At 53.5% G+C, this 138,018-nt stretch overlaps 7 protein-coding genes across 17 annotated transcripts; 2 read left to right on the top strand and 5 right to left on the bottom strand.

Moving 5' to 3' along the window:
• Window positions 1-52,043: 52,043 nt before the first annotated feature.
• On the bottom strand, window positions 52,044-55,706 carry KAZALD1 (Kazal type serine peptidase inhibitor domain 1). Of its 2 annotated transcripts, XM_060125978.1 has the most exons (6): window positions 55,572-55,706; window positions 54,596-55,164; window positions 53,293-53,453; window positions 53,065-53,212; window positions 52,759-52,880; window positions 52,044-52,411 (listed from the first exon to the last, which is right to left on the bottom strand). In XM_060125978.1, exons 2-5 carry the CDS (start codon window positions 55,110-55,112, stop codon window positions 52,786-52,788), a joined length of 921 nt encoding a protein of 306 aa, XP_059981961.1. In that variant the 5' UTR covers window positions 55,113-55,164; window positions 55,572-55,706; the 3' UTR covers window positions 52,044-52,411; window positions 52,759-52,785. The 2 variants fall into 2 exon arrangements, with proteins under 2 accessions (XP_059981961.1, XP_059981960.1); XM_060125977.1 differs by lacking the exon at window positions 52,044-52,411 and having other exon boundaries at window positions 52,506-52,880.
• A 19,185-nt stretch (window positions 55,707-74,891) lies between these two features.
• SFXN3 (sideroflexin 3) lies at window positions 74,892-83,330 on the bottom strand. 3 transcript variants are annotated; one of them, XM_060126111.1, is made up of 13 exons: window positions 83,008-83,330; window positions 82,832-82,921; window positions 82,060-82,234; window positions 80,704-80,867; window positions 79,867-80,041; window positions 79,428-79,522; window positions 79,016-79,091; window positions 78,545-78,630; window positions 78,208-78,335; window positions 77,998-78,047; window positions 77,084-77,133; window positions 76,546-76,593; window positions 74,892-76,273 (listed from the first exon to the last, which is right to left on the bottom strand). In XM_060126111.1, the coding sequence occupies exons 4-13, from the start codon at window positions 80,862-80,864 to the stop codon at window positions 76,177-76,179; spliced, it is 966 nt and encodes a 321-aa protein (XP_059982094.1). In that variant the 5' UTR covers window positions 80,865-80,867; window positions 82,060-82,234; window positions 82,832-82,921; window positions 83,008-83,330; the 3' UTR covers window positions 74,892-76,176. The 3 variants fall into 3 exon arrangements, with proteins under 3 accessions (XP_059982094.1, XP_059982092.1, XP_059982093.1); XM_060126109.1 differs by having other exon boundaries at window positions 82,832-83,330; XM_060126110.1 differs by lacking the exon at window positions 82,832-82,921.
• A 920-nt stretch (window positions 83,331-84,250) lies between these two features.
• On the top strand, window positions 84,251-102,606 carry PDZD7 (PDZ domain containing 7). The gene is made up of 17 exons (XM_060125504.1): window positions 84,251-84,581; window positions 88,726-88,866; window positions 89,171-89,345; window positions 89,862-90,038; window positions 90,275-90,422; window positions 91,633-91,693; window positions 92,081-92,488; window positions 92,989-93,186; window positions 94,359-94,451; window positions 94,763-94,813; window positions 95,405-95,580; window positions 98,621-98,712; window positions 98,838-98,929; window positions 99,081-99,152; window positions 100,010-100,603; window positions 100,912-101,012; window positions 101,434-102,606. The coding sequence occupies exons 1-17, from the start codon at window positions 84,359-84,361 to the stop codon at window positions 101,647-101,649; spliced, it is 3,018 nt and encodes a 1,005-aa protein (XP_059981487.1). The 5' UTR covers window positions 84,251-84,358; the 3' UTR covers window positions 101,650-102,606.
• Window positions 102,458-112,657, bottom strand: LZTS2 (leucine zipper tumor suppressor 2). Of its 4 annotated transcripts, none has more exons than XM_060125506.1 (5): window positions 112,537-112,657; window positions 106,710-107,159; window positions 105,432-106,079; window positions 104,634-104,885; window positions 102,458-103,811 (listed from the first exon to the last, which is right to left on the bottom strand). In XM_060125506.1, exons 2-5 carry the CDS (start codon window positions 107,115-107,117, stop codon window positions 103,128-103,130), a joined length of 1,992 nt encoding a protein of 663 aa, XP_059981489.1. In that variant the 5' UTR covers window positions 107,118-107,159; window positions 112,537-112,657; the 3' UTR covers window positions 102,458-103,127. The 4 variants fall into 4 exon arrangements, with proteins under 4 accessions (XP_059981489.1, XP_059981488.1, XP_059981491.1 ...); XM_060125505.1 differs by lacking the exon at window positions 112,537-112,657 and adding an exon at window positions 109,681-109,822; XM_060125508.1 differs by lacking the exons at window positions 105,432-106,079; window positions 112,537-112,657 and adding an exon at window positions 109,681-109,822.
• Window positions 112,658-115,668: 3,011 nt separating this feature from the next.
• Window positions 115,669-120,938, bottom strand: TWNK (twinkle mtDNA helicase). 2 transcript variants are annotated; one of them, XR_009536111.1, is made up of 6 exons: window positions 119,093-120,938; window positions 118,660-118,900; window positions 118,417-118,524; window positions 117,967-118,108; window positions 117,038-117,220; window positions 116,753-116,889 (listed from the first exon to the last, which is right to left on the bottom strand). XR_009536111.1 is itself a non-coding variant. In XM_060126452.1 (5 exons), the coding sequence occupies exons 1-5, from the start codon at window positions 120,333-120,335 to the stop codon at window positions 116,569-116,571; spliced, it is 2,055 nt and encodes a 684-aa protein (XP_059982435.1). In that variant the 5' UTR covers window positions 120,336-120,938; the 3' UTR covers window positions 115,669-116,568. The 2 variants fall into 2 exon arrangements, 1 of the variants encoding a protein (XP_059982435.1); XM_060126452.1 differs by lacking the exon at window positions 117,038-117,220 and having other exon boundaries at window positions 115,669-116,889.
• An 81-nt stretch (window positions 120,939-121,019) lies between these two features.
• MRPL43 (mitochondrial ribosomal protein L43) lies at window positions 121,020-122,217 on the top strand. The gene is given in 4 exon segments (XM_060126049.1): window positions 121,020-121,187; window positions 121,278-121,384; window positions 121,497-121,693; window positions 121,696-122,217. Coding segments are annotated over 4 exon segments (465 nt in total). The 5' UTR covers window positions 121,020-121,056; the 3' UTR covers window positions 121,726-122,217.
• Window positions 122,218-122,741: 524 nt separating this feature from the next.
• Window positions 122,742-136,250, bottom strand: SEMA4G (semaphorin 4G). Of its 4 annotated transcripts, none has more exons than XM_060126045.1 (16): window positions 136,160-136,250; window positions 132,717-133,195; window positions 132,474-132,622; window positions 132,145-132,207; window positions 129,343-129,441; window positions 129,128-129,221; window positions 128,868-128,981; window positions 128,509-128,678; window positions 128,256-128,425; window positions 127,846-127,990; window positions 127,495-127,717; window positions 126,977-127,092; window positions 126,660-126,835; window positions 126,414-126,475; window positions 123,975-125,029; window positions 122,742-123,849 (listed from the first exon to the last, which is right to left on the bottom strand). In XM_060126045.1, exons 2-15 carry the CDS (start codon window positions 132,838-132,840, stop codon window positions 124,203-124,205), a joined length of 2,532 nt encoding a protein of 843 aa, XP_059982028.1. In that variant the 5' UTR covers window positions 132,841-133,195; window positions 136,160-136,250; the 3' UTR covers window positions 122,742-123,849; window positions 123,975-124,202. The 4 variants fall into 4 exon arrangements, with proteins under 4 accessions (XP_059982028.1, XP_059982030.1, XP_059982031.1 ...); XM_060126047.1 differs by having other exon boundaries at window positions 122,742-123,845; XM_060126048.1 differs by having other exon boundaries at window positions 126,675-126,835.
• Window positions 136,251-138,018: the final 1,768 nt, after the last annotated feature.

The raw sequence follows: 138,018 nt of genomic DNA, 5'->3' as shown, positions 1-138,018 counted from the left end.
CGCGCCACCCGTGTCCGCTCTGTCACCCGCCCCGGCCGCCGCAGGCGCTGGTTGGGTGCCGAGGGACGGATTGAGGAAAGGAGGCACCGCCGCCTGAGCCCCTGCCCGAGGCAGCCTCTCCCCCCGGAAATAATCCCATTGTCCCGCGTGCTACGTGGGGCACTGGGCGCCGGGGATCCCCAACTGGACTGTGAAGCTCTGATTAATGGGATAGCGGCGAGGGAGCTGACACAGGGAGGGGCCGCGGCCCTCCTCTGCCCACCCTTCTCCCTGGTTCTCAGCTGCCTTCCGTTCGGTGCCCCTTCGGCCCTGAAGTGAGGGCAGGAGGGGGAGGGAGGTGAACCTGCCACTGGAAATGAGACCCGTTGGATGCCTTAGTGAGAGAGGTGTGTGTAGTCCGTGTGAGTGTGGGGTGAGTGAGTGTGCAAGAGCAGGGAGAGCTGTGAGCCACCCACAGTGAGTGCAGTGCTGGCCATGTGTGTGTGAACGTGGTTTAAGGGTAGAGTGTGGGGCTGTGTGAGAGTGAGGTGTGAATGGGGTTTGTAAGGACACCCAGCTCCCACTTCCGGGGGCCACACTGACCCCAAGGCCAGCAGCTGGAAGCGCCTGCCTAGGGACCTGCCTTCCTCTCATCCTGGATTTCCACAGCAGCCTCACCGGGGATCAGACACCGCCCCTGGAATCCTCACCACCAGCAATTGACAGTGTGGTTCCTGAACCTGCCCTTCTGCTCCCCTCCCCATCCCCCGTCTTTCTGGACAATGGTTTCCAAGCACAGGCATCTTTTTGTTCTGTTCTTCTCCTACCCTGACATGCTCTGCATCTCGGCCGATCCAGTGCTCACACACTGCTTTTTGAGGTCCGACTCACAGCGCCCTGACCACAAGAAGCTCCCCCGAGGTGTGGCTGGGAAATGACTCCTCTGCCCTAGGCCTGGGACTCCCACGGCCAGGCCCAAAGCACAGCTCTGTGTCTCCTGCATGTGCAGGAGGTGGGGGGTGGGAGGGGGTGGCCCACCAGAGTCCCAGCTCACCCCTCAGCACTCATACACACCCACCAGCTGGTGCTCCAGCACACCAGCAAGACTTCCTTGTCTTGTGAGCTCCACCCAAGAGCTGTGGGGACTGGGTGTTTAGGGGTGGGGGGCACACAGCCATGCTTCTGAGTGCCTTGGGGCAAGTTGGCACCCTTGCCTCCTCCACCCAGAAACAGAAGGCCTGGGACTGGGTGGGGGGCAGGTGTCCTAGGGACTGAGCCATGGGGATCCTAGGAGAGCAGAAGAGAGCCACCACCCTGGGAACCTAGGGCTGCAGCCCTTGTTGGGTATCATCCAGTGGCCAGCACTGCCACGGAGACCCTGCCCCAGCCAGGACCCCTGCTCCAGCCAGGACTCCCACCTGCTGCTGCCTTCCACTGCTGCCTGCTGAGCTTTGACAGATCACCTAGCTTATGCAACAAAGGTAAGGTCCCTGGATATCCAGCTACGGGTGGGAGTGAGCCAAATCTGGGAGCCTTGCGCCCAGCAGAAGGGCTCAGTGCACCCGGCAGGGCAGTAACCAGGACCTGGAGGAGTATGCTAAGGGGAGCAGTGGCTGCCTGAGGCCAGGGAGAGATGGTGGGGGTGGGAGGCTCCGCGCTGGGGGCAGGCTTGGTGGGCCACCCCGAGAGACCTAGGCACCCATGCTGCCCACTCCCACAAGCCCGGGCCAGGCCTCGGCTGCCCGCACCATACATCCCAGGACTTTTACTGCGGCACCAAGATGAGCAGTGACATCCCCTTCTCCCCTTTCATAAATATTGCATCTTCCCAATGCAATTACAGGAGACGGAGCGGCATGAGCACTTACTAAATAAGATTATGGGGTAATGCTAATGCAGTTTATGTCTGCGCTCTGACACCAGACAAACTCCCTATTAATAACCTCTCAATGAGGCTTGAGGCTCAGAACGTGGGGGCTGCCAGCCGCGCTCGGCAAGAGTGGCCACAGCATGGCCGCCTTGTGCTTGGGGGCTCTGCCAGCCTGTGCCCTCTTCCCGGGATATGAGGACCACCCTCCTCTCCAGGCTTCCTGGCTTGGAGCTCTTCTTCTCTGGAGGCAGCCTCGCATCCACCCCCAAGCCAGGAGCCTCATCGGACACCCTCGTTTCTTCCACTTAATTTCTTTATCAGCAACAGTTTGATCCCAGCTGGCGCCCCACTCCTCTCCTCTGAATCCATACTGTTGGAGGGGCCAGTTCTCATCCCCTAAAGAGTGTCCAGGGCATGTTCTTCTCTGGCTTAGAAACCTCTTGCTGTTGTCCATGGGAAAATCAAAACTGCTCATCCCACCATTCAAGGCCCTTAACTTACTTTCCACTTCATCTGTGGTACCCTCCCCCAGTTGCTGGCTACCATTAACCATTTTAATAAATATTAAGAGAGAGAAATACTCTTTCACCTTCCCATTTGCACCCAACTGGTGGGTGCAATGCTCTGACAACACCCATCCCCCCACCGCAAAAAATAATAATAATAAAAGGAACAGAAATTCCCACTCCTACTTCAAAACCCAGCTCAAAGTTCTGCCCCCGCCCCCCGACATTCTCCAGGCATAATTTATGAGGCCCTCAAGGGGCCAACAGCACACACATTTTAAAAATTACCTTTTTTGTTGGTGGTTGATTTGGAGTCACAGAGACATGGATTGGAGTCCCATCCACACTGCTTTATAAATGTGATTTGGAACAGATTCATGAACTTCTTTGGCCCATGCTTTTTTTTGTTTATAAAACAGGCACAGTGGACTCTGCCTTCTATTTCATCAAGCTATTGTCAGAACCCATATAAAGGTGAAACAGTGTAAGTTTCCTAATTCATCAGGTGCATCTCTGCTTTACCATCTTTCTTACTGCAGTGATATTTATGAGCAATGTTTGTCATCCCTGCGGGTCTGGGAGTCATTGAAACTGAATGTTGTCCAGCCCTCAGTTTCCCAGACCCAGTAGGTGAGCTCCTCAGACATACTAGATGCTTTCTCCTTGCCGCCCTAACTTCTCTCCTCTTGAGGCCTCTTCAGGGTCCAACTGAGAGGACAGGACTAAGGCAGTAGAGACAAGTTCTGGAAAAACAGGACATCAGTACAGCCGAAAAGTGCCGACAGGATTTCAAGGTAAAGAGAGGCAGCCTCCTGTTTCAGGCCTTGCCCTGGTGCAGGCTGGTCATTAACACAGCCCTGGGTTCTTCTTGGCCTTCAGATAAAAAGACATTTCATGCCCAAGGACCTCAGTAATGAGGAACCAGGGAGGGGCTGGGTAGCCTGCAGGCTCAGCAGAAGTTTCCCCTCTCAGAGGCCTCCCCTCCTTTCTCCCTCCTCCTCCATCCCTCTGAAGTCAGCGAAACCTTTGAGCGGTTTCTGGAAGAGGGAGCTTCCTTGGCCTTTGGAGCAGGCACAGGGGTCAAAGGCACTGGCAAGGCCTCCTTCTAGGCCTCCTGGAGCCTCTCTCCTCTACCCCCACCTCTCTACCAAGGCCAAACTGTCTTCACCTCAGAGAGGCCATTGGGTCTGTGGGCCCAGGGCGTGAAGGATGGAGGAGGGAGGCCATGCTTTACTGTATTATTCAGTCCCTTGTCCCTTAAAACTGGGGTTACACCTGGTCAGGCCAACATACCTACCACCAACTCTGACCTGCCATTCCTGCCCTGGGCTACAGGTGACTTTGCTGAATTCTGCAAACCTGTCTGAATCTGTCTGGGGCACTTCGGACTTACCACAGCATCCTTTCACTTGTTTACGAAGCATTAGACTCGACTGTCTTTCCTCTTTTCCCTTTCTCTCCACCCTGCCTCTCCTGTCCAGTCTCCCTGCTATGTCTTTTCTTAGTTTTCTTGGTACAGGAAATCTTTCCCACCAGCCCTTTTACCCAATTTGTACATGTGTGCACACAAACACACACACAAATTCAGGGGTACATGTAGACCCTCACTCTCAAAACACAAACCTTTGGGCATAACACATCAGGCTGTCATTGAAGCCCTGGGTTCACCTATGCAGACGTGCATCTCTGCTATCTTCCACCAAAAAGCACACACACAGAGAAGTAGGCTCTAAAGGGGCGTGGACTTCAAAACAGGACAGGAAGGAGCTACTGGGACCTCTAAGTTCTAAAAAGCACAAGGCAAAAGTGGCACTTTTCTTGGGAGTGGCTACTTGGGCCCTGGTGAAGCCAGGCCTGACTGTGGCCAAGAAGAGCAGCACAGCTACACCAAAAGGGTTGGTTTCCATCGCAGTGTATTTCAAGAACATCAATCATGGCAAAAAGAAATGGACTAGGGTAAAAGGTGGGGCTTTGAGGAGCCAAGTATAATGCAAAGATGAAAGGCATTGATTCAAATTCTCCTTCTGCCACTCTAGTAGCTGTGTGGCCCTGGGCAACATACTTAACCTCTCTGATCCTTAGTTTCCTCCTCTATTAAATAAAGGTATGCTACCTTTCTTGTGTGACTGTAGTGAGAATTAAAAGAAATGAAAAGACCTAAAATGCTTAGCCCAATGGCTGGCGCATGGCAGGATCCAACAGATGGTGGCCGTACATGAGAAGGAAGTAATTAGAAGGCCTGAAGAAGAAGGCCTGAAACCCAGACAGGAAGATTTAGGGTCTTCCTTTCCTGCAGGGCCCAGAAAAAGAAGGGCAGCTATAAGCTGAAGTGCCTGTTCCTGGTCAAGGGTGCAGTGCACAGTGGTTAAGAATCTGATGCCAGATTGCCTGAGTTCAAATCCTACTATATGACCTAACAGCAAATTTCTCTGTGACTTGGTTTCCTCCTCTGTAAAATAGACATGATAATAATATTGAATATGATCTGTCTCATGAGCTTATTATGAGAAGTAAATGAGTTAATATTTGTAAAGTGTTTAGAGTACTACCTGACATATGCTAAGTAAATAAAAATAAGCCAGACTCATATGCTGATGGGGAATCTGGGTCTGAGAAGGATTCAGAGACAGCAGGACAGCTGCGGGCCGGGGCAGCCTGCTTCTTTAGCTGTAGGATCAGCTCCCTTCAGAATCCTGTGCGCTCAGACTCCCTCTTTTGTCCTCCAGTAGCTGTGGTTTGTTTACCTTAGTAACAAGTTACCCTTTTAAGTGTTCAAGCTGCTCAAGGTTCTGTTAAGGGAAAAGCAGGCATTTCTTCATATGTTGCTGGTGGCTCTGTAAATTGGTCCCATCCTTCCTGGGTTATGTAACAAAAACCACGATACTTTTCATATCCTTTGATCAGATATCCCACTTTTGGGATCATATCCCAAGGAAATAAAAAAGCAATTTGTACAAAGATGTTTATAGCAGTACTATTCATAGTAGCTCAACCTTGGAAGCAACCCAAATACCCAACACTAGGGAAATGGTTAAGCCAGCTAGGGAACATCAGCTCAAAGGGACAGTACACAGCCATTCAAACTGCTAACTATGACACAGGCAAGCAGTAGGACATGTCACATTCCTAGATGAAGATGCTAAGCAGTGTAAAACTATCAATATTCCCCAAGAAAAATTTACAGTGATGCGCTACTAATCAAAATCACACTTAAACTCAGAAAAATTTCTTGAACTCAGAAAAAAATGATTCCAAGTTTCACATGAAAGAGTAAATAGGTGAATATATCAAATAATTTTCTAAACAAGAGCAAGTCTGACCAGATGTTAAAACATTTTGTTATAGGGCAACTAGATGGAAACAGCGTGGTGTGGGACCAAAATCAGTGGGACAGAAGAGAGCCCAGAAATAGACCCAATCACACCTAAGAATTTAATATAAATGTTAGAAAACAAGGGAGAAAGGAACATAACTCAATAAATGGGGTTGAGAAAAGGTTTTCCACTTGAAAAATTAGTTTATTTTACATCATAAAATTAAACACGAGACAGATTAAATAATTTAAATGATGACTAAGACGATGCAGGGAAATATAGGTACAATGCAATGTTAAACTTTAAAAATTCACAGAAGATTGTATGTTCTTACTGACTACAGCTTCAAAAAAGGACAGGTCTTAACCTTGATAAGGATCAAGGGATGACACTTACAGTTGCTGTAAATATTTGGTGTTTCAAACTGATGGAGTCTTTAGTTGTTGAGAAGGTAGGAGTTCTGTAAAATAGGGAAAGAAAAGGGTGTAAGTCATCCCGCCTTTCCATCAACACAGAGGAGAAGTTGGTGCTGCTTGTAGAAGGGCTAGGACTACATCTGCCCTAGGTCAGATGGGGGGAGTCTGGCAGCAGAGATCTAGGACAGCTAACAGGATACTCACTACCTTCTGGTTTGACTCTTGAATGTGGCCCTGAACCTGGGCTTTCCTGTCCCCCAGCCAGCTCCTACAAGCTGGTTATACTCACCAGCTCCTTAGAGGCTAGACTGCGTGGGTTCCAATTTCAGTCATCCATCTAAAAACCGGGTGACCTTAGACCAGTAACTTAACCTCTCTGGATCTCAATTTTGTCATCTATAAAATGGGGATAATAATAACATCTATTCCTAGAATTATTGTGAAGATGAAATCAGTTAATTCATGTAAATCCACATAAGAGTGTGTGGCCCAGAGTAACTTCTCAGTAAAAGTCGGTCATGATTTGAGGGAATTTGAGGTTGAGGGAATTCTAAGGGAAGAGGCAGAAAGCAGTGTTTGATTTCTGTGATACCTATTTCTTCTGGATCTCTGGCTGGTTTTGGAGCTGAGCCCACCTGGCTCTCTCCCTCATATCAGCTGACGAGGCCAGAGAGACTTGGCCAAGAGGGGCCCTCTGGTGCAGACCAAGAATCCAGCGCTGACACACAGGGCTCAGCTGCCTCAGATTCCTCCTCCCCGCCATGGGGGTTCAGCCTCCCCTCCCCCGCAGGGACAAAGACCAAGCCAAGTTGCCATCAGGAATTTGGGGGGAAATAGGCTTTGTGCCTGAGGTATAAAGAGGGGCCAGGTCCTGGGCACTTGGCTGCGGGCCATGTCTCACTGGACAGAGGCAGCTTCCCCAGCCAAGGACTGGCCTCCCAGGCGAGCTCTGTCCTGCTTGGAGTGTTCTTGTCTGGCTTCCTCCAATGATCCCTCCCTCCAGTTCAACTCCAGCCACAAGTCTCCAGGTTTACAGGAAAATGGAGAAGCTTTTCTTGTTCTGTCTTCCCCTATTCCTCTTGCTAAGTCAGACACAGATGGGATGGCAGGGGTGGAGGTGTAATGGTCTGTTTCCTATCATCTTTCCCTATATGTCCCTCACACATAAACCTGGGAGTATCCTTATCTTTCGATGAAAACTTCTGTGTTATTGCTATATGTCATTGTTATTATCACTCTCATTATAACTAGCCAAGGCAGGACTTCCCAGGACCTACTTAGTGTCTCCCAGAAGGGGCAAAGGGAGTGACTACTGGGTCCATGCAGGATGGAGAGACCTGCAGGGCAGGGCTCTTTGAGAGCCAGATTGCAAAGCACTTTCTTCTCCTGGGGACCGGAACCGGGGGAACCTCTAGGAGCCAAGGTGGCTACAGAATGAAGTGAACGTCAACCCTGGGAAGAGGGGGTGTCCAGAGGGTCGGCTGCAGAGAGAAGGAGGAGGTCTGGAAAGGGCTGAGGGTTCTTCCTGACTCCACAGTGAGGCCATCCCCACATATGTGTTGGAAGACATTTTTTTTTTTGCGGTACGCGGGCCTCTCACTATGGTGGCCTCTCCCGTCGCGGAGCACAGGCTCCGGACGCGCAGGCTCAGCAGCCACGGCTCACGGGCCCAGCCGCTCCGCGGCATGTGGGATCTTCCTGGACCGGGGCACGAACCCGTGTCCCCCGCATCGGCCGGCGGACTCTCAACTACTGCGCCACCAGGGAAGCCCTGTTGGAAGACTTTTGAACCCAGACCCACGGAATGAAACCTTCTTTCGTTCATACACGCATTCATTTATTCACTTATTTATCCCTGCAGCCAACTCTGTGCTCTGTGCAGACAAACACATATAAGGACAGCAAGCTGGGATGACGACCGTTTCAACGCCACTGCCCCAGACAGAGTTTTCTTCAAACCAGGGACTGTGCCTGCTGGGGGCTGAGCTGGACAGACCTCCTGGGAGGGAGTTCAGCAGGGGCTCACGGTCGGGGCGGGGGCAGGTCCAGCAACACTCTCATTTCTGTCAAAGCCGGAATCAGCCACTTCTCAACCTTTTTGGAATGCCTGGTGACTTTGTAGTTTGCCTGTGTTTGTTATTTTTGCTAACCCCTGTTTGCCTGTAGTTCCTGGTGATTAGAAAAACAAGCAAAGCAAGCCTTAAACATGAGAAGGGAGACATATGCTTGTTTCAGAGCCCAGGAGCAGAAGAGACCTGGGGAGGTGCAGAGACAGAGAGAGAGAGTCAGAAGCCAGAGCCCTCCTCCCTGTCTCCACCCCTCCCCCATGAATGTCCCCAACCTCCTCCCCCTACTCCCTTTCAATGTCCCCTAGCATCATACAGCGTCTCAGGTCCCCACCCCATCCCCCTCCCCCTGGGAGTCTGGCCTTGAGCCTGGGGTGCTGGAGAACTTGGGCTGGGCCTGAGCACCCCCCTCCCTAATGAGCATTCGTTCTGTGGTGAGCCCTGCCCTCCAGGGGTCAAAGGTGGCAGCTTTATTTACTCACAGCCGTGCTCTCACTGCTCTGGTCCTTTCATCATTTTTTATAATAGAAACAGCCCAATGGCCACAGGCGCCCTGGGAGACCACCCCACCACCTCTCTTCTCCCCGCAGCCTCCAGACACACAGACACTTGTATCCCTCCAATAAGGGCTCAGATTTCTCAACAAAGTACAGCTTTGCTCTCAGGACAGTTTTCAGCTGTCGATTTGATCACATTCCTCTGTCTGTTTAGAGCCTGAGCCAAAGAGGCTGGGGGTTGGCCTCAGCGTGTGATAGTGGGCACGGGTGTGTGAGAAACGGGCACCGCACACGAGCCGGATGGGGCATGGTGTGAGGGTGTGCATTTGTGTGGGAAAACCAACGTGAGTATAGCACACCTGTCTTGAGAACGTGTTTGTGTGTGTGAGAACCCACGTGAGTGTGTATAACCATGAGCATCTGGGTGGGAATATTTATATATATATATATATGTGTATATATACACACATATATATATGTGTGTGCATGATAGTCACACGTGTGAGCGTAATGAGAATGTGCACACGTGCATGAGAACTTGGGTGTGCGCTTGTGCTTGTGTGTGAGTTTATGTGCATACTTATGGCAGAACCCTATACACATGACCCTGCCTGTGTGTGAGCTCTTATAAGTGTGTGTGCATCTCCAGGTACGGAGAGTGTTTAAGGCTGTGTCAGCACAACAGCCCGGAAAGATCTCAGAACTGTAATGTTAAAGTGAAGCCAGACACAGAAGTTAACATGCTCTGCGGTTCCATTTACATGAAGGGTAAAAATAGGTAAAACTAATCTATGGTATGAGAAGTCAGGATAGGGTATTATGCCTGGAAAGGGGGCATGAGGGGGTCCCTGGGATACTGATAATATTCTACTTTTTGATCAGATACTGTCTACATGGGTGTGTCTATCTTGTGGAAATTCATTGAGCTCTACACTCATATAGAATAATAAACCATAAAGTGCACAATTTATGTATTGTCCGAATGTATGTTATAATTCAATAAAAGTGTTTACCTCCAAAAATGAACATGAAGACGGTCTCCTGAAGCGTCCCCCATTGTCACCTCCACCAGCTTGCCCTGCATTCTCTTCCTCCCTCCCACTCCTCATGCTCCCTGAAGGGGAGGGTGTCTGGGTGTGTAAGAGGCTTATGTATCAGGGTTGCTGAGTCTGGGGTTCTCCCCAGCCCCACGGCCCTCCTGCCCACCTCCATCTCACCTTCCTTGGCCTCCCCTTGAAATTCGGCGACCCCATCTAAGGCAGTTCTCCTGCACGCAGAACTCAGATGGGGGAAGGTTTGGCGCCCCCCTCCAGGAGCCCTCAAGCCCAAGTTCTGGACTGGGCCCAACCTCAGGTGTGTACACTGATGCGACAGTGCTAGAAGGCCAGCCACCCTACAGAGGGACAAAATGCACATGGGAAGGAGTGGGTGCTACAGGGCATTGGTTAAGGGTGGCTTTTTAGGAGAGAAAAATCTCAAGAGGGTCTCTCTTTGGAAACCCCCAAAGGCAGACCTTGACCACACTATTTAAACTCCCGGGACCTGGTTTCTTAATCTTACGGTGAGAGAAAGCATTCCGGGTTCCTGTGCTGTCCCTGTGATTATCTGTGTATCTGTGTCTATGTGATTGCATACACGTGCCCGCGGGTAATGTGTGTGACCTTGCGTGTGCTTGTGCCTGTATGTTGGGACGTACACATGAGCCCCTACGTGTGATTCCAGGGGTATGAGTGCTCGTGCTACGTGGGAGAGGTAGAATAAGTACATCTCATTCCAAATTACTTTGCCCTGTGATTCCCACAAACACTTGCCTACCACATGTCCCAGTTGGGGGTTCAGAACCTCAGATTTCTGTAGGTCTCCAGGACATAGGGTCTACACTGGGAAAGGGGCTGTGTCTCCAGGGCAGGAAGGGTCAGCCTGGCTCAGCTCTTCCATCCTCCTCCAAGCGGGCTCATTCACGCCCCTCCTGCCCTGGCACCGTGAGGAACCCGGCTCTGTCAGCTCCATCCCAGGTCCTGGTAACTCCCCGAATCAGGGTCCCTCCCACCATCTCCCAAACCTGCTCAACCGGCTTGGCAGCCCAGCATCTCCCAGAGGTGCCTCCTGCACCCCTCTTCAAGGGAACAGGCATCACACCAGAACCAGGAGAGCAAGAGCTGGGAGTGGGGTCGGTGGGAAGGCAGGCTGACCCCTTCAGAAGGGGTGGGGAGATTAGGCTTGCCACTGCCAGAAGCTGCTCTGATTCTTTTCTCAGAGCTTAGCTTGTAGCCCCCCCTCCCCTATTGCCCAGGTCTCTCTTTCCAGCCAGCAGGAGCTCTGAACTGGGACAGCGACCTCCTTCTTCCCACCCCTACCCTCAGTGGCTCATTCCACCCTGTGGGCTCAGCTGACATTATATCTGAGTGACCCAGAGGAGCAACTGGGGCTTACCACCCCCAGGAATGTCCTGGAAGCCTGGAAGGGATGAGAGATAGCTGTGAGTCACCATACCCCTCCCCAGGGCTCCCTTTGAGGATGGGGCCCTGGCTCTGGACTCTTGGAAAAAGGGTGACCCTAGTGTCCTCAAGCACCTTAGGCCCCCTCAGTAGGCATCCACAAAGGACAGACAGACCCACCCAGCCATCTCCCCCTCCTCGATGGAAGACGGGCAGAGACGATGTTCCTCCTTTTAAGGGGATGAGAAATACTAAATTGTGTACACAGATACACAGAATAAAGAACACTTCTTGAATGCTTACTATGTGCCAGGGGCTGTTCTAAGAGTTTTATATAACTTAGCTCATTTAACTTCACAGCAATCCTATGACGAAGGTATATTCATTATCCTCATTTTATTTATTTTTTAATATCTTTATTGGAGTATAATTGTTTTACAATGTTGTGTTAGTTTCTGCTGTACAACAAAGTGAATCAGCTCTATGTATACATTATCCCCATTTTAAAGATAGGAAGACTGAGGCACAGAAAGGTTAAGTAACTTTGTCAAGATCATATCTCCAGTAAATAGGGGGCTCAGGATTCAAACCCAAGCAACACAACCTTTGCTCTTAACCACCATCCTATGACATTTGCATAATTACCCTTAAGGATACACACACCTACTCAAGCCATCTCACATACATGCATAGAAACACATCCTTACCCAGATGTTAATCATGCCTAACACTCATACAGCAATTTATTTACGAATCACTTTCACGCTTAGACACAATGTCCACTGAAGGAGGGATTGTTACTGTTACCCTGTAAACAGACAGCAATTAAGGCTGCCATTTACTGACTCAACTGAGGCTCAACTATTTCCTGGAAGTGGTTCATCTTCTCTTTCCTTCCTCTCTCTAAATAAAGGTAAAGTATGCTTAGCAGTAGAATTAAAACAGTACAAATGAGAATGAAGTGAAAAGTAAAAGTCCCCCTCCTTCCTCCTGTTATCCCCACTTCCAGAGGTGACCACTGCTACCCTTCCAGAAATTGTCAATGCACACAGAAAAAAATAGTATTAGAGATTATATGTGCCTTCTAATCCTTGTATCAAAATCCTTGCAAAGAAGCTCTGGTTCTCTTTTTTACAGATGAAAACACTCTTAAACCTGGGGCAGCTCTCCAATGTCACTCAGGTGTGAAGTGGGGGAAGTCTGGTTGCTAACCTAAGTCTACCTGACCTGGAAACTGTGCTCTCACTCCCGCTGCCCCTGGGCCCATTGCCTCCTCCATTACTTGCTGGCACCGTGACAGCCCAGCAGAGGTGAGAGGCTCCACCACCCCCATAAGCCGGCCACACCCCTGCTGCTCTATGCTCTTAGGGCAGGGTGAGGGGCTGTGCTGGAGAAGGCCATCCCCTCCGGCAACTCAATCCATCATCGGATGAATGGATAAAGAAGATGTGGCACATATATACAATGGAATATTACTCAGCCATAAAAAGAAACGAAATTGAGCTATTTGTAATGAGGTGGATAGACCTAGAGTCTGTCATACAGAGTGAAGTAAGTCAGAAAGAGAAAGACAAATACCGTATGCTAACACATATATATGGAATTTAAGAAAAAAAAAAGTCATGAAGAACCTAGGGGTGAAACAGGAATAAAGACACAGACCTACTGGAGAACGGACTTGAGGATATGGGGAGGGGGAAGGGTGAGCTGTGACGGGGCGAGAGAGAGGCATGGACATATACACACTAACAAACGTAAGGTAGATAGCTAGTGGGAAGCAGCCGCATGGCACAGGGATATGGGATCGGTGCTTTGTGACCGCCTGGAGGGGTGGGAGGGGGAGGGAGACGCAAGAGGGAAGAGATATGGGAACATATGTATATGTATAACTGATTCACTTCGTTATAAAGCAGAAACTAACACACCATTGTAAAACAATTATACCCCAATAAAGATGTTAAAAAAATCCAGGGGAGAAGTTGCCGGGGCTGATCCCTGATAAGGAAAGGGCAGGGAGCAGGCCTGGGATCCTGACCGAGATCACTGCAGGGTCCGCGTCACCCGATGGATGTGTCCAAGGATGCCCCTCTCGAGTCTGCATCAGGTTCCACTGAGGCCTTAGGGTTAGGGAGAGCTGCAGGCAGACAGGACTCAGTCTTCACAGTACCTCCCAGGCAGGGACACAGGATCAGGGAGGGGGTGTGAGTCTGGGGCTCACAGGGAGAAGAGGGGCCCTTAATTAAGAATTCCAGCCCTCCACTTCTGCCTCTGGGAGGGGCTGAGCAGGGACAAGGCAAGTACCACTCCTAGCTCCTGGGGGCGAGTGGAGACTCTGGAAGGCCTCCAGGTAAGCTTTCTGTGACTACTCCTGGGTAAACTTTCAGAAGGACCCTCCCACCCCTGCCCCCAGACCTGTCCTCAGCCTCTCTTCCTACAGAGTCTGCAGGGGTGGGACCTGGGGAGGTGTGAGTTGCCAAGATTCAGCCGCACCCCAGCTGCTGAGGGTTCCGAGACTCCCAAATGACTGGACGCAGTGGGTGTTCTGACCCAGGTGGCCTGGGCTGTCCCTGCTGGGTCCTGCGTGTCTCAGGCCTGCAACCCAGTGCCTACATCTCCTATCCTCATACAGAATTTAGAGAATGGGCCAGGGCCAGGATAGCCTTTCCTCAATCCTCAGGAGAGACTCTTTGGAACAGAACCCTCAACAAGGTGCCCCCTTCCTATCTGAACAAGAGGGAGTTTCCATCAGGAATCCCTGAGGTCAGTACTCATTGGAGGGAGAGAAAGTCAAGGCGAGGCTTGAGAGGACTGAGGAGGAACTGAGGCTTTACCCATTTCTCAATAATTTCTGGGCCAAGCTGACTCCATGGGACAAGGTAGGCCTCCTCAAGAGCTCACCCTCTCCCTTCTTTGCACATAGCAGAGCCTCCCCAGGTCCCCGTCACCTCCAGGATCATGTCCACACATCTTAATGTGAACTTACTACTTTTGAAACCTCACAGCTCTGTTGAGTACAGGGTGGGCGTTTGTGGGACACCCCATTTCTATCTGTTGATAGCAATAGCACGAGACTGGGAGTCCAAGGACACGGGTCCCTTTCCAGTTTGGCTTTTAATCAACTGAAGGATCTTGGACTAGTAACTTCCCCACTCTGAGCCTCAATTTGCCCATGGGTAAAATATAAGAGTTGGACTGAATTTGGAATAATGGGAATCTGGGAATGAGCTGGGGTGAGTGAGGCTGGAATGGGTGTTCTGCTTGTTGAACTGAGCAGGATCTCTCTCTAGAGGAATACTGTGGAAGGTAGGGACCCCTAAAAAGATATTATTGGCCAAGAAGAAAAGGATGCATGTGTGTTTGTTATGAGTGTATATGTGACATGTACATACGTACGGGGGGCATGGATACATGTGTAGGGCGCGCGCGCGTGTGTGTGTGTGTGTGTGTGTGTGTGTGTGTGTGTGTGTGTGTGTAGCAGCTAATTGATCCCTCCCTCCCAGTTGGGGTGGGGGAAGGGGCCAAGAAGGCAGTCACTCATTAGGAGGCAGCTAATGGGCCCAAATGGCCGTGTCAGCAAAGGCTGAGCTCAGATGAGCTTCCTCCCAGAGCGGGGAGGGGGAGAGATCTGAACTAGGAAGAGAAGGGGGAAAGAGAGCAAAAAAGAGCGGGAGGAAGAAGGGGAAAGAATGGCTTTCCCAGGAGAAACTAGAAGATTTGCCATGTCTTGATCTCCATTAATAAACCTTCCCACCCACGAGGTGAAAAAGCTCCCTGACCAGAGAAGTAGAGGTGGAAAAACCTGTGGGGGAGGGAAGAGAGGCACACGTGGGCTTCTGCCACAGACTTGGGTAGACCAGCCTGCACTCACAGGCCATAGGGACTCGAGGACACACACTGCAGTCTCAACCTGTATCCATGCACATAGGGGCCACGTGCTCACCCAGGAACACGCCCCTAGGGCACCTGTGAGCAGGAGAATGTATGTGTGTATTCACCCTAGGATGCCAGCTCTGTGGCAGGTGCAGGGGAGATAAAAATGAAGAGTCCCTGCCCCTGGGGGTTGACATTTTAGTGCGGACGGTGCTAAGGAAACAGACCATTCATGTGGTATAACACGTGCTGTACCCATAGACTCGCCTGTCAGGACCATCAGGGGATCACTTACAGTTCTCTTTGCCTGGAGCCATGTTCATACTGAAGGGGGGAAAGGGAGAGCCAAGGCCAGGATCCTATACTTATCTTCACTCAGCTGAGCCCTGTGAGGGGACCTCTCACATCCCACCCACCTCCAGGCCCACCCTACCTTCCCCACACCAGATACCTGCCATTGCTTACAAGGTCTCTCACTTCCAAATTGTGAAAACACTAACGGGCAAGACTTGATATTAGCAAGTCAGATTCCTAGTCCAGGTACCTGGTGATGGTGGTGGAGGTCTCCAAACTTTACAAAACGATTACGGTATTTCTATCTTGCACCACTCACAAAGTAGATTCCAGAGGAAATAAATGACCCTAAAGATGTTAGAAGACAAGTTAAAATTAAATAATTTTGGATTAAAGAAGGCTGTTTAAAATAAGACACAAACTATAAGAGCCATAAAGAAAAATATTGACAAATATACTACATCTAAATTTAAAACTGATGTGTGATAAAAGGTCAGAAATGACATAGAAAGACAAGCAACCAAAGCATAACAAATATTAACATCCAGAGTAAAGAATTCTAACACACCGAGAAAGAGATTTTAAAAAAACACATTTGGTGAGAATTCCCTGGTGGTCTAGTGGTTAGGATTTGGTGCTTTAACTGCCGTGGCCCAGGTTAAATCCCTGGTCAGGGAACTGAGGTAAGGCACACGGTGTAGCCAAAAAAAAAAAAAAAAAGCATTAAAAAATGGGCAAAGCAACAAACACATGAAAGAATGCTCAACATCACTAATCATTAGAGAAATGCAAATCAAAACTACAATGAGATATCATCTCACACCGGTCAGAATGGCTATCATCAAAAAATCTAGAAACAATAAATGCTGGAGAGGGTATGGAGAAAAGGGAACCCTCTTACACTGTTGGTGGGAATGTAAATTGATACAGCCACTGTGGAGAACAGTATGGAGGTTCCTTAAAAAACTACAAATAGAACTACCATATGACCCAGCAATCCCACTACTGGGCATATACCCTGAGAAAACCATAATTCAAAAAGAGTCGTGTACCAAAATGTTCATTGCAGCACTGTTTACAATAGCCAGGAGATGGAAACAACCTAAGTGTCCATCATCGGATGAATGGATAAAGAAGATGTGGCACATATACACAATGGAATATTACTCAGCCATAAAAAGAAACGAAATTGAGCTATTTGTAATGAGGTGGATAGACCTAGAGTCTGTCATACAGAGTGAAGTAAGTCAGAAAGAGAGAGACAAATACCGTATGCTAACACATATATATGGAATTTAAGAAAAAAAAATGTCATGAAGAACCTAGGGGTGAAACAGGAATAAAGACACAGACTTACTAGAGAATGGACTTGAGGATATGGGGAGGGGGAGGGGTAAATTGTGACAAAGCGAGAGAGAGGCATGGACATATATACACTAACAAACGTAAGGTAGATAGCTAGTGGGAAGCAGCCGCATAGCACAGGGAGATCAGCTCGGTGCTTTGTGACCGCCTGGAGGGAGGGTGGGAGGGAGGGAGACGCAAGCGGGAAGAGATTTGGGAACATATGTATATATATAACTGATTCATTTTGTTGTGAAGCTGAAACTAACATACCATTGTAAAGCAATTATACTCCAATAAAGATGTTAAAATGAAAAAAAAAATGGGCAAAGTATAGGAACAGGCAATTTATAGAAACAGAAATACAAAATGTCCAATAAACTTAAGAAAATATGCTCAGCATTAGAGAAGTGCGATTCCTAATTATAGAAGTGCAAATTAAAACAAACGTAAGATTCCTTTTTGCTTCATCCAATAGATTAGGAAAAAATTCAGAAAACTGATAGTATCCAACATTGGAGAGAGTATGTAAGTGGGTTGCCTCATCAGTAATTGGAAATGCTGTAAATTGACCCAGTCTTCTTGGAGAGTACTTTGGCAGTTCTATTAAAATTAACACTGTGCATCTTTGTCTTAGCAACTCCATTTCTAGATATCCATTATCCTAACAAAATATTCACGTCTGCTCACAGAACCACATACCAGAGAGTTTACTAAGCATTGTTTATAACGATGAAATATTAGAAGCAACTTAACAGTCCACTGTGGGGGGTGATACCCCATGTTTCGGAATATTTAATATGTAGCAGTTAAAAATAGTGAGGTAAATCTCTATGTATTGATTCAGGAAAATCTCCAAGCCATATTTTTTTTAATTAATTAATTTATTTATTTTGGCTGCATTAGGTCTTCATTGCTGCGCACCAGCTCTCTCTAGTTGTGGTGAGCTGGGGCTACTCTTCATTGCGGTGCATGGGCTTCTCATTGTGGTGGCTTCTCTTGTTGTGGAGCATGGGCTTCAGTAGTTGTGGCTCGCAGGCCCTAGAGCACAGGCTCAGTAGTTGTGGCTCATGGGCTTAGTCGCTCCGTAGCATGTGGGATCTTCCCAGACCAGGGCTCGAACCCGTGTCCCCTGCATTGGCAGGCGGATTCTCAACCACTGCACCACCAGGGAAGCCCTTGGGGTTTTTTTTTAAAAAAAGAAAAGTAATGTACTATCAAGCATGAGCTCTCAAGCCATGAAAAGACATGGAGGAAACATAAGTGCGTATTCCAGGCTGCTTCTGTTGCCTCTCCTCACCCTAGTCCCACAGGAGCCTAAGGCCAAACAGTTACCAGATCCTGGGGCAGCAGGTGTGGAAGGAAGTGTCCTAACCCAGCCGAGGTAGGGCTCACCCCTCTTCACTAGTTGCCAAGTCAGCAGCCAACCCAGGGGCCACTCCTTTACCCTCTACCTCACCCCACATGCAACTGATCACTAAGCCCTCCCCAAGATTACTAAGTTCTCTCTCCCTCCTCCCCACCTCCTTAGCCCAGGCCAACAACTTCCACCTGGACCAAGGTTACAACTTCCTGACGGGCGTCTAATTCTCTGACCCATCCCCCACGTGGCCACAAGAATAATCTTTCTAAAATATGTATCTGAACAAGCTACTCCCCTGTTAAAGACCCTCTGTGGTTCCTCATTGCCTTGGAGGTCAAATTCAAGTTCAAGCTCTTTGTCAGGTTTTGCAAGGTCCCTGCTTTCTCTTTGGTCTCATCTCTTATCGTTTACCATCTCATAGTTTATGCTCTGGCTGGACAAAACTACTTAGAGTTCCTCAGGCTCTGTTCTCAGAACTTCTGAACCAGAATCTGCATTTTAACAAGATTCCTAGATGAGTCTTATGCACATTAAAGTTTGAGAAGCACAGCTCTAGGCTAGTTCTCCAAAATTCCCTGATAATTAGAATCATCTGGGATATTTATTAAAATGCTCATTCCTGGGCCCCATCCTAGCTCCACCAAATCAGAATTTCCAGGGGAGGGGCCTGGGAAGCTGTGTATTTACCAAGCAGCTCAAGTGATTCTTTTCACCAGGGAAGTTTGGGAATCATTATCAGTGGTTTTCAACTTTGGCTGCACATTAGAATCACCTGGGGGAGTTTTAAAACTATTTTCATGATTAGAGAAGCTGGTCCGGGGTACAGCCTGGCATCAGGATTGTTCAAATCATCCCCGGGTGATTCCTGTGTGATGTGTAGCTAGGGTTGAGAACCACCACACTCAGTAGATGGTTTCCAAATGCAGGTGCATGGACCAATGGCACCAGAATCACCTGAGAAGCTCAGTGAAGGCTGGACAAGGGCTGCCACAAGCCTAGGACCCTGGGACCTTAGTGGGGAATGGTCTGCAGAAAGTCAGAAGGGCGACATGGAGAGAGAGCCTCTACCCTGGGGCCTTCACCTCCATAGAGGGAGGCGGCAGTGGTCTCCAGAATGTGGTAGGTTGTGGTGAGATGGAGGGGGGTCCCCTGGAGCGGAGCAGAGCAGAGCAGTGGGGTGCGGATGGGAGCCTGAGTCCAGCATGCGGAGCCAATGTGGCAGCTATGCCTGCTCACTCTCCCACCTCTAACCAGCCCTCCTGAGCCTGGGCCCCAGAGCCTCACTGGGTGGGCTGCAGCTCTGGCATGCCATCCCACCCCAGCTTGGAACCTGGCATGAGCATGTCTTGGAGGTGGGAGTCGAGGGAGGAAGGCAGAAGATGGAGAGATCTCACTGACTTCCCAAGAACCTACAGTTGACAGATCACAAAACGCTCTCAGCCCCATAACTGCATCTGGTCCTCATGGTTACCCTGTGAGAGGCTTTCTCCACATTAGCAGGTGTGGAGACTTAGAGAAGTAACATGCCCAAGCCACAGAGCTGGTCAATAGCAGAGCAGAGATTGAACTCTGGATCTCCTGGGATTTTTCCTCTAAGATACACCAACAGGAGCTCTCCTTTCCACTCGTGTTTGTGCTCCCACACCCCTGCACAATCATTTACACTCAGTAGCACCCATACCCCACATGGTTACATGCTCACATACCTAGTCACACTTGCTCCTTCAAAGACCCACACGTTCACACTCTCACGCTGGTGAACACACAGCCTCACAGGCACACAACTGAATGCAGTCAGAGACACATACACTCTCAGTGTTCTGCATGCAACACACAGGCACAAGTGCACCCACACTCACCCTCATTAAGCCCCTGGTGGCTCTCCCTCCTTCCCAGAGGCCAAGGGTCTAATCTTAACCTTGACCCCACTCTAAGTGTGTGTTGGGGAGGAAGGTGAGTCCAGGCCTCTGAGGAGTGGCTGGGAAGCAGATGTCTGGCTGCAACAGCACACCTCTCATCCCTCCACCTGCCACATTGTGGCTCCAGCCCCGGGGCAGAGGCTGCCTCTGTTTGTGCAGCGGTGAGGGTTGAATGAGCAAGAGAGGCCAGAACAGAGATCAGAAATGGAAACCCACCGTCATCTGGGCCCTCCTCAGGCCACTCTGAGCCTGGTACAAAAACCCTGGGCTCAGAAATCAGACTTAATTGGGTTTGAACCCAGTTTTCCCACTTCCTAGTGATGCGGTTTTGGACAATTTACTTAACCTCTCTAAGTCTCCATTTCCTCATCTGTAGAGCGGGGCTGCTATATCTGCCTGCCTGGCAGGACTGATATGAAGATTAAATTGCAAAAACATCTGGCACAACACATGGAACATGTTCAGTAAATGGCCGTTGGTTTTTGTTACCCTTGCTATTACGACAGTTATTTTAAAATGCTCCCAGGTGTGGCCCATTGTAGAGATCGGCCAATGGGCAGATGGGCCGAGGTGGCCTTTCCTGGGCATAGCAGAAGGGCAAGGGTGGGGGTAAAAGCAGGCATTGGGGTGAGAAGTCAGAGAGCGCAGCAGTGAGTGAGGGGCTCCTCCCAGCTGGGGGCTGGCAGAGCGTGGGGCAGGCACAGCTGGACGGCGGTGCTGAGCATGGCCTCTGCCCTGTCCCCTGGTTTGGAGGGCAGTTCCTGCCCTGTCACAGAGGCAGATGGGAACCGGGGGCCTATCCCTAGTGTTGGCTGCCTCGCATCCCATTCCTCTGAAGCTCTAGATAGAAATCAGGGCCCACCCATCAGCAGTGCCCAAGATTGTCCTCTTTATCTCTGGCCCCAGTGCCCCAGCAGGCACGGCTTCCTGCTCACCACTACTCTCCGAGAAGCTTCACTGCATTCTCCGGGCACCCCAGGGAGGCTTGGAGGATCAGGAAAAGTCTCACTCATGGACAGTCAGACTGGGAAACATTTCCTGCTAACTGACCCTGAGATAGGAAAATGAGGTACAGGATTCCAGCCCAAGTCAGAGAATGAGTCCAGCAGAGCTGGGGCTAGAATCCCGACTGTTACCTCCAACCCCAGACACTGAGCACCAGGTCTGAGACGGGCTGGCCTGGGCTGAGGAGTCAAGATCTGCGTCTTCTGGAGGTGAGGCCAGTTTTAGCCAGTGGCTGGGGAGAGACAAGACTTTTCCAAGGCACTCCCAGGCCTCTATTAGATGAGAATGAAGGGAAGCTGGAGGTGGGAGGGTGGGGCACGTAGACCAAGACTGCCCCCTCTGTGGCCTGGGCCTTGCCATGAGCTCCTGCTCCCCAGGGCCCCATTACTAGGAGCAGCTCTCATCACCTCCAAGCCCAAGTGGATCCCCCTTTATCAACCCCCCTGGCACCAGCCTGTCTGAGCCTCCCCCATCTCTGTCGCCTAAGACGTTTGTTTTGGTATCTGTGGTGACTGTGGTCAGAGCATAATTGGGGTTGAAATACCCACTCGGACCCTCTGAAGGATAAACAAGCTGGGCTGGGGCAGCCCTGGAACCAATGCGAAGACAGACATGAAGACAGCGGTTCCGGGGAAGCTGGGCAAGCTGGGCGCGGAGGGCTGGCTGGGAAGGGAGGGGGACCGTGAGGAGGCCGGCAGTGTGCCTGCTTCCAGGGCAGCTGCGGCAGGAAAGTCAGCCCTTGAGGCCAACTAGGAAGACCTCCCCACCCACCTGCCCTGGTCTGTGGCTGCCTTCAGGAAGCTTCAGTTCTAATAGGGCTTTCCTCTGGCTTCAGGGAAGTCTCTTGTGCAGACTTTAGGAAGCTTGGTGACAGTTCCATTCCCTGGACCCCATCCTCACAGCCTGCTCAATAGGCCCAGGAGTCACACATGGAGAAACACATCTTCATTGATGGGGACGTCTTGACCTTGCCTCCAAGTAGCCTAAGAGCAGGAGACAGGGCCCTGCCTGGGGCTGGAAGTTCCCATTAGGACACAAAGCCCTGGTGGGAGCCAGGAGGGGCACCCTGGGATCCCAGATAACACCTGCTGAGAGCCGGGCTTAGGGGTTTACAGCACAGACACCTAGACAAGAACTGCCAAGGAGATGGATGTTCCAGTTGTTTTCCTAGAACTCCAGTTGAGGCAGCTGGGCCTAAAGGAGGCCTGGCTGTCCTTTAGAGCCTGGTTCTGCCAGCTCCACCCTCAGGGCTCAGGATATTTAAAGGGCCAGAGCCCAGCATCTCCGGTGGAGGCATTTCATTGGCTAGGTAGTCATGCAACGCCACACACGCTGTGCCCACACCGTGGTCCACACACACCATCATGCTACAGTGTCTGCCCAGCCCCAGTAGATGGCATACGACCATACCCCCAAGGCACATGTGGAGGCTGATGGGTTTGGAGAAGGGTCACGCTGGGGATCTCTGGAAAGCCCAATGTTGAAGCCACAAGTCTCCTGAATCTTAGGACCCATTTGTGTCTCTGAGCAGCTTACCACTCTACTTGGAGAAGGGAGGAAAGTGTGGGTCTGTGGGGGGAGAGAGGTCCTTGAGTGGAATGGATCCAAGCAACTCACAGGCCTGTGGGCGTGAATGATCAGTCTGCAGGCTCAGTGGGTGCCCCAGATGCTGAGAGCTGGGCTTTGCTGGACCCCCACTGACCATATTACACCAGTAGATCCTGTTTTGGCTGCTTCCAAGGGTCTCCCAGCCAAGAGAGAAGGAGCAGGAACCGATGGACTTGAGCCTGGGAAGGAGAGCCTTGACAGGCGGGTTGCATTTCAGGGGAGTTGGACCAGGGCCAGTGACGTCAGGACTAGCTGCACCTGCACCCTTCCCCGCAGTGGTCGCACTGCCTACACACACACACACACACACACACACACACACACGTCCTGGGCTCCCAGCTCCTCCTGAGATGACCTCATTGGAAGATGGCACCATGTGTGGTTTGGATGTGTGAGACGGGCCCTGTCCTTTGGTTCCACTGAGGCTAAGGGCTCTTTCCCTCAGAAGACTCTACCTTCTCCACTTATTCTCCATCACTCTCCTCAGGGGATACCTACCTTTCCAAAGGCACTTCCTCACACAAGTGCTGTTTCCCGCCTCCTGGAGCTGCTGTCCTGGTTTTTAGGTCTGCCATCTGGTGGACATTGCTATAACTACTGCCACCACCTTCTGAGGCCATGGCCAGAGAGCAGCACAGACCCCAGGGTAGGAAGGAGCGGTGGGGGAGGCAGGTCTCCAAGTCCTGTGGACATGCCCACATCCTGCTTCCTGGGACCGGGAACTCCCAAGAGCTGGGCTTGATTGGCAGTGGAGACTCAGGTGTTGATCAGGAACCTCCACGTAAAGTCTCACACTGCTCTACCCAGCCCAGTCTCAGAAGCCCAGGGGCCACCAACAGGCCCCGTTCTAAACGCCGCTTCTTCTGTCCAAAACTGCAGAGGTGCCCGAGGGCTTAGCTCTATTTCCTGGAGCTGAAAACTTCCCATGTGTGCTCTTGGGTGGGACAGATGCTCGTGAATGGGGCCCCCTCTCCCTACCATCTCCCTCAATCCCCTTGCCTGGGGCTCCATGTCTGGACCAAACCAGTGAATTGCACAGCTGCCATGCGGACCCAGAGGTCTGAAGATCCACCTCAGAGAAGGAAGGATGGAAGCCCTCATTACAGGATTCCTCCACACGGGCCCCGCAATGGTGAATAATTTATGTACAAGGCGGAGAAGACAATAAATCAGCTGCAATGATTAACATGAGCTATTTTATGTGTGAGAAAGATCTATGGCAGGAGGCTGCCAGGTTGCTGGTGATTAATGCTGCTGTTTGCATTGGCTTCTGGGCCTTTATATTCAATTATGGTCCTGGAGTATGTGGGGGGTCCTAGAGATGGCATGGGGCAGACAGGGAGCCCAGGGAGGGAACGGGTGATGCCTAGGACCAAGGTGAGGTGACAACAGGTGGCAGCCTAGCCCTGTGGGCACCTGACTGATGAGAAGTTTAAGTTAGTGGGATGGAGTAGTGGCTATTTGTGTAATGGAAGTCACACTGCCTCTGGGGTGACCTCTAAATACTAGTCAAGGGGGTGCCTTGGGAAGGGGGCACAGACGGAAGGAGGCATGCTTGGGAAAATCTGACTCTTCCACTGTCGAATGCTGGGTTTCTGAGCCCCCTACCTGCCCCTCCTCCACAATCCCTGCTGCCACTGCCACCATGCTAGGAGTGGAGCCAGCCAGCTAGCCCGGGGCGGGATGGTGGTTAATGCTGGAAAAAGTTCCCTGTCATCAGCACCAGAGCTCGGGAGCCAGGTCCTGTCTCCACATCCTACACAGCAATGGTGGCAGCCAGGCAGGCTGCGGAAGAAGGCTCTGGTGCCCTCCTCCCAGCTGACCCAGGAAGCCCTGGGAGGCCCCCTCCCTGGATTCCCACACTTGGGCCTCTCGTCCTCAGCCAGCTCCAGCTGGCCCCCATCAGTCCTGGGGGTTCCAAAGACCAGTGGCGGCTCTGGGGTTAAGTGATTTCCCCCAGCCCTGCCCCTCCCAGCCCTGGCTCCTATCAGCTCCTTCCTCCTCTTCCTCCCCTCCGGTGACCTCTGAGCAGTGTGGACATGCCTCCCCCTCAGAACCCAAGGGTTGGTAAGGAGGCACAGGGTGGGTGTGGGGGCTCTTCTGGGAGCTGAGCTGACAGCTGGGCACAGGGACCCTCTGGGGGACTGTGGGCCGTGGAGGAAGAACTCCTTTCTCTCCCCCAGCCTGGCTGGGAGCCTGCTCTAAGTCACTCTACCCACAGGCCAACGCTTCAGAATTTCAGTCCTGGGGCAGGAGGAGGTGCTGAAAGAAAAGGAAAAGGGAACATCATCCCCCTGGTGGGGGTGGGATGGGCATCAAGGGAGGCTGGCAGGGGCAGGGCAGGGTTTATGGCTGGAGAGAGAATCTCTGGTTCATCTCCCCCAAGTCCCCACCCTAGCATAGCCCGCGGCTTCGTGGGAAGCAGTTCTGAGTCATAATGACGTGTGAGCCTGTGTGGGTATGAAATCCATGTGTCTGCTGAGTATGTGGCTCCAAGGCTGCGTGTGTCTGTGTGTCCAAGCACCTGCTGTGTCTCTGAGCGTCTGCACGGTGAATGTGCACGCACACACTTGAAGCTGATCCCCACCTGGGGCCCCACTCACAGTCGTGTCTAACCCATTGTTCCCCAACAACAGTCTTCCTTGGCCCCTAATCCCCTGTTTGCCTGGCTCATCCTCTGGACTCCTTGGGACTCCATTAATGAGCCCTGGACGCCCCAGGACAAGCTCCAAATTAACCCCACTGCTGACCCCGACATGGACACCTGTAATTAGGCCAGGAGTGGCTGACGCAGAGAAGGCCCTGGGGCTCAGTGGGGTGAAGGCAAGGCTGGGCTGGGACAGGGAGCCTAATGCCCAGGAATGCTCTAAAAGCTGTGCCTGGCTCCAGGGCCCGCCGCCTGGCTCACCTCTAATAGCCTCCCAGACGGGGCTCCAGGGGGATTACCCCGTGGAGGGGCCCTGGAGTCAGGCAGGGCTGCTCAGCGGGCCCGCCCTGCCAGCTCTGGGCTGGGAGGCCTTATGGAAGGGGAGAGCTGCCCCGTGGCCTCAGAGCCCAGCAGCCAGCCACAAGGTCCTTAGCAGCCCGGAACCCGTGCCCATGACAGCAGTTGCCCAGGAAAGAGCTGAGTCCAAGCTAGCTGGCGCCCCGCACCAGGGCCAGCCCCTCCCTCAGCCCAACTTGTTTTGTTTGCTCTGCGCAGCGTGTCCAGTAGCTCCATCTGCATTAACCCCTGACCCCGACTGTAACTCTTCCTCCCCTCTGACAACTGTGTTTACCCAGTGACTTTCTTGGGCACAGAGGGGAGGGCTTATGCCTTTCTTTTCTTGCCCACTCTCCTGGGGAAAGCTGCACTCTCCTTGGACTCCCTGATCCCAGGAGCTGCCAGCAGAACCTGTTGCCCATGAGTGTGCCTGAGCGCAGCCGATGTGGCTGCAGCTAAGGGCCTGGGAGTCAGCAGCTACACCGGGTTGGGGTGGGGCTAGATTGGTACAATCATCTCGATGTGCGATCTGGCAAGTTTTTTACACAACTTTCTCTGGACATCTCATTTGACCCAGCAATTCTACTTCTAGGAATTTGTCTGCATATGTCCTCACTTGTTCTCAGAGGAATATATCAAGAGAACTTATTGCAGCATTTAAGAGCTAAAGACTAGGAACCTTCTAGGTGTCCACCTAGAGAACTAGCTAAATAATGAAGCCACAGCCATACAGTGGAATACTATGCAGCCATTCAAGAGAATAATCTGCATGTTCCCATCGAGAATGATCTTCAGGGTATAAGGATAGTGGGACTTCCCTCGTGGTCCAGCGGTTAAGACTCCACACTCCCAATGCAGGGGGACCCGGTTCGATCCCTGGTCGGGGAACTAGATCCCACATGCATGCTGCAGCTAAAGATCCTGCGTGCCGCAAGGAAGATCCCGCGTGCCGCAACTAAGACCCGGTGCAGCCAAATAAACACAATAAATAAATATTTCTTTTAAAAAAGATATAAGGATAGCAAGGTGCAGAGCAGAATATAGAAGATGTCACTATTTGGGGAGGCAGGGAAGAAGGGAAATACACAAGCAAACATTCACATATCTTTGAAAAAATCCTCAAGAAGTAACAGTAGTGGCTGTGGGAAGAGGAGTGGAGAGCAGGAGTGGGAGGGAGACAAAATTTTTACTTATACTTTTCATACTTTATGATTTTTTTGAACTTTGTATGCATTTTACCTTTCAAAACTAAATCTATTATACACACAAATATAAATAAAATGCATATATCCCGGGGCCCAACTATTCAACTTCCAGAAGTCTAGCCCACACAAATAAATAAGTACACAAAAATTAAACAAGTATGATCTATTGCTTAAATGTCATATATTGGAAACAAATGCCCATCAATAGGTAATTGTTTAAATAAATGGTGGTACATCCAAACTATAGAATATTGAATGGCCATGCAAAAATGAAGTAGATCTACATGTACTGGCACGGAAACATCACAAAGACAAATGTAAGGGAAAAAGCAAACTGCAAAACAATACAGAAATATCATTCCATTTACATAAAAAATAAAAGAAAGAAGAGAAAACCATATGTTTCTCTGTGTACCTGTATATTACATAAATGTATCCCCAAAACTCTATCTCCCAAAATAAACACCATTGATGACAGGGGGAAAATGAGATGGGGAGGTTCACATATATGCTTCTGTATATACAACAAGACTTCAAGTATTTCTTGCATAATTACAAAATAAAATAAATAAAAGCTTGTAAAAAGCAAAACAGCACCACAGTCACTCTTCTAGTTTCCTCCCACATCAGCTTCCAGAACTCTCATGACCATGAAATTATTATTCTCATGTTACAAATGGACAACTGAGGCTGAGAGAAGTTATGCATCTCCCCCAAGGTCACACAGCAGACACAAGCCAGAGTCAGGCCCCAAAGTTCATAGCTCGTCCATACCATCACTCCTCAGAGGTGATATTTCTTCCACGTTCTGAGCCTCTTCAAGGGTGTGGACATTGAGCCTGGGTTAATAATGTCCCCTGGGCTCCTACCTACTGCACAGAGTGAACCCTCTTTCCCTCCTGTCTACCTCACCCCCTCCAGCCCCCAGAGGACCTGCTGGCGAGCCCAGATGGGCGTGGGCTCCAAAGGCTGGTGCAGCTTCCTGCCTTGGCATGGCTGCCAGCCTCCCCGTCACCTGCTCCTGTTCTGGCTTCTTCTACCAGGGAGAGCTCAGTACCCATTCCCCGCCAACAACACCCCCCCCACAGAGCACCCCCTTAATTACACTTAATGGCAAAGACCATAAGAGCTTTATTAACTTTATTACGGACCCAATTAGCAGCTAATGCCCCGTGACTACTGTCCCCCCCAATAATCCCATTAAACATAATGAAGCAGCCAACCCCCTCCCCTGCTGGGTGGGGGCCGAGGAGACAGGGAAATCCATCTTCCTGGGCCTGATTCTGCTCCCTCAGGCCCATTGGACACCAGCTCAGGCCCAGAGCTTCCCAGGGACCATGGCTGGGTGTGGGAAGACAGAGATTAATCAGCAAGTATTTTGATGCCAGCCATTGAGCACACGTGCACAAGTGTGCATGCACACACACACACACATACTCACATATACACACAGCCTGGCTGATGTCCAAACAACTCCTTTCTCAAAACAGAGATGTGGAAACACATACAGCCCTCAAGCACAACCCCGTCTGGCAGACGTTCTCCCAGCCTTGTCCAAGAGCTCTTCAGAGTGGGATGTCCAAGTCGAGGGCCTCTGCCTGGGCTTGTCACAGAGTGAGGGGTGGGAGAGCCAGGAATCAAGGAAGACAGAGAGCCTCCCCCATGAAGCCACACCTTCACCACACCCCGGGCCCTTCCCCTGCTTTGGCTGATGGTTTTAAATATTTATTCAGCACCCACAATGTGCCAGACACAGTACGAGGCCCTCTTTGCCATCTCTCTCTTTTATATATATATTCTTTACCATTACGGTTTACTACAGGATATTGAATATAGTTCCCTGTGCTATACAGTAGGACCTTGTTTTTTGCTTTTTGTTTGGCTGCGTTGGGTCTTAGTTGCAACACGCAGGCTCCTCGTGTGGCACACGGGCTGCAGTGCATGGGCTGTCTAGTTGCTGTGAGTGGGCTCATTAGTTGTGGTGCACGGGCTTAGTTGCCCCACAGCATGTGGGATCTTAGTTCCCCGACCAGGGATTGAACCCGTGTCCCCTGCATTGGAAGGCAGATCCTCAACCACTGGACCACCAGGGAAGTCCCTCTGCCATCTCTCTTGAGCATCACCCCAAACCAAGGAAGTAGACATTATTTCTCCCATCTTACAGATGAAGAAACGGAGGCCCAGAAAGATGGCCAGTGTTTGAAACAGATCTTCTACGTGATCTGCCTTAAGAGATCTCTCCTCTCTCCTTCCCCAGCAACCCACCTTTCTCCAGCCTAAAGCAGAAGAAGCAGAGACCATGGAGATAATTCTCTATTACCTTCGGATGGGGAACTACAGCACAGAGAATGTTGCAGCGACCATCGTGGTGATCACAGTAAGACAGCCCTTGGGGATCTGATTCCACGTCAACCTTGACGGGGTTGAGAGAATTAGAAATCAGAGAACATTCCTGTTCCCTACTGCCACAAGAGGTCCCTGAATTACTAGACCCCAGACCCCTGAACCAGGGTCTGGCATGAATGCAAAGGCTGGTAGGGGTGGGGGAGCAAAGGGTATTTGAGAGCAATCACAAGTAAATCCCCAGCCCCCCCCAGTGATCAAAACCTTAAGACTTGGGGATTCCGGCCTCTGAGGGTCTGTGCTAGGGGTCTCCATCCACCCCTACCCCAAGCACAAGAACCGCCTCAAGATGGGGTGGGTGGCACATAAAGTCTCCATGGCCTTAGGTCCCTCCGCTGGGCCTTGGCCCCGGAAAAGGAGTAGGGAGTAAATACCGCCAAGACTGACAGGATGGAATCAACAGCTGCCCTGAGCAAGGGGGCGGGGGCTCAGGAAGGGAGACCCTTGAACCTTTGCTTGGAAACAGGCTCCCTGTTCCCTTTCCCCCTCCCCCGGGCTGGCCGAGCCTGGAAGCAGCCACTTGAAATGGGTCCCAGGGAGCCTGGGAGAGGCGCTGGCCTGGCTCCAGCCTCCAACTCCTGACGCCTCAGCCAGGCCCCCTTCCCCGGCCCCCACTCGGGCCCAGCCCCAGCTGGGGTCAGGAGGTGAGAGGGAGAGCTTTGTGTCTAGACCCATCCAAGTCCCCCTAACCACCACCACACACCCAGCATGGTGCCCCTCCAATTGTTCCATCCCTGGGGAGGGCGCATGATGCAGGCAAGTCAGCACCCTCTCCTTTCCCAAGAGGCCATGGGAACTGGGGAGGGGGTGAATTCTCCTCCCTGGGGTGATTCCAGGGCAAGGCACTGGGGAGCCTCCCCGGATGGGGCCCCTATTCTTCCCTTTGCCCTGGATGGGTGTTCTCTGACACCAAGCCCCCATCTCCACCCTCTGAACGAACAGTAGCACCACCCTCACCACCCTCCTCATATCCAGAGGGATCTGGTGCCCAGGGAGCCTCAGCTGGAGATATCCAGAATCAGCCAACAGGAACACTAGGAGACCTTGGTGGAGGCCAAGGGAAACCTGGGTGCCTTGGGGGAAAGATAGCCTGCGCTGAGGCTCTGGGTAGGGTACAGGTATTGGCTTTATAGTGTCCTGGCTGTGTGAGCTTCAGCAAGTCTCCCAACCTCTCTGAACCTCAATTTTTCATCTGTAAAATGGGGCTGAAAATAGAACCTACTTCACAGTGCTTTTTGTGAGCATTAAAGTTGTAACATACATAAAATGCTTAGATATTTCAAATCCAATGAATGAGAGTTGCATTGTTGTTGTCAGGGATGAGGTGGTACCTAGATTGGTAATAATAGCAATAATAATAGATACTGTTAGAGCATTATAGGGACCAGGGCCCCCTCAACTAACCCTGTGCCTGATTCTTACTGAGAAAGGAGGAGCAGGCTTGTGTCTCCTCACCTCGGCCCTCCAAGGCCTCCACTTCCTATAGCCCACACTGGCATGAGAACTTCAGAGGGCTGACTTAGTCCTGGCTCACTTCCAGTAAGCCCTAAAGGTGCCCCCCCATCACATCTTCTTGCACACACACACACACACACACACACACACACACACAACGCGCGAAATGTTCCTTCCTTTCCCTGAAGCAAGGAGGAAGAAAGAGACATGAGGGTTTGAAGGATGAAAATTAACTGGAGCTGAGAGAGGTGTCAACTTCAAGGCAGCACACCCACTCCCACCCCTTCTCTGTCCAAGGGATGGTGTTTCCACAAGTCTCTGCAGGGAGACCCCAACCGCCCCCCCCCAGGTGTGGACTGACGCTGTCAGATGAGGAGAGCAAGCAGGGGAGGAGGCGGCTTGTCAGGGAGAGCAGCTCTGCCCAGCCCAGGGGCCTGTTTTAGGGGTGGGGCCACCACACAACCCACCCAGGACGCAGATTTGTGGCCAGGGCCCGAAGAGGCCAGAGGGTGGCTAAGTCTGACCTTCTGGATCCCAGCTTCCTTGGCCAGAGCCAAAAGTGCCAGGGGCTGAGCCAGCTGGTTGGGGGGCAACTCTTTTCCCAGGAGGCAAGAGCGATCTAGGACAATGATCTCCAAGGGCCTTCCCAGCCCCACCTCTGGCCTGTCTGAAGGTCTAGTTGGAGCTCCTGCCTCCATTTCCCCACCTCTCAAAGAGGGCCAAGAGCTGTTACTTGCTCTGCTTCCTGGGAACGGTCAAACTGAGCGAGGGGTGGGAGGTCCGGGACAGAAGGGCCCGGCAGAGGAGCTAGTCCCCTCATCCTGTCTCTGTCATTGTTAACAGCCACAATTATTATTATTTGGAGAGACGGGCCAGACGTGGTCAGGGACGTGGTTGGGGTGAATGAAATGAAAGTCCTCGGTATGTGCCGTCTAGCCAGGTTAATACTCCTGCCTGTCGGCCTGACAGCAGCAAGATTGATTACCCAGGCCTCCCGCTCTTTATAACTCGATCAGTCGAATTAATCTCTGGCTGTCGGCCCATCTGATGCCTGAATCACAGATTTAATTTGGAGGTGTACAGCTCCTCCCCCATCCTGTCTCCTGCCTTCCAGCCTCCTCTCTCTCCTCTTTCTGCCACTTCTCCATCGTCTCCTGTTCTCCTGCTTCTGCTTCCATCACTGCCTCTCAGGCCCCTCAAGGGGGCAGTGGTGGAGGAGGGAGAGGGGAGTGGGTGGCCCTGAGTCAGCAGCCTCTCTGCCCAGGCCAGACGAGGGGTCATGTTCACCCACCCACTGGGCAAGGCGCCCACCCCGCCATGCTCCACCCCAAATGGAGAAAGAGGCTTAGCTGACACTAAGTAAGACATATTAATGTACTAAAGACTTAATGAAGTTGAGGGGGGGTGAGGGGTGGAAAGTGCTTGCTTTATTAGTTTATGGCCGATTAATGGGGACGCCATTACTGTGATGGAGATGGATTGCTGCTGTCAGCAGCCTGGGCTGAGGGCCGGCCGCTCCTTCCTCGGGTGGTGGGTGCCACGAATGGAGTCAGAGAGAACTTCATTAGAAGCGCCTATGGGGTCCCACCTGGGGAGGCCCTGAGGCCAGCCTGGAGGGGCGGGGGTGGGGCAGGGGCTCAGCTCTAGGCTTTGGGAGGGAATTCCAAGGAGTCAGAGCTGGGAGCTCATATCAGCTGGAAACTCCAAAGGCAACAGGGCAGAGAGGTGGCCTGGCTCTGGATCTGAACACATCAGGGGCTCCATAATATCACCTGGAGGAAAGAGAGGGAGGAAGCTGATAGGACCGAATAACCAGGACTCACTTGATTTGCCTGAGAGCCTTCCCAGGATGAAGGGAGTGAAGAGTAAGGAAACAGAGCCCTATTCCTTTCATCCTCCCTCAGAGGGGCACGGTGCCCTCCAAACCGGAGGACTGGCCCACCCACACCGGGCTGCAGTCTGCCCTGACGCTAGAATCCCCGGCACCGGAGCCAGACACCTCGCCCTACACTCTGCAGATGGAGTGGAGGAGAAAGCCACACTGCCTCAACTACCTGGCAGCTGCTGACCTCCCAGGCAGCCAGTGGGGAGCAATGAGACGGAGAGCAGACGGGGTGGACTTAGGGGAGAGCAGTGGGGGCTGGGAGGACAACACTACCCAACCACTAGGTTTCTCAGGCCTGGGGGACAGGGGGTCCCAGTCACTGGACAGGCTGACCAGATACACCCTTGGTGGCTTCTCCCTCCTCTCAGCAACTTCTCACCTCCATGACCGCAGCCCCACCTTGCTTTCTTTGAAGAGGGAGGGGTAAATGCTGGATGTAACACAGTTCCACTCCAAGAGGCCACCTTCTACTGAAGTATCTCTCAGGAGTACATGACATTTCGACATGACCATTTTGATGCAGAAACATTAAAGTTTCACAATTATTATTATTATTATTTATTTATTTATTTTTTTTTTGGCGGTACGCGGGCCTCTCACTGTTGTGGCCTCTCCCGTTGCGGAGCACAGGCTCTGGACGCGCAGGCTCAGCGGCCATGGCTCACGGGCCCAGCCGCCCCGCGGCATGTGGGATCTTCCTGGACCAGGGCACGAACCCGTGTCCCCTGCATCAGCAGGCGGACTCTCAACCACTGCGCCACCAGGGAAGCCCCACAATTATTTTTAATTATTATCAACTGGTGTTCAAAACAGACACTCCATAGCCCCTCCCTAACTCCCACTCTGTCCTGAGCCTCTCCCAACTCCAACCCCATCCATGAGAAGAACCAGCGGTGAGAAGAGATTCTAGAATGGGCTCAGAACCACAGTCTGTTGGTCAAAATACATGGTACTAAAAAATATTTTATATTTTGATACAAGTTAGGCCAAACAACTATGGCAAAACGAGCCCAAAATGCCCTATTTGGTTCCTTGGCACTTCTTCCCACCATATGTGTGATTCTGCGGGGACGAGTGTGCCTAGCTCCATGGGCTACCACACGTCTGAGCTCCAGCCCCGAGTCTGAGTGTGCCATGTGTCCGAGTGTTCTGCGAGGGCCGGCATCTGTGCGTGTTGGGTATCTGTCTGCCTTGCACTGTGGACACTCCCTCCTGGGGCACTGAGCTTGCCACTCATGTCTGTTCAGGCCAAGGGCCAACCATTAGTTCAGGGGTCACCACCCAGGCATGCTCCCCAAGGTAGAAGCTACCTGCTCAGCCTAACTGGGAAATAAATACCCTGTTTCTGAGAGTAATTTAATTATTGGCTCCTGCGGACTAGTGGGTAATTAAATTCCGTAGCTCCCAAAGTAATTAATTGCTATGCAAATAGTAATGCCCTCTGCTTTGGAGAGGAGGATCTCAGCCTGAGTTTGTCCTGCAATTAGAAGCTAATAATTACCCTGTCAGTTCCTCACTTCTGCCGGGTAATTACCTGCTGAAGCCCCACCGGTCACTGAAGATGTTCCCATCACCTGCTACTGTGCCTCTGGCTCTGGTGGTCCCAACAGCCAGGGCAGGGCATCCCCATAGTGTTGGTTGATCTTGAGATCTTCCCCATGCTGAACCATATCCACAAACCCCAAGAGCCCTGAAGAGATGCCCTTCTTTCTGACCAAGGACAACAAAGGACGGACCTCTTTAGCCTCCCTTTACTGAGGGAAGAGGGGCACCAGCTCCCCAGTGTGTAAATTCCTGTTAGGTTGGTTTGACTAACCTACAGTGAGTTCCCAACAGCTAGGGCTGTTGGGAACTTTCACAAAGAGTATCTAACAGTTAATCTTCATGAAAATCATTTTCACCATGTGACGGGTTTTTGATGTGGCAACTAGGTTAAGCTATAAGAATGGAAGAAAGGCGGCTTCCCTGGTGGTGCAGTGGTTAAGAATCCGCCTGCCAATGCAGGGGACACGGGTTCGAGCCCTGGTCTGGGAAGATCCCACATGCCGCAGAGCAACTAAGCCCATGCACCACAACTACTGAGCCTGCACCCCACAAATACTGAGCCCACGTGCCACAACTACTGAAGCCCACACGCCTAGAGCCCGTGCTCCACAACAACAGAAGCCACTGCAATGAGAAGCCCTCGCACCGCAATGAAGAGTAGCCCCCTCTTGCCCTAACTAGAGAAAGCCCGTGCACAGTAATGAAGACCCAACGCAGCCAAAAATAAATAAATTAAATAAATAAATTTATTTTAAAAAAGAATGGAAGAAAGGGAAGAAGGCACTTTGCAGCAAATACACGCCTTCCCCCAGTTATTCAATCAAACACTAATCTAGGGCCTGCTGAGAAGGGATTTTGAAGATGTAATTAAAGTCCCTAAACAGTTGCCTTTAAACCAGAGAGATTATCCTTTGTGGGCCTGACCTAATCAGGTGAGCCCTTAAGAGGAACTGAGCTATTCTTGATGAAGGAGACTGCAAATGCCATCTGCGCCTACAACTGCTCGCTGTACAATTGCTAGATCTTCCTTACTGCCTGGGGACAACAGCTTTGTCAGTGCCCAGGGCATCCAGCTTGTTCCTGATCTTTCCTTCCTGACTGCCTGACCTACAGATTTTGGGTTTTCCCCTCTCAGCCCCACGTCCTTAGGAAGGAGTCAGAGCATCAAGAACCCAGGATACCAACCCCACAATCGCATCAGCCAATCGGTCCTTGGCCTGACTGACGTGCCTCTCTTTAGAGGTTGGGAAACTGGAATCAGATACAAAACAGTGGCTGATCAAAGATTTGATAGTTGGGAAAATAAGGTTTGGAGTTGGACCCCCAATTATGTTACCATTTTCCATTTGGCAGCTGGACCTGGCCCTACGTCCCAAGTCTCAGGTAGGTTATACCTGTGCCTACGTGGGAAGGTATTTTTGGCTCCCCATACTTCATAACTCTGAAGTATCACTGTGTTTCAGCTGATTTTTCATTTCTTATCTGGATCTTGTCCTCTCCATCAGCTCCAGGCCCTTCTGTCCCAGGTTCTTGATGCCCTCTCTGATTCCCTCCTGAACACATGGGCCTGAGAGTGGCATCACTTACGTATCTTCGAGGCTCTGGTCATTCTCTTTGAGGAACATCCAGACTCCACCCCCTCTGTGCCCTCCTCCTCAAGGTCCAAAATCTTTCAACTGAATCCCTGCGGGATAGTGTCCTGGCATAGTCCCAGAGTTGGGAGATCCCTGGGGAGGCTGGATAGAGTGTGGGTAGGGGAGGATAACTTTTGGAGACTGGACTGAAGGGCACTGAGCCAAGAATGGGTCCCAGAAGCCTGGGAAATAAGAGGTGAAGGGAGCAGAAGTGACCAAAAAGGGTGAGAATCCTTGCTGTCCCCACACCTGGGTGCCTCCCACTTCCCTTCAGGTCTCAGCTTCAGTGTACTTCCTCCAGGAAATTCTTCCTCACCCCTAGTGGAGGGTAGGCCTCATGCCCCATGTTTTCTCTCTCCCATACTTCTGTTCTGGGCCAGGTGAGCAGATGGGCAGAGGACCCAGGCAGAGGAGACAAGTTTTGCAGGGCACCAGCTCTCTTCAGCCCACAGGACCATGTCTAGGACTGAAGGTGGTAGGAAGCACTACAGGCTTTGAGACCAAAGTCTAGCCCTGTGAATGCCTTGCCTTTGGGTCAGAAGTACCCTGGGATGAGTGTGTGCCACCTAAGACAAGACCCCCTCCACCACCACCAGGGAGGATGAAAGAAAAATGGCAGGCAGAGGGTGGCATCAGGAAAGCCAGAGGTGATAAACAAACATGTTTCCCAAACTTCACATGGGAATGTGAGAAAGAACTATGGGGAAATGCTCAAGATTCTCAATACCAGCAGGTGAAGGTCTTTTGATATCAGTGAGGGTCTCTTCTATGTGGGAGAAGCCAACCTTGGAGAAACCCCTTAACCCCTCCTCCTCGCTTCACTTGCTTCAACACCCCACGACAGAAGGAATGTAATGGTGTCCCTTGGTCTGGAGTCTGTACCCTGCCTTCTATACCCAACTTCTCTTTCTGATTTGCTGTAGGAACTGGTAGGAGTTGTGTCCCTACCTGTGCCTTCATGAGGTGGCAATTTCTTGCCTCTTGCTAGAAACTCTAGGACAGAGATATGTGATCACTTACAAGTTAGCACTCTTCAGAGAGCTCAGAGAGCAGTCCAGAGGGTAGGAGCCATGTCTCTCCCATCAGACTGGAGATTCCCTAAAAGCAGGGTACCATGTATCTCCCCTCTAAATATGGACTCCCAAGGGCAGTTGACATTTCTATTCTATCTTCTTCCTCAGTACCTGGCCCCAAAGTCTATAAACAGTGATTCTAAAAAAAAAAAAAAAAGTACCTATGACATAGCCTGGCAAGACCAGGTGTCTCAGAACCTGGCCAGAGACTTCCAGGCACCCTCCACACAATCTGGCCTCCCGTCTTGGCTGGTGCAGTTACTGCTCCACTGACAGCTCTTTAGAATCCATTCAGAGTTTTGGCCTCAATATAATCTCTGGGTGATGAATATTTCCCGTAATGAACTGATGGGAATTGGATTAGGTTGGAATGCCCATGTGCTTAGACTCTAGCTGATTAAACCCCCATCTGTGCAAGGCCCGCTTATGAACAGCTCGTTACATATAATTTTTTGAAGGAGGGGGAAAAATGATGTTGGTATTCGAATTCTGTAAAGGAGCAGGAAAGAAAGTGAAAGCAAAATGTCTGTCCAGACTTTTGGCAACTGCTTTTAATCTGACCAGGCCAGCACTCCCTCCCCCCAGGGCACCCTCACTTTCCCCCACTTAGGCTAGGGGTCTCCCGGGACTCAGTTGCCTGCATCCTTACCCAGGAGTCCTGCACAGGGTTCTCTGAGCCCACATCTATCTGTCCGCTGCAAGGAGCACTGACTGCATAGGGAGTTGCTTTGGGGAAAGGCAGGAGAGGGAGAAGGGGTTAGAGGGGGAGAAGTTAGACCTGTGGATTCAGTTCTCACCAGATGAGGCTCAAGCTCTTTATTCTTACTCCAAAATTATCCAGTCACCTTCAAAAGAAATTTCAGGGAGTTTGGAGCCCCATCCAGGACAGGGACTCTGGACAATTCCTGGGCCCTTTATCGGTCAGGACCAAGGATAGCACCTCAGCCATTTCAAGGATCTCTAAACTTCCAGGCCCCTCCAATCTCCCCTCTTTCTTCCCTGCCATTTCTCCATTCTTTAACATTTTCTTTCCTTTTCCTTCTCCTCCCCTTCTTCCTTTCCCTTCTTCTCTTCTTCTTCCTCCTCTTCTCACTCCTTTTCCTTATTAATCCCAGGGACAGAACCTGGCTTCTGGTTCTCTACCACCAAGTACTTTGTCCCAGAAATCCTTCAAGAATAGTTATTTTGGGGGCTTCCCTGGTGGCACAGTGGTTAAGAATCTGCTTGCCAATGCAGGGGACATGGGTTCAATCCCTGGTCCTGGAAGATCCCACATGACGCAGAGCAACTAAGCCCACGAGCCACAACCACTGAGGTCGTGTGCTACAACTACTGAAGCCCACACACCTAGACCCCGTGCTCCACAACAAGAGAAGCCACCACAATGAGAAACCCGCACACCACAACGAAGAGTAGCCCCCACTTGCCACAACTAGAGAAAGCCCACGTGCAGCAACGAAGACCCAATGCAGCCAAAAACAAAATAAAAAATTTAAAAAAAGAATAGTTATTCAAGCATCTCAAGAAGCCTATCCTACATAACCTCTTTTAAAGACCTTATCCACATGATTGACTCTCACCCACTCCATCTAAGAATACACACACAAGCTGAAATCTGGTGTCTAGCAGGGAGAAAGATCAGAGTGATTGTGTTTGAAAGCCTGGCCAACTCTCCCCCTCCCCGGTGGAGCCAGGGATCAGCCCACCTGATTTAAGTACTCCCAGCATGACTATGGCTCTAACCCCACAGCCCTCCCCTCCCCCTCCCTCCTTCCATCCTTTCCCTCCCCCTCCCTTCCCCTTTGCTCCTCTCCTCTGTGTCTCTATGAAAAGTGGCAGCAGCTGCTGGAAAAGGCATACCCTTCAATGAACATCAGCAATTGTCATGACTGAGTGTCCCAGCCTTCTTTCCCAGTTAATCTAACTTGGGAAGAGTTGAGGTGTGCTCTGGCTCTACTGCCCATAAAAGGGAGAGAATAAATAACAAGCCAGAGGCATAAACAGATGTGCAAATATATGCAGCTGGCGCTTTCCTGCCAAATTACTCTGGACGGAATGCTGGCAGGGGGCCAGGATGCCTCCCCCTCTGATTGGAGTTCGGCCACCAGGACCCATCCAAGATCACCATCCATTTGGCAACATCTAAGTGAGGGGAGGGGATGCCAGGGAAGGGACTGGAGAGGCTGCAGGTGCCCTTAAGTTTGGTGAAGCACGCCAGAGGTTTATCCCAGAGACTCAGGTGGGTAGGGGTTAACATGATGGGGGAGGAATACGGCATCCTGTCCAGACCCGCCCTGAAGGTTCCTGAGAGTCCTCTCTCCAGGGTGGGGCTTACAGTGGCTTGAGGGTCGATTCTAACAACACTACCTATATACATCATGAGCTCTATGTTGCCACCCTCCCTCTCACTCAAGGACTGGAAGTTCCTGTGATGTTTGATTATATATGACACTGCTCAGAGCTGGCATGGAGTGCAGTGGGCGGGTGGCAGCTGGATAAGAGCCAAATATAAAATATCCCTGAAGACTCCAGCCCTGGAACAAGAGATGGAGGGAAAACTGGTTGGAATCTTTGTGGCACCAGGTGAGCAGGAAGAGAAAGAGTGCCTTAGGGGGCCTCTCTGGACAACCCAGATCTGAATTCAGAGAGACGCCAAGCTACCTTCTAGGCTTCATTCAGATCGCAAGGAGTCTTTCTCTTCATTAGTTTGGGGGAGCATGGAACAGTTTTTCCAGTGCCCAATTCCTGCCCCTTCTCCAGTTAAGGTGATACAGATTCCTGACCTATGGGGATGGGAAGTCTGTGCTCTGGTGAACTATGGCCTTATGATAGATTGCGAGTGGACTCAGTCTTATGAGTCTGTACTCAGGCACAGTAGCATAGAAATGTCAGCTGCCCTTCGGAGTCCATATTTAGAGGGGAGATACATGGTCCCCTGCTTTTAGGGACTCTCCAGGCAACGGGAAGCAAGAGAGTTCTGTGATAAAAGAAGGGCCTAAAAAGATAAGATGGGCAGTGGAGTAGAAGGATGGGTTGAAGGGAGGAGAGATGCAGAGCTGGGGGCTAGTTAGGAGCCTGTTTTCATTCAAGCCTGATGATGGGATCCAAAGTCACACAATGGGAAAGGAATACAGGGAAGAATGAAGGGAGAGGTGGTGGGACTTGGCGATGGATTGAACAGAAATCAGAGATGAAGAGGAACAGAGTGGCAATATAATTTATTGCCCAATCCAGAACAATTTTGAGTACAAACAAAGTGCTATCAATCATTTCCCCAGGACAGTACACATACACTGGACAATCCTGGGCAAATCTGGACACACAGACACCTTGGTAAAGATGACCCAAGTTTGGGACTTCCCTGGTCGTGCAGTGGTTAAGAATCCACCTGCCAATGCAGGGGACACGGGTTCAAGCCCTGGCCCGGGAAGATCCCACATGCCACGGAGCAGTTAAGCCTATGTGCCACAGCTACTGAGCCTGCACTCTAGAGCCCACAAGCCACAACTACTGAGCCCACGTGCCACAAGTACTGAAGCTCGTGCGCCTAGAGCCTGTGCTCCACAGCAAGAGAAGCCACCGCAATGAGAAGCCTGCGCACCACAATGAAGAGTAGCCCCCGCAGGGAGGGGGAAGGGTAAGCTGTGATGAAGTGAGAGAGTGGCATGGACATATATACACTACCAAATGTAAGATAGCTAGCTAGTGGGAAGCAGCCGCATAGCACAGGAGATCAGCTCGGTGCTTTGTGACCACCTAAAGGGGTGGGATAGGGACGGTGGGAGGGAGACGCAAGAGGGAGGAGATATGGGGATATATGTATACATGTAGCTGATTCACTTTGTTATACAGCAGCAACTAACACAACATTGTAAAGCAATTATACTTCAGTAAACATGTTAAAAAACAAAAACAAAACAAAACAAAGAGTAGCCCCTGCTCGCTGCAACTAGAGAAAGCCCGTGTGCAGCAACGAAGACCCAACGCAGCCTAAATAAATAAATAAATAAACTGAAAAAAAAAATGACCCAAGGTGTGGTGCTTGGGCAACAGCATGTATAGGGTGATGTTGACCAAAGCAAGGAGGCTGGGAGGCAGGGGGAGGGATGGAAGAAGAGGGGTAAGGAGCTTGGTATTGGACTTTTTGCATTTGAAGTGTCTGGAGACATTCACCTGGAAAAAATCAGCAGGCCACCCCCTTCTAAGCATCTGTGGGCTCTTGCTTGGAAATGTGCGTTTCAAGCTTGAAAGAGAAGTCAGGGTTAGATATACATACACTACATATCTCTTGACCCAACAGTACCACTTTTAGAAATCTGAATCTCAGAAATACTCATTCTTGTGCAAAATGACATATGTTTAAGGAGGTTCACTGTGGCATTGTTTGTAAGAGCAAAAACTTCGAAACAATGTTAAAGCCCACCCCTAAGGAACTGGTTAAATCTATTATGGAGTACCACGTGAAATTATCTAATGTAATGAGGTACATCCTTATGTGCTGACCCGGCAAATATCTCTGATATTTTTAAAGTGAAAAGAGCAAATACTAAAATAGTAGTATGACATGATAAATATATACAATAATTGTTTTAAAATCTAATTTGTGTGTGTGTGTAGTGACTATGTAAAAGACCTAGAAGAATACATACCATATTGTTAACTCCAGTAACTTATAGAGAAGAGAGTAGAATTAGAGGGAAGGAGGAAAGAGGAGCCTTTACTTCTTGCTCTACACATTTCTGGATTGTTTGAAACTGTTTGAAATTTTTATAAGCATATATTCATGTATTATATTTTAAAAGTAAAGAACAATGAAAAGAATCCTTTAAAGACAGACTAGGGAGTTATGAAGGTGATGAGTGGAGCTCTGGAAGTGGGAGAAAGTGGGGATTGGGGCTGGAATTTGAGACCTATTCCCACAGAAGGGGAGGTGGGAGAAAGGAGACAGGGCCAGAGAAGAAACCCCAGAATATTCCCAAAGTGACTTAAACTCATTTCTGACCTCCAAAACTCATTTCTGACCTCCAAGGCTAAGAGAGAGATAGACTCTCCACTCCACAAGTAAGGCTGCCCGAACCATTCTCTCCAAACTCCAAGCTTCCCCTTCAACAGAGCTGAGCCTATACAAGAGCCCAGCTTTGTTCCAGGGCCCCTGATGGGTCCTAGGTGACCCACCACTGCTCCAGACTCCACGCTGTTAGAGAAAACCCCACTTCTTTCTTAAGTGCCACACTTGCCTAGGAGACCAGCTCCATCCTAGGCACTGCATTGCTCTGGTTGATGCAGAGCCATCCTAGGAGGCCCCAGCCCAGGCAGTCTCGACTTCTTCCTGCTTCTCTCCTCTCCCCTGATGCTGCCAAAATGCACAGCATTTCTCCAGGTGAAGGAAATAACAGCCAGAAAGGAACTCCCTCTTCTGGAGCAGGGCTGTGTGTTTAGGAGGAAGGGGTGGAATCAAGGGGACAGACAGCAGCGTGACTCACAGGGGCTCCTCCCCTGGGGAGATGGAGCCTGACAGGCTGGGGTGTGGGACACTTTGAGGTGATTTCCTGACAAGGCTGTCAGCGTTTCACTCCTCACTCTCAGCGTGAGTCCCCTGCAGCTAAGCTAAGCCTTCTCCGTCTTTCTCTCTCCTCACCTCTCCAGGGCTCTCTTTCCTCTCCCAATGGCCCCTCTCCCCACTTGCAAACCCTTTCTGGTGCTAACTTTCTGCCTCAGTGCTCCAGTCTCCAGCTCTGATAGGCATTTTCCTTTTTTTTTTTTTTTTGCTGTACGCAGGCCTCTCACTGTTGTGGCCTCTCCCGTTGCGGAGCACAGGCTCCAGACGTGCAGGCTCAGTGGCCATGGCTCATGGGCCCAGCCGCTCCACGGCATGTGAGGTCTTCCCGGACCGGGGCACGAACCAGTGTCCCCTGCACCGGCAGGCGGACTCTCAACCACTGCGCCACCAGGGAAGCCCTCCTTTTTCTTTTAACAGAAATACATAGAGTCAGCTTTTCTGTTGGGGTGCCCTGGTCCTGGGCTCCTTCCCAACCACAGCAAATTTCGTAAATGATTGGGAGTCCAGGGATGCACAATACAAGGGGCAAGGAGGCAGTGAGTGTGTGTGTGTGTGTGTGTGTGTGTGTGTGTGTGTGTGTGTGAGAGAGAGAGAGAGAGAGAGAGAGAGAGAGGAAGAGAACATGCACCCTTTGGGGTTGTGTATGTGCTGATCAGGGATGGGAGGGGTTCAGAGAATGTGTAAGGGGCGCAGTGGGGGGCACAGCTGAGCCTGCTAAGGTTCCTCAGATCTTAGAAAATTATAGGACGTGAGTATCAACAGTGTCTTTAGAGTTTGTCTCAACAGTCTCCCCCAACCTCCACCCCTGCCACTTTATAAATGATAAAGCTGAAGTCCAGAGGGGTTAAATGACTCATCTTCTGCCACACAGCTAGCTAGTGGCAAAACCAGCATGAGAACCAGGGATCCTGACTTGTGGACTACACTGTGTCCACAACTCAATCAGGGACCTTAGAGAAAGGTCCTATTTCTCAGACACGGTAGACGACAGATTTGACTAACAACTTCTCAAAGAGATGGGAAAAGCTAGAATCTCTTGGCCTTCAGGCTGCCCAGGGGACAGGCAGGGTCCTTTCCCTCTGCACCCCCCAGAGCCCAGCAGTGACAGCAACCCCTCTTCTTATGGTCCGGGCTGCTTCCCTCCTCGTCCTGGGCAAACCCCAGGGCGTAGCAGTCTGACTGCTGGGAATACTCTATATTCACGTTTGTCTCCTTGGCTGCAGGTGATTCTTGCCTGACCCTGAGTCCCACCTGCCTCATCCAAGGACCTAGCCCAAGACAAATTTGTCTTCTTCCTGTGCAAGCTCTGAGTCCAGCCACCCTGCCCCCCAGGGCCTTACTTTACTTTTTAGAAGCATCCTCTGTCTACCACCCCAAATCTGGAGTCCTTGTCATCCACAGCCCCTTGGCATTGGGCTCACTTGCCTTCTGCGGGAATAAGGTGAAACCCCTCCCCCTTTAGTGATTGGAAGAGTAATTAATCCTTAACACAAGCTTTAGTCATTTGCCATCCATGCAAAACACCAGCATGGCGTCCCCCACCCCCTCTACACCACCCAACACTCTCTTCCTCCAGCTTGTCCCTGTGCAAAGCTCGTACACGAAAGACTCTCCCTCACACCACTGTTCTCCCAAATCAGCCCCCAGGCCTTCAAGAGGGGCCTGAACTCCTGAGATAGGAGGGGGAAGTGGTGAGTCTGTGAGTGCACTTAGCTTTCTCCCGTCCCTCTAATCACCTCTCCCAACTCCCAGCCATTCCCCAGGAAGAGAGTGGAAAGAAGGGTGCAGAAAAAAGTTGGCAGGGCAATAAAAATGTCAGGGCCTTTCCTCCCTTTCCTCTCAGCGCCCTTCTCTAGTTTCTCCCGCTTTCTCCCTTCGCCCCTCCCCCTCCCTCCCCCTCCCTCCCCCTTTCTTCTCTCTGGCAGATCCTGCAGCGAGTGCGGCCGGCCGGCCAGGAGAGGCAGCCGCATTCGGGGTGTGAGGCGGGAGAGGTTAATTATTGCTCCCCCGCCCCCCACTCCCCCCTCACCCCCGCACAAGATGTATCTGACTGTCAGAAGCGGTGACAGATGAAGACAAAGTACAGGTACGGCTCCCGCGAACCCGGCCCTCGACGTACCAGCCAGGGGTGGGAGTGGAGGGGGGCACGCTACCGAAGTTTTAACCCCTCTAACGCCGGGCCACACAGCAGGGGAGAGAGGGGGCGGGGGAGGTGGGGAAATCCGAATTAGAACCCGGTCCCCTCCAGGGCAGCTGAGCCTAGGAGACCTGTTGGCCTTCTCCCGCCTGGGGTGGGGAACGGGTGGGAGGCAGGGAGGACTCCGTCCCAGAGGCTGCGGAATCAAGGTCGGGAGAGAGACCGTTCCGAGGATGTTACAGGTACAGAGAAATGGGCTCATGGAGTAGCCTGGAGGGTAGGTCGATTTGGGGACCCAGGGACCCCAATGAGAGGGAGAGTTCTACCCCTCCTCCTTCTCCATGATAACATTCAGCCTCACCCCCAGCTTCATTGCTAGGCTCCTTGTCAGGGTGCGCTTGTGTGTTTGTTTTGTTGGTTGGTTGGTTGGTTGGTTTGGCCACGCCTCCCGCCTTGCGGGATCTCAGTTTCCCGACCAAGGATTGAACCCAGGCCAAGGCAATGAAAGCCCAGAATCCTAATCACTAGGCCACCAAGGAACTCCTGCACTTGTGTGTTTAAGAATGAGAATTGTGTGTCTGAACATGTATGTACTGGTGATGATACAACTCGACAGACTTGATAAAGTCTAAATATGTTGGGGGGGGCATGCATTCACACCTCCAATGCTTGGAAGGGGTGTGTGCGGGTACCTGTGAGGGGGCCTATACTGTGAGCACAATGTGTTGCGAGTGTTTTGTAGGAGAGAGAGCTTTTGCCTGGAGGTATGGCTGTGGTACAGGAGTGTATCTTCAGGTGGGCGGATGCTCTGAGCTTGCAAGTACTGAGGAGTCTGCATTTGGGAGGGTGTGGATGAGGTGTGTCTTTCTGGGGGTGCACAGTGTGTGCCAGCGTGAGGGGCTCTCGCGGTGGCTCATGCCGCTGTGAGTGTGCGCCTGATTGTGTGTGCCTGTCTGTAGGGCTGTGCATGTGCATGCACGCATGTGCCAGCCCAAAGCTGCCAGCCTCTTCCCTCGCTGGCATCCCTCCCTTTCCTGACTCTCCTCTCACCATAAGCAAACGAGGTGAAATAATTACTTTTCCATTTAAATGCCCCATGTTCAAGCCAGAATGAAAACAAAGTGTTTTAATAAAATTGTCTTTAAAAGGAAAACGAGGAAAATAAACGTCTGCTCTGCTTCTCTCCCTGGCGTTCAGGGAGGCCCCAAGCCCTTCAAAGTTAATTAAAACAGGAACTAAAATCGCAGAATCACTTACTAACCTTTCCCCCATCTTCGTCTTAAAGGTAAGGCAGCCCCCAGAAGCCTTGCCTCTGGCCTGGACCTTGAGGTCCCCCTGTTCTCAGGCTCAAGTTCTCCCTGGGACCAACCTTCATGCTTGGCAGGTACCCTGGCTTTCCGGCAGCCACATCTGGGGATGGGGGGGAGCTCTGCCCCTTCCCTCCTCCCAAAGAGTCATTAAAGGCCTCCTCCGGCCATTTGAAGCCCTTGATGGACATCATCCCCGTCAGAAGCTTCCGGCCCTCGCCTCCTCTCAGGACACAGCCCGCCCTCAGCCCCTGCTGCCCCTCCCCACGGGTCTCCTGAGTCCCCAGCTGCTCTGAGCTTTATCTGTCTTCACTGACCCCCTGGCCTGGTCCTCAGCTCCAGCTCAGCACAGTTCCGGCTGCTTCCGCCTGGTCTGTATCTGTTCCCCATCAGAGGCCCCATTGGAGCTCCAGCCCTTCAGCAGCCCAGATAAAAGAGATGGATGGAAGTGAGTTTCGAGGATGCCCCTCCCTCCAAGCCCAGAGCTAGAGCCCTGGGTTCTGACAGGGGCTCCCTGAGGAGGGCGGGGGTTGGGGGTGTGTGAGGGTGAAGGCTGCCAAGCTCTCTGGAAGCCCAGCCCCTACCCATCCCCACCTTGCCATAGCCCTTCCCCTCCTCCTAAGACCCAATTTCTCAGGCCTCCTTCAGGCAGGCACAAGACTGTAATTACCCACACACTTCAGCAGAAAGCTCTGTGCTAGGTACCCCGCCCCATCTCCATGTAGCTCACCCACCTAGAAATAGTGACAGTGAAATTGACCATTTGTTGAATACCTATTGTGTTTCAGACACATTACTTATAAGATCTCTAATCTCATCACAACCCTTACAGAGGAAGTTTTATCACTATTTTACAGAGGAGGACACAGAAGAAAGAAAGCTTAGAAACTTGCCCAAGGTATGCACTTATAAAGCAGTACCACAAAAGCTCATGTCCCCTCTCCAGCCTATCCTTGACCACAGACTCCCAGTTCTGTTCCCAAAGACCTATCTTTACCCTTCAGAGACCAACTTCCCCTAGAGATCCCCAGGAGTTAAAACCTGGGCCCCTGTGAGCCCTGAGTCCCGAAGACCTGTGGGTCCTTCTCCCCGCTTTAGTGATCTGGGGTTGGGATGGGGGGACAGAGGGGAGGCAGGAAGTAATTGTCCCTAGAGCCCTCAACACTCATCCTGGAAGACCCCATCACTTCTCATGCCCCCATTTCAGTACCCTAAAGTCCATCCTGCCTCCCATGGTGCTGCCCACCAAGGGGACAGGGTGAAACTTGATTGTGGGGTAACATTTGTCACCAAAACTGATTTTCATAACTCTTCACCCTCTTCAGAGAGCTTTCAGTTGCCCAGATAGCAGAGAAAATATAGAAAATAAAGGCAGGCCAGGAACCAGCCTGTATCTTCAGCCCACCCCCCTTCCCTCAACCAGTGTGGTCACAGTCCAGGGACCTAAGATCTCAACCCTGGGAAGAAAAGGACTGAAGAAGGGGAGGAGAGGCAATGAAAGGACAGAAACCCTGGTTTTAGGATGATGTAGTCCAGCACAGGAGGCTGAGAAGGAAGGGGACAGGAATGAGGTGTTACCACAGACCAAGAGTGAGGATGGCACCTGAAGACTTCTGGCCTTGACTGTGTCTGGAGAACATCTAGCAAAAGGAGGGAAGGAATGATCCAGAAGCACCTTTTTCCCAGTTCAGTCCCAGGAATGTGTGTGTGGTGAGGGGAGGGTATGTTCTGTGATCTTTTCCAGGTCACCATTGTTTGAACCCCCTGGGCTGAGCCCAAATTGAAACCTGGTAATGGCAGCTGGGCAGGCAATGAGCCAGGTGGCTGGGATGGGGTTTCATGGGACCGTGGTGCTGAGAGTTCTGCCTCACCTCGCCCACCAATGAGTCACCTAAGCCAGGCCAAGGTCTGGAGCCTAAGCTCTTCTCCTCTGCCCCCCACACATCTGGGACCCAGCTTGAGGAGAGAGGACTAGAGAAGAACATTAGGGGCCCCTGCATGGAGAAGGGAGGGGTGGGAGAAAGGGAGGGATGACTCCATCTGAGATGGCCTCCAAATTCCACCCCAAGATTGGTTTTCCTTGCCACCAGAGGCTCTACCTCCATACCCTCCCAACTCCATCCCTGATCCTGGCCTCATTACTCCCTTCAGGCCCCATCTCTATCCACCAGCTCATCCTTCCCCCAAGAGTTCTCAAATCACCCCCATTATCTGCAACTGAGTCCCAGAGCTTCCATCACTACCTCCCAGACTGGATCTCTTCCAGTCTCTAAATGCACCCACCACTGCCCTCCGAGAACCTATTCCTACCCCCAGCCTCCCAGACTCCATTCCCACCCATCCCCAACCCATCATCCTTCCTCCTAAGGTGCTCTGCTTTGAGCAGAGAGGTGAGAATTGATCTTCATTAACATTCCATCACTCTAAGTGGACTTACCTAGCTATTCCCTGTTTAGAAAGAACCTAGTCATTCAGAGGGCTGAGGAAATAACCAAAACATATCCTAGGAGGTAATCAGCCTATGTCTCCAGCCTCTTTCCCTCTGCCCTCAGCTGCCTACACACTTAGAAATAGAGTCCTAGGTGACAGGACCTGAGCTTTTAAACAAAAAAACAGGGAATCTCCAAGCCCACCAAAGTATTTAAGCCTGTCTATTCCTCACACATATATATGTAAACAGAGTTATACATATATACATGCACATACAATCCTATAAACATACATGTATATAATTAATTCACATGCACATCTTAGAATAGAATGTAAGGGGACTTCCCTGGTGGCACAGTGGTTAGGAATCCACCTGCCAATGCAGGGGACACGGGTTCGAGCCCTGGTCCAGGAAGAACTCACATGCCGTGGAGCAACTAAGCCCGTGCGCCACAACTACTGAGCCTGCGCTCTAGAGCTCACGAGCCACAACTACTGAGCCCACGTGCCACAACCACTGAAGCCCGCGTGCCTAGAGCCTGTGCTCCGCAACAGAAGAAGCCACTGCAATGAGAAGCCCGTGCACCACAACGAAAAGTATCCCCCGCTCACCGCAACTAGAGAAAGCCTGCGTGCAGCAACGAAGACCCAACGCAGCCAAAAATAACATAAATAAAATAAATTAAAAGAAAAAAAAAAAGAGGGCTTCCCTGGTGGCGCAGTGGTTGAGAGTCCGCCTGCCGATGCAGGGGACACGGGTTTGTGCCCGGTCCGGGAGGATCCCACATGTCGCGGAGCGGCTGGGCCCGTGAGGCATGGCCGCTGAGCCTGCGCGTCCAGAGCCTGTGCTCCGCAACCGGAGAGGCTACAACAGTGAGAGGCCCGCGTACCGCATTAAAAAAAAAAAAAAATGGTTGAAAGAAAGGCAAATAATAGAACATGTACTTGCAAATAAATGTATACATACAGCTATACACATATAACAACACATCCATATATACAGTGCTTATGTACACACATACATGTATGCACCTACATGGTTATCTACATACATATATCTGCATTTAGATAATCTACATACATAACATTGTGATGTACATACATATATATACATACATGTACACAGTGCATGTAGACACGTATACACACATAAATAGTATGAACATATTATAGATATTACATATACATATGCACCTTCACATACGTATATGAATACAAATCAAGCACTTTTCTTTTTTTTTTTTGCGGTACGCGGGCCTCTCACTGTTGTGGCCATGGCTCACGGGCCTAGCCGCCCCGCGGCATGTGGGATCTTCCCGGACCGGGGCACGAACCCGTGTGCCCTGCATCGGCAGGCGGACTCTCAACCACTGCGCCACCAGGGAAGCCCTCATGCACCTTTTTACTCAAATTTTTCCAGTCAATTTAACTGTCTCAAGACCCTAGGCCCAGGTTTGGCTGCTACAACCAGAAATAACCACCAGATGGCACTCTTTCACCACTTCCTGTTCTCCCAAGTGTTGCCAGAGGTGTCGCCAGACATGTCTCTCTCCGCCTAGGCCCAAAGCTTGCAGAGCCGGCGTACCCCAGGCACTGCCCTGTCCCCTACCTACAAGACTGATGCGCTTGTCCTTGGTGCCCAAAGCCTGCAATCTGTGCCCTCTCTGAAATCAGATTCATCCTCTTGGGCCTCCAGGCTTCTGTTGGAGAAGTGGACTCCCCTTTGGGGCTCCAGTTCTGCTCAGCCCTCAGATCCACACACACATACACACACCCCGTTCACCAAAGAGCTAGCGGTTGGACTTCACCTGGACTCCCTCGACTCAGACCAGCGCGGCTCAAGGACCCTTCCTTGAATCCTTCGAACTAACAAGCAACCGGCTTCAGTGGCCCTATTCCCCAAAATGGCCCAAGGAGTGAGTCGGGGACATTTGGACACTTGTAGCACCTACACACCGGTACACACAGCCCCCTTTGGCGGCTTACTCCCCACATCCTGCCTGGGATGCCCAGCCGGGTCAGCCAAAAGCTGGGAGGAGAGTGGCTAGGCCCTGGGACTTAGTACCCTCAGCCTGGGAGCGGCTGGTCCCGGTTTAACCCTTCCTGACCCGGTCCAGTCTTGACTTCAGACCTCTGGTTCAGAGCTGGAAGGAAGCGCATTTGCTTATCTTAGGCAAACTACTTAAAATCCCAGAGATGGGGGAAGTAGGATGGGGCAGAGCCTCTCCTGCCTCCAGACCTAGACCACTGCGAGTCAGCTCCCCTGGAACCTCATACGTCGGGTGTGAGCAACCTAGGACGAAAAACGCGAGGAAGGCTTGGAAACCCGTGGGGAGGCGAAGTCGGGAGTTCTAGCAGCAGCTCGGCTTCCCCCTCCACCTCCCCTCTCCTCCCCCGGGAGCGGCGGGAAATTATTTATTAAAACGTTCTCATTTATTTGCGGAGAATAATCCTCGGCATTGCAGCGCGTTTATTAAACCTTCCCCGTCCCAGCAATTCTTTAATAATAAATCGCGTGTCACTTTCCAGCGACGTTATTAAAGCCGGTCCGCTGGAGCAGGTGGGGGGGGGGGTATGCGCAGCAGGGGTTCCTCCTATTCAAGGCTGTGGGGCCTGAACCTGTAGCACCGCGGAGGGGGAAACTGAGGCTATAAGGAGGCTGCACCTGAACATCCTGTAATATCTGCAAAAGTGATGGAGGAGTACGGGTTCTGGGAGATGCGTGTGACCCTCTAGGATCGTGCGGAGCCTCTGCTCTGCAAGTGGGCGCGGTAGGATCGATGGGCCCACCAGGGGGCGCCTTCGAGCCCAGCTGGCCGGGAGTCGCCGGCGAAGAACAAGTCAGTGGCGGATTCCCTGGCTGCTGGGACCCAGACCCCAGTCCCCTCCTTCAGCGCGGAGCAGACCTCCTTCTGGGCCGGACGCTGAACGGCCTGACCCTCCTGCCCCCACCATACTGCTCACATCCCTATCCCTACTTTCGCGGTCAACTTAGAATTCGCCCCAAGTATCCAACCCGCTCGAGCTGTTGAGTGCTGCTCCTGGAAACGGCGGACTCCAGCCAGGACTCGGCAACGAGCGCTGTCCTCTGACTTAGCCTCTGGACGAGTCCTGAGGTTCTGCGGGAGGGGCAGCCAAGCCCTTGGGTTGGGGTCCGGGCCACGCCCCTCCCAAGAGGCCGGGCTCCCTGCGTTGGGCCCCAGAGGACAAGCTCAGACACCGAGTCAACTGCGACCTCTCCCGTTGTGTGGCGCCAGGCTTCGGGTGGAACCCAGGCGCGTAGGAGGCCTTCGACACCCACACACGGGGGTCTTGGCCTCGCCAACTTAAGCTTTCATTTTCTCCTTTAGTCAGTCAATAAACAGTTCGCCTCACCAGTGTCCCTGGGCGAGGTAAGGGGAGTGTGGAGAGAGATTTCGGGAGCAAAAGAGTACGGCTCTGTGAGGCACCTCCAGCCAGAGAAGACAAGTCACAGTTGGGGCAGATGAGAAAAAAGCTTACCATCATTTTGTCTGGGTTCGGCTGGGAAATGCGCAGCTTCGTAGGGAAATCCTAGGGTGTGGCCCATACATGTGACCAAACTTCTCCCCTCCTCCATCCAGTTTATGCTTTCATACTGGGTCCTACCCACATAGATCTGGTTTCCCATTCTGCCTGGGGAGGGGACAGAGAGGCAGGCAATCTATCTCTAGACCAGCCCCAATGGCGTGCAGACTGGGGGGATACCCTCCCTCCCAACCAGATGGCTCCAACCTTCCTGCCTGGGGCGGGGGGAGGCCCCAGCTCAAGCTTCCTCTACATCTGGCAGGCATGTGCTTAAAGAGCAGGACCTACAGCTTCTGGAAGCCAGAGTCCTACTACCCTGGGAGGCCTCCCAGAGAAATGCGGTCTCTGTGTGCAAATCTGCATGAACCATCTGTCTCAGTTTGTTCATAAATCTTTATTGCGTGCCTACTGTGCCTAGTCTTGTGCTAGGCATCGTCCAGTACAAAGTGGTATAATATATGGTACTGCCCTCATGGAGTTCCCAGAACGACAGGAAAATCAGACATGCCCAAATGCCCATCTTACTGCACTGAGCTAAACCACACTCCATCGTGCCTTCCTGGACAGCAGATGGCAAACAGCAAAGAGGATTGCAGTTAGTATGTGCAGTTGGGACTTAGAGAGAGGGAAATTTTCTAGAAGGTGAGTTTCAAGAAAGGGTAGACTGAGGTTAGGCAAAGACTGGGGACTAGGAAAATAACAGCAAGAGCTGTGCAGAAGGGCACTCAGAAGACTGGCTGAGCAGAGCTGGAGGGAGGGCTGCTGGAAAGAAGTAAAGGATCCTGTTGTCTGCACCCCTTTGTGTCAGCTCCACTCCTCCCCACCCCTACCCCCCCCCCCCCACTCAGCCTAGAGACCAGCAGGCAGCTATTGCCTAATGCCTGGTTGGTCCACACAAGAGACTGTCCTGGCCAGAGCACCTCCTGCATGGGCCCCTCTGCATCCCACCTCCCCTAGTCGCTGCCTCTCTCCTTACCCTCCAACTTTTGTCTCTCCCACCACCATCACATCTCCCCTACTAAGGGCATTAAAGCAATCTGTGAAGGGGCCCTGCTCCCCCTTTCTAGATCTTTTCAAGAGCAGGGTTGAAAACTATCCCCACTCACCCACCCCCATGGGCCACGGCTCTGGACCTAGTAGTAATCCTCGGCCTCTTCACTCTCAGCCTCCTTCTCAGGAAACAGGTGCAGGAATGACAGCTGGGGGATGCCTGTGGAGTTCAGCTGGTCTGCAAACATATGGGGACAAAGGAGAGAGAACAGGAAAGAGGGCTGTCAGTGCCCATGTATCCCAGTCTGTGAGAAAGCCATGCTTGTGTGTGTACCCACATGCATATACACACATGGACACACATTCAAAGGCATGAATCCACCACCTTCCCCCAGCCCCCAGAGCTCAGGGCTCTCCCTTACCCAGTGTGAGCACTGTCAGGCTAGCTGGGGCCTCAACCTGGCCGAGGGCATTGCGGGCCAGGCAGCGGTAGATGCCCTCATCGCTAGGACGCACAGCCTGGATCTGCAGCCAGCCCGTCACCTCAAACCTCTGGGGTCCACCCCTAAACTGGAGCCAGGAGGAGTCAGCAGCATCGTTCTAGAGGGACCGTGGGCTGCCCCGGGGAGGCCTCTGCTCCCTGTCCCTACCTGCACAGAGATGTGGGGGTCATCCCCTGGCAGCTGAATGTCCAAGCCGTCCTTTCTCCACTCGATGGAAGCCATGGGGTAGGCAAACACTTCACAGCCAAAGATCACATCCTGCCCCGTCACGTTCCAAATGTCATATGGATGCGACACAATCTGGGGCTCTGGGGGTGGAGATAGGAGGCCTAAGAACAGGATGGCACATCCAGCCCAGCAAGGACCCCATATACAAACCATTTTGAATGTGTTTGTGAGGGAATACATATATGCTGAAGTAAATACACATCCATAAACATGACATGACACATACACAAATGTAGCTGCAGGTACACACAAGGGTGGGAACACAGCGATGGAAATGCACAGGCAGACAAAATGCGCAAACAAGCACAGAGACCCACACCTCAGCTTGGCAACCACACTCTGTCCCTGATTGCTCCCCTGTCCTCATTCCACCCTCTAGGCCCCTACCCTGCTGGACTTGTAAGCAACACCTCCCTCCCCCACACCCTCCCCGTTCTCTAACCAGGTCCTGCTGCCAAAGTCCCGAAGATCAGCCCTTCCCCCACCCCACCCTGGTGGCGGGGCAGTCCACGTGGCAAAGGCAAGGACACTGAAATCAATCTGGGCAGCAGGCAGAAAGCCTGGGGTCGTGGGGGGACCCTCCAGCAGCGCGTTTACTTTCCCAGCAGCCCCAGCCAAGCCAGACCCCTCAAAGAGGCTCAGGAAGTGAAGGTTACTAGAGCTGCCAAAGAAAACTTGAAGCTTGAATAGCCCTCAGCCCGCTGGGATGGGGGAGGAGGAGCTAGAAGAGTCCCCCTGCTCCACTAAGCCCTAAACGCAGAGGAAAGGGGAGCGCAGGCAGAGGCCCGGAGACTAGGTTAACTAAGCACTGGCTCTACGGAGCCGCCCAAACGAAACCGGATTGCATCTCACAGGAACCCAAGTTTCCCTGCCTGAATTCTAGTGGTCTGGGCAAAGTCTGAGAGTCTCTCTTCACTCTCTCAATTTTGAGGCCAAGCGTTGGCTATGTGCCTGCTCTCTCAGAGGGTTGGTCTCTGCCAGCCAGGTCTGGAGCTTTCACGCGCCCCAGCGCACGCTGCTTATTGACAAAGCTCCGGACCCGCACCTTCAGGCGGTGGCTTCTGCGGACCGGCCCCGAGAGCAAACTCTTATAATGGACTCGAGGCCTCCCTGGCGTCAACTTTTTCGCTCCGCTGGCCAGAGACCAATGCCGTCGGGGACCGGGGAGCAACGCCTTTTGGAAACCCAAGTGGCGGGGGTGGGGGTCGTGGGCCGTGCGTACCCGATTCGCAGGGCCCGGGGTGCGCCACGGTGAGGTTGGCGTCCGGCCGAGCGCGGGCCGCCTCCTGCAGGCGGCAGATCTGAGCGTAGGTGCGGCCGTCGGAACCGCAGAGAGGGCGCTGCGAGCGGCAGGCACACAGCGGCTCGGGCACCTCTCCGCGGCTCAGGTCGCCACCAGCGTCCAACTGGCACTCAAGCTGCTCGCCGCAACGCCCGTAGAAGTGGGCACTGGGGTCCAGGTCGCAGAGCTGGCCCTCGAGATTGGCGCATTCCCAGCAGCAGCCGCACGCGTCGCGCACCCGGCCGGCCAGGCAGCCCCGCGGCGAGGCGCACTCTTCTGGCCGGCAGGGAGCGCAGCCCTCGCCCTCCGCCAGCAGCCGTAGCCAGCCGCGCCGCAGGTAATCGGGGCCTAGGGATGGCCGCGCGCCAGCCGGGGACGGCGTCCGCACCACCAGGAGTAGCAGCAGCAGCAGCAGCAGCACGGGCAGCGGCAAGGCAGCTGCGGGCGGCTGGGGCATGATTAGCTGGAAGCCTCGAGAGCACTAGGGGCTTCAGCGCGTGCGTGGCACCCTGCCGGGGATGGAAACCAGGTCAGGAGGTCAGAAGCAACCTCCTTGTTACTCGTACCAACTTGGACCCTAGCACTGCCCCCTCCCCTGCTACCCTGGAGTCAAGTGTCGAAGGGTCATAGGAGGGGTCATCCAGTTACGCTGGGTGGTAATTGATTGGGCTGTTCTTGAGGGTTGGGGAGAGGTGAGAGGAGGGAGTGATAAAGCTCAAGCACACACGCGCACCACCTCTACTACCACCACCACCACAAACCATCCAACTTCGAAGCTTCCTGACCTAGAGGTGGGTGGGAATGGCTGGTCCCAGGAGGAAGGAGTTGTTAATAAGGGTGGAAAGGGGGTGGAGCGGGGGAGGTTGTGTATGTTAGGGTGGGGGTGGGGTGATGCCCTGGGGCCCAGAGCGCTCACCTGGTGTCCGGGACTATGCCCCTCAGAGCAGCCGTGACTCCTGTCCGAAAAAGCAGGCAGTGGAAAGGAATCGGGTGGGCCCGCCAGCCACCTCTGCTCCGACTTGAGAATCTCTGACAGAGTCCACGGACTTGCACTCAGAGAGCAGCTCCTCCGCCCCCTCTCCCCGCCCCTCGACGTTGCATACCCCACCCCCTCCCCTAGTTCTGAAGCTGCCAATTTTATGCAGCCGTACGGGACCCTCCTGGGCCACTTCCCCCTAGCCTGGTCCAAACTCACAGTAGTAACCGGACACCCAAGCTGGGAAAGGACTAGAGATGGGGTGGAGTGCGGGTTCGGAGTAGGGGATGGGAGGGTGTGGGGTAGCTGGGAAGTTAGAGTTGGTTGAAAGGCTAGGCCCTGTCCCATCTGACTTTACAGTCCAATCCGCTAGAGCAGCTGCAAAAATGACAAGGAGGTAGGAATTCTTGTGCCAAGTCGGGCGCTCCTGCAGGCCAAAGCCAACCAACATCGTCTCCCCGCAGCTCAGGAGCGATTGCAGGCTTGTCCACCCCACTTCCCCACCAAGTCGCGGACCAGAGACTCGGCGTTTACTTCTGCCTCCTCACATCTGGCCTCCTCCTCCCTCCCCACATCCGGCAGGTGCTCCAACCCGAGGAGGAGCCGGGTGATTATAGAGGTCCCAGCCGACCGGCGGCCGCTGGGAGAGGTGGGCGGGGCGCCTCCCCAGTGGGCAGCGCTCCGGGTCAGAATTACAGGTTATGGTTGCTAGGCCGGCAGGGCCAGAGGCATTCGGTCTCGCAGCCGCCACCGGCGCCACCGTGGCACTTCGGGCTGGGGGCGGGGAGGAGAACATTCCTGGAGGCCCGACCTCCGTACCGGGGGTCTGCCAGGCCCCGCCCCGGCCTGCCCCCAGCGGCTTACAGAAACCGCGCTGCAGTCCAGTTTGTAGGGGGCGGAGACTGAGCTTTGCAGCCAGGGAGGGGACGTTATTCAGTCAGGCTCCCTCCGGAAGGACCTGGCCCGGGGTGGACACCGGCCTCTCCATCAACCGCGAAGCCAGCGGCTGGGCCTCGGCTTCTGGACCGCCCAGGAGGACTGGCTCCGCATGCGCACTGGGTGCCGGGGAGTCGAGCTCTCGGAAGCGGTCAGAGACTCTCTCTCCTGACCTGAACGCAGCCAAGCCCCTTCATTTAGGGGTTCCCTCGAAGGGCTCTACTGAGGTGGCCGTAGCCAGATACACAGTCACCCTAGTCTCTAAAACGCAGAAGAGTGAAGGGACGCAAACTTCACGCGATATCTCGTAACTGTCGCGAGAATCAAAACAGGAAGGAAGTCTAGGAATTCAGAACAGGAAAAGCCCGCGGGTTTTAAACCGTAAAAAGAATGGGTGGAGCCCGGTAAGGCTGATAGTTGTGGGTAATTCCTTGTCCTTGGCTCTGGGGGGCAACTGAGAGTGTCGACCTGGGGCAGAAGTGAACTGTAAGAGAACTGCGGGAAGCCCTGAAAAAAAAGGGGGATGAGGGACTTGAAATTGCGGAGCTGACTAATGGAGCCACTCAAGGACAGGTCTCTGGCTCTGGTTTACAAAGTACCATGAGGGCTGAGATCGATGTCCGGGTTACAGAGCGGAAGCAATCCGGGATCTCTTAATGAATTGGTACCGGCTTCTAAAACCAGGAGCCAATATTTAAATAACAAACTCCACAGATCTAGAAACTCTTCACTTACCCACCTTGTTGTAGCCGGTTGTTTACTTTCAGTCTCTGCTGTGCTCTTTACGTCTGGTATTAGGAATTGTGACTAACTCACCACTGTATCTTGTGAACCTAGCCCCTCTCCTGGCAGCCCAATAAATTGTTGGTAAATATTTGTGGATTAAATGTGAAAGACTTTTCCTGAGTGTGAAAGTCAAGTTTAACGTGGATTTTCGGAGTCGCTGACGAAGGCTGGATAGACAGGGAACGAGCGCCCTCTGGTGGTCTTGCGATTGGTGACGAGAACAGGACCATGCATACAGTAGGCACCAAAGTTGTTGACTCTACAGGACATCTTCTTTTATTAAGTAAAGATTTGTTTCAGGAAAACTCAACATATTGTAAAAATACGTTTAGAAGGGAATTTTTTGCATAAGACACAATTTGAAAGTTTAGATACTTTCCCAGATCCCCATCATCTGACACTTTATCCACTAAGGCTCCAAAACACATTCAGTAACATCTATTCGCATCGTAAATAGTAAATAAATAAATAAATTTAATAAATTTGCATACTTACACTTTGAAAATGTTGACTCAGTTTGACCGGATCATGCAAAATTGTTGGGCCACAGGAAAAGGATTCTCTTAATTCAGATGATGAGACTACTGCAAGGAAAGAAGCCAGGTGGCAGCATCCTTTGCATCGGCATGAGGGAGACTAGATTCAGGTGAGGAGGGTGAAGTTAAAATTTGTTGAAGAACAGATAATCCTGCCTCTTTCCTCTCCTTACTCTTTCCTATAGATGCTTGTACTGAAGAAGGAATGGGGTATAGAATATAGTTTGCTTTCCACTGTGAGCCATAGCCTGCAGTTCACGGTTATCATACATTTACTTTCTTTCAGCCACTGACCCATGAGATAATTGTTAAATATAATGACAGAATGAAATGGGTCCTAGACAAATGAACAACCTAAGATGAAACACAGCATAAAGGATCAGTTTGGTAAGAAATTACTTGGGAGGACCCACACATTCTAACCTGTCACTTCTTGAACCCTATTTTGACACAACGAGTGAAAATTATAGGGTTGCAACTTTGGAAAAAGCAGAAGTGAAATAGATGGTCCAGATTGACCCGTTAGAAATGGATACAGAGAAATTGTGCTTCCAGTGAACATTAGAATCAGTTAAGTCAAAAAAGTCTCAACATAAATAATTAAGACGGAATACCTTGTAGCTACCTACTACGACAAACTGGTGAACTCGGTCAAAATGAAAAATACATGTTGGAAAATAGAGTTAAGTGAAGAGGAGAAGTATATGAATACTGATCACAGCTGTGTAAATATTATATATATCATCAACAAACACCCTAAGAGAGTGGAACAAGGCAAATGGTTGAGTATAATGCTCACAATCCTTTATTTTGTAAAATTATTTTTCATAATAAAAAAGTAGAGGCTACTTTTATAGGTAAATTAGGATGTTGAGATAAATGTAGAACGTTGGGCTAACCAGGTGGGAAGATAAGCATTATAATTCAGCAACAAAAAGCATTACGAAATGAAAGCTGGAACACCCAGCAGACTAGCTCTCTGGAATACCAAAACATTAAGGCAAGCTGAATGAGCTTTGTGACATGCAGAAAGAAATCAGGTGAAAATTTTCTTCAGCTTACTTTTCTTTTTTTTTTTTAACATCTTTATTGGGGTATAATTGCTTTACAATGGTGTGTTAGTTTCTGCTTTATAACAAAGTGAATCAGTCATACATAAACATATGTTCCCATATGTCTTCCCTCTTGCGTCTCCCTCCCTCCCACCCTCCCTATCCCACCCCTCCAGGCTGTCACAAAGCACCGCAGCTTACTTTTCTTATGTCACAGGAGGCAACTCCTTCCCCCAGGATCCCAGTTTCCCATCCATCTTTTTAAAAAAATAAATAATTAATTAATTAATTTATGGCTGCATCAGGTCTTCTTCGTTGCTGCGCGCGGGCTTTCTCTAGTTGCGGTGAGCGGAGGCTGCTCTTCATTGCTGTGCACAGGCTTCTGACTGTGGTGGCTTCTCTTGTTGCGGAGCACAGGCTATAGGCACATGGGCTTTGGTAGCTGTGGCTCGTGGACTGTAGAGCACAGGCTCAGTAGTTGTGGTGCACAGGCTTAGTTGCTCTGTGGCATGTGGGATCTTCCCAGACCAGGGCTCGAACCTGTGTCCCCTGCATTGGCAGGCAGATTCTTAACCACTGCGCCACCAGGGAAGTCTCCCATCCACCTTTGAGATGGAAATCATAGCTCCATCTGACCTAACAATGTGGCCACATTTTGTATTGATAAACTTAGAAGTGATGTAAAATCATTGACTCTTTCTATATTTCTGTTCTCTTTGTTTTTAACCTTTTTTTAAAATTTTGAAATATAACAGACAAGCAGAAAAGTGCACAAAGTAGATATAGAGTTTGATTAATTATTACAAAATAAACACTCGTGTGATCATCATCCAGGTCAAGAAATACAACATTGTTAACACCCCCAGAAGCCCCCATCATGATTAATCCCTCCTTTTCCCCCTGGATAACCACTTCTAAGCTCTATATTTTCATTTTACCTGGTTTTGACTTTTATATAAGTTAGGATACACCTAGGAATGGAATTGCTGCTTCTCATGATATGCATGCATTCAACAGTAGTTACTACCAAACCATTTTTCCAAATTTTTTCCCCATTATGCCACATCCTTGCCAACACTTGGTATTGTCAGTCTTTTTAGTTTTAGCCATTAAATAAATATTTTAGAGCCTAAGATTCTAACATGACCCATCCCACAAGGATTTCCTCCCCTGGATTTTCAAAAAGCTTTATTTTGAAATAATTTTTAGACTTGTATAGAAATTACAAAAATAGCACAGAAGGTTCCCATGTACCCTTCACTCACCCTGACCCAATGATAATATTTTATTTAACCATAGTATAATTACTATGGTAATATAGTATAATTATAGTATAATTATCAGAAGCAGGACATTGGCATTGCTACAATACTATTAATTAAACTATGGGCATTAATTCAGATTTCACCTGTTTTTACATGTATTCGTGTGTGTGTGTGTGTGTGTGTTTATAATTGAAAATTTATCACATACATAGGTTTATGTAACCATGAGGTGAGTTAATGAGTCTTCTGGCGTATGAGAAGCTAAAGCTCATGCCAAGGGAAAAGCCAGTAGAATCTGCAATACTAGATAAAATGTCATTTAATATATAAGTTGCCTTTTCAATTATTACCCAGAGTCACTGAAGGGAAGGGAGGCTAGTTGTCAGGATAGCTAACACTCTCACACTTTTCACTCTACATCTACCTGTTGGGGCAGCTGTGGGCATGGGGAGAGTCCCAGGTTCACTGGTTGAAGTCTACTTGTTGTTATGGCACACTTGGAAGGGAAGATTTGGTGATGACAAGTGGTGTTCTCCAAAGCAGAAGGCTCTTCAGTCCCACCTGACTTTTTACTTGACAATTTTGTGTGAGGCCAGTGAGATACCTTCCTGCTGACACCTCTACAGTGACTCCTCATTCCTTCCACCATTATTTTATATAATGTCCAGATGATTACCAAACTTCTATCTCTGGCACAGACCTTTATCCTGAAAGTCACACCAATATATCCAAACTGATGAATCTCCTGATGTTTTCTTCTAAGCAGCCAAGGAAGAAGGCCATAAGCAGTTCCAGCCTACGTTATACTTATGGCTTCCAGAAAAAGCATCAGTACATCAAATTGCAGGGAAATATGTTATTGACTCTGCTGGGGTGATGTGCTCAACAGGAATTAATCACGTGGCTGAGGGCTGACCAGCCTGGAGCTCGTCTCCCCTGCAGCAGGTGTAGTCGATGCCCCGCTCCGCAAAGGTTACCTGCAGACAGTTCCTGTACAATCTCATGGGTCTCTCTCCCTGAGGGAGTCCTCTGGCCCCTAGAGTGAGCTCAGCTAGCAGGGCAGTCTAAAAATGCCACAGAGTTAATTCAGGAGCAAGCCATAGCCAGCGAGGCCCAGGAGTTGGAGGATAAATACCCCTGCTTCCTTTCCTTTCAGTGGAATAATTCTGTGCTGTATTCTCTTCAGGCTTGCAGAAGGGCTCCCCCTTACTGATGCACCTTTTATTTACTTTTCCTCCCTTCTGTCACTTCCCCTCTCCTTCACTGTGTTTTCTGGGATAACCTCCCAAACAATCCCTGTCTTAGGTTCTGTTTTCTGGGGAATCAAAATTAAGATAACCTCTGTAGAGGGAGGAAACCATCTGTCTGAGAGCCCCATCAAGACCATATGGACGAGGAAAAGTTCTTGGACCCCAAACTACATTTGTTAGTGACAGTATCCTTGCTTACATTCCACTTTCAACCTTTGCTCTTAAGACATAACACAGTTTAGCGTTGGCTTCTGTGGGGAGTTGGGCAATAGGTTAATATCCAAGACTCTCCTGAGCTGGCTGTTTCCTTGAAGCCAAGGAAGAAGTTGGGAAATGCATGCTAGAATTCCAAGGAAAAAATTGTGGGATGCTTTCCCACGGGCTGATGGAAAATAGAGAGAACTTAAGAGCAAGCCAGGAACTACTTGGTGTTTAGGCAACCAAATCACCCATAGGATCCTGGACTCCAGGAGAGCATCAGAATATGGTAAGTATAATGCTGAGCAGAGAACAACTGCCACCTCTGTTCAGTATGGGCAATTCAGTGCTATCAGAACAAACGTGTTAGAAAGAACATGGGCTTGAAAGAAGAAACATGAGGCTCAGCATAAACCTTTGAGCATGTTATTGAGTCCATAAACCTTAAAAAAAAAAAAAAGTCCAGAAACCTTACATGTCGATATGCACAGCCTCACAAATCCCCAATTCCTTTGTGTATTTTCCACCATTCTCCCCAGGAGTAAGATACAGGGAGAGAGGTACCAAAAGATGACGATCAGGTGAACTCTGCCTGGCAAGCCTCCTGCTGGTTCTGTCCCCTGACTGGGGGACACCCCAGTGGGAAATTTGTTGAGTAGAATCACACGGAAGTTGAGCTCAAGAATTGTGTAGAAATATGGCGCTTTAAGTTAAGGGACTGAAATCTTTGGGGTCCTGGGACTTGACCTGCTGTCACACTGCCCTCCACAACATTGTTTTATTTATTTATTTATTTATTTATTTATTTATGTCTGTGTTGAATCTTTGTTTCTGTGCGTGGGCTTTTCTCTAGTTGCGGCGAGCGGGGGCCACTCTTCATCGTGGTGCGCGGGCCTCTCACTGTCGTGGCCTCTCTTGTTGCGGAGCGCAAGCTCCAGACGCATAGGCTCAGTAGTTGTGGCGCACAGGCCTAGTTGCTCCGCGGCACGTGGGATCTTCCCAGACCAGGGCTCGAACCCGTGTCCCCTGCATTGACAGGCAGATTCTCAACCACTGCGCCACCAGGGAAGCCCTACAACATTTTTAAAGAATTTGGATTTATCACAAGAGCGAAGGCTGCCGTATATCAGTCTTGTGCGTTGGGAACTGTCAAGTGCTAACACTGGCCCAGCTGCCGGGTGCTGTCTGCAAAGCAGGCGGTAGCTGCAGTGGGAGGCAGCTTAAAATGCCCCACAGTCTAGGAAAGGCCTCCGAGAAGTTCTTATTTTAACATAGAATCCAGGCTTCCAGTCAGCTTTGCCAGCAGCTGTGACCCATCTGAACCTCAGTTTGTTCTGAGAAACGAAGATGAATTCAGCCTTCAAACATGTTGTATTTGGCACAGTGGGTTCTTTTTTCTTAATTGCCAATATTTAAATAATGAGAAATTTTATATAAAAATCCAGAATTTAGGGGCCAGAGTCATTAGGCCAGGATGTTCAGAGAGGCCTAAGGCCAGCTGCTTCTAGTGCTGAGATAAGGAAGTGAGAAAAGTTGGAGCTAATATCTAAGCTCCTAGTGCTGCCAGATTTTTTGGGAAAAAAGAAAACCCAGGGAATCTAGTCCACCCTGCAACCATTGAAGATGAGCATTGGCTGCTGTTTCAGGCAAGGCTGGCCCTCTCCAGCTCTCCACAGTCCCAACCAGGCTTACTTCCCTTACATAAGAATCCTGCTGGCCGAGCTCCCCTGGTGGCACAGTGGTTGAGAATCTGCCTGCCAATACAGGGGACATGGGTTCGAGCCCTGGTCCGGGAAGGTCCCACATGCCACAGAGCAACAAAGCCTGTGCTCCACAACTACTGAGCCTGTGCTCTAGAGCCCACAAGCCACAACTACTGAGCCCACCTGCCACAACTACTGAGGCCTGCGCACCTAGAGCCCATGCTCCACAACAAGAGAAGCCACCCAATGAGAAGCCCACACACTGCAACAAAGAGTAGCCCAGCTCGCCGCAACTAGAGAAAGCCCGTGCACAGCGCGCAGCAACAAAGACCCAACGCAGCCATAAATAAATAAATTCATAAGAAAGATTCTTGCTGGCCCATGTGGTCTTTGAGTTTATGATCCTTGAGCTAGATGGTTACTTCAGCTCTAACATACAAAAACAATAGCTACCCCTTATCAAATGGTTCCAGTGTGCCAGGCACTGTGGCAAGCAGTTTACATACATCAGCTTATTTCAAACTTACAAAGGTATTATTATTAACCTTAATTTTTAAATGAGAAAACTGAGGTTTGGACCTGTAGGTAAATTTGCCCACTGTCACGCTGACCAGTAAACAACAGAGCCAAGACTTGAACCTGGGGCTGCCAACATCCAAGGCCCGATTCTAACCATCACGTTCGTTATCCTGACGATATCGCTGTATCTTTGTCAGCCTAACTCCAGTGCAGCTGGAGCCAGAACTGCAGCTGGTGTTTTATAATTTAAACACCCTATATTCAGGAGCCAAGCTGTAGAAATACAGGTGAGTGTGCGCCCAGACGGCAGATCAGGAGGTGGGGAGGTGGTGGGGAACCTCGTTGGTCACAGCACCTGGTCATCTGAGGCCAAAGTGCTTCAGGGCTGGCATCAAGAGAAGACAACAGAGATGAGCTGGGGCTTCTGGGGAGGTGGCAGGGGGGAGGCAGGTCAGTCCCCCGTTAGAGGCCTTGGGGAGAACCTCCAGCGCCTCCTGGTGCTGAGACAGGCGGGTGGGAGGCGACAGGTGTTACAGCTGATACCTGAACTGCTAGAGTTGGCAGGAATCTTCCTGGCTATAGGTGGCTAGGGTGGAGGGGATGGTGACTGGAAATGTGGTGGCTCTCTGAGCTGGAGGGCAGCGTGAGCCCCTGAGCCATAGGGCCTAGGGGTCCCGCCCCAGCCTTCCTCATTCTTGTCCCTCTCCCCTCCTTGCTTGAGTGGTCGGTCTGTGGTGACCAGCGAGGCTCCTCTGCAGGAGGCAGCCAGCTACCTCACAAGGAAAAATAGCATCGGAGCCCTCCTTAGATGCAGACACACAGCAATTTACCCAAGGCCTCTGGACCACGGCCACGTGCAATGCGTGAAGGTAGGAAGGGAAAGGAGGAAAGGTCGCGTCCAGGGGCGCCTCAGCTCGGCCTGGGGGCTGGGCCGCAACGTGCCTGGCCCGGCGGGTAGCAGGGAGGATGAGGCGCCGTCCGGGGGCGAGGGCACCGAGCGGTTCCGCGGCCCAGTCAGATGGGTGGCCCGGAGCCCTGACCCCGGCGGTTTGGGTGGGGTCCTGCATCCAAGGCGCGGAGCGCCCTCTGCGAGGGCCGAGAACACCGCAGGCAGATGGCAGCGCCGGGCTAGGTGGCCGGCGGAGGGAGCTCCAGCCCCGCCGGGGGAGCGGGGTGCGCCCCATACCACCTGCGCGAGGGCACCTCGCCTGCGGGAGGAGGGGCGGGAGTCCGAGGCGGGTCGGATTCCCAGCCAGCTCTCTCCTCACAGGAGGCGGCCCATTATCCGGCGTCGTTAAAGAGCAATTAGATGGAAATTAAGCCGAGAACAAGTATTGATTATCTCATTAAGGCCGGGGGAGCCCTTTCTGTCGGTGAGAGTTTACCGCCGCTCACCCCATTATCTGCAAGGTGAAAGCCTGCGGTCTTCAAAACCTAGTGAAGTATCGATCTGGTCTCCATCCCCAAACCCAGTCCCGCCCTTCCCCCCTAGCGTATGTGGGTTCTAGAGAGGTGACACGAGGGGTGTGACGAGGTGGAGGAAGAACTCAGGCCCCCACTCTCTCGTCTTAGTACTTCCTCTGTAGTTGCCTTCATTTTCTGCTCCCAAGTCATTTCCCCCCTGGAGCTGAGGGGTGAGGAGTAGGTGTGGGGATGGGAGAGGAAGATCAGAGACAGTTCACAACTCTCCAGGCCTGGAGAGATGAGAATCCCCTAATTTTACATCCAAGGAAGAGAAACTAGAGTCGAGACTTAATGGAAAGAATTTGCCCCTGTTGACACAGAGCGTAGGGTGCATGTGGCGCCCAAACCCCTGGAGGGAGGGGGAAAGGCTTAGTTCTGGGTGACCACCATCGCCAAGGAAGAGACACCTGGGACCACCCCACACATTCCTCAACGCTTAGAAACCTCAGAATTCAGAAGGGGCTTCCTCAGGATCCCAGATGATGTGAGCTTTGGAGAAAAATCACAGTGTGTTGGAGAGAAGAGTTGTTTTCATCCTGGCTCTGCTTCTAGTTGGTTGTGTGACCTCAGGCAAGTCACTTTGCCACTCTAGGCCACGGAATCCTCAAAAGAATGGAGTTGGAAGAGCTCTAAAGCTCTTGAGTCCTCAGGCACCATAATCTGACCGACTAAATGCTGAGCTCCCAGCTGGCAGGCAGCTGTGGGCCCAGCTCCTGCCTGCCCTCCGGGAGCTATGACCTCAAGGGAGAGAAAACATCAAACTGATAATTACAGAAATAAGTTACAATTATAATACGAATTAGAAGAAAGAGTGCAGGTGCTGTGAGGGTGCTTAAGAAGGTGGTGGGGGAGTTTACACAGGAAACAGATATTTCAATCGAAAAACACAGGGAACAAGCCTGTTGCCCACTCATCCATTCAACACACAATTACTGAAGGTGCTCCAGAGCTCATGGTGAGCAAAGCGATGGTCCCTTCCCCCTGGAGCCCCCAGTCCAGTGGCGGAGACAGACAATAACGTAATCACACAGATAAAGGTGAAAGCACACATATGGTACATATACTGAAAAATATGACACGGAGAAATGAGCAAGAATAAGAAAAGGAATTGACTTGGGGGAGAGGGGGTCAAGGAAGCCTCTCCGAGAAAGCGAAGGTCAGTCCATCATTTAAGGTCAGAAATCCTTCAATCAAACCCTGGGGGAGGTGGGGGAGACCCCTGAAGAGGGTGCACCTGCCTCCCCTACTCGCCTAGCCTCAGAACAAGCCCAGGTCGGAGACAGAGCAGGGCCTAGAATTCCGGTCTATGACACTCCCGACACCACTGTGGGACTCATCCGATAGCCTCAGGGACGCCTGGGGGCGGAAAAGGAGGTGGCAAGAGGGATGGCGGCGGCGAGTGGTGCGCCCGGCCCGCGCAAGGTTGGCCCGGCGCGGAGCGAGCGGTGCTGCAGCCGTGTCTGGGCTCATCTCCCTGCCCCGGAGCTGGGCAACTATTAATCTTGGTTGACGGTTTCTAATGTCCTAATTGGGAGGTGGGGAGAGCGGCCCAGTCCGCCCTAAAGGTAGAAGCGGCTAATGGGCCTCTTCATCACCGCCAGGAGCGGGTGCCTGGCGGAGCGCAAGGGGTTGCTGCAGCAGGTGAGACGCGGAGCCGGCGGCGGCCCTTAATGAAGCTTCCGGGGCTGCGGCGGACCGAGAGGGAGCTTGGGGAGGGAGGCGGTTCCGGGGGTGAGAGGACGGGTCGCCCATTCCCGTCCGAAATCCCAGCTCCGGGGCTCACCTGGGCGCCCTTTATCTGAAGAGGCCTCCTGGGGGCGCAGGGCTGGGGGGAAGGTGCTGGGTTAGACCTGCGTAGTTAGGGATCTTTTCAGAGGTGTCAGGAGTTGGGTGGGATACACGGGGAGGTGGAGGGTCTGAAAGCCCGAGTCTCCCTGCCGTAAGCAAGGGCCGGGCGCAAAGTGGGCGCTCCGATGTTTGCTGACCTACGAGGCCTGTGCCCGACGTGTGCAGGGGGTAGATGTTAGGAGCAAGTGTGAATTCGCGGGCATCCATGACCCCATGGCTCCAGAGCGCCTCGTCTTTTCCTATTTGCGCCCCTTCCCCCTCTGTGACTCACCTTCCCTTCTGGGGCGGGTCTGTGAGCTCCCAGTCCTCCAACTCTCAAGCGCGTCCCCTCCTCCGGCATATGCTAGCGGGACCTGCCGCTAACCCAATCCTCCCAAGGCAGCCCTCCTCACCCCCACCCCCATCCAGGTCCAAACTGCCCGGGGAAGCAGGGTTGGGAGGGGATCGCCCACGCAGCCGCTCCTCAGCCCTCCCCTGGGGCCCGCCGCGCCGTGGAGCCCCGGCTTCTCTGCGGGATTCGCCGTCTCTCGCTCGCTGTCAGCCTCTTTCCCGCCCGCTCCCCGCTCCAGCCGCATCAGAAATATATTGTATTCTCACCTAATCCTGTTCAATTACAGCATAATAAAGCACATAATAAAAACCTAATTCATTTTTCTCCCGTGCCCACCATCTCCCGGCATCTTTTTGCTCGGGATTAAAAATTTGTCTTCATGTTTGTGGCACCGCAGTCCCGGCGCCTCCGCATCTTTAATATATGAGCCGGGGCGCTAGGGACCCGCCAGTTCTGCAGTCTTCGCGCCGGGAAGGCGCCCACCAGTCACCTGAGGATGCAGGCGGGGAAGTAGAGAGAAGCATAGACCTGCATGGGGGCCCAGCGGCACCCACCCCCTCCCTCCCCGGGGATGGGGGCGGATCAAAGGCCCCAGATTTCCGGGGGCCGAGAGATAGCGCGTCTATTTGTCCAGCAGACCCAGTGTGGCCTCCAGGGGGCGTAGTGTGGGGCAGGTCTCTGGAGATTTTACCAAGGGGACTGGGCTACCTGGTGCAACCCAGCTGAAGGTGCAGAGCAGAGCCGTCAAGGCGGCGCCCCACTGTCCTCAGCCTCTATCCTCTCCTTTGCTTCTGATCTTCTGAGCTGACCAGGTCAACACGGCTCTGACTTCCAAGTTACCACCACCATCCCCAGTCCCTAGGGACACTCTACCACCCTCTGATCACATTGTGAACACCTGTATCACTGAAACAAGATTAGGACTCCCCAGAAGCAATTATTAAGAATTTAATAAGAGAAAGTTTCCTACAGAGGCACAGTACTTGCTGAGCTTACAGAGGGGCCAGGTCTGAGACCCAAATGCAACCCAGTGATATTCCCTCATTCCTTCATTCATTTAGGGCAGGGGTTCCCAAATTTTCTACATTCATGGAGCCCTTAGTTTTTCAGTGATTTTTTCACAGTACCCTACGCCAAAAGAAATATCTTAACAATTCCCTTTAAATACTTAGGTCTAGGGCTTCCCTTGTGGCTCAGTGGTTGAGAATCTGCCTGCCAATGCAGGGGACATGGGTTCGAGCCCTGGTCCGGGAACATCCCACATGCCGCGGAGCAACTAAACCCGTGTGCCACAACTACTGAGCCTGTGCTCTAGAGCCTGTGAGCCACAACTACTGAGCCCGCGTGCCACAACTACTGAAGCCCGTGCGCCTAGAGCCCGTGCTCCGCAGCAAGGGAAGCCACTGCAATGAGAAGCCTTCACACCACAACAAAGAGCAGCCCCCACTCGCCGCAACTAGAGAAAGCCCGTGCGCAGCAACGAAGACCCAACACGGCCAAAAAAAAAAAAAAAGTACTTAGGTCCAAACAATTTAATAAATATTTACATCCTAACTCCTTCATAGCCATTTGAAAAACGAACACACATAAATTGGAAGAAAAAAAGAATATTTTTTACGTTATTCTTAAGTTCGATTACTAATGAATGGAATGTGTGTCTGTTGGGCTCTGCATAACTTCTCAAAACTTGGAATCAGCTTGGATACTGCCACCAGTTCCTGTTCCACACTGACTTTTGTGTAATTCTTGCTGTTTGTCACAGCAACCATCAAAAACCCAGTTTTGCAAAGACATCATTGAAAGTGATGTAGCACAAACTAATTTTGAAACTGTGAACTACCTCAAGCTAGTAGTTTGTGCAGTGTCTAGCAAATGTCGAGTATTGCTGGATTTCCCTCAAAAACTTTAAATGTCTGGCAGTCCTATGAATTCATTGTGTCTCAGTATACAGTTTGGAAACCACAGACTTACGGAATCTACCTGTTTTCTTTAAGCAACAAGCCTCCTTAGTGGTCTTGGAAAGGTTGGGACGGCTGAACAGAGGTCATCTGATTTGGCCACAGGAAAAGAACTTGAATCTTATCCACAACTCAGAGGTCAGATATAAGGAGGGGAGTCTGACAGCCTGGGGGTTGAGGTGTTAGTCTTACATCACTGTTATCCAGCACCACCTTCCACCCCACTGTACCTTGGTGCCCTGGAAAGGAGGTCATGACAATGAAACTATATCACCAGAGACCAGCAACTCTGCGTGGGACTACTCTATAGGAACTGGACAAGAACGAGGTGAAGGTGTCTCCTTTCCAGCATGCCTTAAATGATGGCTGCTTGGTGCCCTCCCCAAGAAGTGGCAGAGGTGGAGGGCAGGTCAGTACCCCCGGGAACTGCCAAAAGGAAAAGGCATTGGCATGTGCAAGGAAGCAGACAGCACAGTTGGAGACAGTGGCTCTGATTACATGTTAGATACTTTCTCCCTCACCTCCCTGCATTTAGGACTCCCACAGAGACACAGAGGAGGGAGGGCTGAGCTCCTTCTCTTGCTGGCTATCATATGTAGGGACATCTCTAGGGACAAGCTTCATTTTGCCTAGGGGACTTTTCAAGCCACATTACCCCCAAGATTCTGACATGCCTCCTTGGGAGGACATGCTCCCCATCCTCGAGGCTGAAAATCACTGAAGCTGTGAGCCATTGTTTCTGTTGTGAATATGTCATAGCTTTTAGGTTTGTTGAGGAGTAGAACAGATTGAGAACCACTCGGTTAGTGGTTAGTAACCTAGGACCAACATATGAGTGGGGTTTAGGGCACTTCTGGATTCCACATTCATTTATTCAGGAAACATGTATTGTGTACCTACTGTGGTTCGGGCACTATTATAGGTGCTGTGGGCATATAAAAGTGAAGATATGAGTAGCTGCTTAATGGGTAGAGAGTTTCAGACATGTAAATGAAAAAGTTATGAAGATCAGCTCCATAACAATGTGAATATACTTAACACTACTGAACTTAAACATGGTTAAGACGGTTTTTATGTTATGAGTTTTTCATCACAATAAAAAGTGAGTATCGGGCTTCCCTGGTGGCGCAGTTGTTGGGAGTCCGCCTGCCAGTGCGGGGGACATGGGTTTGAGCCCTGGTCCAGGAAGATCCCACATGCCACGGAGCAGTTGAGCCCGTGCGCCACAACTGCTGAGCCTGCGCTCTGGAGCCTGCGGGCCACAGCTGCTGATCCTGCGTGCCACAACTGGTGAAGCCCACGTGCCTAGAGCCTGTGCACCGCAACGAAGAGTGGCCCCCACTCGCGGCAACTAGAGAAAGACCGCGTGCAGCAACAAGGACCCAACGCAGCAAAAAATAAATAAATAATTTTTTTTAAAAAGTGAATATCACAATAAAATGCTGCCTGCCCTCAGGTTTTTCATTTAAGCTGGAGAAAATCATTTGTATAGGATCAATAGGAATACGTGTTGTAGCAAATACCAATCAAGTTAAGTCCCAGCCAAAGTGAGCGAGTGGCATGGACATATACACACTACCAAATGTAAAACCGATAGCTAGTGGGAAGCAGCCGCATAGCACAGGGAGATCAGCTCGGTCCTTTTGACCACCTAAAGGGGTGGGATAGGGAGGGTGGGAGGGAGGGAGGGAGACGCAAGAGGGAGGGGATATGGGGATACATGTATACATATAGCTGATTCACTTTGTTATACAGCAGAAACTAACACACCATTGTAAAGCAATTATACTCCAATAAGGATGTTAATAAATAAATAAAGAGCAGTAATTATAAAAAACAAAACAAAACTTACGTCCCAGCTCACAACTGCCCTTCTTTGAGAACAGCCCCAACCACAGAGGTGGACCTGAAGTAATGATGTGTAGTGTCCTTGCAACTTGACCCTGACCTCTGGCCACCTCCTAGGGGTAGACAACTGATCTAAGCTGTACCAATTTTTCAAACTTGAACGGAGAGACTGAAGCTGGCTGAAGCTGTTACCTTCATGGCAGTGTCCATATACTCCCATTGATGAGGCCTCCAGAACTGCCCAGCTTCTTGCCCTTTCCAAGGCCTGGTTGGTTAGCTCCATGTCTGATTCTGAGAGCTATGGCAGAATCCTTCCAATACATCCCTCCATTTACCGAAGCTAGCCACAATCATTCTCTGTTGCTTTCTACAAATAACTTCAATTATAACCCAAACCAGTGGTGCTCCTTCTGGGAAATAAAAGTTGTCAATTGAGGATTTGCTGGTGATAGGGGAGGGGAGGTCTTCAGTCAGAAAATAGCATGGGTGGTTGATTTATAGATTAAAATAACAAACTCTTGTTGCATAAGCAAACACTTCACCCTGAAGGAGCTGTGTATTGCTTGCTACAGGCATAGGGTTATTTTCCTACTGGAGGTATGGGGATGGGAGGAGGACAGAGTTGTGTAAGTAGCCTAAATTATTCCGAGTTCCTCCCCCATTCTCCTGGTCGTTATTCAGTTGCCAAATGTCGTTGGTCTGAGGAGACTGGAAGGAGGAAGCTGGAGGAGGCTGTGGCCTGAAGCTGAGGCTGCTGTTGCTGGGCTGGGACTGCCAGTCAGGAAAAAGATGTGTATAAAAGAAGAGAGAAGGGAGCAGCCCCAGAAGCTGTCTTTTGGACACTGATCCAGCTGGTTCGAGGTTCCTCCACAATTCCTAGCAAAAGGTTGCCCGGCATCAGGACCTGAGATCACTGCAACGTGCGGGGAGACTGAGGAAGAGGGGACCGAGAGAGGTGCCTTAATGCCTGCCCTGCACGGGGCTGTGTCCCTGCAGATGGGAAGGCCCTCTTCACCCAACAGCCCATTTCTACTCAGCGCCAGGCACAGAGCCACACTTAGCAGAGTTCAGTGAACTGTGGGATACAAGGGTGGAGAGACGGAGAGGCCACGGCAGGCGCAAGAGGCAGGACCAACAGCCTCGCAGGCCACTGGAAAAAATCGGGGCTTGGGACCCAGGAGGGGCTTCGCGTGATTCCTCACTAACCTCGCGGATTTCTAGGCGGGAAGTCAAAGGGCGGGCCCTGGGATGCTCTTGGATTTCGAAACTGGAAAGTAGGGAGGGGATTTGGCGGATTTAACGGTTCAGTACCGAGGTCATCAAGGAAGCGGATCTTTGACGTAGGTTCCAGGATCAGGTAGGCGAGGTGAATCGTATCCCCGGCCTGCGGCGCTGAAGTCACTGCCCGGGAAACGGGAAGGAGGCGGAGCCGGCCGAATTTTGACTGACAGGAGCCAAGCAGGGGCGGGACTCTGCTTCTGACTGGCTGTGTCCCCCACGAGGGGCGTGGCTCACCTATGACTAACAGGCCCAGGGGCGGGGCTGGCTTGAGACTGACAAGCTTGACGGGGAGGAAATGGGACTTGGTTTTGGCTCTTTGGACACCAGCCAGGGTGGAACTAGGGTAGTCTGACTGGCATGAGTCCACAGGGCCTGAGCTAAAGCTGGCCCAAACCACCTGTCCTTAAGATGCCGGCCATTAGCCCCAGCGACCAAGGAAAAGAGCAGGATATGGCCACCTGGTCCCCTCCCTATGGCCAGGGTAAGCCAGGCCTCCAGGTCCAAGCCATTTTTTCCCTTCGAACATAGGCCAGGAGAGAGGAAGAAGGCTGGGGAGGAAGGCCAAGGATGCAGATGCAGGTTCCCAGAGAGGGTTCCTGGAGTCTGAGCACTGGGAGGAAGAGAGGAGGCCCAAGAATGGGGCCGATTATTTAACTGTGAGAAAAGTGCTATCTCTACCCAAATGCTGACTTCCGAGGAAAATTCCAAGCATGTGGAGGCAGTCTGGAAAACATGCCTGGCTAGGATTTGCCCCTAGAGAACCTGTGAAATTAGCTTAAACCAACCGTTTTTTCTTTGAGAAGCTGGTATGGAACTAGGAATGAAAGATGGCAGGAAAGCCTTCCTTCTAACTGGCCCACTGGTGCCCTGACCAGCCTTCTCTCTGACATGGTTTAGTATTATCTGCAGAGCACAGATAATTGTTATTAAATGTTCTTAATGATTTTGTTTTACAGAGATTCCAGCACCTCACTCCCCAAGTGGGTTTCTTTTACCTAGATTTTCCAGTAAAAGTGCAAGGCCTCTTTTCAAGGGTATAGCCGTGGTCAACTTCCTTAATGTCTTTAATAAGCCTGTGTCTTTGCTATGAATGGACATAACATGTCCGGCCTCACAGGGGTGGTTGTGGAGATCGAAGGAGACAATGAACTTAAAGTACTTGGCTTCAGTAAGCCTGCCTGGCACAACAGGGAAGGACTCAATGAGCAGTAGCTGGTGTCACCCCCACTGCCCATCAAGTAAACTCCTACTTCCTAAGAGGATCGAGTGAGTGCAGGCCAGGGTAACAGGTCACTTGAGGCTGTTGTGGGACCATTCAGCTCTAAAGATTTCTCCTGACCACCTAGTGTGAGAGCTTTAGGCTGAAAAAAAAGGGAGATGAGGGGTATTTCCTGCAGGGAATAGGGAATGGATTTTGTTATAGATTCATTCACGTTTATTCTTTTGAATCTTCCTAAGCCGAGACTTGGGGTAAGAGAGGCAACTATTGGGGGAATTCCCTGGTGGTCCAGTGGTTAGGACTCTGAACTTTCACTGCTGAGGGCAGAGGGTGCGGGTTCAATCCCTGGTCAGGGAACTAAGATCCCGCAATCCGCAGGGCCAAAAAAAAAAAAAAAAAAGACAACTATACACTGTTTAATAGTAGCTCTCACCAGTTTTACATAGGCATGAACAGGACTTTGGGCCTTATTTTTCCTGGAAAAAAAAAGGCGGGGGTCATAAGCAGGGAGGGAGTAGAGGGCCCTGGGGTCGGGGGAAGGGGTGTTAACTAGCAAATGGTCCCGACCAGGCTTGTTCCAGTGTTGCATCAATGAGAGTGTGTAGGGGTGTAGAGGTGTGCTGGCGCCCTAACAACTTCTCTGATGGAGCCAGGCAGTCCTTAGCCCTCTAGCCTTCCTCTCCCAGAGGCCACCACCCCATGCCAAATGCCTGAAGGGAACCAAGAAGCCCAGAGCCTGAGTTGGTTTGTAGGTGTGTGATCAGCAAACCCGCATCCCCCGCCACCGCCCCCGGCCAGAAAAGAAGGAAATGAAGCCAGCACTCCATCTCCTGAGGGAATAGAAGGTGGAGGCAATCTACCCACATCCCTCCTACTTTAGTACTCAGGGTGCTGATGGAGGACTGATTTTTCTATACTCAGAGCTCCCTCTGCTGGGGGCTGAGGCTCCCTACAGAAGGGGAGGGAAGAGACTAAGAACTGAACTTTGTAGGGAGAGAATGGAAGGCCGCAGGCAGCAAGCTCTTCCTGGACACTCAGGACATAGAATTGAATGAAGATCAAGAAGTAGACAGGTTTTCGGTTTATTGAGTAACAGTGGCACCATAGCTTTTATTACTGGTGGCGGTTGTTTGGGGGAGCAAGAAAGTGCTCTTAGAGGATCGCACTGGGGCTTTCACCCCACTTCAGCCAGAGGTCACAGGAGTTGGAGTCATGGTCCAGCTCTGCACTCCGTGAATTCACCAGCACATATTCCATCCCCAAGTCCACCTCCCCTATGGACCAGCCGTTGACTGCCGGGCCCTTCCTCCTCTTGGAGGTGGGGGTGTGGGGGAGCAGGGCCAAAAAGCCTCAAGAGAAGGAACTAAGATCAGGATCCTGCTGAACGTCCAGCAATATCAGTGGAACACAAAATCCCCTGTCTTGAGATCATATGCTCAGGGCCTAGTTGCCCTTGAGGTGTCCTAGTTACAGCCACTCAGACACCTGTGGAGTTTAAGCACCGTTCCCACGCTGTGTCCCTCCGTAAGAGGGTGCAGTGGGGGCTCTTAAACAGGAATGCTTGCTCTGCCTTTGTGGCTTTTTGGTTAGGGGAGGGGGTTGGGATTGTAACTTTAGACTTAAGGTTATGATGTCTTGCGGCCCAAGAACTCCTAAGATTGTGCCTGAAGATGCCCGTGCTACAGTGTGGGGGAGATGGGGAGATGGCAAGAGCAGTACAGGACACTGACACTCCTTTGTTCTAGCAGAGAAGAGGAGAGGAGATGACCCCTTCCAGGATGTAGGGAATGCGATAAGCCCCCTGCCTCCCTTATCTTGCCATGTCATCCTCTGCCAGCCCAGTTCCTGAGTCAGCTTCGGAAGCCAGGAAGCAGAAATCTGAAGGATTCAGCCCAGTTTAGCCTGCTAGTGTCCCTCAGTCTCTGTCCTGAGATCCTGGGTCTCCTCCTGTGTCCAGAAGGGGCAAGGTTCCATCAGGAACGACTCGGCTGGTGGAACTGTTTAGGCGAGAAAGTCCCATAGCCTGGCCGGCTGGCAGGTGACAGGAGGCCAAGAAGGGAAGCCAGACATGAGGACATCCCAGGACAACCTGTACACACATGTATCACATATGTACATGTGTAGACACACTAGTGCAGAAGGGATCATGTGATCCTGCTCTTTGAAATCAGAGGAGAGAAAAAGGCTACGGGGGCACCTCTCCCAGCCTAATGGATTGCTGGTCTCAACGGCTGCTCCCACATCAGGCCCCCGCCCAGTACCAGGCAGATGGAAAAGTGGCAGGGACAGCAAGGCTCCACTAAAGCAGCAGCCCAAGGAGGTGAGAGAGGAGGCCAGGGGCTGACGCCCCCTCAAAGCCCCTTGTTGTAGTAAACCGCTTCGATACTGGGGTTTTGCTCATGGATCTGAGCTCTCAGCTCCGGCTCCAGCCTGCTCACGTGGATGGAGCTGCAACAGAACAGCGCAGGCAGGCTGAATGTCCCTTGAGCCCACCCCCTCAGCTGGGTGCCCCCCGATCACCACCCCTCTTCCTCCCAGGTTGCTGAATCTTCTCCTTCGACTGCCAGAGGCCCAGATCTCTGTCATTCCCCCACCCCCAGAATAAGCTGAACGCCTGCCAGGCCTCCTCCTGGAACACACTGAAGGAACCTAAATCAGCTGCTCCCAGAGACGTGGAGACCTGTCTGAAGCCCCCAGCCAAGCCTGGGGGCAACACTTACCTTCTCTGGGGGAACAGGGCACAGCACAGGGGGGTGGCAAATACCAGGCTGAGGGAGAAGAGTGTTGGAAAGGTTTGTGAAGCTCTGATCTAAGAGTGTTCCCTCCCGGCACCCCACCCCATCTCTGGGGACAGGCCCTAGGGGTGGAGACTGATGAAAGCCAACGATGACATTAGGTTCTGGCCGAGGAAAGAGCCTCCAGAGCAGTGACCCAGAGCGCCACAGCCAGTGACAGAATCAGGAATTAAATGTGCATGAAACTCTGGGCTGGTACCAAAAGGTATATTTCCATGGTTTCCGTGGTGGATGTAGAACCCCTTCGACTAGATTCTTGACCTTCAAGAACAGAGATCACTCCTAACACACACAGTATGCCCTACAGGTGTCCAAGACCCCTACCAGCTGAATGGATGAATGAATGATGTATTTAATGTATTAAATTATCTTATTTATCTTATCTTAAAAGCAATAAGACCCCCCCACATCCACCACAGAAAGGATACTCCCACACATTCTAGCTAACTCCCTGCACACTTACCAGAAGCCCACCAGTCCCACCTGCAGGGGCGCCCCCAGCCAGGGGCGGCGCTGTGGGGAGAGAGAGAGAATGTAATGGTGTGTGTCCCCTGGCCCCCCTCACCCCTACACATTCACCCACCGCGGCTCCATCCCATCAGCGCTGCCTTTGAGCCTCTGATATGTGGCCCTTTTCTTTCCCCCAGTCCCATAACAGGGACTCACCACCCTCCACTCCAGCCAGGCTCATTTGCTGACACCCTCCCTAGCGTCCCGCCGCCCATCTTCCCCTCTCTGAATCGCTTCCCACACTTCCTTCAGGAGCCGCTTTCTTCAGGAAGCCTCCTCTAACCCTCCACTCTCTCCCTTCCATCCCACTGCGTGAATCTGTCCCTTTCCAAACACATCTCCTGCTCTGCACACCCTTCTTGATTTGCTCCAGCCTTAGAGGCCACCGATCTGTTGCTCTATGTACATGGTTGGCACTCAATAAATATTTGCGAATAAATGATTCAACAAATGAGCCAGAGCTTGTATCCCTGTACCTTGCTTCTCCGTCCTGTTCGCATGCAGGTGAGCCTGTGTGTGTGTCTCAATGTTTTTTGTAGCTGACAGCACGAGCACGATATCAAGCGTGTCTGTGATAGTCCAGCCCTATGTGTGTCAGAGGTCTCTGGAGTGACACCAGCTTTCTTCAGGACAGAAGCCCTTTCTTTCCTTCCCTTCCCTTCTCCTCCTGCACCCTCAGTGTTCCTTCATTCCAGCTCAATTTATTCTTGCTGAATGAATTAATGAAGGTGGAAGGGGTAGCACAGGGGTGGGGCAAACAGGTAGCAAGTCTTAGACTCAAGTCAGGTTGGAGAGGAAGTTGGGGACCGGTCACTTCTGCCCCCAGTCACCACTATTTCTAGGACGGGAGAGGTGAGAGTGATGTACCTTTAGGAAGTCTTTCTTCTCCAGGGTGTCCATGATCACTGGGGGAATGGCTGAGGGGAGAGCAGGGCAAGGAGGGAGGGAGTTAGTAGAGTGAAAGTCAGGACCCTAAGGAAGGGGCGATCCCCCTTTGCAGCTCCTCCCACTCCCCCCAGAGTCCTCAAACCCCCCGAATAACGGCACCCCCTTCTCTTAGAGCCGCCCCTGCCTCACCCATGGCAGGAATCGCCATGCAGATTCTTGACGTCACCACCTGGAAGATTCCTTGCTTGGCTGCGGCCACCGAGTGGCCAAGCCTCTGACCCTGTTCATCGGTCACTGGGATGCCCACCTGCAGCTCTCTGAGAAGGGAAGGGGGTGGGGGTCAGATCACAGGCCCCAAATGCTCTCACGGGCAGCTAGTCCCCTCAGACAGCCTAGATTCAAAGGCTGGTTCTCCCACCCCAGGATCCCAGCACCAGACTGAGACTAGGCCCAGCAGCTCGTGTGGCTGGCTGGCGTGCCTACGTGCACCCTGGGCGTGCACACGCCAGGAGCTGGGGCCTCTCACCTCTGCCTCATCAGGGGGATGTTGATGCAGTTGGCAGCTGCCACAGCTGCAAAGGGCACGAATCTGCCAACCAGCGGGGGCAAATGCTGGGGGAGGAAAGATGTCATTTAGTGCAGGGGTCCCCAACCCCAGGGCCGCAGACCGGTACCTGTTAGGAACTGGGCCGCACAGCAGAAGGTGAGTGGCAGGCGGGCGAGTGAGCGAGGCTTCATCTGCCGCTCCCCATCGCTCGCATTACCGCCTGACCCATCTCCCCATCCCCGTTTGTGGAAAAACTGTCTCCCACGAAACCGGCCCCTGGTGCCAAAAAGGTTGGGGACCGCTGATTTAGTGACCCTAAGGGCCATGGGGTGGTAAGGAACTCTGAGGAGAGAGATGGGGAGCCTGTAGGTTGGGGTGGAGGAGTGGTAGGGAAAAAGGAGGCAGATAAAGCGTGAACTGAGGGGGGGAAGTGGAATGGGGGGGATTTACCTTAGTGAGGGATTTGAGTCCCAGGGCCGTGGCCACAGCCCCGGTGGTAGCACTCACGTAAGCCGTTCCCAGCTGCCTGTAGACGGAAGAGCCAGGACACAAGATGGGAGGTAAACAGTCCAGCATGTGACTCTTTGCTTCAGGGACGTGAGGCATGGGAGGGTGGCCTCAGTGCAGAGAAACGTCTCCCCTGCTCCAGTGCAGACTTGTCTGGAAGCCCCAATCCCTACCCTTGAAGAGGACTGGGTCCCCCAAAGCATACACAAGAAGACCTCAGGCCCTCAGTCAGGCCAGGAAAGTGAGTGGGGGGCAGGCTGAGAGGAGGCCGCTGAGCCACTGGCTGCATAGGCCCAGGGGAACTGGAGAGAGCAGTGGAGGGCTGGGAGAAGAGTCCCTGGGAACAAGCTCTCACCCCCCAGTGATGGGAGCGTCGCCACTGCGGTTGGAGTAGTTAACGATGGCATTGAAGGACTGATTCACCCACTGCCAGAACACCACGGTTGGGGTCTTCCTGAGGGAACAAAGACACTTACTTCCACAGTGTCCCACATCCTTGGACACTGATAATAAAACCCCAAAGGTTAACCCCAAACCCCCAGGAGGGGCCCTGTTGATGCCCCTAGAACATGCTCTGGTGACCCCTGCATGACCCTCCTTACACAAACACACCCATTGTCTCTGGGGTGGGAGGACCCCAGGGGCTGAACTCTGAGGAATGGAAGGGATTCTAACGCAAGCTCTCACCCACCTACTATTTTCTGCCCAAACTGGCCCAGAGAGGAAGTGCCTAGTCATCAAGTTACACTGTACCTTGAACAGAGCACCCAGGGAGGAGACACACAGAATAGGACCTGCCTGTAGAAGGTGAGCATGCAGCCGGTGATGGTCATGTTCATGGGCACCTGGGCTGACATGCGGCCAATCAGGACCACCTTCTCCCCTGTGTCCGGATGGAAGGCAGAGTCGTACACATACTTGGCCCTCCAGAGCTGGTCCTCGGTGAGCCCTGGCGTCACCACGCCGGCCCTGCAGAGGTTGGCAAGGAGGAGACAGGCAATTCTAGGGGGTAGATCTGCCCTCCCAAGCCCTGCCCACCCAGCTCAGGGGAAGTCTGGGCAGAGGACCAGGCACTTTGGCTCCCAATCTCAAAACAAAGGAAATACATGTCTCTGGGGAAGAATCATGTCTTGCCAGAAGGAGGGCTCCTATTTCTATTTCCCTTCTAGCCACACAAAGAGGGGTGCCCTTCTGTTTCTGCCCAAATGCTAGGTCAATGCTGGGTAATGGTGGTTTCCAATGAGTCAATGGCTCATTGGCTGGGGTGTTGCATGAGTTTTTCCTCCTGGAGACAAGGAGGCTGCCCTCCTACTTCCTTGGGACTCAGCTGAGCCCCTCTGTCCTTGCAGAGGATGGCCCAGCAGTGGGACAGGTCCTTGTACAGGGTTTGTGAAACACAGAGCAGCCCCCTACCCACAAATATCGACACCACCTCCTCAACCCAAACACCCTGAAATCCTTTAAGTTAAAGTTCTGTGCCCTAGTTGTCTGTGATTCCAACCGAGAGGGCAAGGGAGTGAGGGGGTGGAGGAGTGGAACAGGGTCACGCTCAAGTTAGGGGAGACAGGTGCAAAAGGTACTGTATTAACAGCAGGGAATGAGCCCCTGTGTTAAATGGGGTTGGGGGTCACCTGTAGTTCTGTACGATGTTCCGGGAAGCTTCTAGCTGTGCCCCGGACAACAGCAGATTTCGGGGGTCAGTCACAGTGAAGAAGTGCCGGGCTCTGCCCAGGAAAGTGCTCTGGTCCCAGCGAGGTTCCTGGATATTGATATCTAAGGGCAACTCACCCATTTTCTGCAGGGCAGGGACCAAAGTCAGAGGACTCCAAGGAGGGGTCCAAGGGGTCCACATGGGGGAGACTTTGGTGGTGCTGCCCTGGTCCCTGCCAATCCTTCTAGAGCTCAGGATGACTCTAGATAGGTAAGCAAGGATGTGGGGAGGAGCTGTGTTCTAGGCAATGTTCCAGCCCCCCTGGGCCACTAGAGAACATGGCCAGGAAAACAGATGTCCTTGCACTCTGGCCTGGTACAGATTTTCATGAGTGAGGATTTACATGTGTGTGGCTGACGCATGAGCAGCAACTAATCCCATGCAGCTACTCTTGTGCTCTGTATGCACAGAAATGCAGATTACATGCATTACACATCCACGTTCATGTCAGCTTTAGGCCCCAGTTGCCTTGAGACCTACATACAAACCCCCAAGGCTGTTTGGGAAGATGGCATAAGCCATCTCACTCCCCAGGCCCTGACTGGAGGACAGCAAGGGTTCACTGGCAACTCCAGGGCTTACCTGTTCCAGATCTCAAACAGGGGACTCTGATGCCAGCCAGCCAGGTGTGCTCGTGGGCATGCACAGTCCCCTCTCCAGACCCATCTTCCTCAGCCCACACTGAATGGCCCAAGGCTCGCCTTGTTCCCTAGCTGGGCAGGGCTGGCAGGAACACACATCCGCCTCTCCCTGAGCTACCTACCTCTAAAGGAGCAGGATTCAGTGAGTGAACCCTCCACTCGGCACAGAGAAGAAAGCCTGAAGCATTCATCTGGCCATGTTGGGCAATATCCTACAGAATGACTAATTCTCTCCAACCACACTTCCTCCCTCACAGGCAGACACACCCTCCCCTCTCACACACTTACATTCACATACCCACACACAAAGACACCAGCATACACGCCCTACACAGACCTGCAAACAGGGTGGACATGCCCTGCATACAAAGACCGTTACTTACACACACACACACACACACACACACACACACACACACACACACACACAGCTCATATCCATCAGTTGCAGACACTTGAATGTGTGACCATACAGAGTCTCACCCCGACATTCCCTCCCCAACCAACCTCCCCTCGTGCTTTAGAGCCGAAGATGCTGAATCTCGCAGGACGGAGGCAACTTTCCTCTCTGACTCCCAGCCCTCAAGCCCCTCTCCCCTGACCCCCGAACCCCGCCCGGCACAATGAGCACTCACGATTTCCTAGGCTCCTGGGCTCCCGTCCTCTGCAGCTCTCAGTCCCGCCTTCCTCTCCGCGCGACGCCCCCGCCCTCACACCCATCACGGGTAACGTCACGCGTGACGCTCGCCAGCCTGAGGGGCGGGGACTCCCTTGGCGCATCCGCCCGCCGAGGCCAGGGATTGGCAGAGCCTGGGGGCGATGGGTGTCATTTAAGGGCGACGCCCCCAGCCCGGGCCACTGAGACCCGGCCCTACGCTGTCTCCCAGAGCCAATCCGACCTCAGGGATCAGTTCTGGTCACGTCCCCAACCCGAGAGAGGAGGGTAGGAGCTGCCCCATTTGCTTGCAGTCCCCTGGCTGGCCTCGGGAGGCACCCGGCCTCTGCAACCGGGGGTCTAGGTGCCCGGGGCGAAGGCGGGCGGCGTGGAGGGGCATCCTCTGACGGTACGCCCAGAGAGACTCGGGTTACCGCCCGGCTTGTTTACTTAATGGCTGCCTTGGCAGTGGCCTCTGCCTACTTGGACCCCTGGTCTCCTACCCCGGTTCCCTCAAGGTCCTCTCGCAGCACCTTGGCATTCTCACCCCTTCACAGTCCGGTTCTGCTCGTGCCTGTGCCTCTTCGGTGTCCCCAGCCCTTTCCTCCTCCCTAGTCCCCTCTATACTCCCCTCTATAACCTCTAGCTCCACTGAGTCCCCAGTTTCCTTATGCCCCAATCCCTACCCCTGCATCACAGACCCTGGCCGCAGTCCCTGCCCCGGATGTGAAGGGGCAGAAAGCTCAAGGTACCTCTGTCTGCATCAAGAAAGTGGATCAGAAAGAGTCTTCCTCCTTCTAGTGTCCTGGAACCAGCTTCCCTGCCTTGCGTCCTTTCCAGAACTGGGTGGCCAGAGAGACACTTTCTGACATAGGAGGACGCATATGAGGGCAGCGCTCAAACACACACACACACACTCCCAACTCACCCAGTCACCATACAGAGCATGCGTGCTGCACACCCAGGTGCCAGCCCGCGCTCCTGCCCACCGCAGGCTCACGCCCCGCTCTGCCCAGGTGGCATTCCCTCGCTGAGGCCTCAAGGGTGACCGCGGAGGGGTGGCAATTCCATGAGCCCTGGTAGCTGGTTTGGCCTGGAGAAGACGTGGTTCTGGGCTCCCCTGCGCTGAACCGGTAGCGGGAGCCGGGCGAGCTGAGACCAAAGGCCTAAGTTCGCGGTGCGGGGTGGGGCACCAGAACTCGAACTGGAGCGAGTAGAACCCAGAGGCCCCAGCCCAGATTACAAACGGCCGACCGGGGCACCCAAGGGAGGTGGCTGGAGGGAGTGATTGGCGGCCCTCCCAGCCAATGGGAGCCCGGGGCTGCGCTGGGCGGCCCTATTCCTTCAGCCTCGGCGAGGCTTGGGCGGGGATCCCCCTGCTGCTGCTGCTGCTGCTGTCGCCCGCGCCCGCGGGCGGGCGAGGCTGGCGGCTGCAGCACGCGCGAGCAGGTGAGGGGGGCCGGGAGGACCGAGCCGGGGGTAGGGTGCTGCGTTCTGGGTCCAGGAGCTGCTCTGAGGGATTTGGCCCAGGTTTTGCGCGGGATGTTGGGGGACTCTCGCCAGCAGGTCCTTCCCCCAAGGCTGGGAGAGGTTCACGCCCCTCTTTGGACGGGAGGGAAGGGGGGACAGAGGGGACCGCAGCCTGGGGCCTGGGGATCTCTGGGGCCCTTGGCTGCAGCTGTCCCAGTTTCTGAAGCCCCTCGAGGCGCAAGTCCCTGGGGCTGACCCCCTACCCACATACACAGGAGGGGTGGTTCAGCGAACTGTACTGGCCCAAATTTCTCTCACACTGCTTGCAGCCCTAGGGCCGCCAATAATCCCATCTCCACTATCTCAACCTCTACTGAGGACTGGGGACCTACCGGAGTAGATGACTCAGCTGAGAGCAGGAACTAGGGGTGAAAGAGAGGTTCTCACCCACCTTGTTGTATAAATGGCTCCAGAAGTCCACAATGGTGGCTGAACTGGGCAGTTCTCTGGCCAGGGGGTGGGAGAGGTGAGAGGCCTAAGGCATGGGAGGCAGGATGCTCCCAGCAGGGGGTGGGGTGGAAGTTCTGGGGGGCAGCGGAGGCAGCATTCACACCCCTTCCCCAATCTCTGCTCTCCCTGTGCAGGCCTGGAGCACACACTCCTGAGAGGCAGCAGAGATCAGGGACTCCAGGTCCCTGAGATCCCAGTCAGCACAGAAGGCTCATGGAGCCTGGGGCACGTGGGGCTCTCCTCTCAAGGGCTAGCAGGTTCCCTCTGGACCTGTAGTGCACCACCCCCGTCTAGCCACCATGGCGCATGGCTTCCCAGTGGGCTTCGACCCAGTGGGCCTCAGAGACCTAAGCTCTGGCTCTCTGAGCTCCCTCTCCTCCCGAGGCCACCTGGGCAGCGAGTCAGGCTCTGCAACCCGATACCTGCTGAGAAAGCAACGGCGGCTGCTGAATGGGCCCCTCCGTGGAATCCGAGCCTCATCGCCCATGGGCCGTGTCATCCTCATCAACTCCCCCATCGAAGGTGGGAGCAGAGCCCAGCCACCGGGCCGGGAACTGCGGGTGGGGGGTAGGGGACAGCAGGCACTAGGTAGGAGAGGGCAGAGCCAGTGTGGGTGGGGGAACTCAAGAAATGGGAATCAGGGATGCAGGGAGAGAGAGCCTCTGGTAACCCATAGACTCTTCCTCATCTGCCCTTTTCTCACCTTTAAGCCGATCCTTTAGTGTTCCAGGATTGTGGAGAGGTCAGAGGTGGGAGGTCTGGCATGAAGGTAGAGAAGGGGGTGTGGTATGCCAGCCCCCAAGGAAGCAAGGCAGAGTATTGAATTGGCCCCTCACTCCTATGGACTCTTCCTTTCTCCAGACCCATTCATGTATGACTTTGGGGGGTGGGCAGGATGGAGAGGGACATTCTTCATCAACCAGTTCATTGTGAGCCCAGCTCTGTGCTGGGCTGTGAGGAGTGAATGTCCAGCTGGACAGAAAGAATTAAAGGCTTCAGGTGCAGAGGACGGAGACAGAGGTAAAGTGGAAGATGTTGCAAAGAGTGGGGAGAAAAGGAGGGTTGAGGATAGGGAGGGAGCCCCAGGTCTGGGCCCTGAGGGAGGGGGACACCTAATCTTATGTAGTTGCTTAACGTTTCATTGCACACCTATTGTATACCAGCTCTCGTTAGGTCCTGTGGGAACCTACAGAGAAATAAGGCTCAATTCACCTTCCAGAAATTTCCAGTGTAGCAGGACTTAGAGACAGAGCAATGACAGCAGCTGGTGGTGGGGTGGAGATATCACAGACAAGGTTGAAACGGAAAGCATGGAATATGATGGGTGGGCACTTAGGAGACAGCCTGGCTGCAGTGACAGATGTGAGGCGACAAAGAGCCGGTGACCAAGGCAGGACCTTGAATACCAGCAGGGGAGTGGGGCCCCCTGGGCCTGGGCTTTCCGTGGGTGGGACCAGATAAGTATCTCCAGCTCCGCTCTTCCCTCTCAGCCAGCAGGGCTCCCCTGGCTGGATCCCAGACTGGACTTTTCAGCCTGCTCCTTCCCGCTGACTCAGCTGGGTCCCTCTGTCCCCTACCCAGGGCACCAGGGCAGGGGAGGAGCATGTTGCTCAGGGAGCAGGCTTTCCTGCACCAGTGGCCCATCACGCTCACCCCCATTGTCCACCAAACCCGGCCTCAACTTCAGGTGAGCAGCAGGGCAGCATGTCATTCTGGACATGGAGCAGAAGTCGCCAGATAAGCTAGGAAACACAGAGGGGGAGAGAGGAGGTACTGTAGCACGGCCCTTGCAAGTCCCATCGTATTGGAAGAACTACGTCATACCTCCCCCTCACATGCCCACATACTCCATGCCCAACTGTGATGCGAGGCCTATGCACACTGTCCCTCTTCCAGAAGTTCCATGAGGGCTCTCTCCCTCTGCCTCACCCCAGTGCCCTAGTGCAGCCAGGAGAGATGCATCCCCTAGCAATGGAAGGACTGGGCATTGCTCCAGCCAGCTGGCTTGTCTGGGTTGGGGGCCTGTGAGCTCAGAATCATCCCCTCTGCCTGAGCACAAACATCTCCCAACTCACCACAGCCTGGAGCCCCTCCCCCACGTTATTATCAATATTTAGAACTTTCCAGAAGCCTAAAGTTAACTGATAAGGGAGACACAGTGGGAAGGGGAACACTACCACCCATATCACCCAGGAGTTCCCACCAACTCCTCAAACTCAGTGGGTCCCAGAGAAATGGTATTATCTTTAATCCCAACCAGCCCTTTCTCTTCACTCTCCTAATTCATTCATTTATTCATTATTCCACTTATTATTTCATTGATTAAAAGAAGACTTAGCAAATATCAAGCACAGTGCACAAAACTGGGGATACATTGGTGGAAAGAATTGCTAAGTCCCTACCATGACTGAGCTTACAGTCCAGTGAAAAGAGAGCAAGGATAAATAATATACAAATAAGCAAATGATGAGAAAGGATGGCAAGAATTTTGAAGGTACTAATTTGGATGATATGATAGAGCAGTGGTTCTCAAACTTCAGAATACATCCGAATTGCCTGGGGGCCTTGTTAGATAGGTTACTGGGCCCTACACCCAGAGAATCTGATTCAGTGGGTCTGTGGTAAAACCCCCAAGTTCATATTTTTAATAACTTTCCAGGTGCTGCTATGCTGCTGGTCTGGAGAGCTCGCTTTGAGAACCATTCGAACAGAGACTACCTGGGAGGAGGGGGAAGGGACTTTCTTAGGTAGGGTTGTCCAGGAAGGCTTCTCTGAGAAAGTGGTGTTTGAGCCAGGAGGAAGTGGAAATAGGAGGTGGCTTTATGAAGGTCTGGGCAAGGGCATCGCAGGCAGAGGGAACACTGGAAGGACTGGCCGGTGAGAGGAACAGGAAGGCAGTCACTGTGGCCAAAGGTCATGAGGCTGGGGAGGGTGGCCAGAGGTGAGTGTAGAGAGGTGGGCAGAGGAAAGTCCAGGGAGGGCGTTATTGGGCATGGAAGGAATGTGGAGCTCCTTCTAGAAGCAGGGGTAGGCACTGAGGTTTTTAATCAGGGGAAAGGCATGATCTAGTATGAAAGTTGACTCTGGCCACTGTGTACAGAATGGACTAAAGGAGGCAGGAGGGGAGGAGATAGTGAGGGGCTGCCGAGTGCCTGGAGGCATGCCTGGTGGCCCCAGGCTAGGGCAGTAGAGGTAGAGGATCTTCCCTCCTCAGAGGCCCCAAGCTCCTAGGCTCAAAACCCCAGATTTGACATCCCCCTGGCCCAGGACCCTAGGGAGGCCCCCGAGGAGAGACTGAGGAGAAAGAGGGTTGGAGGGCAGGAGAGCAAAAGCCTCCTTGTCTGGGCTGAGAAAGTCCTGGGACCTGTGCAGATAGAATCAGCTAGGAAGCCCCAGCATCTCCCACACCTCTGTCCTGCACGGTCCCCACCTACAGGCTGCCCTTGGGGATTACTTCCTGAGCTTCCCTGCTCATGTACTGTAACCTGATTTCTCTTAGATCGAATAGAAGTGTGTGTGTGTGCGTGTGTGCGTGTGTGTGTGTGTGTGTGTGTGTGTATGTGTGTGATATTTCTCCTCTCAAACACCTCTGAGTAAGCCTTCCCCAAGAAGAACTCTGACCTTTCCAACTGGGACCCAACTTACCCCTCCAGTCCCCTCACTTTTCTCTAACCAAAAGGCCACCTCTGAGCCTTTGCTCACTCCATCCCCTCATCAGTGCCTTTCCCTTCCCCTCCACCCATCCAAATCCCATCCTCCAAGAAACCTTCCCTGACAGCTCCAGTCCCTAAGGACCCCCTCCTCTGACTTTCCCCATCACTGATGGAGAGGACCACTTCTGTGCTCTGGGCACATACTGAGGCATGGTGGTTTGAGTTTCTTTCCTCATGTAGTCAGTTAGCTCCTAGAGCCCTCACCTCCAGGATCACAGAGAGATACAAGGGGCCTCAGGGATCCTTCCACAACATCCCAGACAGGGACTTACTAGGTATCAGCTTGTATGCCTCCAGTGATGGGAAACTCACTACCTTTCCTTGGAAAATTCATTCCATTGTCTGCCAACTGAAGGTTTTAGAAAGTTTTCCCTGATTAAATCTTCCTCCATATAACTCCACTGCGTGGGCTTGGTTCTGCCTTATGGATTACACAGACAAAAACATCTAATGCCTTTTATAGAAGAGCTCTTCAACTATTTGAATATAGACTTACCATACTCATCTCTACTGCAAGCTGGAGAGCCCAGACTCCCTCAACTGTGCCTCGTAGAATGGAATCTTGAACATCTTTCCCATCCATCTGACTCTCAGAGTGGCAGGATTTTTCAGAATTTGGCCTATCCCAGGCCTGTGGTCATGGGTAGCTTAGTAAGGATTAGATACACACACACACACACACACACACACACACACAGACCCTGCATTATGAGGAAAGGAGGACCGTGTCTTCTACCATAGAGTCCTGTCCTGCCTGCTCCCACACCCTCCCTGGCCCATGGTCTCAAAATCACCTAGAGAGGACTCAGAAATTAGCTACCTACCCCCTCATTTAGGGCCCTGGGTGCCGGTACCCAGCAACCCAGCCTTCGCAGGCCCCAAGCTGGGGAGGCCAGGGTCCCTCTCTGCCCAGAATGGGCAGGGGAGTCATGCCTGTGTCCCTACGCCAACAGCCAACAGCGATGAAAGTGACATCATCCATGCAGTTCGAGTGGAGAAGAGTCCAGCTGGGAGGCTGGGATTCAGTGTGCGGGGCGGCTCTGAGCACGGCCTGGGCATCTTCGTCAGCAAAGTGGAGAAGGGGAGCAGTGCAGGTGAGTGGGGCCCAGGTCCTGGCTTCGGACGTGACCCTCACTTTGGTGGGGTGTGGAGATGCTGTTGTCAAGAATAAGAGGAGAGGGCCCTCAGCTTCGGAGGGCCTGATCCAATGGGGAGATGGAACGGGCTAATGAACAGGTAGGTCCCTGTCTGATGGCAGATACTCAGACCCTACCTGGGGATCCCAATCTCATCAAAGAGGTTTTAACCCAGGGAGCCTAGTCTGATGGGAGAGGCTCAGCCTCAACCTGGGGGACTTCTCCCAAGTGGCCCATGCCAGCCATGCCTCCCCTGGTGCAGAGCGGGCTGGTCTGTGCGTGGGTGATAAGATCACCGAGGTGAATGGGCTGAGCCTGGAGAGCACCACGATGGGCAGTGCCGTGAAGGTGCTGACGGGCAGCAGCCGCCTGCACATGATGGTGAGGCGCATGGGCCGCGTACCAGGCATCAAGTTCTCCAAGGAGAAGACCACATGGTGAGCAGGCCTGGTCCCACCCCACCCACCCCAGCACCACCACCCAAAGCCGTGGAGGGAGAGGCCAATGGCACAGGGCTCAGCCGGGGGCCTGGCTAGTATGGCTTCCGTTCTTCCCATCCCCTGGCACTGGAAACAGGGATCCGACAGCCTGACCTTGAAATGAGAAAAGGCCATTTCTTTCCCCAAGCCCTCCTCTCAACACTCTGCTGTCTCAGACCCCAGTGGCCCTGCCCCTCCATGCTGCGGCTGTGAGACAGGGGCCAATACAGGGCCTCTCCCTCGGGGCCCGGGGAGGATTTGAAATGAGGCCTGGCAGTTAGAGCTGCTCAATAAAGAGAGATTTGCATGGTTTCCCTGGCTTGATGAAATCTATGTCCCAGTGAAGATCTCAGGTCTGGGAGTCCCCCAGAGGCAGCCCTGCCTTTCCTATGCAATTGTCTTGGCTGCTGGGAGGTGAGGGGGTGGCCGGTGGTGGCTGAGGGCCCAGGCTGAGGGGCCCGTGCTGTTGTCCAGGGTGGATGTGGTCAATCGGCGGCTGGTGGTGGAAAAGTGCAGCTCAACGCCCTCTGACAGTGGCTCAGAGGACGGCACACGGCGCATCGTCCATCTCTACACAACCTCTGACGACTTCTGCCTGGGCTTCAACATCCGCGGGGGCAAGGAGTTTGGCCTGGGCATCTATGTGTCCAAGTGAGGGCCGGGGCAGGGTGTGGAACGGGGTTGGGCTGGAACCTGGGGATGGGTCAGCAAGTGAGTCCTGGCCAATGACCTAGGTCAGGGATGGGATCTGGAGAGGGGGTCGGGGGTCACCAGGAGGAGGGTCGAGGGGTTTGACTGGTGTATCCCTGTATGCCAGTGAAGAGTCTGGAAGAGGGTGAGGGAGAGCAGCCAGGTGGCCTATCAGAATGCCTCCTTTCTGACCCCAGAGTGGACCATGGTGGACTGGCCGAGGAGAACGGCATCAAGGTGGGGGACCAGGTCCTGGCGGCCAATGGTGTCAGGTTCGACGACATCAGCCACAGCCAAGCCGTGGAGGTGCTGAAGGGCCAAACACACATCATGTTGACCATCAAGGTGGGCAGGGCTGTGGGAGACAGGGAGAGGCCAGACTAGGAAGGACTTCCCAGGCCACTGTAGCACTTAATGTTGCCCATCGCTGTGCAACTTATGACTTTCCACAGCCTCGTGAGAGGTAGGGCAGGCATTGTCCTCATACCTATTTCACAGAAGAAGAAACTGAGGCTCAGAGAGGCGACATAACTCAGGAATCACAGTCAATTACTCAGTTGATCAGTAGGAGGGCCTGGTTTCTGTCCAGCTCCCCACCAGATGCGTAGGCCAGGGTCCCTTTGTATGAGTGGTGGAGGTCTAGGGGCCTCCACCCAGAAAGGAGTCCTGCCCAGAAAGGGGGGTGGTAGCTGTGGCTTTGGGCAGGACCTGGGTAGCGGGCATCCTCAGGGCACAGGGCAGGGAGGTCTGGGCTGGAGCCAGAGATTGTGTTTCAGGGGATACGCCTGGATTCATTATTCATGTGGGTCTCACACTTGCCTCAGGATCAAGTCCTTCTCACCCTGGCTCCCAGAGGAGGTGATGTCTCACTCTCCCCTAGCGCCCAACCCTGGCCCCTGCCCCCGTCGTCTCCCTTGTGAGACTTCTTCCCTCTCATTATTCAGTGCCTCCCCTGCCATCCCCCCCGCCACCGCCTCTATTTCCCACCTCTCCCACATCCCGTTTCTCTCTTTCCTTCCTCTCAGATTATCCCAAACACTCCTCCTCTCTCCTACTCTGCCCCCATTCATTCATTCAATATTTTTGAGTACCTACTACACGGCAGCCACTATGCCAGGTACTGGGTCACAGCAGTGAACAAGATAGACCAGGTCTCTGCTACTGGAGGGAAACAGACAAACTAGGCGCATGCGGCCTGTGACAGCTGCTGTAGGGAAATTAACGGAGAGGTGGGATGGGGTAATTTGGGAAGGCTCTTTTAGCCGGGGGCTCAGGACCTTTCAGCTCTGAGGAGGTGACACCTGAAGAGCTGGCCATAAGACGAGCTAAAGGAAGAGAAGCCAGGCAGAAGAGACAGCAAGTGCAAAGGCCCTAAGGTATAGAGGAACTTGGCACGTTCAGAAACAAAGTGGCTGGTGTGGCTAGAAGAACATGATGAGCTCGGAGGAGAGTAATCAGGTTGAAAAGTTGACTCCCGTCCCATCGCTCCTCCATTCTTACCCTCCCTCCTCACCCACTCCCCTGTGCCCTCCTGTGCCCACCATGCCCTCCCTAGGAGACTGGCCGGTACCCTGCCTACAAGGAGATGGTTTCTGAATACTGTTGGCTGGATCGATGTAAGTAGCCAAGCCTCCAAGGTTGGAAGGAAGGGGCTGAGGCCCTAAATTGGGGCTGAAATCTCTGAAGAATAAGTGGGCAGGGGCACCAAGATCTCCTCAGGACTTTCACACGCCCAGAGCCATTTATGGGCTCTCCTCCGAGAAGCTGCCGTTCCTTTACAGGCTCTCCTGGGGTCTGGAGTTGCAGGGGGTGGTTGAAGAAGAAGTGACTTGCTTAAGATCTCTCAACCAGTCAGTGGCAGGACGGCTGAGCAGCTGGTTCCCTAGACCCCATGCTTACAACCTTGCTGCCGCCAAGCCCACGGGTGGCCTGCAGCCCCGGCAGGGCCCCAAAGCCACCCGGCCGCATCACTGAGACGCCCTTGCCCTCCCCACTGCCCGCAGTGAGCAACGGGGTGCTGCAGCAGCTGTCCCCCGCCTCGGAGAGCAGCTCCAGCGCCTCCTCGTTCGCCTCCAGTGCCCCCTACAGCTCGGCCGATGGCTGGAGCTCCCTGCCCTCGGACCACATGGATGTCTGCCTGGGGCCTGAGGAGCCGGGCAGCTGGGGGCCAGGCCGGGGGCGGGCAGACACGGCCATGCAGACGGAGCCAGACGCGGGGGGCCACGTGGAGACCTGGTGTAGCGTGCGGCCCACAGTCATCCTCAGGGACACGGCCATCCGCTCCGACGGCCCCCCGCCTGCCCCCCGCCTTGACTCTGCGCTCTCTGAGTCCCCCAAAACTGCTCTGCTCCTGGCCCTCAGCCAACCCCGGCCCCCCATCACCCGCTCCCAGAGCCACCTGACCTTGTGGGGTATGTGGGGGATGGGGGGCTGCTGCTCTCTCCGAAGCCCCTGCTCCAAAACCTGTCCCGCACCCTGCCCTGGGCCCCAAAGCTTCCTTTGCGCCAGGCTTTGCCCCAGCGCCAGCTGCAGAATACACTCAGACCCTGCTCTGGGCTCCATTTCAAACTAGCCCTGGACCCCAAACCTACCCTCAGCCCCAGCCCCAGCTTGTCATCCCTGGGCCCCAAACCAGCCCTAACCCAGCCCCTCCATCCTGGAGCTCCCAGCCCTGTCTACAGACAGACAGACTCACGCACACACTCCTCACATAGCTGTAGCTGTGGGTGGGGGAGGGGTAGAAAGGTGAAAGAGGAACCCCAGCCCCGTGCTCATCCCCACCTCCCCACATGGCTGCAGATCCCGTCTGCCCCCTACTCTCCCTTTTCTCTGCCCCTCCCCACACCCCTGCCCCTCGTCCTTCCCTTCTGCCCACCCCTCCAGCCCCCCGGGTGCTCCCTCGTGTCTGCAGAGGAGAAGAAACAGCGGAGGAAGGAGAAGTCGGGGTCCCCTGGGGAGAAGGGGGCCCTGCAGCGCTCCAAGACCCTGATGAACCTCTTCTTCAAGGGAGGGCGGCAGGGGCGGCTGGCAGGGGACGGGCGCAGAGAGGCCTGGACGCTGGACAGTGGGAGCACAGCCAAGTCCCGCCCCCACCCGGACCTGGAGAAAGGTAAGTACTGGGCAGGTCAGCCAAGCAGGACAGAGGAAAAGTCCACTCCGGCCTCCAGCAGGTCTGAGCTTAAATCCCACACTGCTTCGTCCTAGCTGTGAGCCACCACTTCACCTTGCGAGCGTCATGAGTAAAATGAGAGTAATAATACCTATTTCTTTGGGAATAATGAGGAATAAGTGAATTAGTGTATGTTAATCACTTAGCACATGGTCTGACACACAGAAGGTGCTCAGAAAATATAATGGTCCTTGTTATACTGCCTTATCTTCCCATTTTACAGAAGGGAAAACTGATGAGAGTCACAGCATAGACGAGAAAGCCTTGGGTCAGATCCCCATGCTCTTGGCACTGAGGGGAGGCAGGGCACTCCTTTTCTAGAGCATTTGGCTTCACCTCCCCTGGCCAGAGCTCCACAGGCTTTACCCAATTCTAGAACCATCTTGAGCAAGGCCATTTGTAGATCAAGGGGCAGGTAGGAAGGCCTAGACAGGCTTCACTCACGTCGGGGGCTTCCTAAGGACACTTACAGAGGGTGTCTCATCTCTCTCTGGTGAGATTCAGAGACTGGACCAAAAATGGATAAGTTGAGACTATAGGGGTTGCCTGTAACAGAAACTCAACTCAAGCTAGCTTTAAAAAGCGCTTCTTGGCTCAGCTACTGGTGTAAGCTGGGTCTAAACGTTTAAACAATCTTCCCAGACATCTGCCCCCTTCATCTTCTGGTTCCTCTTTCCCCTGGGTTGGCTTCATTATCTTGCTGGCTTTGCCACTTGGAGGTAAGAAGGCCACTGTCGCTTAGCAACCCAGGGGAAAGAGCTTCTCCTTAAATAGTTCCAGCTTAAGGCTCTCATTGGCCCAGCTGGGATCAGGCGCCCAACACATCACTTGTCATCTGGGAGAGAGAGAGGTGCTTTCATTGGCCAGCCTGGGTCATGTGTCCACCCTGGAGTACAGGGACTGAGAATGGGGTGGGGGGGTGGTCCCCAAGTAAAATCAGGGTGCTGTTTCCAGAAGGGAGAGTGGATGTTGGGTAGGCAAAAACAACCAGGGGATGAGGGGCTGGGCCTTGACCCTCCCTGGGGTCTCAAGGTGACAGTCTCATGGGAGAGACAACCCCTTCAAATCAGGGCAGGCCAGCCCCCTCCCTAAAGCCATCTCTTTTTCCAAAGCCCCCAGGGCCCTGCTCTCTCCTGGTTCTCCTCCTACTTCTCTGGCCACTCCTCTCCTTCAAAGGCTCCTCTTTTTCTCTCTGTCCCTTGAAGGTAGGTGATTTGCCCTTGGGGTTCTTCCCTCCATTCATTTGCTTCCAAATGAACCTCCATGAGCAGGGTGCAGACTGTACCCTCTCTTGATCCAAAGCCTTCACTGACTCCCCATTGCCTGTGAATGAATCCCTGGCCTGAACATGGCCTTCAAGACCCTCCTCAATAGCCTGGCCTCTTGCTTCCCGGTCCTACCACCTTCCAGCCTTGAACGCTCCATTCCAGCCAGTGATCCAGCCAGTCCTGAGCCCCCAAACCCCATTTTCAGATTGGGGACCAGGGCTGCAACTGAGCCTCTTTCTTCTTCATAGCAGGGGGAGTGGGATCCGTGCAGAAGTTTGTCACCTGGAGGCTGAGACGTGGTAATGCATGCATCCCTCTGCCAAGCCTGGTTTACAGTAGAGCTGCAGATGGGGTGCATATTGGGGGTAGTAGCTTAGGGGCTTTGGGCTAAACTCAGTTGGGGTCAAGCATGGGGGATCAGACAGATAGGAAGGTACACACTGGGGGGCAGCTAAAAGAATTGGACTATACTTTCTAAGAAAGATAGGGTTGCAGACAGATATTGGGGTGCATTTTTGAGGAATGGGAGCTTGAGTTGGGTCTCCCCAAAGACAGATTTTTGGAGAGATGAGGGAGGTAACCTTGCTAGAACTCCAGTAGGGACGTTCAGGGGGTCCAGAGGGCACTGGGCTAGGACTCCACTAAGGAACAGCCTGGGATAGGGGTCTGTGTTGGGGGCTGAAGGGCCTGGATTGGAGCTCCAATGATGAGCAGATTGTATGGGAGACCGTGGTGGGGAGCATCTGGGCTAGACTGGGATTCCGTCGGGGGTACATGGGCCCCTTAGCCAGTCTGTTCTGGGGTCTGACCCCACTGAGGGGAGCCCTCCTGCCTCCTCTTCTGGATGGCTCCTGGCTCCTTCATCATACCCTTTTGCTCCTGCCCTGCAGACCGGGAGAGGGGCCGGACTCTGCTCTCTGCCAGGTCCAGGAGCCCCTCCAGCCAGCTGCCCAATGTGGATGAGAGGGTGCAGGCCTGGGAGAGCCGAAGGCCCCTGATTCAGGACCTGGCCCGGAGGCTGCTGACTGACGACGAGGTGCTGGCTGTCACCCGCCACTGTTCCCGGGTGAGCCTCTAGCCCGTCCCCAGCCCTAGTACATGGTCACTCAGTCTCCCAACCCTTCATTCAGGCCACTATCAATTGACAAGTATCTGGGCTTGACACTGTGAGGCCAGTGGTAAATAAAAGCAGAAGTTACCCCTGTAACTCGTGAGTGCACACAGACACACAGACACATGGACACACAGACACACAGACACACACACACACATGCTGAGCTCACAGCGAGGAAGGGAAGATAGACAGTAACTAAAACCTAAGCACCCATACTGACAAATCATGTGAAGTACTGTGAAGAAAAAGAACAGGAGAAAATAACCTAAGAGGCACAAACTAGATGGCGTGGTCTGGGAGGGCCTCCCTGAGGAGGTGATATTTAAGCTGAGCGGAGAAGGAGCCAGACCAGACAGGTGATGAGTTCGGGACTTGAGTCCCTGCAGTCACCTTCTCTGTTCTCTGTTCTCTTCTAAACCCAGGCTTCCCCACCCCTCATGCCTCCTTCCACTCCTGGGTCAGCCAACAGGTCTGGCCTCATGCCAAGCACCCTCCCCTGTTACCCAAGTCAGTAATCTTTTGTCCTCCCAACATACCCCAAGTCTCCCCCAACACCTGCACTGTTGCTCTCTGTTTCGTTCAACTTCAGACAGAAGCAGAGGGCCCCACGGTGGGGTAGAGGGTAGATCTGAGGGAGTCTGTGTAGCCTGGGTGTTGGGGAGGCTGCAGGAGGCACAGGCCACGCCCTCCAGGAGGATTGGAAGGCCCTCTCCTGTCCCTCTGCCTCAAGAACCTGCAGGTTTCCTGTGATGGGTTCCTTGTGCTCGATCTGCATCAGTGTACGCGTGCTCCTGTATACCAGGGCAAGCTGAGGAGTTTCAGGAAATTGTTTGTGGTTCCCCCGACTCCCTCACCTTGGTCACGGTGGGGCTGTGTTATGTCTGTGTGACATGTGCATTTGTTAATCTCTGGGGCACCTGAGTTTGTGTTGACTTAACTGTACGGTTGTATCTGTGTGTATGTCACCTGGAGACTGAGGCACACTAATTCATGCATCCTTTTGCCAATGCTTGGTTTACAGCAGAGCTACATATGGGGGTGCATCTGGGGGGCAGCTAAAGGCCTCTGGGCTAAACTCAGTTGAGTGTCACGCTCAGCTCTGAGCGCCACGTAGGGCTGTGCGTACCAAGCCTTTGTGAGCCTGCAACTCTAGGCCCTGGCCACTAGGTGGAGCTCTGCGTCAGTTTCTTTGGTAGGCTCCTGTTCCTCCACCCCTCTGCTCCTCCCACCCTGCCCAGGCCAGGAGGGCCTCTCTCTGTGCCCCAGAGCACCTAGGGAGCAATGCCTACCACCCAACCTGACCCAAGCCCCACCCACACCAAGAGATCAGACCCTCGGGGTGGAGTCCTGGCTGGAATGATTAGTAAAGCTCTGCTAGTGACTTGGATGTGTGGTTCCCGAACCCCAAGCCTCCCTTCTCTCTCCCCCTCTGAGCCATCTCCCCACAGCCGCCAGACCAGGTATTATAAACCACCTCTCTGATCACTTTACACTCCCCAAGCCCCCTTGCAGCCTCATATCTTTGGCAGAAGAGAGTACAGGTTCCTTATCCTCACATTCAAGGCCCTCCCTGATTTGATTCCCCAATTCACTAACCTCTGCTTTCCCATGGTCACCACATCACATCCTCTTCCCTTGGTATAACATATAACACTGGTTTATACAGCCTACGAATTGCACAACTCTAGGGGCACTACTCACACTGTAGTCACAAACTGTACAGCCTATATGGAGGCCCTCCATGTCCCCCATGTTCCAGTTCAACCTCTATCTACCCATTATTCCACACTACCCTTTCCTGCCAGCTATCATGCTGTTTCCCTGCATTTATCCTTAAGAGTCAGTGAAAGGCCATCTCCTCCATGCAGCCTCCTTTGATCTTCCCACCCTCCTCTGAGACTCCCTCTGCCCCGTCGCCAGTGGTCTGTAGTTTACTGGAGCATGTGGCTCTCTGTCGTTGTGTCCCCACTGCCCAGTACAGGACCTGGCACTTAGTGGAAGCTGAACACAGGTTTGTGGACCTGAAGTGTGTGCACATATGTGACTGGTTCTGTGCAATTACGTGTATCTCTCTCCAGACAAAAGGGGGTGTATTGTCCATATTTGTAAGTGTGGTTCCCTGTAATTTTGTGTGTGGTTTAGGGCCACACACACAGTTGAATTTCCAGATATTTATGAATGTCTCACTCTGGCCACCAGGGTGTGCTGTTTCCCTGTGTCTGGGCACGCCCGGGTTGCTCTGTGTGTGTCCCGGAACCAGTATGTGTGTCCCTCATGGCACTAGGGGGCAGTGTGCTGTCCAAGTCGGGTGGCTCCCAGTATACAGTTTGCCAGTTTGTCTGCGTCGGTGGAGTGTGGCTGGTGGCATCGGGGCAGTGCCAGGCAGAAAGGCCTCCACCACCCTGGGTACTGACCGGAGAGGCTTTCTGTAGGGCCACCCCTTCCCCAGAGTCCCCATTCCAGCCTTGAACAAAGCCTAATTTGTAGGTCTGTGCAGACACAAGCTGGGACAGCCAGGCGCACAGCCTAGACTTTGGCTCAAATTCCTTCCTTCAGCCCGGGAGGTGGGGTGGGGAGCAGAGTCCACGCCCTGCATATCCTTTTCCGGTACCACAGCAGGCAGGAGCCAGAGCTCTCAGGTTCCAGTCCCTCTTCACACTTCTTCATCTGTGTGGCCTGGGGCAAAGTCCTTCTCTCTGAGCCTCAGTTCCCTCATCTGTGAAACGGGAATAATTGACGTCTCTCTCAGAGTGGTTGCTAAATGAGGGACCGTGTTGTACGAGGCCTAGAAAAAGGCCTAAAGCTGCTATTGTTACTGCTGTTACAGCTCTGTCATTATTATTGCAGGCTTCCACCCAGTCACCAAGATAAGACAGCCCGGGGGTGGGGAGAACCTCTCCAAAACGTGGGGTCCCTCCACGCCCAGGCATGCCCCCTCACCGGCCTCTGGAAGTCCCCGCTGCTATCTGACCTGTGGTGCCTCTCTCTGCAGTACGTGCATGAGGGCGGCGTGGAGGACCTGGTGAGGCCCCTGCTGGCCATTCTGGACAGGCCTGCGAAGCTGCTGCTGCTGAGGGACATCAGGTGGTGAGGGCCTGGGGGCAGGAAGGGGATCCCCGATACCTCCCCTAACCTCTCCAGGGCTGAAGTCCCTCCGGGCACCTCCAGAACTGAGCCCTGACCACCCCTCGTCTCTTGCCCTCCCCCAGGGGTGTGGTGGCCCCCACAGACCTGGGTCGCTTCGACAGCATGGTGATGCCTGTGGAGCTGGAGGCTTTTGAGGCCCTCAAGAGCCAGGCAGGTCAGCAGCCAGGGGGCAGGACTGTGGATCCCGAGCCACAGGTGGGGCTGGGGGCGTGGCCTCCCAGTGGAGAGGGGCAGAGATTGCCTGGGCCCTTTCAGCTGGGCCCATCAGGGAGCCTTGTTCCTGACCTGCTCTCCTCTCCAACCAGTTTGGCCTCCTGCCTTGCGACCAGCCCGGCAGGACACACCGCCCAAGCGTCACCTCATCACTCCTGTGCCTGGTCAGTCAGAGTCCCAGAGCCCGGGGAGGGGGCACACCCTAGGGGGGCTGGGGGAGGGAGAGTGAACCTTCCATCCTTGTCCCCATGTGGGCTGTCGCGGCTCCAGAGGTATGTGTGTTTCCCTGAAGGAAATCCCTCGTCTGCCAGAACCATTTTCATCATGTCCACTCACCATCTGTACTATTATTTACTTAATAATTAAAAAAATTTTTTTAATTAATTAATTTTATTTTTGGCTGTATTGGGTCTTCGTTGCTGCACGTGGGCTTTCTTTAGTTGCGGCGAGTGGGGGTTGCTCTTCATTGCTTCTCATCGTTGTGGCTTCTCTTGTTGTGGAGCACGGGCTCTAGGAGCGCGGGCTTCAGTAGTTGGTGGCTCGCGGGCTCAGTAGTTGTGGCTCACGGGCTCTAGAGCGCAGGCTCAGTAGTTGTGGCGCACGGGCTTAGCTGCTCCAAGGCATGTGGGATCTTCCCGGACAAGGGTTCGAACCTGTGTCACCTGCATTGGCAGGTGGATTCTTAACCACTGCGCCACCAGGGAAGCCCCTTAATAATTGGGTTTTAAATCCACTCACTTTTTAAATCATCTCATTCTATGCAATAACCTCTGAGAAATTACCAGCTTGGTGTGGGAGTCATATTTTTACTTGCTATTGTAATAGTTACTTAAATAAAACTGTAACTATGACAATAGAAAGTTTTAAAATACTATTGCAATAGAACCCGGGCACGCTGCCACAGGGCCTGAGCAAACCCAGGCCTGGGTCTCCCTACACCAACAAAGGCAAGGACTGGGGTCTGGTAAGGTGGTCTGGGCTGTTGAGGAGAAGGCGGCCTGACCTTGGCCCTCTTCCCCAGACAGTCGTGGAGGCTTCTACCTACTTCCTGTGAACGGCTTCTCAGAGGAGGAAGATGATGGGGAGCTGAGGGAGCGTCTGGGGGGCCTCCAGGTCTCCCTGGGTGCCTCTGCCTCCCACCACCCTCATAAAGGGATCCCCCCTCTCCAGGATGTGCCAGTAGATGCCTTCATCTCACGCAGAAGCGCCTGCACACCCCCTCCCCAGCCACCCCCCGTGGCTCCCCGGCCCCCAAGGCCTAACTGGCTGCTGACAGAACCCTTGACCCTAGAGGGCCCTCGGCAGAGCCGGAGCCAGGGTCCAAGCCAGAGCCGCAGCCGCAGCCGCAGCCGGGGCAGAGGCAAGTCCCCCGGACGCAGGCGTTCCCCATCCCCGGCACCTATCCCCACTCCCAGCACAGCCAGCGGGCGCTACCACAAGCCTCGGAAGGCCAGGCCTCCTCTGCCACGACCTACGGATGGGCAGGTGGCCAAGGCAGGGGGCAGTCAAGGGCCCTCTGAGAACGGAACTGGTGGGACAGCCGAGGAGGCAGCCACGAAGGTCCCCAGTGGGGAGCTGAGGACCGTCACACTATCCAAGATGAAGCAGTCCTTGGGTGAGTCCAGGCAGGACTGCACCTGCTGGGGGGCGGGGGCTCTTGGGTGTGGGTGAGGTTGGTGGGCTTGGTTTTGGGGTATAACTAGGGGACCTGGGACTAGGGAAAGAATCGGGGTATTAGGATATAGTTGGGAGGGTCCATATTTGGGAGGTTTGGGGTCTAGAGTGAGTTGAGGATTGAGTAGTCATAGAATCTGGGGGTTTGGGAGAATTTGGGGGCTCTCTATTTAGGGCTGGGTTTTCCTGGGAGCTCTGGGCTTTAGGGGTGTGGCTGCATGGTAACCCAGTGTTTCTCCCTCTCACTAGGCATCAGCATTTCTGGGGGCATTGAGTCCAAGGTGCAGCCCATGGTGAAGATAGAAAAGATCTTCCCTGGGGGCGCCGCCTTCCTCAGTGGGGCCCTTCAGGTGGGTGAAGGGCACCCAGGCCCACTCCCTAGGCCCAGAGCTGAATTCTGGCAGGGGGCGGGGCTGGTATATGCTCATCTTCCAGCCAGACATGTTTAGACCAGGTCATGGGAGGAGGCTTGGGAGCAGCGGGGTTAGGCCTGAAGGATACGCAGACCTAGGGAAAAATCTGTCCCCTCATGCCAGCCTGCGCCTGAGGGTGGCCCATCCTGTTACACCGCTAGCCCCAAGGGACAAAAGGCAATTGTCTGCACCCCACCCTGCCCCCAACCGGCTCTGGACACAAAAGTCCCATTGTCCATCGCCTCCGCCCAGAGCCCAGATGGGGAGGAGTGTCCTAGCTGGTGGAGGTGAGAGGTTGGGTGGTGGTGTGGGGTTGACCTGAGGAGGGAGGTCTGTGATTCTCCCACCCCCATCCCAGGCTGGCTTTGAGCTTGTGGCCGTGGATGGAGAGAGCCTGGAGCAGGTGACCCACCAGCGGGCAGTAGACACCATCCGCCGGGCTTATCGAAACAAGGCTCGGGAGCCCATGGAGCTTGTGGTCAGGGTCCCCAGGCCCGACCCACTGCCCTTACCCTCTGACTCATCAGCCCTCACTGAACAGCGGCTTCCTGGTGACGATTCCCCTGCCCGCTGACCCCTTGATGGTACTCCAGCTACCTCCCACTGGCTCCCAGAACCTCCCATTAATGCCCTTCCCACCCATACCCAGACCCCTCCCGCTGATGCCAGGCTTCTCCAGCTGACCCCCAGCCCAGTGCCCTCTCCAGTCTTCCAGCCTCCTGATACTAATCCCAGACTCTCCCCGGCTACCCCGTAACTCTTCCCACTGACCCCAGAGAATCCTCCTGCCATCCCCTGGACCTCACCTACTAACCTCTTCAGGCCTCAAGAACCTGCCACTCCTGCTTGCCTTGCCTACCCGCAAAGCTCCGCACTGGTGGCTCAGATCCTCTCCCCCCACATTCTCCCTCCCCAGTTGTCACTAAGGCTCTGCCCATTCCAGATAAACTTGGTGTCAAGGACAAGGTGCTACTGGGCAGCTCTGTCACCAGCTCACTATCCCTAACCCCCCAAGACAGGAAGGGGGTTGGGAAACCCAAGGTCTGGGGCTTAGGATTGGTGTGCACTTTCTCATGATTCCCCCAGTGAGGGACAGGCACTCTCAGATAGGGCCCTCAAGGGGGTCACTGTATCTAGCCCCCAGCCCCAAGCAGTGTTCTGTGCAAGGGACAGGATGGGAGTCTTTTCTAGTTTCTCAAACCCCAAGAGCCCATTTCATGTTGTGGTCCACTAGGAACTCAGATTTTCTGCTGGATTTGTCCCTCCCCCATCACCCTTTCTCCCCGGAAGACCTCCATGAGGGGTTAGGGGAATAGCCAGCAAATAAAAGAGGGCGTGGGGGTCAAACAAGTTCCCGTAATCTTTATCCAGCACACTCATCATTTTCTAAAAACAAAAATTTTTTTTTTAATTTTTTTCTTTGGGTTTGTACAAGAAATTTACAATGTGAAAAATATACAAGTGAAAACAAGGCCATAAACCTGGGTGTTGGGGAGGGGCCACTTGGTCACAAATACAAATAAACAAGACATTTCTGAGTTCTTCCTTTGGTCTGACTATAGCCCCCTTACCCCAGGAGAGAGGCTGCAGAGCTGGAACCTGGGGATCAGACCCCGCTCCCAGCCCTGTCCCCCAAAACGGGCAGGGTGGGGGCAGGCACATCTGGAGCAGCTGGTGCTGTTTGGCTCGCTCTGGCTGTGTGATGGGGAGAATGTGGAGATGAGGGAGCCCCTTCCTCTTCCCAGCCCCCTGGCTGGGTGGGCTGGAATGCTGGGGGTGAACGGGGTTGGCAGAGTGGCAATGGCAGTAGTTGGTGAGTGAAATAGGCTGAGTGAGTAGGAGCCTCGGGGTGACAGTGAACACAGGGACCTTCAAGGAGTCTGATCTTGCTCATCCAAATCACAGGGCAGCCCTGAGTCCTTGAAAGAGGCCCAGAGGCCTGGATCACAGGGGACAAGTGGCCCTGGGGCCCTCCGACTTCGGGGCCCTCAGTGGATCTGAGGCTACCATCTGCATTCAGTAGACCTCCCCGCAGAGCTGGATGCCAAGGCCCTAGATTTCGGTGGCAGTGATCTCCTCCAGGCAGATGCAGGGAGCTGGCTCCGCCAGGCCCAGGTCCGCGAGTTCCCGGGCCTCCAGCTCCAGGCTGAGCTGCTGCAGCTCCTGCTCCAGCTGCCGGTTGCGTCGATACATCTGGATGTAGTTGTGCTGCAGCTGCTTCTGGTAGCGGATCACCTGCTCCTTCTCCGCCTGCCAGGCCAGCCGCTCCTCCTCGAAGCTGTCCCGCTGCTCCTCGCCTCGCCGCCGCTCCCGCTGTAGCTCCGCCCGGAGCCGCTCCACCTGGGCCCGCAGGCTGCCCCCAACCCCGGCTGCTGCCCGCTGTGCCTTGGCCTCATCACTCTCTGCCAGGAGGAACGGGTCAGCAGTGGCAGGAGGCACAGGGGGTTCCCGGAGGCCGGCCGCCTCGGTGTCCAACTGCCCAGCTTTCTCCCGCAGCCGCTCAGCCTCCTGGCGGTGCCGCTGCAGCTCCTGGGAACAGGCCTCCAGCTCCAGCTCCCGTGTTCGGGCCGCCTCCTGGAGGCCCCGTGCCCGGCCCTCACTGACCCGCAGTGCCGCCCGGGCCTCCCGCAGCGCCACTCGCAGGGCCACCAGCTCGCTGCCCTTCTGCACCAGCTCTGCCTGAGATTCCTTCAGTTGCTGCTTCAGGAGCGAGATCTCGCCTGACTTCTGGCACACCTGGGGGTGGGAGATAGTCAGAAAGGATGGTGAGAAGTGTTCTCCCAGGGTGTCAGGCCCTGACATCATGCTGGGCATTTAGGGAGAGGTGGTTTGATCATTATACCCATTTTACTGATGGGGATAATGAGACAGCTATTAATTGGCTACGGTGGAATACAGACCCAGATGTTTTGCTTTCAAAGCTGGGGTCTTTAAACCATCACAAAGCAGTAGCGCCCTGGGGACTGGGTGGTGGCGGGTTTGGTAGGAGTGGAAGCAACTGAGGGCAGTGCCCACATTTCCAGTTGAGAGGCACTACAGTATCCTGGTGAAAAGCAGAGACACTGGAGCCAGACTGCCTGGGTTCAGACCTCAGCTCAGCCACTGACTAGGTGTGATCTCTGGCTCTAGCCTTTCTGGGTCTCACTTTCCTCACCTATAAAATGAGGATATTAACAGCACCCACTTCACAGGGTTGTTACGAGGATTAGAGGATACACTCTACATTACACGCTTAGAATAGTGCCTGTTGAGCAGTAAGCACTACATTCTCATTCTTATTATGGCGGGAAGGCAGTGGATAGGAACGTTACTGGCTACGTGCGCACTTAGACCAGACCAATGAGGAGACCAAATGTGGAGGCCCAAGAAGACCCGCACCCAGAAAGGGAGGTCAAAGGGGGAGCCTCATCTCACAAAGGTGAGGAAGGGGAGGCCCTCTGGGGGTGGCAGGTGAGGGGGTGTGGCTGGGCCCCTCCTTTCAAGGCTTACCCACTCCCCACCCCCACCCCCACCCCCCTGCCAAAGGCCCTGCTCCCTGCCCATCCTGGTCTGGCCCACCTCCCACTTGGTCTCCTCCAGCCGTGGCCCGAGCTCCCGCTGCTCCCGCTCGAAGGTGGCGCAGCGCCGCTCCAGCTGCTCACGTTCCTGCAGCAGCTGTGCAAAGTCATCCTGCAGCTGCCGCTTCTCCTGCTGCAGCTGGAACACCTGAAGCTGCAGCAGCTGTTGGGCCCGCTGCGCCCGCTGCGCCTGGGCCATGCCGTCCTCTCGCAGGGCCTCGCGCTGCCAGTGCCGCTGCCGCTCCTCGTACACCTATGGGCGAGAGGGTAGGCCTGGGTCCTGGTGGCTCCCCCAAACCTCAAGCCCTGGCCACCCCCAGCTCCCCAATCACCGACTGCCCTGGCTCCCGTCCTGGGCTCAGGGAAGGTAGATTCCACTCAATAATTACAATAATTACAATACCAACAGTAGCAGCTACTTTTATGAAAAGCGACACAACAACAACAACAGCAAGCACTTCCCAGGTGCCAGGCATTAGTCTAAGCACTTTACACCCTTCACCCTACTTACTCTTCATGATAACCCTGAGGCCAGGAATATCCCCATTTATAGATGAGGAAACCGAGGCTCAGTACAACTAAGTAACTTGCTCAAGCCTGAAGGACAGTAAATGGTGGTGCTGTGTCAACCACTCTACAGTGTAAGCCAGACAGCTGGGGTGGGGATGGGGTCACAGTGCAACAGCCCGACACCTGCCCCTCAGCACAGACAGAAATGCTTCTTGTATTCCCAGCACCTGTGGATGTCCTGCCATGCCACCCCCGTCACTGCCACTGACCACACCCGGCACATGGTCACCTCGCTCTCGTCCAGACTGTCCCGCAGCTGCTGCAGCTCTGCCTCCCGGTCTCGGAGCTTTCCTTCCAGGACACAATGCAGCAGGGCCTCGTCCGAAGGGGGTGGAGGGGGTGGAGGCGGTGGCGGGGAGCGTTCCCCACAAGAGCTGCTGTCAGGGGAGGCCCGGGGACCGCTGCCCAAGAGCCCCCCGGCCATGCGGCCCCCCAGGGAGCCTGTGCTCTTGCTGGAGGAAGATCGGCCGCTGTCTGAGTGGGAGGGCCCAGTGGGGGCCCCTCGGGCTGGCCCAGGCAGTGCCCCCCGCCCAGGGCCGTGGGAAGGCAGGTGCCCGCCTGGGGAGCTGGTGGCTGGCTCTGCACCCCCGGTGCTGTAAGTGGGCAAGCTGGACAGTGAGTTTCGGCCGGAGTCGGATAGAGTTCCCGATGGACAGCTGCTGGCCCAGCCACTCAGGGTCAGGGGTTTGTCGGCAGCCGAGGAGGAGGAGGAGGAGGAGGAGGAGGCAGGGCCCCCAAACAGCTGCGTTAGGCTGCCTTGGCTTCCTGACAGTCCGGCAGCCCGAGGACCCAGGAAGCTAGGTAGGGATGGTGCCCCTCGAGGTTTGGGCAGCACTGGCTTGAAGGCTGTTGGGCGGATCACAATTTTCTCCATGTTCTGAAATGAGGTGCCACTTGACAATGGGGATGAGGCCGCCCAATCTTTCAAAGCCCTTATACTCCCTGCCCTCCCATCCAGGGTCCCCAATCCCCATATACTAATAACAATTGCTCCCACTGGCTGAGGGCCTCCTGAGTGTCAGCTTTATGTCAAGTAATTTAAAACGTTCCTCTCAGATCATTACAACAGCCATACAAGCAAAATATTATCACTATCTCGTCCACAGATGAGGAAATGGAGGCTCAGCAGAGTTACGGGCCTTGCTCAAATTCAAACACATTGTTTTAAGTATAAAACAGTATTTCTAAGCAGCTAACACTTATCGAGTACATATTACGTGCCGGGCACTAGGCTAAACACTTTACACACATGATTAGATGTAATTCTCCCAACAATCCTGTAAGAGTTGACCTATTACCTCCATTTTACAGATATAGGAACTGAGACTCAGAAAGGTTAAATGACTTCTCTGAGGTCATACAACCAGAATGAGGCAGAGTTGGGATGAGAACCCAGGTCTGGTGAATCTGGAGCCCACACTCCTCCCTCTAAATAGGTCTCCTAATTTTGGCTTCTCCAGGGGACCCCTGATTCCACCCAGGCCCCAAAGAAAGGGCTGGTCCTCACCTTCTCCAGCTTTCCGGAGACAGGGATGAGCTTTGGTGGGGGACCACGGAGATGGGCATTGCGTGCCCGCTGCTCTCGGGCATCTTCGATGTCACTGCTTGGGCTGGGGGGTGACTCTGTCCGGAAGTCTTCATTGACGTAGGTAAAGTTGGTGCCAGGGACAGCCTTCCTGGGGGGCACAGCTGGGCACAGCGGCTCCTGTGCCTCATAGCCACCCTGCAGCAGCCCATCCTGCTGGCGGAAGAAGGTGGGCCCAGGGGGACCGTGATGGCGGGGAGGAGCCGGCCCCCCAGGGCAGGGCCGGCCTGAGATGAGGCTGCTCACGCTGCCCATGGCTGGAGCTTGTGGGGCAGTGGCGGCCTCAGGAGCGGGCTCCAGTGGCACTGGCAGCGTCTGCACAATGGCCATGGCAGCAGAGGCTCAGGCCTGGCCAAGGGCCTCCAGGGAAACCTGTGAGCAGGGCAGTGGTGTCAGTCTCTCCATCTCGAGCTCCCTCCCTATATAAGGTCTCGAGTTCCTCCTGGTCCTTTGTCCCAGGTCAAACAGCCCCGACATCAGTAACAAACAACGATACCCTCCCCGCAAGGCATCCTCTCCGAGTCTTGGCAAGAACCTCAATTATCCCTGGGCCCCAGGCCACTGCCCAATTCTGGTCTAAACATGGCTGAGGACTGAATCTACCAAGCAGGGATGATGACGGAATGGGGCCCCACAGAGGCCAGGACTCAAGTTAGGGAGGGAGCCCTCTCTACCAGCTCCCAGCACCAGTCCTTGGTCCCCTGGGACAGGTGGCCTCATTAGAGGCAGTCTGGGCAACCTCAGGGGTGCAGTCAGCAACTCAGATGGTAATTAGGAAACAAAGAGCTAAGGCCAGGCAGTGCCCAGCCTCCCCCAGCTGGGCCTCAGTTTCTCCCAGACAGACAGGCGGCAAGGGTGGAGCTGGTCAAACAAGAACTCAGAGCTCTTAGGGAGCCCACAGGTACCCTCTGGGGTCTCCTGCCTCCAAGAGGTGGATGCAGGCTCATGCCTGTTTCCATGACAACTAGCCTCACCACACCCAATCAGTCGGGCCTAGAGAAGCCTACACAGACCCACTGCAGACCCCTATGAAACACAGACCCCTATGAAACCTTCTAGCTTTGGACATTCCCCAGAGTAACCCCAAGGGGATGAGGATAGAAGCTCTACCATCACCTCTGGCAGCTGCTCCAAGATCTCATTTCCCTGGAGCCCAGGGAAGAGGGCTCCACCTCCCCAGGCCCTGCTCCTTCCTGGAAGGGGACAGCAAGTCTCCACCCGGAACTCCCTCCCCAGTCCTGAGGCTGAAGACCAGGACTCAGGCATCTGCTGAAGTCATCATGCAGAACGGGAGCCAAGAAGTGGACAGAGAATTGCGTAGGAGTAGGAGTGTATGCATCTTACTTATTTGTGTGTGTGAAACTGTGTGTACAAGAGCATGAATCTGAGCACTGTGTTTGAAAATATCATGAATGAATGTGTGAGTATATATGTTTGGATAGATGCATTAGTACATTCAGATATACATGCATATGTATGTGAACTCATATGTGCATATCTTACAAAAGTGTGTGTGTAAATAGGGTGTCTCTCTCAGAAAGTATATGAAAGTCACAAACGCATACATAAGTGAATTTGTGGTGTATGACTGTGACTATGTGAGAGAATATGTTTGGTTAGATGTCCATTCATATATACATGAGTTTATGTATCTTACACAAGTGTGTGAGTAGGAAATGAGGGTGCACAAGTGTGTATAGAGCACCGTGTGTGCGTGGGAGCATGTGAGAGAGAGGGTGAGAGCCTGGGTGGCACGCAGGGCCAACTGGGTGAGTGGGAGCCTGGTTTTTGTCACTCACTGGACTGTGGGGAGAGGAGAGACACGTTGAGTCTTTGCTTGATCTGCTCTCCTTCATTCTTGCGTGTGTTCCGTTAAGTCCGCCCCCACCCCCCCTCCCCGCTCAAGTCAGAAGATCTGGAGAACCAGGGAGGTGTCCAGACTGAGGAAGGAGGAGCTGGGAGCTGGGGGTCGGGGTGACTGGTGTCCACGGAGCAGGGGCAGGGGCTGAGTCCACCCCACAAGCGCCAGCCCTGAGCAAAGCCAATGGAACACCCCCTCCTCTGCCCTCTCCCAGACCACTCCAGGGCCTGGAGGAAACAGTGGGGAAGGGGCTTCTTAGGGGGCCATGGGGGCTGGCATCTCTGTCTCCATTTCCCCACTTCTGTGAGCACAGAGAAAGTGGAAACTGAGGGGAGGAGACAGAGAGATTCAGACAGGGACCCAGAAGACAAGAAACAAAGACTGAGAGAGGCCCCAGGGTCAGGCAGACCCAGTGAGCCAGGGTCCCTGCGCGCCACGGAGCCAGGAGCCCCTAAACCCAGAAGAGACACTGAGCTGGGCCCTGAGAGCCAGACACCCAGGGAGCCAGCGCCAGGCGTCTGGAGAGCCAGGCCCAGCCAGCCCGGCTCCTGCTCTTGAAGCCCGAGAGAGAAGGAGGGGCAAGTGGAGGCTCCATTTTGAGAAGTGCGTTTGTGGCTGTAGGAAGGGAACCCCCAGCTCTCCCCAACATCCTTGAGGAACCTCTCCGGCACAGCACACACTCCCCCCGCCCAGTGGGGACTACTGAGGGCTGGGTCCAGCCGGGGTCCGAGGGAGGTCTGGCCGAGGTCCGAGCTCCCACAGACCTGTTTTGAGGGCAGAAGAGTTCGGGAAAGTCTCCCCCTCACCAAACTCCAAGGACCATCCAGCGGGATCAAGTCTGGGATCACGAGTTGCCATTCCGAGACCGGAAGCCGGGAGCCCCCAATCCACCCTCCGGAATCCATCCCCCTCCGACCCCCGCCGCTTCCATAAAGTGGGGGCAGCTGTAGAATGCCGCCTCCCCACGGGACCTCGGCCGTGCATAAGTTGGGGTCACCCCCAGGTCGCCTCCCAGCCCCGGCCCCCCCTCACCTCCACCGCGCTGCTCCATGCTCAGCCCCGGGCCGCCCCCAGCGCTCCACAGGCGCGCCGACCGGCTCCAGCCCGCGCGCCGCTACTCGGAGCGGCCCGGTCCGGCCCGGCCCCGCCTCCGGGGAGCCCCCGGCCCGGCCCGGCCCAGGCCCCGCCCGGCCCAAGTGGGCGGTGCAGCGCGGGGGAGGGTCCGAGGGGCGACCCCGCCCCCGGGGCGCGGATAAGCGTAGGCACCCTGTGTCACGCGTGTCCGGCGAGGCGCACGCACGCAGGGGCTACGTAGCGGGACTCAGATTCCCTCCCTCCGAGGCGCCGTGGCGGTGTGTCTGGAGGCTCGGTCGGCTCAGGACTAGGCGGCAGTGGGTCACCCTGTACCCCTACCCGAGCCCCGGGGCCAGCGGCTGCTGATCATTGTTCGAGCACAAAGGGCCAGGCGCCGCGGCGGCCGCCCTTCCCCCTCCGCTCCTCTGGTCGATGCCAACCCCGCCCCCCCCACCCCCAACACACTCTCCGGCTTCGGAGTCCAGAGAGGGAGGCCGAGGGTCAGCTGCCCCCCACGCTGGGCCCTGCGCCCCAGCACAAGTCGGGGGCCGAGGTTTGGTGGGTGTTTGCCCCACCCGCAGCGGGTTGGAAGAGGCACGCTTGGATTTGCGGAGGCGGCGCCACCTAGCGGCCTATTCGGAGAACACGCCCAGTCACCCCAACCTTGGGGGGTCCCTACCCGACTCTCCAGCACTGTGCCCTCTCCCACTAGAGCCCAGGCCTCCCCCGAGCGCGGCTCTGTGCTCCCCAACCTTCCCTCCGAGTCATTTGCTAAGAGAGAAGTCATTGATCGAGAGGCAGCCCCTGAACCCCCAAAAGTCACTGGGGTGAGCTGGTCCAAACTTACAGGCCAAGCCTACACGAGCCTCACAGCCGACAACATTCCACTGTCTTCTCAGGGTCAGGGATATTCTCACCCTCTGGCAAACAACACTGTCTTAACACCCACACGATCTTTCCCACATTCAGTCTCACACAGCCACAATCACACAGTCTGTCTCGTCCATCACAAGGTTCCATGTCCCTTCTTTCCATAATCTTCAGGCCAACTCACAGAGATACACTCGGTGTCACACGCCTAGTTGTGCACAAACACTCGGTGTCACACGCCTAGTTGTGCACAAACACTCGGTGTCACACGCCTAGTTGTGCACAAGCTTTCACAGCTCGAGTTCCTTCGCACCCAGTCACAATCTTAAATACACTTCGTCTCCTAAGTATGTTTCACACTGACAGTCTCATTCACAGTCACAAAGACAACTTCTTACACATACACGTTGTATTTCACAAACATTTTAACACATAGACTTGCCCGTAGGGGTCTCTGTGACCTAGTCAGGTCAGCTGATGCCCGCACCCCTGGGCAAGGACAGCCTCCTGCCCCCTAACCTCGCCCCCCAGGGCCAAGGCCCGCCGGAGCTCCTCCGCCCCAGGAAGGAGCATTCCCCCCCTTCCAGGCCACAGCCCTGGCCGGCTCTCAGCTCTATTTTTAGCTCTATGGAAAGGGTTGTTTTTCTTTCTTTTTCCCTGTAAAGGGAAACATAGCCCAGCCACCCTCAGGCTCACCCTAGACCCTCAGCCTTACAAGAACAGACTGAGCCCCCCTCCCCCGTGGAGACCCCCTCTGCTGGCCTTACCCTGATCCCAGCCTCCTGGGACACCAGGAGCCTCCTCCCCTTTCTGGCAGCCTGCCCAGAAGCTCCGGCAGCAGCTGGGCTCAGCGAGTGTGTAGAGGTGGGGGGTGGGGCAGGGAGGGAAGCCGAGGGCCGCTGCCCACTACCTCATTCCCTGGCGGGAGGGGGGCCGTCTTCCCTTCTACCAGAGGGAGATAGGCCCACTCTGGTATTGAGGTGATGTGTACGCTCATGCATCCTCTGGGGAAGGGGGACTCCCACTCTTGCATGAGTGGGCCTTCTGCTTCTACTTTGGGGGTAGGAGCTCCCAGTTCTGCAAGGAAGAGTGGTAGTAGGAAGGGGACCCACAGGCGCTCCCGCAGCAGCTCCCTGGGCTGGAGGACCGGGCGGGGGCTGCTGTACACTGCCATCCAGAATAGCACCCCCTTCAGGGATACTTTCAGGGATGGGGGCACCATGTTCCGGAGAAGGAGGACGAGGAACCCAGGTAACCCCACCCCAGCGCGACAGTCTCCGGTCCTCCTGCGCTACCCCAACTCCAGGGGACGTTGTGTTCCCATTCCTGGGGGAGGGCTGATCACCTCCAGGAGGAGAATGAAATACAGCCCGGCAAGATACCTGGCAAACTTGCTGAGTACCGCGGAGGGAGGTTCCCGCCCCGAGGCTGGGGTGGGGGGAGGACAGCCCGCTGGTGGGCGAAGCGATCACGTGCTCAGCGCCTGTTTACGTCTTAGTCTTCACCTGCGGGCGGCAGGGAAGCAGGAGCCTCCGGAGGTGTCCCACCCGGCCCGCCCCCATCCGCGGTCACTGGGCGGCTCTTTCCTCCCACCCCCATCAAGTACGCGACAGCAGCGCGCCCTGCCCGCTGGGGGGTCCTCGCGGGCCATTGGCGCTGCTCCACGGACTACTAGCGTTAACTCACTGGGCGCGTCCGCCCCGGAATGCACGTGTGTTCGTGTGTCTCCAGTACGCGTGTGTGTCTGTGTGCGCGCGTGTGTGGGCCCGTCAGTGTGAGTTTCCGTGTAGGTTCCCTGTTCAGACTCCTGGCCTGCGGCCCCCGGACCGGGGACCCCCCTCCTCAACCCCAATCCCCAGCTTCCCCAGATCGGGAAAGTTCGCTCCGGGGCGGTGTGCGGCAGGCGAGAGTTCCTGCACCTCCGCGGCCCCACCACTCACTCACCCAGCGCCACCTGCACCGCCGTTCCAGCTTTCGCCCGGCTTCTGCTCCAGAGCCGGTACCTCCTTGCCGCGGACCCGCCGGCTCCCAAGCCTGCTCCCGGTTGCGGACTCCGAGCGCCCGCCCGGCCGGGCTCGGTGGAGCGGGGCGGGGCGGCTGAGGCCGCGCCCCCGACCCCGGCAGGGGAGTGGTTTGCGCAGCACCCCCTCAACAGCCGACCCAGTACCCAGCCCAGCTGTGGCTCGACGGTGGCCCGAGACTGCTCCTCTGGCCTCTGACTTCACAGCTTACTGGATTTGGCTTTTGACTTACGAAGGGGCCAGTGGCGCGACAGCCAAGCTAAGCTACCTGGCTGCGCTAACCAAGTTGGCTATAGGGCTTTACTGCCACCCTCCTCTGCTTTGTAGGGAGCCCACCCTGGTCCACTCTCAGCCCACCCCCCAGACACAGGGGAAACCCCTGGGAATCAGACAAAGAAGGCTCGGGTTTCACCAAAACAGACCCCGCCCTTCCTCACACACACCTCGGGGCTGGGGCTGCCCGAGCAGAACCAGCGTCTCCCCCTCCCCTGGAGTAGGTGTCTGCCCAGGTGAGCAGGCTTGCCAGTTTTGGCCCCTACGGAGTATGGCCAGGTTTCTCTCAGGCTCATAAAGTTCCACCCACAGGCACAAACAGGAAGTTGACCTGTATTGCAGGGAGGCACAAAGGGCTCCCACCCTCCATGGCACTCAGGCAGCCTGTGATGTCTACAGGTATCTGGGCCATATTTGCAGCCTGAGTACCTGGGCAGCAGGAGTCCTGTGAGTTTAGTCCCTTCTCAAACCCATTCCCAGTAAAGGGATGGAGGACCAAGGCTGCCCCTCACAGGCAAGTGTGACAATGAATTGAGGACAAGGCTGCAAATCCAGCTGGACTCTGCTGGGCCAGGCTCTTCCTCAGCTCTCAGGAAGATTCTTAATGTCCAGCTGGGCACAGGCAATTTGCCTCAATACACTCTGGCTACGTACAGGGACAGTGATGCTCAGGGATCTTACACAGGACCCAGGGATTAGCTACTGCTTTCTAGGTTCCAGGGACTCCTGAACACACTTTGGGCTAATTTTGATGTGAGGAGTTTAAGGCAGGTGTGGAATGGAAGGTGTTTGTATAGGGGGTGGGGCTGGGGGAACATTAGCTTCCCCTCTCCCCCATTCTGGTTTGTGCAGCGTGGGGGGTATCTGCTAGGAGGGTGGGGCAAGACAAGCAAGTGTGTATCTATCCCTCTAACTCCAATTCACACAGAGACCTCACAAAAGTCCCCTAATGGAAATCCCTAAAGGATTTCCTGAGAACACACCAGGCATCCTAGGGAGACCAGAATATGGAACCCACATCCTTATAGGTAGGACTGACCTGGTGGTGTGCATCTGGAAGGCATGGCTGATGTTCAACGTTATAGACCCTGGATGAGGCCTAGACCAGCCAGCGGCTGGGAATGATTACTGCAGGATTAGGAGGCCTGGCTCCAGCCAGTCTGGGAGAGACCCCCAAGAAGGGAGGCCCTGGAAGAGATCCCCCCTCCCTCCCCCCCAGAGAACAGCTTTGCTCCAGGGTGTTTCAGGAGACAATTGTAGCCACAATTCTCACACACCACAGACCAGAGAGACCCCAGACCATTCCACAGGGTTCCAGAGCCCCCTCTTAGGATGACAGGGAAACCTTGATAAAGCAGCCCTGCTTTCAGGAAGCAGGAACCCCACTGACCCCACCACCCTTTACAAAAGGCTTCTCCCCAGCCCCCTTAGAACATCTTGCATTCTCATCACGCTTGCAGGCAAATCTAAAGGGAAACAGACTTTAGGATATCAGAGGAAGTGAGATGGGAAAGTGTCACCATTTAGCAATATTTCTTTAAAAAATTTTTTTTCATTAGAAGATTTCTTTCTTTTTTAAAATATTTATATATTTGGCTGCACGGGGTCTTAGTTGCAACAGGTGGGATCTTTATTTTTTAATTGCGGCATGTGGGATCTAGTTCCCTCACCAGGGACTGAACCCGGGCCCCCTGCATTGGAAGCACCAGAGCCTTAGCCACTGGACCACCAGGTAAGTCCCTTAGCAATATTTCTGACAGGTCGCTGGGTAAGTTATCTTACAATCTCTGGCAGGGTTTCTTAAAAATGAGGAGTCCTTCAGCCATAAAAAGAAATGAAATTGAGTTATTTGTAGTGAGGTGGATGGACTTACAGACTGTCATACAGAGTGAAGTAAGTCAGAAAGAAAAACAAATACCGTACGCTAACACATATATATGGAATCTAAAAAAAAAAAAAAAAGGTTCTGAAGAACCTAGGGGCAGGACAGGAATAAAGATGCAGATGTAGAGAATGGACCTGAGGACACAGGGAAGGGGAAGGGGAAGCTGGGACAAAGTGAGAGTGGCATGGACACATATACACTACCAAATGTAAAATAGCTAGCTAGTGGGAAGCAGCCGCATAGCACAGGGAGATCAGCTCGGTGCTTTGTGACCACGTAGAGGGGTGCGATAGGGAGGGTGGGAGGGAAATGCAAGAAGGAGGAGATATGGGGATATATGTATACATATAGCTGATTCACTCTGTCATACAGCAGAAACTAACACACCATTGTAAAGCAATTATACTCCAATAAAGATGTTAAAAAAATAGGTTCTGCATTTTTAAACAAGAGCCCCAGTTCTGACACACACTAACATAAGAGAAAAGCTGAGAGGGTACAAGAGGAGGGAAATGTATGGGGTGGGTGGGGGGTGGCCAGATAAGAATATGCTGAGCTTGGGTCCACGAAGAGAGGTCAGTGAGTGGCTCATGTCACAGAGGTACAGCTGGTCAGGCAAAGCCTTAGGCATGGGGCCCAGTGATCCGCACCTCTGCCAGGGATCACATGGAGATCCTCAGGGAAGACAGATAAAGAAGCACCATCCTGTCTTCCCTAGGCCACAAAGAGATGTAAGGGTGTGCATGCATGAAGACCCTTTAATACCCCTGCTTTCTTGGGAGTGCGCAGCTCAGACAGGGTGGGGGAGGGGACCTATCTGCTCCCAATTCAAAGTGAGAGGAAAATCCAGTTAAAGACTGGGGTGACACCCAGTGGTCAAATAAGAAAAAGCACAGAAACAAAGGCAATGGAAACTTTTTTCAGTAAAACTGGAAAAGGCTCTACAACGTCATGATTGCAGCCACTCCATAAGTCCAAGGCAGCATACCATGGAATGAGTGTCTAGGTGGCAGGCACCCTGGGCTAACAGCTCCCTTCCATGGCTCTCTTCCAGGCTTCCACCTTTGTGGCTGTCCCTGGTATTATAAGGGCTGAGCACCTAGATCCAATGGTAGTAAGCACTACCTCAGGGCAGGCTCCAGAGTGGGGAGCAGAGGAGATTGGTATCCACCATGTCGCCCCTTGGCTCTGAAAGCCTGGGCTGGAGTTTTGGCAAGAAGTCCCCTATCCCCTTTCCAGCTTCCCCACTCCTTTTACCTCAACTTGCTCATTCCCACCTCAGGGCCTCTGTATTTACTTTTCCCTCTGCCTGGACTCCTTTCTCCAGATGTTCACATGGCTCAATCCTAGTTCTTCAGAGGCCCCAGCTCAAATGTCCTCTGCTCAGAGACACCTTTTCAGATCTTAATCTAAACTAGCCTGTAAGCATTATCACATTACTGTATTTTTTCCTCTAGAGCATTTTTCACTATCTAAAACTATGTTTTGTATGTATTTGTTCATTGCTTATCTTGTCTCTTCTACCACGTTACAGGTTCTGTGGAAGCAGGGACCTCATCTGTCTTGTCAGTGCTATATTCGCAGGATGCAGAACAAAACCTGGCACACAGCAGGTTCTCAAATATTTGCTAAATTGAATTCTCTTGCAATGAAACCCTGCCCTAGGCTAGGCCCCTCAGATTGAGAAGGGCCCATAGGTCACAACTACAGGACAGAGGCAGCCCTAGCAGAGGACTAAGAGTCTCTACCCCAGCCTGTCCTGGTAGGCTCATTTCAGCATCCAGCTCTGCAATGCCTTCACCTTGAAGGCTTGGAGAGGTCTGGCTTGTTGGGGTTGGGGGCCTGGTCAGAGTGAGTCTCAGAGATCTGGGGCACAGCCCCCTTTTTGCCAGAAGAGGGCTTTTTGGCCACTAGCCCATTGTCATCCTTGATCTTCTTGAGCCGGGCCTTGCTCTTTGGTGGTATGGAGAAGGTGAGAGAGCTCTTGTTGAATTCAAGTGGGAAGACACCTACGTCTCCATCAAAGCGGTTCTTGGACACCTGTAGATACCGTTTCCCTGGCCCAGTTACCAGCCTCCTGTCCTGCAGGATCAGAACATTGTCTGCTTCCTGGCTTGCCTGGGAGATAAGGGGCAAAAGGAGGAAGGAGCAGTGAGAAGACGTATGAGAGAACCACAAAGGAAGGTTGAGGGTGCAGGGAGGAATAGCAAGAATGGGAGAAGGGAAAAGTACTTCCCCCATCACCAAAGCTCTTTGAACTACTGACCAGAATGCTGGGGCCACTTGAGCCTTTTAGTTCCCTGACAACCCTGTTGCTGTCCCAGATTGTGTACATGCTGTTCCCTCTGCTGCTAACATTTCTGGCTCCACAGCTCACTCAACCCGAGTTCCTTATCATTTAGGTCCTGGTCTAAATGTTACACTTCATCAGAGAGACCATTCTTGATCCCTGTAAATAAAAAAGGCACTACCATCTTTCCATTTCTGTTATTCTCTCCCCCAGTTCCATGTCTGTTCCATTGTGGCACATAGTTTGTGTTCCTTGCCCTGTATTCCCCGTGCCCAGCCCAGGCTTGGCGTGTAATAGGCACTCAGTGTACCACTGGAAGCTCCAGGATCTGGCTGGTCCCGCTGCCCAGAAGGCCCTCCCACTTATTTGCTTATTTAACACCTGTTGTTGGACAAAACCCAACCCAACCTCTGTTGACACATCTTCTAGGAAGTCTCCCCCCAGGCTGACTCAGATGCCTTTTCTCTTTTCTCCCAACACCTGTGCTGCCTATCGTAGCGCTTATCATACTGAGTTGTAATCACTGTCTCCTTTTTTCCGTTTGTTTTTTTGGATGCGCCACGTGGCGTATCGGATCTAAGTTCCCCAACCAGGGATCGAACCCGCGCCCCCTGCATTGGAAGCACGGAGTCTTAACCACCGGACCGCCAGGGAAGTCCCTCACTGTCTCCCTCTTTTCCCCATAGAATATGTGAGTTCCTGGAAGGCAAGCAGGGCAAAGGACCCACCATTATCAGCCTTGTATTCCAGCACATGTGTTCCTCATGTCATGGCCCCAGAGGCAAGCTGCCTCCTGCCTGTTCCAGATGGACAGTCAAGATGATTTAAGGCCGAATGAGGGCTGTCCCTGGTCACACCTGCCCCCTCTACTTTCCATAGCTTGAGCTCCTCTAAAGCCCACTTACTTTGGCTGAGCCAAAAATGGATGCTGTCTGTAGTTCTTTATCATCATCTTCCTTCCGGGGGTGAATGACCAGTGTCACATGGCAGCTACTGTCTGTGGCAAACTTCCGAAAAGCCCCGATGATATAGTCTTGAGCTGCAATCCTACCCAACAAAGAGGTTACCAGACACAGAAGGACAAGAACAGACACATACTCCTGATTCGTTAACATCTCCCCACAAACCACCACAACCTCACTCTACTTCCCTCTACCTAAGGACTCACACTTAAGTCCCTGTCCATACTTCCCACTACCACACCCCACACCTCTACAAAGACAGAAATACATATGGGATGGTATGCTCCTGCACATATGTCAGAAAACAAGAGTACAGTGTGTCTGCCCAGAGGCCAGCTCCCTGAGAAGATGTGTGTCTAAGTGGGTTACAGCTAGACAAGAGGAGGATGTCACCTGTCTGTGGACAGCTGCTCATGACCCATCATGAATTGCAGATTGTCGATAACCACATGACAAATGTCATACACGTAGACTGCATGTTGCATTGTGTCTATCACAGTCCTGGGAAGAGGCAGAGACAATGAATTCAAGAGTCAGTTACAAGTAATCTCCAGACCATGGCAGCCAGAAAACTCTGTTGGGAGTCTGTTCTCCCACCCTCCTATTCTTTGAAAGCTCCACACCTAGGAATCTCACCTGATGCTCTGTTGCCCATGAAAAGTCATGAAATAGAGGGGCAGGTCTTCAAAGCGGTCGGCCCACTCGTCATATTTGTTCAGTTGCTCTTCCAGTCGCCCCACAGCGAACTGTGTCAGCATGACCCGGGCTAGTCTCACGTTGCTGATCTCAAAGCTACCCCATAGCGTGTTCACTCCCTGGGTACACAAGTCCAGGGCATATTCACTGATGAATGTCGTCTTTCCACTGCCTGTCGGCCCTGCATGGGGGGTTGAACACAGACCCGGGTGAGGAGTAAAGCCCTACCGTTGAAACCAAGACAGGCAAGGAGCTTCAAAGTTGGGAGGGGAAGGCGCCTCTTCAACATTTACTGTAGCCCAAACCCACATGCTTCAGTCATCTGACCCTCTGCCCCCAAACCCGCCCAAGCAGTGATTTCCCAAAGGGTCACCTGTGAAGACTGTCAGCTCGCCCTTCCGATGTCCCTTCAAGAGACGATTGAGGTCAGGGAAGCGGCTCCAGCGAACGCCAGCTGCCTGCTCCACATTTGACAGTTCTCCTAGCACCTCCTCCCGAAGCTGCCGGAAAGACACGATAGACTTGTGCCAGGCAGGCAGGGCAGTACGCAGAATACGAGAAAGATTTAAGCCTTGGTTCAGAGCCTCCAGGGGAGAGGGCTGCTGGTCCCCAGGCCGCACCAAGGAGCATCGTTTGGGGTTCAGTTTTCGGGCGAACAGCTTGGCAGCTTCCCAGGACCGAAGGTCATCCCCCAGCCAGAGCACAATGCGTCGAAACTGTTCGAGGTAAGGAAGCAAGACAGGGGGTAAGCAGGCTGTTCCTCGGGGTAGGGCAAGGGTGGGCAGCCCTGTGGACTGGCTCAAGGCCAGGCTGTCCAGCTCACGACTCGTCAGCACCACCTCAACATCTCGACGACTGATCAGGGGTAACCCAAACAGGTTGTGGAAGGCACCAGGCTGGGGGATGGTGGTCTCCATATAGTGCACTCTGTCACCCTGGCCTTCGGCCCCTAGTAGCTTCAGGCCTCGTAATCCCAATCCTCCAGGGGAGAACCAAGGAAAGACAAGGCTGTGAGCAGGCCGCAGGTAGCGCACACTGAAACGCTTGAGTGTGTCATCTGTCACTTTGGTGAGGCCAAACATCACGCGAGCCAACTGGGCCTCTTTTGGTTCAGGCAGCTCCCAGAGAGGTACGGCTCGGTCCCAGATCCTCTGGACCTCCTCACTGTCCTCAGCTTCTGGGGCCTCACTAAGCAGGACCCCTTCTCTGGCCCCATCCCCTCGCCCCTCCACGCTGGCCTGGAAGTCTTCCCAGCTCCCCTCAGCTAGGCTGGTCATGCAGAGAAAGCGGCCTGTGGTCTTGTCAATGAAGAGGCTGAAGGAAGTGGCAGCACCAGTCTCGTCCTTGAGCTTCGAGGCACCCACAAAGGGACTAGGTGCCCGCACGCAGCTGTGCCCATCCTGGAAGGGGATCCCATGGGCCCGCAAATATTGCCGGATTTCAGTTGCTGTTACAGGCAACACTGGTACCTCCAAGGCGGCGAGAGCCTCCTTCCTGTACCGTCTGCGAGGAGGGCCCACGGCCAAGCTTCGTGGCAGGCCCCTCCACCCCATCCACGGCCCACGTAGTGGCAGCAGGATACGGAGGGGGTACCCACTTCGGAGGAGGACCCACATTCCTAGTCAAACGGGGGAAGTCACTGCTTGAAATGCCTTAGGTGCCCGGTTCGGGTGCCTTCACTACTAGGTCAGACCCTAGGGATCCTGCACGCAGCTCTCTTCTCCCTCTGAATCCTCTTCAGCCCCTCTACATTGCCACTTCACATCTATTACAGAGGACACGGCCCTTTCACGTCCGTGTCCCTTTGGCCGGTTCCCTACCTCTGAAGTCCTCCACAGCTGCTGCCCCCGCCGCCTCCCCTCCGCGCCGCCCCTCGCCGATGCGGTTTTTCTCGATCATCTCCTCGCCACTACCGCCCCTCCACTGCCCCTCCTCGTCGTCCTCATCTCTGCGGCCGCCTGCGTCCCTTCCGTAGTCCCTCTCCTCTGAGCCCCCTGCTAGAGGACCGCTCCGCCGCTCCTTCCCTCAAGGGGACACCAGGCAACCTGAGCGCCACTCCTTCGCTCCCGCCGAGCTCCGCGCTCAGAGGGACGCCCGCCGCGCCTCCGCCGCGTGGCTTTCTCGGCTCCACTGCTAGGAGCTCCGCCGCTCCTGACCCCGGCCCCGAGTCACCACTTTCCTCTTGCCCCTGTTGCCTGCAACATGGGTCACTCGCGCCACTAGCCACGACCTCGGAAACAAAACTGCCGCGGCGCCAGTGTTCCAGGAAGCGGAAGCCTCGGGTTAGTCCCGCCCCCACACTGAGAGGCCGGGCTCGACGGCTTCGGAGCTGCGGCCATGACGGCGCGCGGGAGCGCGAGCCGCTTCCTGACCAGTGTCCTGCACAACGGGCTGGGTCGCTACGTGCAGCAGCTGCAGCGTCTCAGTTTTAGCCTCAGCCGTGACGCGCCCTCGTCCCGCGGCGCCAGGTGAGCCGGGGAAGGGCGCGGACGTGCGACTCCATGCCGAGGTTGCCCCGGGTCAGGAGTCACCTTGCTCACCCTTCTCCGGTCCCTCAGGGAGTTCGTGGAACGAGAGGTGACCGACTTCGCCCGCAGGAACCCCGGGGTCGTAATATACGTGAACCCGCGGCCGTGCTGCGTGCCCAGAGTAGTGGCCGAATACCGTAAGTGGGGCCGGACGAGGGCTGGAGGGAGGCGTCGTGGGGCTCGGCGCGCTTCCTGCCACTCGTGTGACCCCTGACCCGCTTCCTTTTATCCCCACCTCCGTTCGGCCAGTTAACGGGTCTGTGCGCGAGGAGAGCATCCACTGCAAGTCGGTCGAGGAGATCGCCACGCTGGTGCAGAAGCTGGCGGACCAGTCGGGCTTGGACGTGATCCGCATCCGCAAGCCCTTCCACACGGACAGCCCTAGCATCCAGGGCCAGTGGCATCCCTTCACCAACAAACCGACAACGCTGGGCGGGCTGCGCCCTCGAGAGAGGTCCAGGATCCTGCCCCAGCCTAGCGGCTAACACAATGAAGAGTTGCTCCACCTACTCCAGCCCCAGGGTTTGGACTCTGACCCCAGTAGAGCCCCAGTAGAGGTGGTTCTTCCTTCTGGTTTGGTTCACGGGAGACAGATGGAGCCCACCAAAGGGGAAGCTGATGCCAAAGCTTTTGCTTGGGATAAAGAAGAGCTGCCTGTTTCTTTTTGATGTACCCTGTGAGGGGCAGAGACTGTGAGTCTCCTAATTCTGATCCAGCTGACATCTCTGAAACCCGAGAGTCTTCAGATTTTACTGGATCTTCATTTCTTAAATCCAGATCTCAAATCACAGTGAGAGGATTTAAGGCTGGCTTCTGAAGAATCCCTTATGTCCTGTTTTTGCAGCCATTGACCAAGAGAGAGCTAGTACCTTGTACCCTGCTGTGAGCATGGCATTGGGCTAGGTCCTTTATATCTGTGAATGTTTGTGTGCAGATTAGAAAACTGAAGTTAATAAACTTGTCAAGGTCACACTTGAAGTCTACTTCAAAATATGCACATATTTAAACTATAATGCCATTTTTTTATCTTAAAACCAGAAGCAAAATGAATAATAACTCTTCAGGATGGTGTAGTATCAAAGGCCACGTGATTAATCTAGGCTTGACCCTTGGAGAGAGTGATTCTCAGGCCAGCTGATAAATAGGCAGCATCTTCTAGGCTTAGCTAAAAATGAGGTGAGGGATGGGGGGAGATGGTGAGAAAAAGAGCCAGGAGGTAAAAACCTAGAAACTGTTGTATGAATTCTTGAACTGTCGTAATTTTGTCTGTCATCCCCTTATCACCATGATCAATAAATAGTGAGAGCCTTTAAAAAAGGACTGTACCTGCCCAGGACAGTCAGGATGGAAGCTGAGGAGCCCAATTTCCTCTGCAAATGGCTTTATGGGAAGCAAAGCCAACCCTGCAGCACCTTTACCATAGGCTCAGAAGCCTGTCCCCTGGTGGTCAGGAGAAGACCAGTCTAGACCAAGCAGACCACTCATAGCTGTGGGGAAGGAGGGTATTTATTAACCAACAGTGGGGGGAGGAACTGAACCCAGCCTCCCCACCCTGTCACATGCCTCTCCCGCCTCCCTGGGTCGTGAGCGGGGGCATTCCTAAAGAATGGTAGCCGGTTTACAATAAATACATTCATTGTGGGGTAGAGGGGTGAGAGGCTGGGTGAAGGGCAGTAAAAATCCCGTGGGACTCCACGTTCTCAGCTACAAAAATAACAGTCACCCTCACCCAAGGGGAATGGGGGAGCTCAGTCAGGTTTTGATTGTCCCATATGGGCCTGGAGACTTCAGAGGCCCCTGGACCCTGAAAGTGCCCCGGTGAGGTAGGACAGGGGTGGGAGCCAAGCATCCAAACTCCCAGCCTCTTATCCTTTGCATAGTTCCAAGAACGGGCTTCATGTGCCAGGTGAGACATCAGATCTCTTCTCCCCCTGCTCTGGTCTAGGGGTAGCAAATGTTTGGTCCACAAAAGGGAGGCTGGCTCATTGAGTGCAGTGTTGGTCACCCATCCTAAGGAAGTGTCTGTGAGGACAGCTAAATGGGAGAGAGCTCTCCCTCTGAAATGTTCATGGATCAAACCCAACAGACACAGGTCCAGCGCAGCAAGGGGAGGCTCAGAAGGTGCACGTGAGTGGAAATGTAAGCACATGTTCATGAGGAACACCATGCCTGGAACTGTCTCTGTCACTCTTGAGAGTGACTAAGGGGGTAAGGAGGCTGACTTACAAGGGCTGCACATTAAGGAAGAAGAGTGAATGATGCAGTAGTCTTACCTCCCCAGGCTGGCCTGTTCCCAAGCTCTTGCCAAAGAGGTCATCACACGGGGCTGGGACTACAGGAGAGGACTAGGTAGGATGGGATGTGGCAAATTGGGAGGGTACCCAGAGTCCAGAAGGGATGAAACAAGAATGCACCAGGAGGTGGGCGTGGGGGCCCTGCAGCCCAGCTGATAGACATTCTTCCATGTGCACACGTGAATGTACACAGGGCTCAGGTGGTTCTGGTGGCTGGCAGAGGTCTTGTCTGTTTTCAGGACCATCCAGCACATAGGGCCATGCAGAGGGTGGTGACATTGAGGCCATCTGGACCTGCAGAGCCCTGCCTGGGAGAAAGAAGGGTTTGAGCAGATGAATGGGGCAGGAGGATGGCATCCTCTCCTCCCAAGTGCTTAGGTTAAAAGGGAACAGGAGCTGGCTCTGGGTCTGCAGAGCCTGAGGGAGCACCTACCTCTGAGGAGCACCGGTTGGCCTGGGCTGCTCACAGATGGGTCCATGGAGACTGAGAAGGGGGCTTTGGCTGGGCCTGACTCTGGCCAGCCCTACAGGGACATCAAAAAGTTGGGAGAAGGGCCTGGAGTTGTAGGGATGAAGGTAGGGTGTCTGTGCTGGGGAGGCAGCGGCCCAGCCTGGGGCAGACAGGCTGGTTTGGAAGAGCATTTGTCCTGGGAGGCTGGGCTCAGACAGAGCTCTCATCCAGGTGCTCCACAAGCTGTGTGTGCTTCCTCTTCTCCAGGATGCGGCTGAGCTCCTCTGTGAAGGAGCAGGGCCCTGCCGGCACTCCATTGTTGCTCTGCCTCAGGAGCACGTAGCTATTGCCGTTCATCCTGCGCAGCCGGCTGGGCAGTGCCACCAGCCCGTTGGTCAGCTCAGCCGGTGGTGGTGGGGGTGGCGGGGGTGGCGGGGCTGGGGCCCCCTCCCCGGGGATGATCTGTAGGCAGCCACCCTCCAGGCCCCCAGCCCCCTCCCCATCATCACCATCTTCCTCTCCGGAACACTGGCCTGACACTGTCTGCAGCTGCACAGCAGAGCCCCCTGCCCGGCCGGCCCGACCCAGTGAGTATTTCTGTCGGTGTCCTCGTCCACCTCTCCGAAGACAGGCAACGTAGAAGAGGGAGGAAGCCAGGATAAGGCAGAGGCCACCAAGTGTAGCAATGGCTAACACATAGAGCAGCCGCATATCAGGCGCCAGTTGTGCCCCAGGCATTGCAGGGGCCTGTGGAGCAGGGGCAGGAGTGGCTGGCCGCACTGTGAGGCTGTAGGAGGCCAGCAGGGTGCGGAGGCCATTCTCTTCAGCATAGCAGCCGTAGTTGCCACTGTGCTCAGGCTGTGTGTCTGTTACCAGCAGCCCATCCACACCCACGCGGTAGCCATCCTGCCCATCACTCAGGCCCATGCTCCCATTGACCATCCACAAGGCCCGGGCCAGGTTGGATGGCTGGTCACAGGGCAGTAGGACATCATCACCCCGGAGCACAGAACGGGTCTTCAGTGGTGGTGGTGGCCCTGGAGGGAGCGGGGGACAGGAGAAGTGGTCATTGCCTGCCTGTCCTGGGAAGGCATTGGAGATGGCAAGCCAGGTGGTCCACTGTTAGGTCCCCAGCACCAAGCACAGAATCTGGAATTACGGTGACAACTGACTAAGCTCTCTGTGCTCATGCTCCCACATAAGGTTCACGTTGGCCCTTCTCAGTGGTTTCAATTCCTGACATCTGCCAATGATTCCTCATCTCTACCTCCAACAAAGAGTTCTCTTCTTCTGAGCATCAGATTTGAATATCTTCCACATGCTGGGCATCTCTTGGACATGTCACAGGAACTAAGGCCAAAATCTCCCTCCCAGCCTACACCAGGTATTTTTCTTGAATTGTCATCACCATGTATGGTGCTACCAGCCATTTCCCAGAAACGTGAGTTTCCCTTGGCTGTCTCTCCCCCTCATCTTTCTATCTAACCCTCACTAAGATTCTGCTTCCAGAATCTATCTTAGACCTGTTCACGTCTCTCCTTCCCCAACTGCTGGCCCCCATCTAATCCATTCTGCATGCAGCAGTGGGGTGACCTTTTAAAAACACTATGCTGATCATGCCACTCCGCTGCCTCAACACAGTCCCGCCCATTTCCCCAGCCTCTTCTCTTGTTGTTCAAACACCAAGCTTGCTCTGCCTGCTCTTCCCTCTACTTGGGTGTCATCCCCCTCCCCATGCCCTCTATTTGCCCGGTTAACTTGGGGGAGAGAGCATAACAGTGATCAAAAGCACAAACTCCAGGCAGCCTGCTTAGGGTCAGGTTCAAATTCAGACCCTACTGCTTAATAGCTGATTTAACTTTGGGTAGTTTACTTATTCTCTCTGTGCCCCAGAGATTGCCCCTCACGGAGATGGTAATAATGGCACCTTTCTCATAGGAATGCTCTGAGAATAAATGAAATTGTTCATGTAAGTGTTTGATCAGTGCTTGGCGCATGGTAAGTACTCAGTACATATTAGCTATGATGATTATTATGATTATTGCTCTTGCTTCAGTTATCAGCTTGGTCATCTGATCTTCCTTGGGGCAAGCCCTTGTCATAGTTGTAATTATTCCTTTTGTAACAAAAACCAAAGAAAATAATTGTAATTAATTGGTTGTGTGATCATTTGATTGCCTGTGCATATACTTGGCTGTAAGCTCCAGAAGTGACAAAAAACTTCACATCTTGAACCTGTTTCCTTATTTACAATTTTTTTTTGCAACAAATATTTGTCGAGTACTTACTCTGTGCTGGGTCATTCTCGCTGAAAGCACAGACACAGCCATTCAGAATCATACATGCACATACAAGTGGCATCAAATGGTAAAGAGGACAGGCTATGCAGCCAGATGCACACACATCTGTGACGTCACTTACCTGTGTCCCTGTTGCCCTCACAGCCTCGGTTTCCTCTCTCTATGTCTTGTATCAGTGCTGTCCTGGAGATAGAAGATTGGGATTTATGAACAAGGAGAACTGGGCTTCAGTTTCCCCAGTGGAAGGGTCAGTAAAGCTGTTACCAACAACTGGTCCCAACTCCCTGCAGCTGGCAGGCCCTCCTCCACCCCTCAGGCCCGATCCCCTGGGCAAAGGGGACCCTCACACACCTCTATGGCCTCCCACCTGCTACCCTGGGACCTGTTGGCTCTGGTTGTGGTCACCACGCAGGTATGGGTGCCGGGGTCCCAGCCACAGTAGGGGTCCCGGGCCAGGATGCAGTCGTAGCAGGAGCGGTAGCGGGAGCAGCTGGACAGTGATAGCTGGATGACTCCACTAGGGGCCCCCACGTAGAGGCTATGCTAGGAGCCAGAGAGGACAGCTGGTTGGCAACACCCCACTCCCACTTACAGACACACACACACAGCCACTGCCCAGCCTCCCCACTCCCTCCACTTATTCTGGCAAGGCCAGAATATTGAGGGTCACAAGTCAGGGGCTACCTGTGTCGGAGAGATGACCAGGTTCTCCACAGACTGGGGTTCCTTGAACACCTGTGTCTCTTCAATAATGTGCATCCCAGAGCCCAGGACCACTGCCTTGTGGATCCAGCCATCAGCTGGTATGGGAATGGCAGAAGGTCAGACTCCAACAGTGGAATCTACTCTCAGCCCCCTGCAATAGCCTAATGGGAGCAGCTTGGAGTCATGAGGTCAGGGACAAGGATTCGGCCAGTAGCAGTGGGCCCTCTGGACACTGGGAACTCCAAGCTAGTCATGACAAGAAGTATTGGATTTAGAAGCATTAGTGACTAGGGTCAAATGTCACTGTGGTTGGTGACAGGAGTCAGCAATCACCAAGAGCTAGTGGTCATTGGGGACCAGTAGTGTTTATTGAAGAATCAACATCAGTGGTCATCAGGGTTTTGTGATCAGGGGTCATCCAGGGGGCTAGAGGTCAACAGGGATCAAGGACTCAGGCCAGCAGTCACCAAAGGGCTCAGGCCAGGGGTCAGAAGCACCTGTGCCCAGAAAGAGCAAGTCATAGGTGGGTCCAGCTGGCGTGGTGACAGGTGTCCCCGTGAGGTGTGTGTAGCGCACACTGCGCTTGAGCAGCAGGGGCCGTCCGCGTGTGGGTACCACGGGCCGAGCCATCAGTGGGTGTAACTTCACAAAGTCCAGGACCAGAGATGGCAAGTCCTGGGATGAGTTGTAGCCTCGGCTGCGCAATGAATCTGTAATGCACTGTGGTGGGGGACAGGGTGGTGAACCTCAGGACTCTGCCACCTGCCCGTCCTCCCCACAAGGCTAGACCTCCTGCCCCTCTCAGGGGTCCCGTCTGCTCAGCACTGACCCCAGGCCTGGGCACTCACCGAGCCAGGCCGGGGCTCCGGCACCCCTCCCTCGTAGCGGCCCCAGCGTCGGACACCATCCTGGTATTCCATGTAGGGGCCTGCGAAGACAGCCTGCACCTCGGCCAGGTCATAGCGGCAGATGGCTGAGGCCTCCAGGGTCTTCCTAGAGATGGGACATAGGGGAGGGGGCTGAGTCACACTGAATGGAGCCTGCCCACTTGCATGGCCTGGAGCCCACTGTTACCCTGACCAATCCCTGCTCCAGGCCCACAGGGCCTCTCCTGAGGGTGAGCAGGCCACTGGACGTGCCTGAAGTTCTCTGTCTGCAGCCAGCCTCCCCCCAGTGGATCCCATCTCATCTTCACTGAACTCTGCTCCAGCCCCTATGCTGTCCCCGTTCCTTGCCTCCCCGCTGTCCCTGCACTGACCACTGTGTGGTCAGCGTGAAGGCCGCATAGAAGTGCGTGCGGGCCGAGGTGTCAGCTTCCAGACTGCAGACACCACGTAGTGTCTCATACTGTGGAATGTGGCAGATGAGACGCGCCTTTAAGAAGGAGGTCCACTTCTTCTGCAGGATCTTCTTCCCTCCCAGGTCTCCCTGGGGAGGTAGGGGCATGGGGTCAGGGGCCAGGATCAGAGGTTCAGCCTCTACACCCTGGCCCTTCCCTCAGTCCTCCTCACCTTGCACACACGGGCCACACGGGCCACACGGTGGCTGCTGCGGCTCTGAGCGAAGCTTCCAGAGCCCTCCTCAGCAGCACGCTCTGTGAAGAAGTAGTAAACCTTGTCGTCGTCACCCGCTGCACTGGCCTTGCTCTCCCGCACCAGGACAGAGAACACAAACTCAGCATCTGTGGGTCAGGCAGTTCAGGTGGCTTCTGAGTTAGGCTGGGATCTCCCCCAACCGCCCTCACTCAACAACACACAGGAATAGACACGATCGCCTGGGGATATGGGGATGGGATGGTCAACTGCCCAAGGGAGTAAAGATGAAGAAATAGTCCCCTGCCCCCCATCATCCTGTGCCTCGTCCTCCTAACCATTGAGCCAGTGCATTGGTGCCTCCTCAGTCCTCAGGGAGTGCGGGTGGCGGCTCCGGCGGATGTCAGGGATGCTCCTGAATTCATACCGAGTAGCTGTGTAGAGGCCTCCATCTGAGGCAGGGACATGCCAGCCATAAGACATGTCACACAAAACAAGACACATAACACATGGGTGGCAAGTCCTAGCAATGAGATCCGTGTCCGCAAACAGCATGCTTGTGGATGAGGGGCCGATGTGGGGAGGAGGGCATGCTTACCAATGATGAGGCCTGTGAAGCCACGGGCTGGGTCATAAGGACACTTCTCCTTCCCCTCCTCAAAGCTGGTTGGCAAGGTGAAGGCCTCAGCATCCTGGGGGAATGAAGGAAGGGCCAGAGGTCATTGATCCTGAGAATAGGCCAGGGTTGTTGCCGAAGATCAGACCAGTCCAGGGTCAGGGACCAGCAATCAGGGCAGGGACAGGAATACTCACAATGGCTGCACAGAGAGGCTGGAAGGCGTGAGTCCCGCACGCGTAGAGGTGAGTGGCATTGAGGCGCTGCAGGAAACGCACGTGGTTGAAGCACTCGGTCTGTGGGATAGGTGGGGGAGGGCTGTGAGCCCTGGGCTTCCTTAGAGACTGCTTCCATTAGGCCAGCTTTGTGGTCTGGCTCTTGCCCCCACCCACAGGACAAATAGTTCTTTCCAAGAGCCTGGTGGGCTTTCTCACTGCCCAGAACACAGACTATTCCCTGGAACTCACTGTCCTTTGGTCTCCCAGGGGCATGACCCCTTTTCCCTTGGCTATCTCTTAGATTGCCTGACACACTTGGCTGGCTTCTCCTGCATCTTCTATAGTCCCCTGCACCCCCCAGTTCGGGGGCTCCAAGGGCTCTCACCACCCTAAGATGCTTCTCTCTTACATCTCCTCAGCACTGTCCCCCAGTCATGGAGCTCCCACACCTGCTTCGGGGTGGCACTACCAAATCTACCCCCAGGTTCTAGCCATTGCTCCACCTGATATCCCACAGACACATCACACTCATGCTGTCAGAAACCAAGCTCATCCCCTCCCCTCCCTCACCTGCATCCTCCCTCTTAAAACTGTTCATCCAGTCTTTCCCACTTCATCAGTCCATCCCATCACTCAGTCCAGAAACCAGGCGTCATCTTTGCTGCTTCCCATTCCCTCACCCTCACACTCAGTCTCTCTCTGTGATTAAGTCTTTGTCCTACATGTTTCATGACTTGGTCTACTCCCCCTCCACTACCACCACCCTAGTCCAAATTACCACCATCACCTCTTCCCTGGGCAGCTATGCGACCACCTGGCAGCTCTCCCAACTCTCTGCCACTCTTTACAGAAACCATTTATTTATTCAGTGAATGAGGAATACATGCACACAGTGTAAAATTCAAAAGGTAGAAAGGGATATGTTGTAAACAGTCTCCTTTTTATCCTCGTTGCCTTCAAAGGAGACTGCTGTTACCATTGTCTGGATTTTCCTTCCAGAGAGATTCTACCAGTCAGCACCGTCTTGCAACCCACTTTCCAAGGCATATTTAAAAAATGTAAACCAGATCATGTCACTGCTGTATTTAAAAACCCTTCAGTGACTCACCAGAGTCCTGAACATAGGGTCCCATATGCTCCCGGCCCTACATGATAGGGCCCTACCCCTTCCTGTGGCCTAATTCACCCTACTGCAGCTACCCTGGCCTCCTCTGCCCATCAAATGCCCTAAGCTGCCACCCTCTTGACTTCTTTGCCTTGTTAATGATTTCTCCTCCTGCCTATTACCCAGGGTTTGAGTCCATGCAGGCCTCTTTGTCTCATCCCACTCCCTCACCAGGTGCAGTACTTTGGCATCCATCCCTCCTCTCCACAAGCCTGCTCAGGCCTCCCTCCTCTGACCCATATGATGCCCCCAGCCTCCTCACTGCCTTTCGTGCCTCCAGACTCACTCTATTTTAAGCCACCTAGTGCCTGGGACCAAATAAATATTCTTATAATAGTGTTTCCCCAAGATGTTTACATTAAAAAAATGGAGTTGGGAGGGGGAATTCTGTGGTCAAATAAGTAGGAAACCACAGGTAAAACCTACCTTTACTGAGGACTCCTCAAAGCCTTAAGGGTATTGCTGTGCATTGCGGGATTGAGCACACAGCATTTCCCAAACTCATCTATTAAACATCTCTTTTGAAAATTAATGCTCCTCAGAACATGCTTTGGGAAATGTTCTAAAGGCAAAGTGTGGTTCGGGACCAGCAGTGTCAGCTTCATCTGGGAGCTTGTTAGAATTGCAGAATCTCAGGCCCTTCCCCAGACCTACTGTGTTAGCATCTGCATTTGTAATACACCCAGGTGATTCACTGCACATTAAAGTTTGAGACTCTCTAAAGTGTCATATGGTGAGGGTGCCCATTGTCCTAGAATAAAATCCAAACCCCGAGCTGGGTGTTTACAGCCCTCCATAAACTGGGCTCCATCTGCCTCACCAGCCCCATTTTCTACCCATGTTATACTAAGAGGCAGCCTTTGATGGAATCTCCTGGAGACGCCTCTTTAAATGCAGCTGCCTCAGCACCACCACAGACCCACTGAATCAGAATCCCCAGGCCAGTGGGCCTTGGGAATGTGTATTTTTAACAAGCTCTCCAGGGATCTCCCTGGTGGTCCAGTGGTTAAGACTGTGCTTCTACTACAGAGGGCGTGGGTTTGATCCCTGGTCATGGCCAAGAAAAAAAACCAAAAAAAAAAAAACCAAACCAAACAAAAAAAAAACCCCACTGTGTAAAAAGCTCTCCAGATGGATCTGTTACATAGCCAGACACAGGACCCCTGCAGACACCCTGTTCTTTAGCCAGAAAGGGCTGACACTTCACTAATACACCTTCCACGGAAAACTGGGTACTTGAGCTATTCCTTGATCAAAGCCTCATTTTTCTCATCTGTAAAATGGAGGATAATACTATTTCATAGGGTTATTTTAGAATTAAATGAGATAATAGCTAAGTCAGCACTTACTAGAGATTACTTATTGTTATCATGATTATTATTGGGGAGCCCAGAGGAGATTAAGATGCTGTCTCAGACCAAGCTAGTAGGTCACCAGATGTTTGGATTAAAAATACTGCTCCCAGGGCCTGCCACTCCAGTGGCACTTACAGTGCTTATTGTGGTTGCTGCAACAGACTGGCTGATCCGTACCTCTCCATCTGTGTCCCCACCAACCCTGACATCCCCCACTGAAAAGAAAGAGGAAAGGAGCTGGGGAGAGGGCAAACCACATACCTGGTTGTTTTTCCCTTTTTGATGACATTTGCTTTGCATCTCTGGGGAGGCCTCCCAGTGAATCTGGAGGGGGCAGTAAAGGGAATTGGCTGATGCATTGAACCCAATGCCTTTGCCTTTCCCCACTACCTGTGGGACAAGGTGATAGGACCCCAGCGTGGGGGTAAGTTTTAGGAAGAGTATTGGAGGTAAGGGAGACCTGGGCCAGGAAGGGCAGTGCTGTCTGACCAGGAGGCTATGGAAGGCGGACAGGGTTTCCAGGAAGTTGAGGTCCCAAGGAGCTGGATGAAGCTGGAGACCCTCTGGTGGTTCAAATTCCAGGGGCTGACCTCTTTGTGAGTCCCGTCTCCTATGTTGTGGGCATTGAGAGAGAACAGGGCGCCTCGGGCTCCCACCAGCAGCCTTGCTGAGGCCTCCTCCAACAGCAGCGTTGAGTAGTTCTGGGCTCGGCCCTTGAAGTGCTGGGTCCCGGAGAGCTCTGGGGAGAGGGGAAGCTATAAGCCCAGCTCTGGGGCTGCCTCCCCACACCCAGCCCTGGCTCCTGCTGCCTTTCGAGGTTGGGGATGTCTAACCTTCGTAGGGGATGGTCATCCGCGGGGTGGCATCTAGTTCTCTGGATGGTCTCCGCAGCGAAGGTCCAGGGACTGCAGTTGCTGTGAGGAAGCTCAGGAGGAGGGGCCAGAGCCTCCCCCACATCTTCCTGGGGAGGCCCAGACCAACAAGACCCCCAAGGGGAGCCAGGGCCAGAGTTAAGGGGATGATGGGAAGAAGAGTCACAGGGGTTAAGGTCCAGGGAGGTGACTTAGAAGGTCAGGAGTCATGGGGCCAGGGGGGGTCCTGGAATTGGGGAGACATGGAATCACAGGGTTGTGTGGCCATGGAATCCCAGGTAAGAGGTCAAGAGGAGAAATGGATTACATGCTGCCTGTCGGCATCAAATACAAATGCCATGGTGAGAGGGAGTTGTGGGGTCACAGAGGGGTTGTAGGTCACTGATGGGGTCACCCTGCCCCAACAGCAGGACTGGTCCTGGTTCTCTGAGGTCTGTTTTCTGAAGAAAAAAAAACAGGAAAAAAAGCCCTTTCATCTGTGGAAAGTAGGTAGCATTACCCTCAGACTTCAGGTGGTACCAAAGGGAGGAGGCCCAGCATCTACGAAACTCCCACAAGAGGATGGATTCAACCATTCTGTCCCCCTCGGTGTTCTGATGCAGGACGTTGGGTGGAACTTGTCCACTTTCAAGACCCTAGACTCCCTTCAACCCAAACCCAAGGTAATAGCCCTCCTCTGACCGAGTCAGAAGCTTGGCTAGGCCTCCATCTTGGTGGAGCTCGGGTTCCTAGGGAGAGTGCCTTTTCCCAACAAGGAGACCCAACTCAGGCAGCAGCTGCCCCTGCCGCCTGCGGGGGTGCCTTATGCAGGAAGGCCTGGGCAGAGATGCTTAATGGGCCTTTGTTTATTTTGTTCTGTTTTCCCTTTGTTTTTTCTTTTCCCTGACCTGAAAGCTCCCTTTGGAATTTGTCTTTAATTAGATACTTCTCCTCCTCGGCATTCCTCTACAAGGGGGTGCACATCTCTGCCCTGCCCATGCGAGTCTGTACTATACCCTCTGGCTAAGCATCCACACGTGCCCCTACCTGCAAACAGGCACTCACAGGCACCTCGGGGTGTATCTGCCTCCCTCTGCTCTCCACCCCCCGCCACTGTACAGTTGTAATGCCTGTACAGGAGTCTCTAGTGTGCAAGGTCACTTAATTGAGACATAAGCAACATGTAAAAGGTGAACGATAGGATCCCTGAGCTCTCGGCTACCTCTCCTGGCACATCTTGGAGACTATTCCCACACCAGGACCCTCCCTCACGCCAACCAGCTGGGGGTGGGGTTGGGATAGGTGGCAGGTCTGATGTGATCCCTGTAATAGGCCTGATCTCTGAAGTTCCTGAGGCTTGGCTGGGCTAGGTGTGGAGAAAAACCTGACCCACCCAATCTCATCAGACAAGGCCAGGGGGGCAACTGGCCTCTCCCTTTCCTTCCAGGTCAAATATTAACTATGTGGCCTCGAAGAGAGAGGAGGGACTGGGAACTGGCCAGAGGGAGAACAGGAACTTGGAGGGTTTTTTCAAGAGGTAAAGGTCACCACTGTGGTGGGCAGAGCCCAGAGAGAATGGAGTATGAGTAGACTGAGGAGAGTGCCGGGCTCACAGAAGGGGCATGGGCCCCTGGTGTGGGGGCTGGGGCAGCAAAAGGGCCCAGGCAAACAGCGCATGCCCCACCTCTCACTGTGGAGGCACACCTGTTTACCTTTGGGCCTCCTGTCTGCTTAGTGCAGAAGCGGGGGTGTGGGGGAGCCCTATGGCTAGGAGGGATCAGCCTCTAGAATTGGGCAAGAGGAACACACCCCGGGTCAGAGTGTGGTGCATGGCACACTTACACAGGTTTAAACGAGTCACATATGTCCAGAGGAGGGTGATGTGCATGCACATAGGTACACACATACATACATATTCATCAGAGGGCTGTGAGCACGTGTACTTGCAGGAGAGTCATGCACACACACATTCACAGGGAGGTTTGTGCACACATATGTTCACCTAAAGGGCCTGCCACATGTTTATACATACTTACATGTAAAGTTGTATTTACATGCCCATTTGTTCAGCAAGTCACCCAGCCTATGGGGTTAACAAGGAGGGTTATAAACCCACACATGTCCCTATGAAGGATTGTACACCTATTCACAGGAGGGTCCTGCACATACACATGTACATGTAGGGACATGCACACAAACCCATAGATATAGTGGGTCAGGCACCGTCATGTTTGCAAAAGGATCAACTACATGCGTACGCACACAGTCCTCAAACACACAGTTACATCTACGCAGAGACAAGCATATGTACATACAGGGGTCCAGTTTTCACTGCAGGCTTGGAGGCTGCCAGTGTCCATTGGGGGTGAGATGCAGAGCAGAACCTTGCCTCCTTTCCCGAAAGTCCCAATTCTAAGGCCAGAATCCAAGTATGTGTTTGTGAGTGTGTGTGTGTGTGTGTGTGTGTGTGTGTGTAGTGATGGGGGAAGTTTCTGACCTCGCATGCTCAAATAGGATGGGTGCATGGGTCAAGGCTGCTCTGTAAGGGAGGGAGGGGCTACCTAACCCAGGCAGGAGGAGGCCCCTAGTTTTAGCAAAGTAAAGATGCAATGGAATGTGTAACTTAGTCCTCCTCTACTCCCATGTATACTGCAGTTCTAGATATGGGAGTTGGGCAGGAGCTCTCAGCCCCCATTTAACTTGTTGGGAGGGAGGATGGGGCTAAAGGGGGGGGCGGAGCTGCCAACCCCCTCCCCCAGTGGCAACGAGGCTTCAAGGTCTCCAGTCCACATCCCACACTCCACCCCCGGTTCCACAGCTTGGGTTCCTCTCCCAAGGCCAGCCCCCTGAACTCTGACCACCTTCCCTCTATTAGATCTTAGGGCGGAGGGAACTGAGGAGGGGAGCCACCCTGCAAACAGGATCAGTGTAGGATGGGCAGGCTCTCGACCTTCATCCCAGATGTCCACCTGCCCAGTGTAGGTGGTATCTCCCTCTGCCCAGTAGGTTGGTGGTCCCTCCAGGCCTGAGAGCCCCTCCCCCGCTACCCCCTCCCTCCTCCATCCCGGACAGTCCGCGGTTCTCTCCTCTCCTCAGGTCTAACCTCAGTCTCTACTGCTGCAGCTCGAGGACAAGCTCTCCTTCGATGCAGCCAGATGCTGGGAGACGTGACCCAGATCCCAGGGAACACTGTTCGCCACGCGGGCCCCCGCCCCACGCCAGTTCCCGACTCTGCGGTGGCGGGTCTGCGCCCAGCGCGGCCCGAGGCCTGGCCCGCGCCCCTCTAGAGCCTTTACTCGGGACCAGGGGACTTGGAGGTGAGGAAGGCCTGGCCTAGCTTGGCGGGTTTAACAGACGTGGGAAGGCCTGGCCCCCGCCCCCCCGGTCCGGGCACCGCCGCCGCCCGCACTCCACGCCTCTCTCACCTTTGCGCTCAGATCCCCGGCCATAGAGACATTGGTGCGCGGCTCCGCGGCCCCACAGCACCACAGCACCAGCGGCTGGAGGAAGGGGCCGCGGCCGGAGGAGGGGCGGGGTGGAGGCGGAGCCGGGGGGGTGGGGCGGGAGCCTGGGAGGCGGGGCCAACAGGGTGAATTGCGGGGAAGGGCGCTTCCCACCCTACACTATAGGTCAGGGCTCACAAACAGCCCTCGGGTGTCTGGCGCGCCCCGCCCCCTAGGGCCGCGGCCCCGGTAACGCCCCCTGGTAGTGGCTTCACCACCCCGTGCGCCCTCGAAGGGCTGATCCTACCTTCCCACCCCTCAGCCCTAGAACCCCTTGGACTTGACTGCTCCTGGGGATGTGCACACGTCTCTTCTCGGGGCTTAACTCTCCGAAGGCCCTCTGGCCAGTCCTCTAATCTGGAGCTCACTTCTTGTGCTCCTGCCACCTCCTTCTGCTCTCTGCCTAGGGCAGAGGGCCAGAGTAGGTGGAGACCAAGACTTGGGGCAGCTCTCACCACAGAACAGTGTCTTGATTCCTAGCTCAAGGGTCTCCAGCCGAGGTCTGAGGAGGTGAAGGGGGTCAGGCTTGGAGGGATGAAGTAACAGCTTGACCAGAAGTGCACACAGAAAATGCTGTTTTTCTGATTAAATAAGCCACAACCATTTGCACCCGTCCACTCAAGCAAATCTTAGATGTAACTGGGGTTCACCTCCTCGGGGACTGGGTCACTCAGACACCTGCCTTCCCTTCCAGCTCATCTTGAATATCATTCTTACTCCAGATCTTACAGTGAGCTCCTCCTAGGCAAATATCCTGCTCTGCCTAGGCTTAATCATCGTACCCAGCAACAACCTAGGAAGCCTCCTCAGAATCAATTCCCCAACTCTCTTAAACTCAGCTAGGGAAGTCCTCCCATGCCATCTGGCACCCCCTCTAGGGTTTGAATCAAACCTGAGCTCTAGCCATGATCTGGCCTGATCCTCCCTCTCTCATCCGTGACAGTATTGATACGGGCCCAAGAATAAGACCAAAATGATGAGGGCCACAGGGTCATAGGTAACTGAGTATCACATGTGCCTAAGAATCTGAGCTCTGGAGGAGCAGGTGGTGGGGGAATAGGCAGATGAGCACTGGCCTGAGAGGGAACAGGATTAAAGTAGCTGCCGTTATTTAACTGAAGGGACACTGGGAAAGACATGTCATCCCTCTTCTCAGAATTCCCCAAAGCTCAGTTTGGCACTTCATCATATACAGTCTCGTAGTTTGTGCGGTTGTGTGTGACTGCAGACCGCTAGACAGCAGGGCCCACGTCACACTTCCACCACCCCAGCACTCTGTAAATAGGATGTGTGTATATGTGGAAGGGGAGATAGCTGGGGAGAGATGTTTATATTAATGTATACACAGGGAATTCCCTGGCAGTCCAGTGGTTAGGACTCTGCACTTCCACTGCAGGGGGCATAGGTTTCATCCCTGGTTGGGGAACTAAGATTCCAAGATAAATAAAATGTACACAAACTTTTACAGAGTGTCCAACTTCTTTCTTTCATCGTAGCCTCATTCCACCCTGAGGGATTAATAGCCCTATTTTATAGATTGGAAAACAGGCTCTAAGGGGTTAAGCAACTTGCCTTGAAATCAGGACTGGAAAAGCCTGAGAAGAGGGAAGCAGGGTAAACCTGAAGGGGAATTGTCAAAACAAAGGCAGAAGTGTGCAAGTTTGTGCACAGATGAGTGTTAGGGGAGTAGGCAGAAGGGAAGGGGCATGAAAGAGGAAAGTGAGTTTGATTTGATGAGATGAGGTTCCTAGTAAGAAACAGAAGGGAAAAGTCAGCAAGTA

Source organism: Lagenorhynchus albirostris, chromosome 16 (assembly GCF_949774975.1).
Source record: "Lagenorhynchus albirostris chromosome 16, mLagAlb1.1, whole genome shotgun sequence".
Lineage (NCBI taxonomy): Eukaryota > Metazoa > Chordata > Mammalia > Artiodactyla > Delphinidae > Lagenorhynchus > Lagenorhynchus albirostris.
The sequence above is the reverse complement of the archived record's forward strand: the minus strand, read 5'-3'. Positions and strand labels throughout refer to the sequence as shown.

Bases quoted from the DNA above. Each gene is read 5' to 3' on its own strand.
- TWNK (XM_060126452.1), bottom strand. From the start codon at position 120,335: ATGTGGGTCCTCCTCCGAAGTGGGTACCCCCTCCGTATCCTGCTGCCA. The intron at 118,525-118,659 runs GTGAGATTCCTA...GCCTCTTCCCAG, and splicing joins CATGGGCAACAGAGCATCAG to GACTGTGATAGACACAATGC. The intron at 118,109-118,416 runs GTGACATCCTCC...TTTGTTGGGTAG, and splicing joins GAGCAGCTGTCCACAGACAG to GATTGCAGCTCAAGACTATA.
- SFXN3 (XM_060126109.1), bottom strand. From the start codon at position 80,864: ATGGGTGAGTTGCCCTTAGATATCAATATCCAGGAACCTCGCTGGGAC. The intron at 79,092-79,427 runs GTGAGAGCTTGT...TTCCGTCTACAG, and splicing joins GACGCTCCCATCACTGGGGG to GCAGCTGGGAACGGCTTACG. The intron at 76,594-77,083 runs GTAAGTGTGCAG...CTTCTCCCTCAG, and splicing joins GTGGGACTGGTGGGCTTCTG to CCTGGTATTTGCCACCCCCC.
- LZTS2 (XM_060125506.1), bottom strand. From the start codon at position 107,117: ATGGCCATTGTGCAGACGCTGCCAGTGCCACTGGAGCCCGCTCCTGAG. The intron at 106,080-106,709 runs GTGAGGACCAGC...ACCTCATTTCAG, and splicing joins TCTCCGGAAAGCTGGAGAAG to AACATGGAGAAAATTGTGAT. The intron at 104,886-105,431 runs GTGACCATGTGC...TCTCGCCCATAG, and splicing joins ACAGTCTGGACGAGAGCGAG to GTGTACGAGGAGCGGCAGCG.
- PDZD7 (XM_060125504.1), top strand. From the start codon at position 84,359: ATGGCGCATGGCTTCCCAGTGGGCTTCGACCCAGTGGGCCTCAGAGAC. The intron at 92,489-92,988 runs GTATGTGGGGGA...TCGTGTCTGCAG, and splicing joins GAGCCACCTGACCTTGTGGG to AGGAGAAGAAACAGCGGAGG. The intron at 101,013-101,433 runs GTGGGTGAAGGG...CCCCCATCCCAG, and splicing joins TCCTCAGTGGGGCCCTTCAG to GCTGGCTTTGAGCTTGTGGC.
- KAZALD1 (XM_060125978.1), bottom strand. From the start codon at position 55,112: ATGCCCCAGCCGCCCGCAGCTGCCTTGCCGCTGCCCGTGCTGCTGCTG. The intron at 53,454-54,595 runs GTACGCACGGCC...CTCCACCCCCAG, and splicing joins CCCCGGGCCCTGCGAATCGG to AGCCCCAGATTGTGTCGCAT. The intron at 52,881-53,064 runs GTAAGGGAGAGC...ATATGTTTGCAG, and splicing joins CCTGACAGTGCTCACACTGG to ACCAGCTGAACTCCACAGGC.
- SEMA4G (XM_060126045.1), bottom strand. From the start codon at position 132,840: ATGTGGGGGAGGCTCTGGCCCCTCCTCCTGAGCTTCCTCACAGCAACT. The intron at 129,442-132,144 runs GTATGTGGTTTG...CCTATCCCACAG, and splicing joins AAAAAGGGAAAAACAACCAG to ACCGAGTGCTTCAACCACGT. The intron at 126,476-126,659 runs GTGGGAGGCCAT...TTCTATCTCCAG, and splicing joins AACAGGTCCCAGGGTAGCAG to GACAGCACTGATACAAGACA.